The following is a 123,130-nucleotide window of genomic DNA, read 5'->3' as shown; positions in this document are numbered from 1 at the left end:
AGAGAGAGAGAGAGAGAGAGAGAGAGAGAGAGAGAGAGAGAGAGAGAGAGAACAGGTAGGAAGAGATATAGTCTGCACGACCACATCCCCAGCGACCTACCTCTGAACCTTGCTGCACTGGGGACCATGCGTTCAACACTTGTACTTCTTTTGGGGGCACGTTTCAGATTCAGTCGTAGCACCTGGCTTTGGAGGGACGTTTGAGGGTGGAGCTACGTGTGGATGGCAGTGAAGTAGAGCCAAATGTGTAACTTAGACTTTTCTGAACTTCCCAACCAATTGGAAATTTCTTTTTCTACGATTCCTCAAATTTCCAACATCAACTCAATGCTAGCTACATTTTCACGATCATCATGACAGAGACACAGTCTTAGGAGGACAAGCAGGAAATTAAACTACTAAGGAACACCTTTCTTTTTTTATTTCATTTTTACACATCCACCTCTTTATTACTGTCACATTTTATCAAAACATATAGACAATCGAAATACTTGAAAATGTATAGTTAGAATTGTCATTAAAGGAGGTCGACTACTGCAAATAGCATGCATGGGCCATTTATCTTGAATGACACCTAAAGAAAGACTTATTTGTCATCAGATTATGGGTAATAGTATGATAAGGAACTAGTTTTATTTTCTCTTAGAAGAATTATGCACTTCTTTTCTTGTCACAATGTGAGAATGGTGATGATGACTGTACCGTGTTGAAATCAACTGAGAACAGATGGACAGACAGGTTCTATTGGCAAGAGTAAGATGATACGACCTTTGTTGGGCTCGGAACTTAATTTCTGTGTTGACAAGAGAACTGGCATGGGTGTTCTTCCAGTTTACCTTCCGTATTAGTGACATGAGTTCTTTCCATTTTCCTTTTTCTTGTGAATCTTGGGTCTAATCAGAATAAATTGATTTGTAAGTCTCAAGTTACAAGCTACGTTTATTGTGAAGAGTCCCATAGCAATCTATGGGTTTCACCCCCCCCCCCAAACCACCCACACTTCCACAGGTATGCACAGAACAAAACGGGTTAGTGGTTCCTAGTCTGTGGCTGAGTGAGGTCCACAACTGTGGCAGGCAGTGGGCTGTTTCCATCTTGAGAAGTTTGTTCTGTTTGCTCCTTGACTTATCAGGCATTTCATTGACCAGCAGTCGGTGCCCAGGGAAGAACCATCATTGAGAGAAGTATTAAGTTTCAGACCTTTCACAGCATGGAGAGCCACTTTTCAAGTAGACAACTAGGGTTAGTAATGACCCAACTTCAAGGCGCCTGTGAAAGATGCTAGGAGATAAAACAGAGGACGTTGTCATTAGTGATGTAGAGTTGGTTTCTGCTACAGATAAAAAGTCACGTGAGGGGCTAAAAGGTCTCAGCCTTTATTGTTGAGTGTTTCTTTTCTTTTCCAACTCGAAAAAGGGTCCAAGAAGTGTCACTGGAACTATTTCCACAGAGAAGGCGAATTCCTTCCCAAGACAAGGGTCAGGAGATGAGGCCCTCCATCCCTGGGTTTACGAAGGAAAAGTTTCTAAACATGTTCTGGTCCATGCTGTTGATCAGTGCTCCATCAGCAAAAGATAGCCGGGGCTTCTCATTTAAGAATTCTTTGTCAAAATTGCTGCAGTCATATGGTGATTTCTTGGTCAGAGTTTAAGGGAGAGGAAAAAAAAAAAAAAGAAGAAAATCAGCCCACACAATTCATTATCTTAACTTCAGTTACCTAGGTTATAATCTATGCATGACAAAGTTGGTATTTGCAAAACTAAACTGAAATGATATTTATAGATGATCACGGCTGGCTGGTATCGAATGTCTCTTTGGTCCCGAGTCATCGGTTTTTTAGGACTATAATCAAGTTCGTATAAAAGGAATTCCATTGTATGCATTCCGTAGAATCGAATGCTCCTAGCTGATAATTTACATGAAGAAAGAAAGAAGGAAAGTCGACCTCCTTACTCTTTGGAAAGCTGTTGTTTTCTTATTTATGTTTGGTATTGGGCTCTGTCCTTTTAGTCTACGTGGGGCAGAGGTGAAGGTGGGCAGGGAGAGGGTGTGATTGGAGGGAAGGGAAGAAGGAAGAAACATGGCCGGTTCTATATTCTCATGCTTTTATCATTCCCATCCTTTGCTTTCCTTGGTTTCTCTATCCATGTTAATTTTGTTACCATACATCTTGGCTGTCTTCGACAGCCTACACAGACTGGGACAACCCCGTTTCAGACCTCTGGTTCTGTGACTCTCATAACAAAAAAGAAAAAAAAAAGAGGAAGAGAAAGTAAAACCAACACCTATTCATAAATACAAGCCAGAGTGGTGTATATTTCAGCCTTCAAAGGTGAGAATAGCCATAGACTAAGCCAGGAAGTCATGTGAGTGCACACAAGCATAACTGAGGGGCCATGGGCTGGTGATGCCAATGGCCTGTGCTCTTGTCTACAAAGATCTGCTAAGACTGCAGGTTGGAGAAATTCCTCCTTACTGGCAAAACCAGAAGTTGTCCTATAGGGTAAGTTGAAATCGAAGTTCTGATTTTCCGTTTTTTTGGTGGCACTAGAGATTGAACCCAGGGCATTCTGCCTCTGAGTTATAGCCCCAGATCTACCTTATTTATTTTAATTTTGTAACAGGGCCTCACCAACGATCTCACTAAATTGATGAGGCTGCCCCCCCCCTTTTTGTGGCACTGGGGATTGAACCCAGAGGCATTTTTACCTCTGAGCCAAACCTCACCCCGATTTTATTTCTTATTTGGAAACAGAGTCTCACTAAGTTGCAGAGGGCCTCGGTAAGCTATTGAGGCTGGCTTTGAACCTGCGATCCTCCTGTCTCAGCCTTCCAAGTACTGGGATTACAAATGTGCACCACCATGTCCCACTCTGAGGCTGCCCTTGAACCTGGGCTTCTCCTGTTTCAGCCTCCAAGTTCTGGGATTATGGGCATGCGCCACCATACCCAGCTTAAAGCTCTGATTATCATGTGAAAAATAGCAAGTCAGCTTTAATCTGCAGTGGGAATTCAGGCATGTATTAATTGGTTCTGATGGCGAAAACAAGGTAAAAAATTCATTTTATTGTAAACAAATGAGGAACCATGGATTTGACACGATATAGTGATAACTAATTGAGGGTAGAGGCCAGCCTGAGGAACGCCCTCAGTGCCAGAAACAAACCATTCGAACCCTGGGAACGAGGCACATTTGCTTCCATCAGCCAATTGCTATCACAGTGAACAACCCTGGCTGTTTTGTCTGTTGCAGCCTTTGCTGTGAGCCCCAGGAGTCCGTGCTGTTTAAGCAACGGCAAGGCAGAAACATCATGTCTAGCCAAGCCATTATTAATCATCAGATATGGTTAAAGCTACAAACCCACCACTATGCTTCATTGAAATAAAACCTTATTTTTTTTTAAAAAAACTATGATACAATCTACCTAACATAAAATTTGCCCTTACCACTTTAGGCCTGAATGGCGGGTCGATCTCCTTCCTCTCAAGTTCTTCCCAGTTGATCTCCCGGAACAAGGGGTGCTGGCGGATGTCTCCCCGAACTCCCAGCCTCTTTTCAGGCTCTCGTACAAAGAGCTGAAAGGAATGGAGAGGGGACCGCTTACTAATCGGAGGAGAGGAGGAGCCCAGCATCTGCGGGATGTGGGATTTCTTCCTGTAAACTCCACTGGCTCTTTTTTTTAATTTTTGGTGGTACTGGGGTTCCTGGAAGCCCTTCTACCTCCGGGCTATACTCCCAGACCTATTTTATATTTTTATTTGGAAACAGGGTCCCTTCAGCCAGCGCGGCTGGCTTTGAACCTGCGCGATCCTCCTGTCTCTGCCTCCCAAGCGCGGAGATTACAAGAGTGCGCCACCACGCCCGGCCCACTGGCTCTTTTAACCTTGTTTTTTCAACTTACATTTATTTATTTATTTATTTATTTATTTATTTATTTATTTATTTATTTATTTGGTACTGGGGCTCCTGGAAGCCCTTGTACCTCCGGGCTACACTCTCAGACCTATTTTATATTTTTTATTTATTTGGAAACAGGGTCTCTTAAGCCAGCGAGGCTGACTACGAACCTGCACGATCCTCCTGTCTCCGCCTCCCAAGCGTGGGGATTACAAGCGTGCGCCACCATGTCTGGCTTCAACTTACCTTTAAAAGATGGACTCAGCCGGGCGTGGTGGCGCACGCTTGTAATCCCCGCGCTTGGGAGGCGGAGACAGGAGGATCGCGCAGGTTCGAAGCCAGTCGCGTGGGCTGGCTTAGGAGACCCTGTTTCCAAATAAAAATGTAAAAATAGGTCTGGGAGTGTACCCCAGAGGTAGAAGGGCTTCCAGGAACCCCAGTACCACCAAAAAAAAAAAAAAGATAGATTCAGGTCAAACCAGGCCCGACACTGTCCCCTAGAGAAGCCTCTCTGGACAACTTTGGGGTCTGGACTACCCTCCCCTTCGCCCTAACATGTCATATTTTATTTTAAGTTAGGCTACTGTTATAAGTAATACTTATTTCAAACATCAGTACTACTTCTACTACTACTATATTTGTGTGTACGTGTGTGTTGTTCTAGTGATCGAAGTGAACAAGCCTCTACCACTGACCTGTACACCCAGACCTTTTTACTTTTCTATTTTGAGACAGAGTTTCACCAAGTTGCCCAGGCTGGCCTTGAACTTGCGATCCTACCTAAGTAGCTGGGATTATAAGTGTGCACCACCGTGCCTGACTCACCAGGTGTTATTTATGTGATCTTTGGCAAAAAACAGAGACGTCTTCACCTGTAAATTGAACCAAGTGCCCTCCTCACAGGGCGATTCTGAGGATTAAATAAAATAACAAGATAATACTTGTGAAGCCAAGGCATGAAGATCACAGGTTGAAGGACAGCCTCAGTGAGTGGTGAGATTTACATCTACCTCGTAAGACTCCATTTCAAAATAAAAGTAAAATAGGGCTGAGGCTGTAACTCAGGAGTAGAATGCCCCTGATTTCAATCGCAAGTAACACACACACACACACACACACACACACACACACACACGTAGCATACCCATATACCCTCACACAGAGAGGCACATATGCAGACATGAAATATACAGACACGAACACACGCACTTGCATGCACATACATGAACACATTCTGTCACACACATGTTCACGTGCACACACACACACACACACGTGGACTGTAACTCCTGATCTATAAAATCCAACAGTAATGGAGTGAATGGTTATTTGTTTGGCTGATTGGCCATCAATTGAGTATGACTTCTTACAGAGCTGCCGTCTTAAGATCCCAGCACTGTGGGACTTGGGGGTGATATAAACTGCCCCCCTACAGTCAGCCGGTGGCTCTTCAGGGCCGCTGAGTGGAAGCATCACTCTCGACTCTGCCCAACCTGCTGGGTGCTTAATCGCTGAGCTGGTCTGTGTCTCTATTTTCTCTTTGCATTATCTTCTCTCCAGTTACTTTCCCCTCCGAGGTCAAAATGACAGTGGAGAGACAGGAAAGAAACTTGGAAATTTTACACACTTTAATAAAACCTGTCAAGGGCATTCAGGAACAGCTGAATCTAAACATAAAGGTAGAAAATTGGCAGGTCCCCTGGGTGTCTGGAGGCGTTATCCCTTATTCTTGTATTGGCTAGATGTTTGTAGATAAAGTCATGGCTCATTGCAGGGCATTTTAAGGAGGCGCTGGAACTTTAAACCCCAAACGTGGTGAAATGCAGTAATTTCTCCAGGAGGCTCCAGTAAGGATTTGACCTCCTGCTTTTGTTGTTTATAAGAAGAGCCAGTTTACATGTCCTAAAATGCTGCTTTATTTATGTTTTCTTATTGCTCAAAAATCTTCAGATGTACTGTTCTGCCATAAATACAAGGAGCAAACAGCATGTTGAAGCAAAGTGGAGACTTTTTCCTTCTTTTAAAGTAGGGGACTCTCTGCTGGGCACAGCGGCGCACATGTGTAATCCCAGCATTCGGGAGGCTGAAACAGGAGGATCGCGGTTCGCGGACGGCCTCAGCTACTTAGTGAGGCCCTCTGCAACTCAGCGAGACCCTGCTTTGAAATTAAAGAATAAATAAGAGGGCTGGGGATGTTGCTCGGAGGTAGAATGCCCCTGGGTTCCATCCCCAGTACCATAAAACAAACAAACAAACAATAACAAAAATAAAGTAGGGGACTCTTGTGAAGTTCCAGTGGGATGCTCTTAAGAGCGCATAGCACATCCTACTGGAGATCCCTGAGAAGCTTCCGAAGTCCCTCGTGCTCCTCACGTGGAAGCCACTGAGGACTTGGTGTGGGCCTGGGCTTCCACGCACGGTGGAAACACACAAGCCTGACCACCCAAGAGGTGCTACCACGTGGCTGGGGTAAGCTTTCCGAGCCACTGATTGCCGGGCGTGATGGTGCACGCTTGTAATCCCAGTACTTGGGAGGCTGAGACAGGGGGATGGCACATTTCAGGTCAGCCTTAAAAATGTAGTGAGACTCTCATCAACCTGTAAGACCCTGTTTAAAAATAACAATAAAATAGGTCTGGGGGTGTAGCTTGGAGGTAGAATGCCCCTGGTATCAATCCCGGGTATCAAACAAACCCACTGATAACTTATGCTGGATCTTATACTTTTCCTTATTTATTTATTTATTTTTTTTGCAGTACTAGGAATTGAACCCAGGGGCATTCTACCTCTGAGCTACACCCCCAGCCATATTTTGTATTCTTTATTTTGAAAGAGGGTCTCACAAAGTTGCAGAGGGCCTCACTAAGCAGCTGAAGCTGTCTGCAATCCCAGATCCTCCTGTTTCAGCCTGCCAGGTACTGGGATTACAAGTGTGTGCCACCATACCCAGCTCTACCCCATTATTAATACAGCGAAAACAAGGATAAAAATTATTTCTCTGAATGATCATTTTTTTAATGAGCCGACATATAAGAGTCTAGAAAGCAGAACATTGTTTTTTCCAAGACACCAATATGCTTGGTCCACTTTTAGATTTGATCGCCTCTTGGTCATACTGGTCGGTCTCTTTGATTTCAATATTTGCTGAAGGAATAGAGAAAATGTTGGGACTTATTATTCGTAAGTGTATTTGGCATGTGATAGCAACACAATTCATTTTAATTTTATGACTTCGTATTCTCACACACCTGGGGATAGTGTCTTTATTCTTAAAAAAGGAGGACTGATGTCCTACTGAAGATTCTAATCCGTAATCATGGCCCCGGGTGTGCTTACGTCTCTGTATTGGAAGCATCGGACTCATGGGTATGACTCTCCATCTAAGCCTCTCAAGGATGAAGGTCTGAGCTTTGCTTGGATGGTGAATTCTGGAAATGGCCGCTAAGATGGCAGTATCCTGCCTTCTCATAGTTTGTTAGGGTGAAGGATATTTCAACACTTTTAGTGCACAAAAGATAGAGCATGCAGTCAGTGAAATGGCCCGTGTTAATTTCATTTTAATTAAGCAGTTAATTTTTTGCGGGGCGTGGTGGCGCACGCTTGTAATCCCTGTGCTTGGGAGGCTGAGACAGGAGGATCGCGCAGGTTTGAAGGCAGCCTCAGCTACTTAGTGAGGCTCTCAGCAACTCAGTGAGACCCTGTTTCCAAATAAAGTATAAAATAGGTCTGGGAGTATAGCCCAGAGGTAGAAAGCCTCTGGGTTCTACCTCTAGTACCACCAAAAGAAAAAAAAAGTAGTTAATTTTTGTGGTACTGGGGATTAAAATCAGTTATTCTCCCACTGGGCTACACCACCAGGTCTTTTTACTTTTTTATTTTGAGACAGGCTCTCACTAGATTTCTGAGAGTCTTGCTAAGTTGTTGAAGTTGGCCTTGAAGCTGCCATCCTCCTGTCCCAGCCTCCTGAGAACTGGGATTACACTGCCAAGATCATTTGCTGGTAAGGCAACAAATAGTGGGAAAGAATTAATTCTGGTGCAGTAACAGCCTGTATTTCAAAGGATTTAGCCCTAAATGCCCCTAAGCATATTTCCAAAGAAACCACCAGAACGCTTCACCAAAATCTCGGGTGTAACCATCTGTCAGGTTCAAAGACCGTGAAGCCCCTCAGCCTTATGAGAATTGTTCTTTTTCCTTCTTCTTCCTTCTCTCTTGGCTTCAACCAAGCCAAGTATGAAACAGAGACTCAAGAGTTGGACAGGAAGAGAACTAAGGCAAGTCAACCACAATGAGGCAGTTCTCCAGTAGGGAGCAGCTGCCGGGCATGAAGTCAGACCAGAAGAAAAAGAGCAGCTGGCTTAGGGGTACATGTGTGCGTGTGTGGGTGTGTGTGTGTGTGCGCGCGCGTGCGCACGTGTGTGCATGTGTGTGTGTGTGTGTGTGTGTGCACGCAGTGCTGTTGACTGAACCCAATCTACCTCTGACCTACATTCCCAGCCTGTTTTATTTATTTATTTATTTATTTATTTATTTATTTATTTATTTATTTTTGCAGGTCTGGGGATGGAACCCAGGGGCATTCGACCTCCGAGCTACACCCCCTGCCCTGTTTTTTATTCTTTATTTTGTAACCGGGTCTCACTAAGTTATGGAAGGCCTCACTATATAGCTGAGGCTGTCCATGAACCTCGATCCTCCCGTCTCAGCCTCCCGAATGCTGGGATTACAAGTGTGCGCCACCACGCCTGGCTCTGTTTTATTTATTTTTAAAGCAGAGTCTCACTAAGTTGCAGAGGGCTTTGCTAAGTTGCTGAAGCTGATCTTGAACCCATGATTCTCCAGCCTCCAGCCTCCCAAGTATGGGGATGACAGGTGTGCACCACCACACCTGGCTCAGAGCCTTTTTCCCCCCCAATATCAATGATTGAACCCAGGGCATTCTGTCTCCAAGCTACACTCCCCAGCCCTATTTTTTTATTTTTTATTTTGAAGCAAGGTCTCACTAAGTTGTGGAAGGTCTCCGAAGCCAGCCGCGCTGGCTTAGGAGACCCTGTTTCCAAATAAAAAGTATAAAATAGGTCTGGGAGTGTAGCCTGGAGGTAGAAGGGCTTCCAGGAACCCCAGTACCACCAAAAAGAAAAAAAACCTTGCTCACTCACAGATAAAAGACAAACCTAGCATTCCTCTTAAGTCATAAAACACTGTCTCAGTTGAGAAATTAAAGATATTAACTCAAAATCTTCATCATCACATCCATCTTAGGACTCTGAGCCGGCTGGGCGTGGTGGTGCACACTTGTAACCCCAGTATTTGAGAGTCTGGGACCAAAGGATTGCAGGTTCATGGCCAGTCTCAGCAAATAGCAAGACTCTCAGCGACCTAGTGAGACCTTGTTTCAAAACAAAACAAAATGAAACAAAACAAAACAAAAAATAGGGCTGGGGATAAAGTTCGGAAGTAGAATGTCCTTGGGTTCCATCCCCAGTGTCTGTCTGTCTGTCTGTCTGTCTGTCTCTCTCTCTCTTTCTGTCACACACACACACACACACACACACACACACACACACACACACACACATCATTGAACTAGCTTCTGGGCATTTCTTTTAATTAATTAATTAATATTTTGCAGTACTGAGAATTAAACCTAGGGGCATTTACTCCGAGCTACACCCCAGCCCTATTTTTTAATTATTTATTTGGAAACAGGGTCTCACTAAGTTGCAGAGGGTCTCATTAAGTAGCTGAGGTGGGCTGCGAACCTGAGATCCTCCTGTCTCAGCCTCTCAAGTATGGGGATTACAGGTGTGCACCAGCACACCCAGCTTTATTTTAATTTTTATTTGTGGAACTGGGGTCACCATGCCTGGCCACTTCTTTTATCAATTGTACACAAGAGAGTTTTTCTTAAGTCCTTTTGATACCTGAACTTCATAACGGCCACGGCTCCATTGAAACAGAGACAGTCAGTTTCCCATTTGAATCTCGTTCGAGGCCGGAGGTGTTTGCACTATCACGCAGAAGTCAGACTCTAGCAGTGAATGGGGATGCTGAGCAGAAAATCCCAGCCATTCTTAAGAAGACCTTCTTGACTTCATTTCTTACCTTCACTAAAAGGTCCTTGGCCTCCTTCTCGAGCCATCGTGGGTAAAAAGGATTGTCCATGCGGATGGAATGGAAAAGCTCTTCTTCATCTTGCCCGTGAAAGGGCGACTGGCCGATGAGCATTTCATAAAGAAGGACACCGAAGGACCACCAGTCAACGGAATGGTTGTATTTCTGGCCAAGCAAGATCTGTGTGGACGAAAGGCAGAGACATCAGTAGGAGATGGGCCGATGACCGGCAGCAGCAGCGGTGGCTTCTGAAGGCCACGGGTGATGACGCTTGGCGAGGATGATTTGTGATTTCCACGAATATCGCACCGGACACTGCTTTGACCGGCTGACGGCAGGGTAGAATCGACTACACAATGGTAACATTTTTTAAGCACGGAAACATACATTCGCATCATTACTGCTGTTGTATGCGTTGTTCGTTTGTAAGTGAAACAGCAAAACCATGCCCTTGCTTTGTCTGTGACATGAGGACCGGGGTGGCAGATCGCCACCTATCAGAGCTGGCGTGTGTCAACGTTCTAACATGAACCTCTAGATTAAATCCAAGTGCTTTACTGACGTCTACGGGGCCCGAGTCTTTGTATAAAGTCTCTGTAGTAATGAAGCATCGACAGACACGTCTGTCCAGGTCTCAGCCTTAAAGCTCAGCTAATCACGCTGTTCAACTTAAGAGTCACTCCCGTGTTCACCAAGATGCAGGTTCAGATTGTGCGACTGTCATAAGAGAGAAAGCCTAGATAATAAACTACTCAAATCCAGACACCAGAAATTTCTCAGACCTATGTCTAGTCCAATAGCAGGTTCTGAGAAAAGCTGGTCTGGTCTTTCTGTGAGGGTGAAGAGTTTAAAGTCTGGCAGCCCCTAGTCATAAATTTATATAAATCCCACTATGTTGTATAATCCGAATGCACCAATAAACAATTTTAAAAGAGAATTAGAGTCTAATTACAAAACACAGCGTTTTACATCAGGCAGGACATGTGGAGGGGCTGCTTGTCCCTAGAAACCTGGCAAAGTGTCAGATCTGATGTAGTTCATACCAGAAATAGATCTGCGACTGATCTTTTGCCTGTATAGCAGAATTGTTTTCCGTAATAATCATGAAACAGAAGTAACATGTTCGCCGGGCGTGGTGGCGCACGCTTGTAATCCCCGCGCTTGGGAGGCGGAGACAGGAGGGTCGCTCAGGTTCGAAGCCAGCCGCACTGGCTTAAGAGACCCTGTTTCCAAATAAAAATATAAAATAGGTCTGGGAGTGTAACCCAGAGGTAGAAGGGCTTCCAGGAACCCCAGTACCACCAAAAGTAACACGTTCCATGGAGGAACTAAAATTTGTACTAACCAAGTAAAAATATGCTTTGCATTTCAAAAATAGTATGAAAATGCCATCTATCTTTACAAATATTCTTCATTCATTCACTTTCCTGGCCAAATAAGCTCTGCATGTTGTCCTTTAAGCAAGTTCCTTGTTTAGCATTTGAAGGCAGAGAGCACACAAGCCACATAGTCAAATGCATAATCTTAGTTCAAATTTGCCTTAAATTAAGAGGTCAGATTCACACACGATTCCCCAAAATCGCCACCAGGGGGCGCAAAGCAACCAGAAACTGCCCTGAACAACACCTTGTAAACAACTTCATTTTGGGCAGAAGAAATGAAAGGAAATTGAGAGGACTGGGGACAGCTGTTGTGGAAACTAAACCTTCCCGGCCAGGTGATAACAGTAAAGAAAATTTCACTCTTCGGAGGAAGAAGCAAAATGCAAATTCAGATACAGAACAGGCCTGTTTGAAGGAATACTTGTGTGTGGCAGGTGTTTCGTATGCTGTGTGCCTGGGTAGGTCCCGTAATCTATGGAGGACGATGACTCCGCTTCAGTTTAAGGAGATTACATTTTTTTTTTTTGCAATTTCCCAGTTAGTGAATTGAAATTTATATTTATTGTACACGCACGCGCACACACAAACACATACACACACACTTTTTGTTGTGTGTGTGTGTGTGTGTGTGTGTGTGTGTGTGTGTGTGTGTATTAGAGATTAAACTCAGGGCATTAGACCTCCGAGCTACAGCCCCAGCCCTCTTTTTAGTTTTTATTTTGAAACAGAGCCTTGTTAGGGGGCTGAGAGTCCTTCTAAGTTGCTGAGACTGGTCTTGTAGCTACGATCCTCCTGCCTCAACCTCCCGAGTACTGGGATTACAGGTGAGTGCCACCACGCCCAGCTGAAAGCTACATTCTAAATTCTGGTCTTTGGGGATTTTACTACATGACACTTCTTTTATTTATTTATTTGTTTGTTTGTTTATAGGGTCTGGGGATGGAACCCAGGGGCATTCGACCTCCAAGCTATACCCCCTGCCCTATTTTTTATTCTTTATTTTGAAACAGGGTCTCACAAAGTTACGGAGGGCCTCACCAAGTAGCTGAGGCTGTCCGTGAACCGCGATCCTCAGGTCTCAGCCTCCCGAATGCTGGGATGACCAGTGTGCCCACCACGCCCGGCTGCTTTTATATTTAACGTCGCCTCCTGGTGTCTGTGTCTCTCTGGTGTCGATGGTCTTTACTCACACTGATTGGTATTTGTAAAGAGTTGATGCCCAGAGCGTCTCCTTTCCTCTCTCACCCTTACTGTGGTTTCTTCTTATTTTGTTCTACTTTTTCCCTCCTCCATCTTTGTCCCAAGAATTCAGAATTACGGCCCTAAAAGCAACACTTAAAACCCAAGAAACCAGACCAGCACCAGTCATGACTTTACCAGCGTATGTCATGCTCCTTCTCTCTCCCCTAATGTGAGGCACATCTGTAGCCCCTTCGGCTCCTATCCGGCTGGGAGTGGGGACGTCTTGAAGATTGAAAGCTCTAGAGTGAAAGGTCTGCATGTGATACAGCATCGCTCAAGACGTGGTAGAGCACCAGCCTGCAAAATGGCGCGCATCTCAGGGCTGGTCGTTACCCCGTGGACATGAGAAGGAAATCAGAACCTGTATTTATATCCACTTTTAAATATTGAGGGAGGCCGGGTGTGGTGGCGCACGCTCGTAATCCCCGCGCTTGGGAGGCAGAGACAGGAGGATCGTGCAGGTTTGAAGCCAGCCACACTGGCTTAGGAGACCCTGTTTCCAAATAAAAATGTAAAAATAGGTCTGGGAGTGTAGCCTGGAGGTAGAAGGGCTTCCAGGAACCCCAGTACCACCAAAAAAATAAAATAAAATAAAATAAAATAAAATAAAATAAAATAAATATTGAGGGAGGCTGAGATAGGAGGATCACCGGTTTGCAGCTAACCTCAGCAAATTAGTGAGAATTCTGTTTCAAAAATAAAATAAGGCTGGGGGTTGTAGCTCAGAAGTGGAATGCCCCTGAGTCCAATTCCTAGTACCATCACTACTACTACTACTGATAGTAAAAATGGGAAAGGATTTAGGCTTTATGAATATTTACTACACAAGGCAACACTGGTACCTCATTAAATTTCAGCAATAAACCTGGTACCCTGAGGGACCGAGGGGAGCATCATCTCAGAGGGACCGAGGGGAGCATCTTCTCAGAGGGAGCTTAGCTCTTTCATTTATTTTCCATGAATCCTAAAGTGTTTCCATTTTGGGTCCTGTCTTAACAAAACTGACTTCACAAAATGACACATCTTTAAGAAGCTGTCTGTAAAGAGGCTGGGACTGAAGGGAATATAACGGTCATAGCGCAAATGTAATGTTTCAAGCAAAGAGAATATTGAAGAGCCGGATGTGGTGGCACACGCTTGTAATCCCAGCATTTGGGAGGCTGAGACAGGAGGATGGAGGTTCGCGGCCAGCCTCAGCTACTTAGTGAGGCCCTTTGCAACTCAGTGAGACCCTGTTTCAAAATAAAGAATAAAAAATAGGGCTGAGGATGACACTCAGAGGTAGAATGCCCCTGGGGTCCATCCCCAGTACCGCAAGAGAGAGAGAAGAGAGAGGGAGAGAGGGAGGGAGGGAGGGAGGGAGGGAGGGGGAGAGAGAGAGAGAGAGAGAGAGAGAGAGAGAGAGAGAGAGAAGAATATTGAAATAACACAACATAAACAGAAAGAGATCATCGGTGTTGACATCTCTCTGACTCCTGGTACAAGATCTCTGCCAGCCACACGGGAGGAAGCTAAAAATACCCATGACCTCTCACTGTTCATGCCTTAGTCTACAAGAACTCAACTAAAAAAAGTCTAAATGAATAAAAATATTGCCTTGAATTGTAGACTTATATCCACTATTGTCAGCAATGATCTTTGCCTTAGGTACATGTAAGAAAGTCTGTTTGATATTGTATCTCTGTGCTGAAATAACTTTTTCAGCTATAATAGACACAAAAACCAAGAACTAAAATACATCAACCTTTCAATTCTGGAGATGTATTTATTTATTTATTTATTTATTTATTTATTTATTTATTTATTTATTTTTGGGTGGTACTGGGGGTGGAACCCAGGGGCTTTCTACATCTGGGCTATACTCCCAGACCTATTTTTCTTATACTTTATTTGGAAACAGGGTCTCACTAAGTTGCTGAGAGCCTCACTAAGTAACTGAGGCTGGCTTCAAACCTGTGTGATCCTTCTGTCTCAGCCTCCCAAGCGCGGGGATTACAAGCGTGCACTGCCATTCTGACTCAATCCTGGAGTTTTAAAATGTTAAACCAAGACTTTTAAAAAGTGACTTGATCTCCTAATATTAGTGAAGCTCACATGTTTTTGTACTATTCATAAACAGAATGGCATTCTGATATTGAAACCCATTTTTATCATATCTTCAGTTCAATCTGATTATATTCCTTTTGAAGCATGTTTTATAATACACAGACTGTATTAGCTGGAAACAATGCGTGCAGTTCACATATAAATACAGATACATATCTTGGAGGCGCTTTTCTAACTGGCAAGTGAACATGATCAAAATGTTTGAGAATATGGTTGGATGCAGTGATACATGCTCATGATCTCAGTACATGGAAAATGAAACAGGAGGATCACAGGTTTGGGGCTAATCTCAGCAACTTAGCGAGACTGTCAACAACTTAGCAAGACCCTATTTCACAATAAAAAATAATAAAGAACTGGGGATGTAGCTCAGATGTAGAACACCCCTGGGTGCACTCCCCAGTACCACACACACACAAAAAAGTCTGAAAATATGTTAAGTGCACATGTGGGGATGGGCAGAGATGGAGAAAGAGAATGCGAAAGTGTCCTTTCAGGGTCCAGGGCAAGAGATCCTGATTCCTACACAAGGTGGTGCCAGTAAGGATGGGGAGGAGCTGGAGATTCTCTGGGGACTAAATCAAAGGGTGAGGATAGAGGGAAGAGTTTTAACTCAGCCACACGATTGGGGGGCGAGTTGACAGGGGAAGTCCAATTTTGGGATGTCTTCATGTTTGCCTGGATTTGGGTGTTAAGAAAGAAGAAAACTTGGGCAATTCATAGTGTTTTATCTAGGTAATTAGATGGATGACACGGAATTCAGCAAGGAAAGAGAAAAAAGGAGAAAGGAGGAGCAGCAGGAGGGGAGGAGCACGCTCAGCAGAGGAAAGTGAGTTTGGGACCTGTTATGTTTGAAGGGCCTGGGACGCTTATTTGGAGATCTCAGGCAGGAACACAGGTATGAGTCAGAGGCACTGATTGACTCACACGTTCACCAATTTGGCCATCCATTTGTTCTTCCTAAGGCTGCTCATTAACATTCTAACGTGCTAAGCCCTGCTCTGGGTCCTTGGATATAAAAGGAGAGACTGCCCCCTGCACCCAGGTAAGAAAATGGTGCAGAAACCCATGCACCAGGGCCACCTCCCTGCTTCCCATCTGGCACCACAGCTGTGTGGGATGTGGCCCTTGGGGAAAGCCAGAAGACACATTCAGGAGAAGTTTCTCTACTACTTTAGAAACTTCCTATGAATCTGTAGTTATTTGAAAACAATAAGAAATAGCACCCTACATTAGAGCACTCGTTCAGTCATGCAGAGAGATTCAAAGATAAAGCAAAGCAAAACCAAAGCAAACAAAACCCAACAAGGGTGCTGGGACAGGTTCCTTGAGGAGAGGAGAGTGGGTCTCGTTGGATGGAAGGGTACATTCTCAACAACTGCTGATCTTCTGGGAACTGTGACTATTATTTTTTTTTCAAATTTTTTTTCTTGAGGTACTGTGGATTGAACCCAAGGTCATTCTACCTTTGAGCAACATCCCCCAGCCAATTTTATTTTTTACTTGGAAACAAGGTCTCACGAAGGTGCGGACAGCCTCGCTAAGTTGCCGAGGCTGGCCTTGAACCTGTATTCTCCTGTCTCAGCCTCCCAAGTACTGGGATTACAAGTGTGCACCACCATGCATGGTGACAATTATTGTTTATTTATTACTTGGCATGGGTGAGGTATGAGGTGTAACTTTCAGAAGACCTCTTATTCAATGTCTACAACAACACTGTGGTATACCCAATTTTACAGAAGAGAAAACAGGGCCAAAGGAACTCTGACAGCTTGAAAACCACCATTCAGGTCTTCTGACCCTACAGTTAAACCTGCGTCCACCTGGTTCCCTGCCAGTTCCTCCTTCTGGCTGGTCTAAACAGAGGGAATTTATGTCAAGGGTGGGGTGGGTCTGAGCTATGATTGAAAGTGGGTGCTATGATGACTGAGATGTCTTCAGTCCTTTAGGGAACATTCGCCATGAGATTTCAGAAGCAAACTATGTGTGCCGCTGTATTTAAGAAATATTCCCCTCTCTAGCCGGGTGTGATGTTGCATGCCTGTAATCCCAGTACTTGGGAGGCTGAGGCAGGTTCAAGGATTGCAGGTTCAAGACCAGCCTTAGCAACTTAGCAGGACTTTCATCAACCCAGCAAGATCCTGCTTCAAAACCAAAAAGTTAAAGAGGGTGTGGGTGTAGCTTGGAGGTAGGTTGCCCGGGTTCAATTTCCAGTACCACAAAACAACAACAGAAATAACAATAGCAAAAAAAGAAAAAGAAATAAATAAGACTCCCTCTTCCAGATACACATCTTTTGCTTAAACACTGAACAGCTGACTTGAAGGAGAAGCACCAGTTGCCCGGTGGGCTGAGCGAGCAGGGCAGGGCAGGTGCAGCCCCCGCCCCCAGCAGCGCACCCTACCTCCGGGGCGATGTAGTCAGGAGTCCCGCAGAACGTATTCGTCTTTGCATCTCCCAGCATGTTCTCTTTGCACATCCCAAAATCTGCTATTTTGATGTGTCCATCTTTGTCCAGTAGGATATTATCTAGCTTCAAGTCCCTGCAAAACAAAAGCAAAGCAAGCTCTAACTTGAGGAGATACAATTTTGTTAAAACTGTCAGGGGGGCTTGGTAGCTTGTCTCACGGCAGCTGAAAATCGAGTCAACAGGGGCTCTTTGCTGGGCCTCCCTCCCTCTCCCCATGCTCCCTGGACCACGGCTCTGCTCAGTTTCTTGGTCTTCAACCCTTTCCTTGCAGCCCATGCACCGGGCTTTCCTCACAGTCCCTGCCCACCCGGCCATTTGGTTTGGGACAAACCCGCTCAGCACTAGCGCATCTGCAGACCTCCATCTCTTCCCCTCCCTCCTGTCCTCTCCTCCTCCTCCTCTCCCCCTCCTCTTCCTCTCCTTCTCCTTCTTCCTCCTCCTCCTAACTTCCTCCTCCTCCTCCCTCCCTCCCTCCCATCCTATCCTCCTCCTCCTCCTCCTCCTCCTCCTCCTCCTCTTCTTCTCCTTCTTCCTCCTCCTCCTTTTCCTCCTCTTCCTCCTCCTCCCTCCCCCCATTCCTCTTTCCCCTCTCCTCCTAACTTCCTTCTCCTCCTCCTTCTCCTCTCTCTTCCTCTCTACTTTCCTCTTCTCCCTCCCTTCCTCCCTTTCTTTCATTTTTGTGGTACTGGGAATTGAACCCAGAGGTATTTGACCTCGAAGCTACATCCTCCAGCCTTATTTTATTTTTTTACTTGGAAACAAAGTTTCACTAAGTTGCTGAGAGCTTCTCTAAATCGCTGAGGCAGGTGTCAATGCTGTGACCCTCCTGTCTCAGCCTCCCCAGTACTGGGATTACAGGTGTGTACCTCCATGCCTGGCTCAATCCCTATTTCTAGAATAGATGGCTCAACAGGTGGTAAGAGGGTACATAAATGTCCTGGCTTATCTCTGCAGCATAGCCTCCTTTGCAGCCTTTGCCTTAAGAGAGGCTTTCAAGAAACAGTGTCAGGATGTGAAGAGACATCTAACAGTGAAATACAGCCTTCTTGGGTGGTTGACAGAGGTGTCTGATGTAGGTGGCCTCTAACTAACACAACAGGTGCACGGATCTACTTGCATGCAAAGTGGAGCACTGCAAAATTGAATCCCCAGCTGCTAATCTCCTTTCTGATGGACCAAGGAGCTGACCTCCATAGAAGGGGACAGAATAGCAACTTAAGACACCTAGTTCTGTGCCTGTTCTGGGGTAACAATGAGGTGAAAAAGACCTAGAGAACATATTTATTTTTAGTGGCACTGGAGATTGAATTCAGGGACATTCAAGCTACACCATCAGCTCTATTTTACTTTTATTTTGAAACAGGGTCTTGCTAGGAGAGTCTCACTACTTGCTGAGGCTGTCCTTGAACCTTCGATCCTTCTGTCTTAGCCTCCGATGCAATTTTCTACCATGGTGCTGTCTGTTCCTTTGTGAATAAATTCCGCTGCACCTGATTTCAAGCCTAGTTGAAGAAGCCTCTTCCTAAGGAATGAAAAATCACCCTAGAACCAGAGCACCCCAAATACTAGAAGGTCAGAGCACCCCAAATACTAGAAGGTCACGCCCACAAATTCCTTAAAGAACCAACATTCTCCTAAAATAGCCCACTCTGTTCTTATATAAATGTGACCAATGATTTTTTTTAAATAAATGAGGAAAATCCTGCCTCCTTATGATATTACCCATTGGCTTTTTTAGTATTCTCACAAGATACACACTGAGCATTTGAGAAGGGATGTCAGGTTTTCTTCCCACCACGTTCAGGGACTTTGTTCCCCATAGGATGTGGTTTGAAGACCTTCTGCCTTCTAGCTCCCATCCTCCATATAGCTTGAATTTATCCACTTTCTTGAGAAGTGGTGTTCAGACTACAACCACTGCTGTCCGTGTGGACGATATGACTGGTGCAAAATTAGTGACACTATCAGCTCTTCTTAGTGTCCTTTGCTTTTTGCCATCATAGTCCAGACACTTTCCTAAGTTGTTTTAGTAACTGCATCACAATAACAGTTATTATATATTATATTATATTATATTATATTATATTATATATATTATATATTATATATTATATATTATATATTATATATTGAGTTTATTGCAAATTAAAACCTCCAGGTATTTTTTCCCCAACACAAACTGCCATTATCCCAATTTCTTCTTGTACCTGTGAAATTGACTTTTTAAAGATAATTCAAGTGTTTCATTTGCTCGACATTGGTTTCTTTAAAATTTGATCTCACATAATATTTTAGTCAATAGAATTTCATGAACTCTAGTTTATAATATAACAACTAGCTTTCTTTCAATTTTGGAGAGATTGGTCTGTGAATTTCTGAACTTCCTGGGATCTAATTTCAGCCTAGGATCTGTGGCTGTATTGGCCACCCCTTCTCTTATTAGTTAGCCAAAATGGCTTGGGAGAGGTAGGGATAGCTATTATTCTTATTACTCAATGGATTTCCTCTTGGAAAACTCTTCTAGGCTCCCTTCTCAAAGATTCTTCTTCCAAAGGGCTGCTGGGTAAGTAACCCCCCCCCCATCTCAATGAAGCTACTCAATTGGAACTTTCATTTTTTTTTTTGTTGTTTATAGATGCTGGAATTGTGACTATAGAGGTGTTAATCTGTCTTGGTGGATGTCAGAAATGAGAAGATGCTTAGGGCCGCTTGTAGCACTTGATCTAGCATGCCCTTGGGAGAGAAAGACTAGTTTGTAAAAGAAGAGAAAAATGAAGTGGTTAGGCCAAGAGCAAAGAGAGACGCCGTGCAAATCCAGAGAGAAGCAGAGAGGACGAGTGGGAGAATGCCCTCGTTTTCCCTGGCTCTGCCTTCTTGGTTTTGGTTTTCTTTTCTTTCTAAACAAGATCTCACTAAAGCTGCTGAGAGCCTTGCTAAACCACCGAGGCTGGCCTTGAACCTACAACCCTCCTGTCTATGCCTCCTAAACACTGGAATCACAGGTTTGTGCCACCGCACCATGTTGGTTCTGGTTTCTTAATGAGGCCTGGCTTTCACTTAAGCCAAAACTCAAGTGGCTTTTGTTACTCATTATCAGTATTCCTATTATTCCAAAGTTCCGATCGCTATTTACTTATCTGTCATCCTTCTTAAGCTGGAAGCTTTAGGTAGGTGGAAGCATCCTCTGTTTGTTATTCCTTGCATTGGCTCAGCTCTGACAACAGGATGGTGTGCACTGAGTACTCAATGATATTTGTAGGATGCATTAACCCCCAAATGGTGATTATGAGTCACAATGAATGCCTGATAAATAAATGGTCCTTTTTAATTGCTTTCCCCACCTTCTGTGAAAGTAAGTGAACTAGAGAATTGAGGGTGGAATACAGCTGTTTCGGTGGAGTTGGGATGAACATATTTCCCCAGAGTGGACGCCTCCCATCTGGTCCAGCTTAATAGTCGCCCTCACCAATGTATCACCCGCAGCTTCTGTCTGAGTGGGAGGCCTGGGGTAGAGCCCCGTTCATGTCTGTCTCTCTATCTTCCTAACTCAGATATTACCACACTTTCATAATCAAGACTGAAGATGCCCAGTAGGTCCAAGTCTCCCCATCAGAGGCTGCTGGTCTTCTGTCTCCTCATCTTTCATTAGTATAAAATATACAACATGAGCTGGGCATAGTGGCATATACTTGTGATCTCAGCACTTGGGAGGCTGAGACAGGAGGATCGCAGGTTCGAGGACAGCCTCAGCAAGTAGTGAGACTCTCAACAACCTAGCAACACTCTGTTTCAAAAATTAAAATTAAAAAATAGGGATGGAAGTGTGGCTTGAAGGTACAATGGTCCTGGGTTCAATCCCCAATACCCCCTCCAAAAGAAATACACAATTTCATTATGATTTATGAATTATATTCCTGTAATCCCAATTACAGGTTATGTTTAAGCTCTTATACCAAAATTTCAGGTTCATTATCTAATCCACATGCTAAGCCACATTGATGCCATTTTGGGTTTCTGCTATAGGAAGCAGATTGGCATCATTTATAGTTGCATAAATATGCTTCTAGAAAACTGGCTGAAGGGTGATGGGACCATCCCTAGTGAGGATGATGGGACCATCCTTAGTGAGGGTGATGGGACCATCCCTAGTGAGGATGATGGGACCATCCCTAGTGAGGATGATGGGACCATCCCTAGTGAGGATGATGGGACCATCCTTAGTGAGGGTGATGGGACCATCCCTAGTGAGGATGATGGGACCATCCCTAGTGAGGATGATGGGACCATCCCTAGTGAGGATGATGGGACCATCCTTAGTGAGGGTGATGGGACCATCCCTAGTGAGGATGATGGGACCATCCCTAGTGAGGATGATGGGACCATCCTTAGTGAGGGTGATGGGACCATCCCTAGTTAGGGTGATGGGACCATCCCTAGTGAGGATGATGGGACCATCCCTAGTGAGGATGATGGGACAATCCCTAGTGAGGGTGATGGGACCATCCCTAGTGAGGATGATGGGACCATCCCTAGTGAGGATGATGGGACCATCCCTAGTGAGGATGATGGGACCATCCCTAGTGAGGATGATGGGACAATCCCTAGTGAGGGTGATGGGACCATCCCTAGTGAGGGTGATGGGACCATCCCTAGTGAGGATGATGGGACCATCCCTAGTGAGGATGATGGGACCATCCCTAGTGAGGATGATGGGACCATCCTTAGTGAGGGTGATGGGACCATCCCTAGTGAGGGTGATGGGACCATCCCTAGTGAGGATGATGGGACCATCCCTAGTGAGGATGATGGGACAATCCCTAGTGAGGGTGATGGGACCATCCCTAGTGAGGGTGATGGGACCATCCCTAGTGAGGATGATGGGACCATCCCTAGTGAGGATGATGGGACCATCCCTAGTGAGGATGATGGGACCATCCTTAGTGAGGGTGATGGGACCATCCCTAGTGAGGATGATGGGACCATCCCTAGTGAGGATGATGGGACCATCCTTAGTGAGGGTGATGGGACCATCCCTAGTTAGGGTGATGGGACCATCCCTAGTGAGGATGATGGGACCATCCCTAGTGAGGATGATGGGACAATCCCTAGTGAGGGTGATGGGACAATCCCTAGTGAGGGTGATGGGACCATCCCTAGTGAGACATATATCCAAATCTGGTGCTACACATAGATCATAAGAATAATGAACATAATATCTAACATTTGCATTGAGTTTTCTTGCTTACACATGTATTTTATGTGATTCTCACAATAGCTTTTGTAAAATCTCAAATTATTATTATTATTATTATTATTATTATTATTATTATTATTATTATTTTCTGATGAGAAAACAAAGCCTCTTAGAGGTGATATGATTTATCCCAGAACACACAGACAGTCAGCAGGCCAAGACGCACACTCAATCTTAATCTTCTTTTACATCCTTTTATACCAGACTCACCTGGCCTTTCTCATCAAACTGATCTTGCTAAAATATACACGGGTGTATTTTAAGTGATTCTAAAAATAAATGTTCTTTGGGCCTGAGGCTAGGAATAATAAACTTCACGCCAAATTTTCAATCCACTCTCTAAAGAGGACCAGATGTGTTTGGGAGTGTAAGGGAGAAGGTCATTGAAGCTTTGAGAGATAGAAGGGAAAATAGGAAGGTCCAGAGAGACTGCCTTGCAAAGCCAGACCTCCATGGGGTAAGGGAATGAGGCTGAAGGTTCCTCAGAGCCAGCTGGAGAAGCCATGGAATTCAAAGTTCTAGAACGTTCCGAGGCATGTCATGCTGCTTACGTCCCACAGACATCCCACGGGGCATCTTGACTCTTGTGGTGTCGAATGAGATAATCCGTGTGAAAGTGTTTGAAAGTGGCTTCAAATATACACGTCGGGGCCCATTTTTTATCATTAATAAAATATAATCTTGGGTTTCCTTTTATTTTAATATTCTGAGAGTTGAGATTCTAGAATCTTCTATCTCCATGCCTACATGATTTCCAAGTCCTTATTTTGGCATTTTACCCAAACCAGGGCTCATGACATTGTTTAGGATGCCACTATTTTTACAGTTCCTCCAGATGATGCGGATATCTGCTTTTTATCTCACGATTTCAGTTCTTGTTCGTGCCTAATGATAGCCTTCCTCCTGCAGCTGGACACATTAATTTTCCTCCTTTGACCTTCTTATTCCTATTTCTGTGCCTTTTGAGTTCTTTTATTTGCAAAGCCTCTTCCCCTGTCCAAAATCCACCTTCTCATGGGAACTTTTTATTGGCATACCTCCACCCAGAGCTCCCCTTTTTCCTTATCACATACATTTATTGGGATCTTACTAATTTGGGCTTCTTTTTGTTTTGTGGTACTGGGGATGGGACCCAGGGGCATTCTACCTCTGAGCTACACCCCCAGCCCTTTTTTTTAAAAAAAATTCAAAACAGGGTCTCGCTGAGTTGCTGAGGGCCTCACTAAGTAGCTGAGGCTGCCTGCGAACTGAGATCCTCCTGTCTCAGCCTCCCAGATGCTGGGATTACAAGTGTGCACCACCACGCCTGGCTCATTTGGGCTTCTTGAGAATGCACTTCTTGTATCTTTTCATGCAATTCTATCTTAAAACATAAAAACTCCAGAAAGTGGCTTTAGTAGGTATCTATTGGCTGAGACTTCTACCTATTTTGTGTACCACCTATGCGTAAAAAAAGGCTGTGAATTCAGTAGACCCTCAGTCAATGGTACCAGTTGAAGAAGAATGAATGGTGGTCCCTAAGATACATCCATGCTCTAATTCTCAGAACCTGTGAATGTGACTTTATTTACAAAACAGGGCCTTTCTTGTGCTCAAGGATCTCAAGATGAGATCATTGTGGGTTATGGGGGATCCTAAATTTGTCATATGTTGTTCTGAGAGACACAGAGAGAGGAGAAGGCCAGGTGAAGGAAGAGGCAGGAACTGGCATGACAAAGCCCTAAGGCAAGGAGTGCCCTCCATCACAGGAGGCTGGAAGGGGCCAGGAAGGACCCCCTCTACAGTCCTTGGTGGAAGCACGGCTCTGCCAATACCTTGATAGTATTTTGGCTTCTTGAAGTGTGAGAGAATAAACTTCCTGTTTTTTTAAGCCATCAAGTCTGTGGTAATATCGCAAGGCACCTCTTCAAAACCAATACATCAGTTTTGTGAACAAATCCAGAAAATCATCATTGTACGTGATCCAAAGAAAGAAATGCATAGGATTCTTCCCTTAATCAGTTGCCAAGTCAAAAGTTTAGGTCCAATTACACAGAGACAGTTGAACAAAGCTCAAAGCAGGCTAACCTCAGTGTCAGTAGCCTCAAAGCCTCTCTACACACAGCTTGCTGCCTTCAAAAATGGAGCTAGCATGTAAACACAAAAGCTGCCCTCAACTTTAGCTATTGAGTGGTGATTTTCAATGACTTCCTACACCTTCATGAGCACAAAAAACAAACTGAGTATTCTCTCTCATTGGCACATAAGACTTAAAGAACATGACTGTATGTGTGGGTAGTATAAGCTTGAAAATGAGTACCTGTTGATGGCGATGTTAAAGCCTCTTTGGGCTTTATTGGTCTTTTGATTCCACATGTCCAATAATTTATTTTATTTTAATTATTCTATTTTTTGCGGGTCTGGAGATGGAACCCAGGGGAATTTGACTCTGAGCTACACTCCCTGCCCTATTTCCTATTTTTTATTCTTTATTTTGAAACAGGGTCTCACTGAGTTTCAAAGGGCCTCACTAAGTAGCTGAGGCTGTCTGTGAACTGAGATCCTCCAGTCTCAGCCTCCCGAATGCTGGGATTACAAGCGTGCGCCACCACGCCCGGCTCACATGTCCAATAATTTATATGATGACATGATAGAAGAAACTGTGTGATGTGGAGGAATAATTATAGAGGAGCATGTGGGTTTTGATTACTTACAGTTCTAAGATCTCTGTTATCTCTCTTTTTAACCTTTGTAATTGTATCCCTCCTTCCCATCCATCCATCCATCCATCCACTCACCCACCCACCCACCTGTTCCATTTCCATTCAATCTACTCAACGCCTGGGTAAAATATATTTTAGATACAGTGCAGGCATGATAGATCTAAAGAGATTTAAAAAATGTGGATCCTGATCTTTCAATTAATATTCTAGCGATCATTTCTCAATTTCCCAAAGATTAAAAAATTGCAAAACAGCTTAATTTATTATTTTGAAAATAGATTAACATTGTTGGTGGGACTGCAAATTAGTGCAACCACTTTGGAAAACTGTATGGGGGATCCTCAAAAGAATGGGAATGAACTTACTATATGATCCAGCAATACCACTTCTGGGTGTCTACCTAAAAGAATGGAAACCAAACTACCAGACTAACGCATGCATATCTATGTTCACAGCTGCACGATTCACCATTGCCAAACTGTGGAACTAGCCAAGATGTCCATCAACAGATGGATGGATTACATAACTATGGGATATGTACACGATGGAATTTTACTCAGTCATAAAGAAAAACACAATTATGTCATTTACAGGGAAATGAATGAAGTTGGAGAACATATGCTTAGTGAGATTAGTCAGTCACAAGAAATCGGATGCTCTCCCTAATATGTGAAAGCTAGGGAGAAAATAGGTCATAGGAGGAAGTCTAGATGAAGAAGGAGATAACTATAGATGAGCAAATAAGACAACCTAACTGAGGGGACGGGAGGGGAAAAGAGGGAAATTCTCTAATATTCATGATGCAGATTCACAAACATATCAATGTCAATCACTAAGCCAAACATGAGAAGGAGAAAGGGGGAGGGAATGGGGCGGGAATTGGGCAAGGGCTAAATGCGTGATGTGTGTATACCTCCGCCATCTTGTACTCTATTGAGATGTATGACTTCAATTCACCAATAAAAAAGTAAAAAAAAGGCCGGGCGTGGTGGCGCACGCTTGTAATCCCCGCGCTTGGGAGGCAGAGACAGGAGGATTGCGCAGGTTCGAAGCCAGCCACGTGCACTGGCTTAGGAGACCCTGTTTCCAAATAAAAATGTAAAAATAGGTCTGGGAGTGTAGCCTGGAGGTAGAAGGGCTTCCAGGAACCCCAGTACTACCAAAAAAAAAAAAGTAAAAAAAAATAACAGAAAAGAAAATAGATTCAAAGTCTTATATTCAAAGAGCCTGGATAGGAAGGCTGCCTTCCCAAACCTCCCCTAGGTCTTTAGTTCTGTGATGCTAAACACAGCAATCTTCCCTGGGGAGCCCTGTGGAAATGAAGGGTTCTTCCTCATGCGTGAATTCTCTGTAAGCACCGAAGCTTCCGTATTAACCAACTCTCTGTGCAGCCTGCTGTTTCAAACAGTCAGAATGGAGCACAATGGGGTCTTTATGGTGGCTCCACGTCATTGTGAGTCTGTCACAGAAGAGGTCCCTGTCTCAGCCGGCCCCCTCTCCAGTGTCTTTCTTTTCCTTTTCCTTCAATCCCCTAATCTATATTGAGCTGGAAACCTGGACAACTGAGCTTCTGAATATTTGTATGTTAAGTAAGTGTCAACTGTGCTTTGAGAAAAAAAAAAGAAGATTGAAGTCCATGGCTTTCATCTAAGGATGCTGTTGGCACAGCCATGTGTGGAATGATATCTTCCAACAGAGGGATTTTAGATTCATGAAATAGGACACCCGAGATGTGCAGCACGCTTCCTCGGGGTATACAGAATTGCACGTTTTCCTAAGTGTACAAGTGATCAGAAAAGTGTGCGTGTGTGCTTATATAACTTAGAGCCTCAGTCTGAGGTATAATCACAATGCACTGATAAAAGGATGAGTGAAATAAAGAGCTTTCTTTACCTACTCAAAAGGAGAACATTCTATAACATATCTGGTGACCTCAAACAAATAGGAGCCAAGACAAGAGGTAGAAAGGGACAGAGAGAGAGAGAGAGAGAGAGAGAGAGAGAGAGAGAGAGAGAGAGAGAGAGAGAGGAAGCAGAGCTGGGAGGGAGATGGGAGAAGGGAGGTAAAAGGAAGACTAAGAGAAAGGACCAGAATCAAGTACAAAATAAGTCTGGAACCCTCTGCTTTGGAGACTGGAATTTCTTACTTGGTTGCTATTGAATTATCATCTATACAGTTTTGTGGGGAACCTTCTAATACCAAAGCACACTCGCCAGCCATCTCACGTTATGTAACAGCAACGGTTAGATCAATCAGATCAGGAAATCAGGTATCTTACTATTTGTTTCCAAAGAGTGCAATTTACCTATAAACAATTCCTTTGGAATGAAGGAACTGCAGACCAAGGATGATTTCAGCAGCATAAAACCTGAGTGAAACAAAGAAGAAAGAAAAAAAAAGTTCAATGTGAGCATATTTACAGAACAAGATGAAATACCCAAACCCAGCTGGATACTTTGTTGCACACAGTAGTCGACAACATGGCATACACGCATAATTCTGTTTAATTCTTACAAGGAAGACGCCATCTTTTCTACACTTAAAAAAAAACCAAATAGCCGGGCATGGTGGCTCTTGTCTGTAATCTTAGTACTTGGGAGGCTGAGACAGGACGATCACAGGTTTGAGGTAGTCTCAGCAACTTAGTGAGATCCTTTCAAAATAAAAAAAATAGCTCAGAGGTAGAATGTTCCTTGGTTCAATTCCAGTAAAACACACACACACACACACACACACACACACACACACACACACACACGAAAAAAAAGAAAAAGAAAACAAAGGATTGGACATATGCAGCCTCAGTCCTGAGAATACTAGATGGAGCTGGCATCTTATGCGAGTCCTGCCTCTATCTGGTTCTTATTAGTTTTTGAGTGGGGGTGAGAATTGAACACAGGGTCATTCTACCTCCAAGCTACACCCCATCACTATATATATATATATATATATATATATATATATATATATATATATATATATTTATTTATTTATTTATTTTTACGGGCCTGGGGATGGAACTCAGGGGCATTCGACCTCTGAGCTACATCCCCTGCCTTGTTTTTTATTCTTTATTTTGAAACAGGGTCTCACTGAGTTGCAAAGGGCCTCACTAAGTAGCCGAGGCTGTCTGTGAACTACGATCCTCCGGTCTCAACCTCCCAAATGCTGGGATAACAAGCGTGCACCATCATGCCCAGCTTGTTTTTTATTTTGAAACAGGTTATTGCTAAGTTGCTGAGGGTGTCCTATCTAAGTTAACTGAGGCCAGCTGTGAACCTGCAACCCTCCTGTCTCAGCCTCCCAAGTACTGGGGTTACAGTCATGTACTACTATGCCCATCTGCTTATTCTTACATTTTAAATGACCATGCACACACTGTCATGTTTTGCTGATAAAACACCTAAGCATTAAATGCAATAGTGAACTATAACAGGGAAATAATGTGCCCCTTTATTTTAAACTCTGCTTGGAGTTCATAAGCCTGTATGAAAGGCCATCCCAAAGAGACTTGGATGGTTTATTTTCATATTGACAATGTTTAGCTGTGGGCAAGAAATACAGAGGTGGAAAAGTGGAAAAAGGATATTGGAAGATGGCAGGTGATAAGTTACAGGCTTCAAGGAAATGAGTTCATATTATCTGTAGTGGGATTAAAGTCAGATATAAGGGCAAGCTTCCTGAAAGTGAGGTTTGCTGGGTCTCATGGAAGTATACAAAATCTCTCTTCTGGGAGACATTTAGGCCAAAAGAGAAAGGCAACATGTGAGCAGGCCAGCTTCATGCATTATACAGCCGGAGAGGACGCTGGACCAAATGGATTGTCTCTAACACTCAAATGCCCAGTGATTTCTTTGCTGCAGAAATCGAATCCCATCATCTGTGGGTGCCTTGCCGAGGGTTCTTGGAGGCAAAGTCATTGGCAGAATGCTACCTACTGGATTTGACGAGACGGCCACTTCAGCCAGGGACTTGGCAAGGAGCAAGCTCCATTTTAACCTCTTCAACCTTAACATTCCCGCACAAAGCGGAGTGACAGATAACTGAGCACCAGGCCAAGAAAACTGGGAGGAGGCTGGTGTTTTTAGAGGAGTTGGATGGTATGGTTTACTTTGGCTGGAATGTCACAGTGCACTGATTCCGTGGAAAGTAGGACCCCCCAAGGGGATGAGGCAGGTGCGGTGGGGCTTAGCTACGGTGCCACCAGGTAGACACAGCTGGATCCACAGCCCTGTGTCTATGGCTATTTAATGACCAAAGAAGGAAGGCTTGATACTTGGGTATGGTATGAGCCTCTCCTAGTTTCTTACTTCTCATGGCCCAGAAACCAAATGGTTTCTACCTTGCAATAAATTCCCTACTAAAGGCCTCTCTAAAGTGTCATCCCTAGGACCACTTTAAAGATTCGTGGTCCCTTTACCTTCTCTCCTATGCTCGAGTATTTAGAAGGCTGATGAACTGCAGAGAGTCCTTAGGAAACGGTTGTTTTCCTTTTATTTTTGCGATACTGGGGATTGAAACCCAGGGGCATTCTACCTCTGAGCTACACCCCCAGCCCTATTTTTATTCTTTAATTTGAAACAGGGTCTCACTAAGTTGCAGAGGGCCTCACACGTTGCTGAAGCTGGCCGTGAACCTGCAATTCTCCGGTCTCGACCTCCCAAGTACAGGGATTACAAGCGTGCGCCACTACGCCTGGCAAACTAGTGGTTTCCGAGACAGAGAGAAAGGAGACAGAACTGCCTTGAATTTTGGCTTCACGAATTGGGAAAAATGTTCCCTTGTTTGGTAACATTCCCAAGGGTTTACCTGACCCTGGGATTTAGGTGTGCCAAGGAAGGAGGCAGGAGATAGTACTACAGAAGAGAAGTCTGTGAGTGCCGGGTACACAGGAACCGAGAACAAGGAAAGCCCTCAGACTCCTTATCAGACGCTTACGTGGCTCTGGAAAGATCGAACTTGTGGCAACTTTGGATGTGGTACATTAAGTCTCCTCCGTTGAGATACTCCATCACAAAAAAGAGGTTTTCCTAGGGAAAAAAACAATCACAACTTTTGGTTTCTTTAAAAAATGGCATTTTAAATGAATTAGATAATTTTATTTATTTATTTATTTATTTATTTATTTATTTATTTATTTATTTATTTATTACTGGGCATTGAACTTAGGGGCACTCTACCTCCAAGCTACAATCCCAACCCTATTTTTTATTCTTTACTTTGAAACAGGGTCTCATGAAGTTGTGGAGGGCCTCATTAATAGCTTAGGTTGGCCACACACCTACAATCCTTCTGTCTCAGCCTCCCAAGTACTGGGCTTACAAACATACACTACCGTGCCCGGCTTGGATTAGACAATTTTAAAGTAATCAATTTTATTTTGAAATCATTTATAAAAAAAGACTGTAATTAGCTGATCTACTTATCAACTATATATATATGTATATATATATATATATATATATATATATATATATATATATACATTCTATCTATCAATCTCTCTATTTTTGTGGTACGTAGATCTATTTTTCTGATGCTGAGGATTGAACCCAGGGCATTCTACCTCTGAACTACACCCCCAGCCCTTTTTATTTTTTGTTTTAAAACAAGGTCTCACTAGGTTGTTGAAAGTATGAGTTCCTGAGGCTGGTCTTGAACCTGTGCTCCTACTCTCTTAGCCTCCCAAGTACTGGGATTATAGCTGTGTGCTACCACGCCCATCCTGATCTTTGTCTTTGAATTCTGGGGAGCCTGAGCCATCTGGGAGGATAATGGGTAAGATTTTTCTAAAAGCTTATGTGCTCGGATCCATCTAATGGGACTGCTGGACGGTGAAAAAATGTCGAGCAGTTAGTGGATGCTGATCATCAGGTTATTGAAATTGTCAAGGTGTAGGATGGCAAAATCTGGGTCTCTGACTCTAGGAGCAGGGCATGAAAACACCCACGCATGCAGCTCTTAGTAACAGTCACTGGGCATGTTCAGTGGGTGAGCGAGCATGAGATGGTCATTCATCAACTATGAAGGAGACACAGCCCCTGTCTTTAGGAGTTTGCAATCCAGCTCCGCTTTCTTCTTCTCTAGTCTGGACTTCCCTTGCTGCAGAGGGAAGCCACAGTTTCTGAGCATGTCGCTCCTAGTAGAGGATGCCAGGTGTGCTATTTATTGGGACTAGTGAGTCCCCCTGAGAGGCAGCAGGTGGTGGGTGCGAGTATCAGAGGTCACCAAAATTCCAGCCAACCCGCGCTCCTCCAACTACGTGACTCCGTGTTTCTTCAACAACAACAAAAAAATAGTCACAGATCTTTGAGCTGCTGATTTTCCTCAGGGCACTTAAGAATCACAGAATTAGTAACCTCTCAAGTGTGGAGACATGTGGTGTGTTTGTGCATGGCTTTACACCTGAAATCTCACTTGGGTGATTTTTTTTTAACTTTTAGATTATAGATTCTTATAGATTCCTATAGAGACTGAGATTTCACAATTTATACACTATTAAATTTGAATTTGGAGAAGGTGAGGGGGGGACTGGAGGGAAAAGTTCTACCCCTACCACGCACTCTGCGGATCATTCTTCTCTTCTTCTGGCTACTTTAGACACTACACTTAGCCTTTGGGAGTTGAAGTTGCCATGAAAGAGAGTTTAAGATGTAAGAATTAACTTTTACATCTGGACGTGAGACTTCCCAAGGCCAGGGGCGTGCGAGGTCATGGCACACAACCATGTGTTTTGGCTCCCGGTGACATTTTGACGTTTGCTGTCTGTCCCTTGTCCTGAAGCCAGGTTTCCATAGAATGGGGAAAATCAAATCTCATGGAGAGTAATCATTCGGATAAAGCTAAGAATCTACCTCCTCTTGCCACAGTTGACCTCAGATCGGATTTCCTGGTTCCAGCAGTCTTTAACTGGAGCCCACTCTTGTCTTCATAGACAGGACAAAATTCCTAGCCGATATGAACCAGAATGTTGGTATTTCAAGCCTGATATGGGTGACCTTATCACCTGCTCGCACCTGCCCTTTCCCCAGTACACCTTCTCTGCTGCTCTTGTTCCTCTAAGAACCACGTTCACGGCTTCTCATTTTACCTTTTTACTCAAAACTAGACTTGCCTGGACCAGCCACAGTGGTGGCTCAGAGAACAAAAGGTTAAAAAGCATACAGAAGGTCATAGATTTGAAGCCAGCCCCAGTAACTTAGTGAGGTTCTTTGCAACTTAGTGAGAACTTGTTTCCAAATAAAAAGAAATAAAATCAGTCTGGGCCTGTAGCTTGGAGGTAGAATGCCCCTGGGTTCAGTCCTCCAGTACCACACACAAAACAGACAGACAGAGCATATAGGAAGCTCATTTATGGCACTACTTAGGTAGAATAGCTTCTTTTTAGTGTCGGGGTGCTTATAGATTCCTATAGAGACTGAGATTTCACAATTTATACACTATTAAATTTGAATTTGGAGAAGGTGAGGGGGGGACTGGAGGGAAAAGTTCTACCCCTACCACGCACTCTGCGGATCACTCTTCTCTTCTTCTGGCTACTTTAGACACTACACTTAGCCTTTGGGAGTTGAAGTTGCCATGAAAGAGAGTTTAAGTTGGGAGTGGCGGTGCAAACCTGTAATTCCAGTGCTTGGGAGGCTGAGATAGGATAGCAGGTTCAAGGCCAGCCTCAGTAACTCAGCCCCTGTTTCAAAGTAAAATAATAAAAAAGGCTGGGGGGCAGTTTGGAGGTAGAATGCCATGAAGTTCAATCCTTAGTACTAAAAAAACCCACACACACAAAAAAAAATAGAGCTCGATCAGTCTTTCCTATCATGGGCACCAGATGACTACTCTTAATGTAGTGAATGTTAAGTGAACAGCAATGGAGATCTTTAGCCTTCTGGAAGCCACATTTAATTTTTTGGTTCTCCAACACATCTGTCCAAAAAAGCCTGTTCGAGTTCTCATCCTGTTACCAAGTCAAGGACAGTAGCAAATCCCATTGCTTGTCAGTTTAGCCCTTTGGTTTTGGGGATGACGAGGTAAAACTTGGACTTCTTGACAGATCATGGGCAGTCTCCCCTGGAATTATAGCTTGGGGGGTGGCGCAGAATAGAGAGAACTGCTCCCTCTCTCGAGGTTGCTGTTGGGTTTGGAAAGCTTGGGAACCTGTCATCCAAGAACACTTGAACTCACCAGAGCCCAGTAAGATGGCTCTGTGACGAAATTAGCATAAATGTATGCACATAAAAACCATAAGGTACTGAGGTTTGAAAAAAAAATATATATATTTGGTGTGTGTATGTGTTTGTGTGGTACTAGGGATTAAAACCAGCATTCTATTTCTGAGCTAAAACTTATTTTAAAATTTATTTAAATAAAATTTATTTAAAAATTATTTTAAATTTTGAAACATAGTCTTGCTATGTTGTTAAGAGTCTTGCTACATCACTGAAGCTGTCCTCAAACCTGTGATCCTCCTGTCTTAGCCTCCCAAGTACTGGGATTAGAGGCATGTGCCACTCTGCCTAGCTGAAGTTTGGATTTTGAGGATATATTTTAAAGAATGAAAAAACCTTTTAAAAGTTGAATCTGAAATCCCATCCTGACAAGTGAATACAAATACATGCCCACTTACAGTAACTTGGAATAAATATTGTATTTTCAGAATTCTATTCTTTGGTGAAAAGTAAATGGGTAAATGATTACAGCATTTGAAAAATACATTTTATACATATATGTACAAAGGATATATCAGGTCTAGATTATGATTTCCAAGACAATTTTAATGCACCTGCGTTAATTTTACTGAACCACTTGCAGAACTGAAAGCTTGGATGAGCTGGGCATGGTGGCACATGCGTGTAATCCCAGTACTTGGAGGCTGAGGCAGGAGGATCCGGGTCCACTCCCAGACCTATTTTATATGTATTTCAGCAACTTAGTGAGGCTCTCTGCAACTTGGTGAGACTTTGATTCAAAATAAAGAATAAAAAATTGGGCTTGGGGTGTAGCTTGGAGGTAGAATGCCCCAGGTTCATTTCCTAGTACTGAAAAAAAAAAAAAAGAAAAGAATTGAAAGCTTGGGATTTAATAGATCGAGGAATGGAAATGAACTTTTCCTTTGAATCATCTTCAGTGGAGGTAAGAATTTTAAGCCGTCCTCTGGTTATGCTCACAGAACTTGGCTATGGGTTGGGTGCAAACACCTCTGCATCTACACAGGTATTTACGATCTCAAAGGCCCTGGGATGCTTGAATATTAAGTTAATCCCCATGAGCACAGGTTGTAAAACAAGAAAGGGTCCGAGGAGAACGTGGCTTTGGGTCTAACCAGCATGGCAGGGAACTTTCCCTGGGTGGTACAGGGGATTGAATCCAGAACCCAGGGGCATTCTCATTCTGAACTCCACCCCCAGTCCCATTTCATTTTCTTTTTTTATGTGAATTTTGGTCTGGCTAGGTTGCTAAGACTGGCCTCGAACCTGCAATCCTCCCAAGTACTGTGATTACGGGTGTGCGCCACATCTGGCTAATTAAAGCATCTTTGAGAGCTTCAGATGAAGCAGCTTTCTGAATAAAATGATTGGAATCTTGAGAATAAATCTTCTTCACTTCTAGAAATCTTGGACAGATTTTGTTTTCAAACCAAGAAACCACCAGAATGATATACTAAAAAAATCCTATCAAATTGAAGACATATTTTCTTTTATTTCAAACAAATAAGTAGTATTGGTCTGATCCTTCCTTCACAACAGATTCATGCTATTCCGCAAGTGCTATTTTTTTTTATACATTGTTCTTTCAGAGGCAAAAAAATGAGAGCCAGTGAGTGTCACAAAGAAACCTTCGCGGTCTTGTTCAAAGGGCACTCACTTGTACCCTGAAGCCGTGACGGGAAGTGGAGCTTGTGTGTCCTATAAATAGAAAGTACGGCTTGGTTTTCTTTTTCATAAAAGAGAAATCTTAAAGAAACACTGATAAAGAAAGATCAACTGGTTGGAACTGGGAGTGTGGATGGACATCAAGGGCAGAGGTGTGATTTCTGCCTCCTGACACCTGAAAGGCTCTTGCTTAGATTCAGCCTCAGAGTCCAAAGCTTCTTTTAGGAATGACATTACTATGCTTTTTTATTTTTTGTTTTCTGTTTCTATTTTGGTGGTGAAGGGGACTGGACCCAGAGGCATTCTACCTCTGAGCTACACCCTCAGCCCTTTTTATTTTTGTTCACAAACAAGGTCTCACTAGGTTGCTAAGAGTCTCGTTAGGTTGCTGAGACTGGCCTGCCACCTGTTCTCCTCCTCCTGTCTCTGCCTCCCAAGCACTGGGATTATAAGTATGCACCCTAAATTACAGTTTCGGACTTGGATACAGACATGGGAGTAAAAAGTAAAGAGGAAAAACCATTTCTTTCTCTAGGTACGACAGTAATGGCCGCTCATAATGTTGATCAGCATTAGACTCTGCTGCCAATAGCTTCCATCAGAGCTTGAACGATGTGCAAAGTCCTATGTATGGACCTGGCACCGAGAAAATGAATTTGGAAGATTCTTTTCAGCTTGACTCAGGTTCAGGCTCAGATTCAGCGGACTGTTGTGTCCACCTGTGAGCCCAGGGCTGTGCTTCCCACAGGGGCCTGGCTTGCACTTCCCAGGCTCTGCCTCACGATTCCCCTCTCTGTTCCTTTTGTTTTGTTCTTGAGTTACTGGGGAGTGAACTTAGAGACATTCTACTTCTGACCTACACCCCCAGCGCTATTTAATTGTATTCTGAAACAGGGTCTTGCTGGGTTGATGAGAGTCTCACTACTTGCTGAGGCTGGCCTTGAACCACCATCCTCCTTGTCTTCTTCCTCTCTGTTCTGAGCAGAGGAGAAAGGGTCTCAGAGCTCTGCTGATAAACAGACAAGGTGGAGCCGGATGGGCTTCAGCTCCCAAGTGCAGGGCTCTTGCACTCTGTAGCTTCCGACCGACTTTCTTTCTTTCTTTCTTTCTTTCTTTCTTTCTTTCTTTCTTTCTCTCTTTCTTTCTTTCTTTCCTTCTTTCTTTCTCGTACTGGGGATGAAACCCAGGGTCATTCTACCTCTGAGGAGCTACACCCCCAGCCCTATTTTTTAGTTTATTTATTTATTTATTTATTTATTTATTTATTTATTTATTTATTTATTGGTGGTACTGGGGTTCCTGGAAGCCCTTCTACCTCAGGGCTACACTCCCAGACCCATTTTATATTTCAATTTGGAAACAGGGTCTCTTAAACCAGCGAGGCTGGCTTCGAACCTGCGCGATCCTCCTGTCTCCGCCTCCCAAGGGCAGGAATTACAAGCGTGCGCCACCACGCCCGGCTAGTCTTTTTATTTTTGAAACAGAGTCTCTCTGAGTGAGTTGTGAAGGGCATTGGTAAGTAGCTGAGGCTGTCTGCTAACTGTGATCCTCTAGTCTTTGCCTCCTGAATGCTGGGATTACAAGCTTGTGCCAAAACACCCCGTCCTTCCTATATTTCCTAACAACATTTCTATCCCTTCACATCATATAACCATCAGCTAGGGACTTTAAAAATTGTGTATAAACTGGATGTGGTGGCACATGCCTGTAATTCCTGTACTTGGGAGGGGTTCACGTGTTTGAAACCAGCCTCAGCAATTTAGCAAGACTCTCAACAATCTAGCAAGACGCTGTTCCAAGACAAAAAATAAAAAGGGCTGGGGGTATAACTCAGAGGAAGAATGCCCCTGGGTCTTTGCACTCCCTCCAAAATTGCAAATGATTTAACCTACATGCCCCTGGTCAATAACAAGGGAATGACTTCCCTGGATACTGTGCGGCTTCTGCTATTCAACAGGGCTCTTTGGAAGAGAAAGTGAACAGATAACTTTCTCTGAAAAATGACAATTTTCTAGAGAAGCAAAGAGTTAATGAATCCTGTGCACTGTCTTTGTGGTGCGCAAAGGTGACTGTCCTCTGGAGAAATGACCTTCCCCCAGCGTTCCCCGGGCAGAATCCTCACATTGCTGCTTCTTCAATTCACTCGGGCTATGGAATCAGTGACTTTGTTTGACAAGCAAGGCCTGGAAAACAAATCTGAGTGTCTGAAAAGCAACACAGGGTCCTCAGCAAGGCACAAGGCAAGATTTCTCCTTTCCCTTCATCTCTTTCTAAGAGATGCAGGTCGTTGAAGCCCAAGTGCTGAGCCGTGGTTTCATTTCTGAGTGCATTCTCTAGCATTGTTTTCTTTTTCCTTCTCCTTTTCGCCTGTCATGAATGCTGCTGATGCTTTAATTTCTTTCTTCGTGTTAAAGCATCACAGCCATGTGGGACCTTAAGCATATCTCCCATAAGAGGGTGAGGAACAGATGCAGACCCGGGCTCTGACGGACGAGCAGGAGAGTGGAATTGGCCTGTTTCCTACAAGGTGAGATTTTTAAAGTGTGTGTGTGTGTGTGTGTGTGTGTGTGTGTGTGTGTGTGTGCGTGCATTTGTGGCACGAGGGATTGAGCCCAGAGACATTCTACCTCTAAGCTTCATCCTCAATCCTATTTTGTTTTTATTTTGAAACAGGGTCTAAGTTGCAGTTGGCCTAAGTTGCTGAGGCTAAACTTGAACCTGTGATCCTCCTGACTCAGCCTCCTAAGTACTGGGATTAGAGGTGTGCACCACCACGCCGGCCTCAAAGTGATATTTTTTTAGCAGCCTGTCTCATAAGTTAGGAAAAAAATTATAAATATGAACATACATAAAATAGCGGGGAAAATATGCCAAGTTAAATTTGACTATGCTTTGTCCTTAGAAGCGTGGTCTGAAGTGTACTTAGCAGTTTGAACTGCTACAAGCCTCGGGAAATCCCAGGAGGAAAAGTGAGATTATAAGCAGCTTCCAGAGTCAAAGCAAAACTAGGATACAGCCTGGGAGAGGGTGACAGAGTTTATCACTTTAACTTCCAGTGACATATTATCTCACTCAGACCAATAGGTAAACACATTGCCAGGAGGCAGCTTCTTTGTTTTTCCTTAAATTTTATTTTAAGTCTACTTTTATTGCTGTCTTTTAGTAACACTTCATAATCAAGTTCAGAGTGATAGGGAATCAGGAGGAAGTTTCTAGAAGAAAATCTTTCTAATTCTCATTATTGAAAATACAACCTCTTTTCCATTTATATATAGGACGTGAGCCCACTTCCTCTTCACCGGCTTCTCACCGCCTCTTCATCTCTTCACGACTTCCCTCTTGCAGCCCACAATACCTCCACTGCCCACCATCCTCTCTGCCTGCCCAAACTCTGATTTCTAGTTTCTCCCAGCTCTGGAACTTGGAGTCGGCATTCTAATTTAATATTACTCACTCTGTTAGAAGTATCAGTCCTGTATCTTTCATTTAGTCGGAAGCTTCCAAGGTCAGGAGCCGTGTTATGTATTTCTGCGTCTTCTACAATGCTTTGAATATAGTAACGCTCAGTCCGTACTTGGTCATGGCCTGGCGTCTCTTTATTTTAGGTAAGAGCATCATTCATTTCTTTGCTCATTAAACACGTGTTGAAAAATCTCAGAGCTGCAGAATTGGCAATGGGGATCTGGCTGTACCTCTCTCTTGAATTATTCCCTATTAATTTGTTCCAAGGTTGAAGACAACTCAGGGTCTCTCTAGGCTAGTACTAAGGGTGTCATGACTTGAAAAAGAAAGAGGGGAAGAAACCCCGCCCTTTGGGCTCTCTAGGCGCTAGCCACAGGGCTCTACACGGGTCTGCTTATTATTCGAGGCTCCATGTAATGGGGGTATGAGAAGAGTAGAAAAATTAGGAGAGCCAAATCGTAATGCCTCCGTAGGAAGAGATCCACAGGACTGTTCCTTTCAGTGCTAGTTAAACCAGAACTCAAGGTTCATGTTGTAATTATATAACCCAAGTCACAGAAAACTATCTATAGATTAAGGAAATTAATATAATAGAATGTTAAAAATGCAAGTTATGGAACTACTAGTAAGTATTTATGGTGAGTTGCTATATTTACTTGAAGAAATCCACAGGTGTGAGGGGAAAATGCAGAAGGATAGCTTCAAAGTATTAATGGTATATCCAAGTGGTAGCATTATAAGTGGTTTTCTTGTTTGAGCTTATAAGCATTTTCTAAATTATTTACAGTGATCTGGAATAACTTTTGAGTTAGAAAATAAATAATTTAAAATTATTATTATTTTTTGTAGCACTGAAGATTGAACCCAGGGGCATTCTACCTCTGAGCTATACTCCCAGCCCAATATTATTTCTTATTTGGAAACAGATTCTCACTAAATTGCGAATGGCCTCGCTAAGTTGTCATGCCTGGCTTCAAACCTGTGATTCTCCTGTCTCAGCCTCCCAAGTACTGGGATTACAAGCATGTGCCACTATGCCCGGCTTAAAATTCTTTTCTTTTCTTTTTTTTTGGGGGGGGGGTACTGGGGACGGAAGCCAAGGGCATTGTACCTCCGAGCTACACCCCAGCCCTATTTTTTATTCTTTATTTTGAAACAGAGTCTCACTGAGTTGCAGAGGGCCTCAGTAAGTAGCTGAGGCTGGCCATGAACTATAATCCTGTCTCAGCCTCCTGAATGCTGGGATTACAAGTGTGTGCCACTATGCCTGGCTTAAAATTATTTTCTTAAGCGCAAAGGAAGCCAGGTGTGGTGGCACATGCCTGTAACTCCAGTAATTTTAACAGAGTGGGATTGTACATTCAAGGCCAGCCTCAGTTACTTAGTGAGACTCTCAGAAAACTAGCAAGACCCTGATTCAAAACAAAAAAATAAAAAGAGTTAGGGGTGTTGCTTGGAGGTAGGATGACCCTGGGTTCAATTCCTACTCTCTCTCTCTCTCTCACACACACGCACGCACGCACGCACGCATGCACACACACACACACACACACACACACACACACACACACGCACACCCAGGAGAATCAGTCCTAGAATGGTAGTGCCTTCTGATAAGATTAGTATGAGAAAAGGGGCCCAAGGTCCAGTAACAATGTCCACCCATCTATCTTTTAGCCCAGTGGTCTGTGCTGACCCAGTGACCAAGCCTACACTATGGGCCACTTTTTCTGTCAGTCTAAGAAAAAATACCAGATAATATGTATTTTAATTAATTGTCCAACTTTTCCCTCTTTAATTAAACATATGCTAGATAAACAAATAAATGCAACCTATCCCCCCAAGTCGCCTACTGCTTAGAAGCTGGGTTATCAAGCTATGTTAAAGCAAACTCTAAAATAACAAGTGAACCAACAAATAGATCCAAAAGTAAATTCTTTCTCAACAAACTACATTAAGAAATTCTAGGTAATATAGTAATATTCCTATGGTATTAAAATATTAAACATTTTTGTTTCATATCTGTGATCCTTCTATTTCAGCCTCACAAGAACTATGTTTACAGTTGTGCACCACTGTACCTGGCTAGACATGAAATTTTCTTCTTTCTTTCTTTCTTTCTTTCTTTCTTTCTTTCTTTCTTTCTTTCTTTCTTTCTTTCTTTCCTTCTTTCTTTTTGGTACTGGGGATGGAACTCAGGGGCATTCTACCTCCAAGCCATACCCCAACCCTATTTTATTTTTACTTGACAAGAGGGTCTTGCTAGGTTGCTAAGAGTCTTACTACTTGCTGAGGCTGTTCTCCCACCTGCGATCCTCCTGTCTCAGCCTTCCAAGTTCTGGGATTACAAGTGTGTGCTACTATTTCAGGCTTATATATAAAAATTTTCTGGATGATGGATGGAACGTGGACTGAAAAACAAGATAAATAAGAAGACAATACCCCACATCTCCAAGAGAGGGCACCATCAGAGGTATCATGCTTGGGACAGGGTGGAAGAGGGACATCTCTGTGCAGAAACCATACCTTGGTTTGAAATGTACAGAACATGTGCGTTAGAAACGGATGCTCCCAGGCTAAGGACAAGACTCTCTTTTCTACCATCGTACACTCAACATCGTCGTCCATCAAAACCACATCCTTCTTTAAGGCTTTAATTGCAAAAAATTGATTGGTTTTCTTGAACTCTGCTAGAAAGACCTAGAAGGAAGGGGAAAAAGTAACTTTATTTTGGAATTTGGGTTCTTACTCATTAAAGAACAAAGAGCTGAGAGAGGTACATAGGGGATGGGTAAGTGGAACCTTTTCCAGTTTCCCTCCATCCTAGATAGGATGCTACAGATACAAAATGGAATACTTCCTTGGCTTAGGATATTGTATAATGGTTTCATACTATCTCTTTACATTTCCAAGGGCTTCACAAAATTGTTATGCAACTAGTGGGCTCGTCCTGAAACCCTGAAAACTTTTACTTAAAAAGGAATGCCCTGAGTATGTAGAGATCTGAATAAATGTCTAGCAAAAATCCAGAAAGACAAAATGTACACTAAAGAAAGAGGAATGGGGTAGTGGAAAGAGAAAGTGGCTGGACTTGAAGAACCACTGAAAAAGCACAGAATACTCAGCCCTGTGTTCCATCCTGTTTTAAAAAGAAAAGAAAAAAGAAAAAAAAAAGAAAAAGAAAAAAAAAGAAAAAAATGACTGCTTGAGGAATAGTGTCTTCCTTAGGCACTTACAAAGTGGACCCCATTCCATCTGATGACACAGAAACAAGTCACGTTCTTAGGGCCTACTCTGCATCAGTCTGCTATGTATTTTGTGTGTACCATCGAGTTTTCTTATCTAATATAATTCTTAGCTCTTAACATTTCAAGACAGGTATTAATAACTAAAAAAACCCCACTGAGTTCAAAGAGTCACTTAATTTGCTCAAATTCACGAAACCACACCGTAGAAGTTCTCAGTCTGGAGTTTACCTTTTTTCCACCAGATTTTATATATCTTATGTCAATAGACACAAGAGGGCATAAAGTGGAGAGCTGCAACAACTTCAGATTTGCAAGAGACTTAGTAAAGGACTTTTTTGGAAGTTGTAGGGACATGGCATTTGAATAAAAAAAAAAAAAAAAAAAAAACACCTGGCTCTGGTTTTGTTTCATGGGCATTAACTGTGGAAATGTGGAAAAAGCTATTCATCTCTCTGGGCTTCCATCTCTTAGCCTGTGAAGGATATAACTATTACTATATTCTCTTATATGCAGGACAAGTTCAAGAAGACGCCACATGGGAAAGTGATTTGTGAGCTACAAAATTCTCTCTAAATGAGAGTTATTAACAGTGCTCGTGTTTTATCTTATTTTTTACGGACTCTTAGGGAATGCAGAAGTCAATGACACTAAACTGGTACTGACAAGAGTGTCAATAATAATAATAATAATTGTGCAGATTCATGGTTTTGTCAGCTGACTGGGTGAGGGTTGGATAGGACTTAGAGGAGAATGCAGGCAAATGAATGATGTTCATATCCCCAGAGAATATGCAATTTGTTCTCTTGGGCTTAAAAATTAGATTGAGAACACAAGACAGTGGCTGCCATTTTGGTGAGAAACCAAGACAAAGGAAACACAAGTTTTGGAGTGCTGCAAGATGGGGTAATATGGTGGTCCCACTTTTCTTTAGTTCTTCCTTCTTTCTCTCCTTCTAATGTGCAGGGACCCAGGATCACAATGGAAAGAGGCACCCTGCTCTGGACACAGAGCAGAGGCTACCTAGAGTTCCAGGCTGTCCCTTGGGATATTTCCAAAGGCTTGCACATTGGACTTAAAGTCTTTCTTATTAACCTTGTTTAAACGTAGAAATCCACATGGGAACAAAGAAAGATAAATGTTTCATTAACAATTAAAAGTGCTCTTTTGGTAATTGCTTCTTTTAGTAAAACATCCTAAAACCAACCATAAACTAAGAAATGGAATAGGCAATTTCCATCTCTGTAATGTGCTTTCAATTTTTGGTAACAGGTTATAATTGCACATTAATTGCTACTAAATTATAATAAAGACTGGCTGTAAAATTGCCTATTACACCAAGATCAACACCAAATGAGCCTGTTGTGGTTCGTATTACTGTGGAAAAGAACTAAAAGAAATCATGGGTAACAGATACAGCTTCCAGGACTGAGTTCACTCTGTTGACAGGCAATGCATTGGTGTTTAAACCCTAGCCCATCGAAGCACAGTATTATCCATCTGTGGTGGATGTGCAGATGTGTTTAAGTTTGTTTATTATTAAATGAACTGGGCAAGTTTCCTGCCTAAGTCTGGTGAGCAGGAACTGGGCAAGTTTCCTGCCTAAGTCTGGTGAGCAGGTGCTGAACATAATGCTGGCTTTGGAGGCAAAAATTTATGGAACAGTAGTCCTTGGTTAACATTTTCCTACGAGTGGTATTCAAGAATGTAAAACAGCTGGAAGCCCCATGAATACATTCCACATCCTTAATATCTAAAATAATCTCTAAGCCTGTATTCCACATCATCCCTCCCTAAATCATTAGCTTGAAAATTTTCAGCTGTCACTGGTAGTTGATTATAATTTCTTAAATTATGTTTCCTTCCTTCCTTCCTTCCTTCCTTCCTTCCTTCCTTCCTTCCGTCTTCCTTCTCCTCCTCTATTTATTCTCTGTAAGTGACAGAGATAATTCATAACCCGAGTGTGTGGCAGAAAAGGACACAAAAGAGGGACTTTTTCTTTGAAATGTTTTCTAGAACTCTCTCAAGCTACAGCTTTGTAATGGGCTGAGTTGTCCCCAACTCCCAAATCCTATGTTAAAATATCAGCCCCTAGTACCTCAGAATGTGACCAGGTTTAGAGATGTGGCATTGAAGAAGATAAATAAGTTTAAAGAGGTCATTAATCGAAAACAACTGCCATCCACTTAAGAAGAGGAAATTTAGACACAGACAGGTACAGAAGAAAAATGTGGTGGTACAGGAAGAAGACAGCCAGCTGCAAGTCAGGAAGAGATCTTGGAAGAAACGACTCTGCCAACACTGTTCTTGGACTTCTAGCCTCCAAAACTCTTAAAGAACTGTGCTATTTTGTTATAGCAGCCCGAGAAAACTAATACAAGCAGGAAGACATTTGGAGAAAAAAAGAATAAAAAAAAAACAAAAACCCTCCAGGCTGGAGGAAAGAGTAATAGAAAAAACAAAACAAAACAAAACCTGTGTGAAATAGGACACAGTCAAGCACCTTTGTGTTTCTTTGATGTCCAGAGACATCAAACTCATAAGCACGCAGGGTGTGTGTGCTCAAAGCAATGTGACTTTGGACAAAGATCTCGGGGAACAGGGTCTGTTATTGTTCTAGAACACCCAGGGCCCTGACTCCATTTACTCTGAGGTCTCTGCCTTCTCACAACATACTCAGAACCTTCTCTCTGCACATTCACATACTGTCTGGTCCCAAGACTTTAGTTCTACCCACCAAGGGCATTGTTCTTCAGTCCCTGGGATTCAGCCCATAGAATCTGACAGTATGGTAGCACACCTTGCCAAAACTTCCTTTCCCCAACATTTTGTGCAAGATGAAGTCCTCAATTTTTAGTTTTATATGCAGAGATGGTCTTTCTATGTTCAGTTCTGGTTCTGGAAGATGACACGTTTTATCCATTCCATCCAATGGAGACTCCCAGGAGATTCCCTGAGGTTCTGAAAAGGGAAGGTCAGTGGTGAATCATGAACATGGAACAAGGGAAGGTCATTGTAGATACTTAGAGCACCTGCTTTTTCCTCCACTTCCCATTCTAGGCCCCATTCAAAGTGACAGGGTGGGAGCAGGAGGACGGTTCCTGCAGTCCAGATAGCCTGAATACCTCTCTATCTCTCTGCAAGCCTGGCACTTGGGTTATGGACCATGTCTTGAGACCTAGCCAGTAAACTGGGAAACAGTATGCCTTAAGAAACCCATTCAAATCGATAAAGACCACATATGCAAAGTGAACAAGTGCATCTAATAATGTCAGATCATGGGCAAATGGAAATTTCAGCTGAATTTGAAAACAATGACTCTCAGTTGTTTGCATGGCTCACAGGCACAATGCATGGAGAGGGGAGGAGACCTAGCGGATTGTTAAAGATTCAGTCTGCATTAGTCACTGCAGTCTTAAAGTTAAGGTGGTGCCTGTATTGATCACCACTGAGATGTGGTCTACTTCACTGCTGAGAGATCCTTCCTAAATTGATTCAAATTTGCTTTGAAAATTTGTATATCATGGGCTGGGGATGTAGCTGAGGCAGAGCACTTGTCCAGCATGTCTGAAACCCTAGGTTCAACCCCCAGTACTTTCCCCCGGACACCAAAAGTTTGTATGTAAATTTAGTCCCTGCCCAATATCAGAAGAGGCATAGAAAAATTTCACCCAGTTTCTTTTATAACATTACATTCATTTATTAATTTATTACACTGGTGATTGAACCCAGGGGATTTCTACCTTTTAACTACACCTCAGCCCTTTTTATTCTGAAATAACATCTTGCTAGTTGCTGAGAGGCTCTGTAAATTGCTGAGGCTGTCCTTGAACCTGCAATTCTCCTGTCTCAGCTTCCCAAGTACTGGGATTACAGGTGTGTGTTGCCATGTCTGGCTACTTATGTTCTGAAATATACTTTTTTATTCTCCTTTAAGTCCAAGGAACTTATTTTATAATGTCTGCTAGAACTATTTGGTCCTGAAATCATGTGGTTGTGTCCTCTCACAAACTGCCTTTGAACAGCAGGCTAGAGAAACTTCCAGATTGACATAAATGTTAAAGTTTCGGGGCCTGGATATTCTTCTCCTTTTTGTGCTTAAATTTTCCAGAAAAGTCTTCAAGATTCAAATTAAGAACATCTTTTGTCACATTCCCTTCATCTTGCTTTCTGATAGATTCTATGTATGTAAAATAATTTAACAGTAATAGGAAGTAACCTTCCCCCTCACAAAGGTAGCCTGTAAGCTGTATTTTGGTTTTGCTTCTAAGAAGTGGAAACATCTTGGTTTGTGCCTAGGTCTTGGATTTCTACATAGAAAAAGAACCCCTATCTAACCAGGTAAGTCGAGGACTTACATCCAAAGAATCAAAGTGGAGATGAATCAAGATTGATTATTGACATTGATTTGACATTGCTTATTGACATGGATTCAGCAGTGGACAGCCATGATACTACCTCTTTTCCCAGGTGCTGGTAAGCATGGCGGCTTCGCTTCACTTTTGGTGGAGGACGGGAAACCAATTTCCACTGGACCTTCTCTGAAGATGTGTTCTGAATCTCTTAAGGAGCGAGCCTATTTTACAAACAGAGAGTCAGACCACCCATTCGCCCACCATTGATGGTTCACTCTTCTGTCCATGAAGACAAAGCCCTTTAAGATTCCTAAAGACACAGGACAACCAAAGCTCATCTTCCCTTTGACATTCTTTTAGGACTCCTCATTTTGTCAAACTCTATTTAATGCACCAGAAGAATGCACTTAGCTCCTTCATTCTTTTCTAGGGGTGTAACTGGAATCTCTACATCATACCATGAAAAATCAGAACAGAAGGTCAACAGGAAAATAGCTTACAATGCCAAGTCTTAAAAGAGTTTGTTCTTAGATATGGGAATCTAGCCAATGTCAAGGTGTAAATGGCAAGGCAAAAGCTATCCTGGAATTGGTGCTCTGAGAAAATTCTGAGGCTGATTCCAATAAATAAGTATTTTTTTATTATATAGCCCTAATATTTAGGTATAAGTCTGGCAATAAATCCTCAATCACTTTCATAAATGTGTTTCTGCTCATTCCAAGAAGTTTAAATCTTATAAATATCTACACAATAAAAATGCTTTGAATAAATAAACACCTTTTTTTGCTATGGTACTGGGAATTGGACCCAGAGGATTCAACCTCTGAGCTACATCCCGAAACCAGTTTTACTTCTTAGCTGGAATCAGGGTCAGCTACTTAGTGAGGCTCTCGGAACATAGTGAGACCCTGTTTCCAAATAAAGTCTAAAAAATAGGTCTGGGAGTATAATCCGGAGGTAGAAAGCCTCTGGGTTCTACCCCCAGTACCGCCAAAAAAAAAAAATGAACATTAGGGATGAGGCAAGTGCTTAGAAATATGTTCTGCAAACTCCTGCGGGGTCGTGGGGACCTCGTCATGCACATCTACCCTACCTGCTGGGTGCTTTCGATCATAGCCAGTGCCTCAGCCATTAGCTTCTGGTTTATACCACAGAGGTTGGCGACCTTCGTCTGGCATCGGTGATGGACGTTCATGCCACAAGCTGAAAGGAAGAGATTGGAGAGTGAGCAGGAAGGCAAGTGCCCAGCGGTGCTGGGAAATGACTCCCTCTTGGGGTAGGACCAGGGCCCGTTGGTAGGGAAGAAAGTCTACAGTGAGTGTGTATCCAGGATGGACCACAGCCCAGGGCAACAAATTGATGACTTCTTCTTCTTCTTCTTCTTCTTCTTCTTCTTCTTCTTCTTCTTCTTCTTCTTCTTCTTCTTCTTCTTCTTCCTCTTCCTCTTCCTCTTCCTCTTCTTCTCCTTCTCCTCCTCCTCCTCCTCCTCCTCCTCCTCCTCCTCCTCCTCCTCCTCCTCCTCCTCCTTCTCCTTCTTCTTCTTCTTCTTTCCCCTTGTGGTACTGAGGATGGAACCCAGGGGCTTTCTATCTCCAAGCAACACTCCCAGATCTGTTTTCTATTTTTTGTTTGGAAACAGGGTCTTGCTAAATTACTGAGAGCCTCACTAAGTAGCTGAGGCTGGCTTTGAACCTGCGCAGTCCTCCTGTCTCAGCCTCTGAAGTACTGGGATTGCAAGCATGCACCACCCCGCCCAGCTACACTGGTTCTTCTCGATGGTCATGTGAGATGCTAGACTAAAAGAGTGTGTCCTCCTATCCCAGTCTGGAGCAGAGGCGAGCTTCCCAGATGGATAGTAAGGAGCTTTACCACGGTCCAGGCACAAGCCCAGGCTGCGCTGCAGCCTCAGTGTCTAAGATGGAGACTGAGGTGTGTGTGTGTGTGTGTGTGTGTGTGTGTGTGTGTGTGTGTGTGTAGAAAGAGGGCAGCGATCACCTGCTCACCCTAAGGACAGGTGCAAGTTACTAAGCCACGAGACCTGGTGCTGCGGGGGGTGGTGGGTGGGGCACAGCTCTGCCCCTGGCTGGTGGGAGACATCCAGGATGGCTGCATCTCCTGTGAGCAGAACTGAGAGAAGGGTGGGTAGGGAGCCAATGGACTTGTGGGCACTCGCAGAAAAATGTAGATATTTTATTTTTATTTCTAATATTCATTCGAGGCTACTGAAGTGAAATCTTTTATTTGAGACAAAGAATAATCAACAAGAGAGAAAATGTCAGTCTTGAGATCCATTTACTCACCATCTTGCTCTCTTGGGACATCATAGGGCCTCCCTCCCTCCCCCCTTCCTCCCTCCCCCTCCCTCTCTTTTTTCCTTCCTTCCTTTCTTCCTTCCTTCCTTCCTTCCTTCCTTCCTTCCTTCCTTCCTTCCTACCTTTCTTCCTTCTTTCATTCTTTCCTTCCATTACTAAGAATTGGACCCAGGGAATTTTACATCTAAGCTACATCCCTAGGCCTTTATATTTTGGAAAAGTTCTCACTGCATTGCTGAGGGGCTTGCTAAGTTGCTGAGGCTGGCCTCGAACTGGCTATCCTACCGTCTCAGCCTCCCAAGTACTGAAGTTACAGATGTGTGCCATCACACCGGGCTTAGAGGGCAGTTTTCTGCGTAAACACAGGAATTTAGGAAGTAACTGTGTTTACCTCCCAAGAGCCTGGCAACAGGACTTAAAACCAAGCATCTCTTTCTATCTCCTGTTTCTTCCCCTGTCCACGCCTGCACAGCATCCTTTTTAAGATCTTTAGGGTACCATTTTCTTACGGTCCATGAACATCTTTACTTTGATCAAAAGATGCCTTTCTGAGAACTGGTCAGAAATTGCAAGCCCACACTACCTGTGGCCAATGCAGGAGCCAAGGCGAAGAAAGGTCAGTGCTTAGGGCTGACATCAGAAGCCATCAAGGTCTAAGTAAAAGAAACCAACCCACAGACCTCTTCCGAATTATTATTAATTTTATCATTGCGGCAGGAAAGTTGTTGAAATTTTATTTGGGGTTTCTTTTCCTCCTGGAATGGGTTTCCTTGCCTGGCTCCCTCTCCTCCTCCTCTCTAGGTCGTTCCTTGCAGCGAGTCTGGCTGTGGTACTCCTTGTCTCAGGATTGAGTGGGTAGGCACTGGTGGCCATTGGGTAGTTTCTCTGAGGAGGAGGAGACTGGACAAGGGCCAGAGAGCGGGGGAGAGAGGATACAGGAGAAGTGCCCCTCACCCCTCTTGGGCTCAGGAGCAAAGAGTTTCTCTTTGCTTGCTTGAAATGCCAAAGGAAATCATGGCAGAGAGCTCCTAGAGAGGCTGGACCCAGGCATGAGGACCTCAGCTTTGGAAAAATCACAAAACCCTCCGGGTGGCACATAAACAGAAAGCTTAGGGCTGTGTCATTGTAATCTTGAATGGGGATACCAGCAGTGACTAGGTAGCTTGGTTAGAGGCCATTACCCAATTTTCAGGTTCCTATATACATGCCTGTCCAAGTCTCATGTGATTACAGGAAGGGTAAAGAACCCCAGTAATTATTAGAGTTTCATGAAAGTGGATTTCAAGGTCTTATAAAAAGTATTTCTAAACCCATAAGTTCACAGCTTAAATTTGCATCTTTGACATAGAGAAAGTAGCTCAGAGAAGAGAGACCACTGTTCTCTTTCATTTTTGTAAGTCATATGACATTATTTTTAATTTTCCAAAGAAAAATAAAGACAAGCGGGAGACACTGCAGCCCTGGTAGGGACCAAGAGCATGTGCCAGGTAAAGCTTGCACAAGGAGATGATGTGGTGTGACCTTGAGGAGTCAGCTGCTCTCCAAAAGGGTCCAGGTAGGATGCCTGATGCTGAACTAATCATCTATCCACACTTCTATCTCTGATGCCCTATGAGTATTCTGATTCATGGGTCCTAAAAATGGCACCATAAAGGTCTAACTTCCATTTCCTATAACTGTGGGGTCCTTTATTTTTTGCAGTACTGGGGATGGAATGCAGGGGCATTCTATCTTCGAGCTACACCCCCAGCCCTATTTTTTATTCTTTATTTTGAAACAGGGTCTCACTGAGTTGCAAAGGGCCTCACCAAGTAGCTGAGGTTGCCTAAGAACTGTGATCCTGCTATCTCAGTCTCTCAAATGCTGGGATTACAAGCGTGCGCCACCATGCCCGGCTTGGGTCCTTTTTAGTGGAGTGTGTGTGTGTGTGTGTGTGTGTGTGTGTGTGTGTGTTATGTGCATGTGTGTGTATATGTGCATGTGTGTGTGTTTGTGTTTATGTGCATGTGTGTGTATTTATGTATGTGTATGTGTATATGTGCATGTGTGTGTGAGTGTGTGCATGTATGTGTGTTTGTGTGTGAGTGTATGTATGTGTGTGTTTGTGTGTGAGTGTGTGGATCAGTCTGTGTAAAGACAACTATCACATCATGTGTTACTTTTAGAAAACTCAGATTTTGCTTTTTAACATTACCATTACCATGAAGAAAACCCAAAGTAACACAATATTTTATGAACTCTGGCTGATAAAACTCTAGTTTCAAGTGCTAGTTAATTCTACAAAAGCATATAAATAGGAGTTGTTATAATAGAATTTGGTGATAAGATCTATAAAATCAGGCACACTTTAATCTCACTTGATTATTAGAATTCATGTGCAAGGAACTTAAAACAGTGATTGCTATTAAGAAGGTGCTTCAAGTTGGGTGTAGAGACACACGCCGCTAATCCCAGGACTTGGGAGGCTGAGACAGGAGGATCCCAGGCTTGTGACCAGCCTCAGCAACTTAGCATGACTCTCAGAAACCTAGAGAGATCCTGTCTCAAAAAAAAAAAAAAAGAGAGATAAAAATAGGGCTGGGGAGTCTACCTTGGAAGCAGAACACCCCTGGATACACACACACACACACACACACACACACACACACACACGTTTTGACAAATACAACTTCTTTCATTTTGATTACTTATTACTTCAACATCTATTAAAATATCTAGATGACATTTTTCTGTCCTCACCTTGAGTTTAACTAGCCCCCCTACTTCCTCAGTGAGTTCACCACAAATCATACAGCATTTTCTACGTAAATAACCATATCGTTAGCCCCGGTGTATATGCATAGATATAGCCACAAAATCCAAATCTTTGGATCATAGAAATCTTTAATATAGTGAAGATAGTTTTCAGGATGGCCTCAGAATGCATTCCAGCATGACTCGCGTTGAGCTTGGTTAGCAGTTTGTAGGTATAACTCGGGTGGCCCTAGCCACCGCTTGCTTACTCTTCCTTACAATGTAAAGTGAGACGGTAGCCAAGGCGTGGGCGCGTCAAATTGGTATTCTATTTTGCTCCTTAACAAATTGCAGCTAGATCTATGCTCATCCCAGAGGGCCAAGGTCAGGAGGAAAGTCATCGTTCTCCCTCCATAAAGTCCTAGGTCTTTGTTACTAACCTAGCAGGTGGCAATTGGATCTCTGTGAGCGCAAACAGTCCCTTTTGGTGACTATTTTCATGGGAATGATCGTGGGGAGAAAGGGGAGACAGCGCAAAGGCTGACGGGGGCCCTACTTAAGAAGAAGACGTATAAGGAGGCAAGATAGAGTGAGGCAAAGAACAAGAGACACCGAAGAGAAGAGAATGAGAAGAATCAAAGACGGGGATGAGGGCACGTGGGCTGAAGAGCGTTGAGGATAAAGGAGATTTTGAGGGGACTGGGGGCAAGAATGGAAAGCAAATGGGTGGGAAGGGAGGGAAGGAAAAAGAGGGAGAGGAGAGGGGTGAGAGAAGAGGGGGGAGCTACTTGAAATGGAGGTGGTAGGAGAGAGTGGGGGAAGAGAATAGAATGGAAAGAAAGAATTCTAGGGAAAAGGAATAGAACAGAGCAGAGCCCGCGGGTGTGAAACAATGCCAAGGAATCTTTGGGGAAGTTCTAAGCCTAGGCGCCATGTGCTTCAGACCAGCTCTGCCTTGGCCGGCGGGTGCTCAGGCTCCCTGGAAAGGACACCTGACCTGATGATTCATGTTTCTCTTTAGACAATGAGGATACCAGGATGTTGCTTCTTACCTATATACTCTTTATAATTGATTTTTATTAATTTTATTAAGTTTGTGGTAGTGGAGATTGAACCTAGGGCTGTTCTACCTCTGAGTTAAACCCCCAGCCCTATTTTTTTTTTTTTGTGAAACAGGGTCTCCCTAAGTTGGGGAGGGCCTTGCTAAATTGTTGAGGCTGACTGACCACAAACCTGTAATCCTCCTGTCTCAGCCTCCAAAGTTACCGGGATTTTAGGTATGTTTCATCATGTCTTGGTTCTTTTTTTAATTTTTATTTTTTTAAATTTTGAAATAGAGTTTTGCTAAGTTGCTGAGGCTTTTGTTAAATTTCTGAGGTTGGCCTTAAACCTGAGACCCTCCTATGTTAACCTCCCAAATACTGGGATTATAGGTGTGTGACACTGTACCCAGCTTGCCTATGAACCCTCAAGGATATACTATAAAATGCTCGCCTAGCCATATATATATATATATATGTGTGTGTGTGTGTGTGTGTGTGTGTGTGTATGTAATATATATATGTATATATGTATATATGTATATATGTATATATATGTATGTATATATGTATATATGTGTGTGTGTGTATATATATACTGGGGATTGAATCCAGGGGCATTCTACTCCAAGTTATAGCCTAATCCTGATTTTATTTCTTATTTGGAAACAGGGTCTCACTAAGTTGCAGAGGGCCTTGCCAAATTGCCGAGGCTGACTTTGAACCTAGAATCTTCCTGTCTTAGCCTCCCAAGTACTGGGATTACAGGTGTGCACCACCACATGTGGATAGATAAAAGCACATAAGTGGTATTTTAGGGGCATAGAAGGAATCCTCAGAGTTCCTTTTGACTATGTGTGGCTGCCTTGGGGAATGATTTGGAAACTTAACCCTTTCTGGCTCCACTAAGATGTCACTCTGGGCTCCACCAGGCACATGGGCACTGGGGAGTGAGAAGTGGAGGCAGAAGAAGATGGTCTTTCTCTTTCAGTCAGCCACCACCTCCAGCACTTAAAAGAGAAGACATATGCAGCCAGTGGCATAAATTAAAATAGGGCTTCAAAGAAAATTAAAGGGGCTTATATGTTCAGGAAACACTTTTACAAGTCTATAATCCAGACCCTGCCCTGCTCTTGCTTCTTGCTCCCACCATAAGGCTGAGTACATTGTTATTGTTCTTTTCTCTTCCCTCTAATTCTGGCATAACAGCATCTCAGTTTCTAAAGGTCATTGCCTTAGCAACTTGGGGTTTTAGAGCAAGAATGCCTTGCTTTCTTTTGTTCAGGGCAGGTCCAAGTAGCTCCAACAAGAAGGAATAGAAGCTGGAAGCAAAGGGACTCAGACAAGGGAAAATGGTGGCCAGTGTTGGGCGTGGTCTTTTGCTGGGCGCTTGGAGTTTCACAGCAAAGCTTTATTGATAGACCCTCAGGATTAAGTCACAGAATTCTTCTGTCCAGGACTATGCATTTGGCAAATGGATGTGCAGGTTCACTCCTTGATGGGATGACTGAAAGACTGTTACTGGCTGGTGCGAAGAAGAAGGGTGATGACACACACACACTCAGCTACACCTGGTGTGATTAGGATTGTGCCAATCAGAACCCACAAGGATGCAGGTCAGGTCCTGGGGATGTGGGGCTTGTGGCAGAAGGACCAGCCAGAGGAGAAATGTTGTCTTCATCTCTCCCCAGAGCTTGTGGTATAACATAAGGCCATGCACAGGAACAAAAGCCTTGACCTTGCATTTAAGCTGTTGTGCAGCTTTGAGGACATGAAGATGAAGGCATTGCGAAGGAGCAGCAGGGTGTACTGCCCCAGAGAGAGGGCACGCAGGACAAGGGGCTCATTGGGCTGGGTATAGAAGTCACTCCTCCACAGCCTCTCCCCACCCTCCAAGAGGCTGCGCTGCCTTCCTTGGGGACCCATTTGGGACCCATGCTCACCCCCCCGCCCCAGACTCACCATCACACTTGAGTCCTTGCCTTGCCAGGCCCCACAGCAGGGTCCCACAGTGCTCGCAAAAGGTGGGGCTCTTGTAGTTGTAGACTTTAAATCTGTGTGGCATGTCAATCTTGAATCTCTCCTTGTGGAACTAAAAGAAAGGTAGAAAGTGTGACCGTGGTCGGGTCCCTGAGTCCCAGCTTTTGATTTCATGTCCTGACAATAGTTTAGCATAAGTCACATGACTAGAGTAGACTATGAGAATATGATTCCATGTACTTTTTTTTTTTGGTGGTAATGGGGTCTGAACCTAAGGGGATTCTACCTTTGAGCTGCATTTCTAGATCTTTCTCTTTCTTTCTTTCTTCCTTTCTTTCTTTCTTTCTTTCTTTTTTCTTTTTCTTTGTTTTGAAACAGGGTTTTGCTAAGTTGCTGAAGGTCTCACTAAGTTGCAGTGGCTGGTCTTGAACCTGCAATCCTCCTATCTCACCCTCCCAAGTACTAGGATTACCGGTGTGCACAACCACACCTGGATCCCTATGTGCCTTCTAAAAGCCATCATTTTTCTTGTCAGACTTTTCAGTTATGTTAGAAGGTAGAGAGCTGGTGGCTCTTCCAGGGCAGGACTGAGCTTGCCGTCTGCACGTGTTAAGTACCTGGAGACTTTTGCTGATGTCTGAGGCATCGACACAGACAAGTGACCATTGCGGGAACAGAGAATGAAGGTTATCTAAATGGAAGTGAAGGAAATGTGGTTCCCATTTAAACAAATGGAACCATTTTTCCTGTTCTAATATAAATAATAATTTTCTCTTTCAGCCCAGAACCAGTGCTTAACTTTGGGAAATTGTTAGAAGTGCCTCCTCTAGCAGAAACATCACCACAGTTTTGTTAGGATGCAAGTACAGTGTGAAAAGCATTTTCACATCTATTATTCTTGAACTGAATGGAGGTGATAAGAGGCAGATAAGAGTTCCTGGCAGGTGCATCGGACAAGCATATCACATGCATCACCTTGGACACCTGTGACATCTCATACAATTCTCAAAATACCTATTTTACGTAGACTTTATCATGGTGGTCCCTGGGTAGATGTGAAATCAGGTACAGAGAGAGCAAGAAACTTGTTCAGTCCACAAAAGCTCTTGAGCCAAGCTAGCCTTTAGCTTGGCAGTCAGAATCAGAGCCCATCCGTTCTATTTCCTGCCTCAAAATAAATGTGATGACTCAAGGGGAGAGGTGAGGTGGGAAGATGTGCTAGTGGCACATAGTTTGCAGGACATTTTTTTAAATTTTTGAAGTACTGGGGATAGAACCCAGGGGCACTCTACCTCCGAGCTACACCCCCAGCCCTATTTTTTTTATTCTTTTTTTGAAACAGGGTCTCACTGAGTTGCAAAGGGCCTCACTAAGTAGCTGAGGCTGTCCAAGAACTGTGATTCCCCTGTCTCAGCCTCCCAAATGCAGATAGGTTGCAGGATTTTATTTTATTTTATTTTATTTTTGGTAGTATTGGGATGGAACCTTTCTACCTCTCAGCTATACTCCCAGACCTATTTTATATTTTTATTTGGAAACAGGGTCTCTTAAGCCGGCGAGGCTGGCTTTGAACCTGAGCAATCCTCCTGTCTCCGCCTCCTAAACTCGGGGATTACAAGTGTGCGCCACCACGCCCGGCTGGTTGCAGGATTTTAAAAAAAGTTTCCCAGAGTTTAAATTCTCTTAATTTAACTTATTGCATGAGCAACAGCCAATGGACAGTTTGATTCCCAGTAGGAATACAAATATTTTGTGCAGTATAAAAAGTTTTATTTACGTAAGACTTCTAATCACTTCAGAAGTTTGAGAATGTGTGTACAAAGAAGCCTTATTCACAGACACAGCGATAGATCTAATGTGTCAACCATTTCTATTGACCAGTACCGGGTTTTATAGAATGGCTCCTTAGAATTTTTAAAAAGTCACTCAGCACTGACTTCAGCCATTTTCTTTTTTTTTTTTTTTTTTTTTTTGCGGGTCTGGGGATGGAACCCAGGGGCATTCGACCTCCGAGCTACAGCCCCTGCCCTGTTTTTTTTTTTAATTTTTTTATTTTGAAACCGGGTCTCACTGAGTTGCAGAGGGCCTCACTTAGTAGCTGAGGCTGTCCGCGAACCGCGATCCTCCGGTCTCAGCCTCCCAAATGCTGGGGTTACAAGCGTGCGCCACCACGCCCGGCCATTTTCTTTTTTTTAAAAATTTTTTATTGGTGCATTGTATTCATACATCATAATGGGGTAAAAACATGCGTAGACACGCATGCACACATCATCCAGTTAGCCCCTATCCAACCCCCATCCCGTTACTCCAGCCATTTTGAACCAAGAAAAAAGAATAATTTTCAGAACTTATACCTTATACTATGCCTATATAAATAATTAATAGGTCAAGATCGAGATTCAAAGGAGACCTCTTTGACCTTGGGCGCAGGCACAAATTGCCTAATATGAAGCCTATGAAGAGTCTACATCTGGTGTTTGCAATGCAGAAACCAATTAGCTCCATGGGGTGGTGATACTTAAAGGGAGGTGAGCTGGAATCTAGATGCATATGTAAAATCTACACCGGAATTTGAAGACTTTGTATGAAAAAAGTAATGCAAGATAGATCATTGATTTTTGCATTGTTAAAATAATATATCAACGTGTTAAAATAATATCTAAACATGTTAAAATAATACATAATTCATTTTTGCATGTTAAAATAATATCTAAACAGATTTGGACAAATAAAATACATGATTAAAATCAATTTCACCTATTGCTTTTTCTTTTATTTAAGGCACCTACTTAAAAGTTTAATTTTATATATGTGGCCCTCATTCTATTGCTGTTAGACAATACTGATCAAAGTTTGGGGTCACCAAAGGGCCTCAAAGATTGAGAAGAAATTGAGATACTCCCAGAGTATATAAATTACCCCACAGACCTTTATCCTCTCAATGAACAGTGCTTGGATACTTTTTTTTTTTTTGGTGATACTAGGGTTCCTGGAAGCCCTTCTACCTCTGGGCTCACTCCCAGACCTATTTTATACTTTTTTAAAAAAATTTGGAAACAGGGTCTCGTAAGCCAGCACGGCTGGTTTCGAACCTACACGATCGATCCTCCTGTCTCCGCCTCCCAAGCGCGGGGATTACAAGTGTGCGCCACCACGCCCGGTGTTGCTTGAATACTTTTTTTTTTAATGTGCCAGGGGTTGTGTTAGCCATTGGGTTAACAGTGATGTCTCTACTTTGTGATTTTCTAGAAATACATGGAAGGCAGTCAAAATATTTTGTAAAGACAGACTGCCCAACTTTCTAGCTCAAGTTTCTTTCTCTGTGAGCTGAAAATCTAATGTCTTCATACTATGTCTCAAAGTTCATTCTGAAATAATTTTTTGTTTTTGAACATAAGGATTTTTCTCTTTCCGCCTCTTATTAGCCTTGTAAAGGCTTATATCTCTATATTGTATAAGTTTTTTTTTTGCCTTTATTTACTCTTTAACTGTCAGTTTTAGCTATTGATACTTCCAAAGGTGGTTTTCATATAACTAATCAAAACTATGCTTTGGGAAACTTCATATTCATTTATTTTAATTTTTCTAAATTTTAAAATTTAGAAATTAAAAAAAAATTATTTTTCTAAATTGTTAAAATTTTTTCTAGAAACTTTTTCCTCACTGTGTGTTTCTTATTGTTCTCCTAGTTTCTGTAAGTTAACAAAAATCACTGGTGAAGAGAGAAACATTTCTATAAAAGGTCATTAATAGCTGGACATGGTGGTGCACGCTTGGAATCCCAGGACTTGAGAGGCTGAAACAGGAGAATTGCAGGTTCAAAGCCAGCCTCAGTAACTCAGTGAGACTCTCAAAAACTTAGTGAGATTCAGTTTCCAAATAAAAAGTAAAAATAGATCTTGGGCTGTAGCTGGGAGGGAGAATGCCCCGGGGTTCAATCACCTATAACACACACACACACACACACACACACACACACACACACACACACACACACACCACATCATTGGTAAGCATAAGGATATAAATTCGGGAATTACTAAAAGAATTAGTGGGCTATAAAAGTTAGTGTCAGAATAAATCATTCTTTCAGACAAAGAGTCTCTACACGTACATACCATGGTTTCTCGGCTATTGATTGCAGACCCTGTGCACTTAGCTATAACTTTATCAATACACTTCTTGTGAATGGCTGCATTACATTCTGAAAAGAAATAATTGCAGTTGAAGAATTTTCAGAAGTTAAGAAGCAATTCAATAAAAAAGAACAGCAACAATCCAACAGAAATCCTTCTTACTTACGTCGACATTGGTATCCCTGCTTGTTCAAACCCCTGTAATAAAGCACACGACTGGCTTAAGCGGATGCTCACATCAACATCAGCACCAAAAACATTTTAGAGGTGACTTCTCAAGGGCATAGAACATTTTCTCTGCTTAGTAGCCCTGGTATAGTATTTTCCAAGAGTGGTTTTAAATGTTGAGCTACTTTCTTAAAACTTTGATGATTAAATGAATGACAAGCCGTTCATTTCCTTTTTATTTTTATATCTTCTACACAAACATGGAAATTACAGTGCTTGGCCAACATGCACTGCAGAAGCCTAGCAGCAAATTTCCATGTCCTACACTTAAAAAATCATTATCTCACTTAATTTATTGTCTCACTCATCCATTGTCTTTCATTATCTTTGTTCATATGTAGATGAACAAAGACATCTGTAACTCATTTTATTTCCTCTTTTTGAGTGTCTGAGAATACACGCAACCAACAAAGCTCAACACTGAGATACACTCCTGAGTAATGTTCATTATTAGAAAGGAAGTTTAAGGAGATAGAGAAAAACAGCCTAATGAAAACCCACTAGAATCTGTTTGACCTTCAGATACCCCAGTTAAGTGGGCCTTGTGCATCAACAGATTCTGCAGCAGCCCAAAGGGAAGAGCATCTTTTAATAGGCACAGATGCTGAGAACAGAGCCAGGAGTCAGGTCTCCACTCTACCGTAGCCTTGCTATGTGGTTACTGAGGCTTAAACTGATCTCTGAGGCGGTTAAGACACCCACGAGCCTCATAAACATTTAGACCATTTGTTACGATAGGAAAAGTGCTGCCTGTTGCAAATAGTAGTGTTCGAGCAGTTGGGCTGTTGAAGTGGGAGTTTTGCCTGGAAAACTGTAAAACTGTGCTTACAATGAAAATACCACTTTCTTCTGGTCCTTCCCTCGTTCCTCCAACAGCCTTCCATTTAGTCAGAAACAGAAGCCCTTAGGGTCTTTTGCCTTGGTGGACCTGGGTCTACAGCAGCGCCATTATCTCATGGGGAATGACACCTTTTCACCCCTGTGGGTGCAGGTGAGGCCTTTGACAACTCTCACGTGGTACGTGCTCCCGCACACTCCCCCATGGCGCAGTTTGACACATGTGGTCGATTAAGAGGTCGTGACAAAATGCACTACCCCAAGCTTGGAGTAAAATGGCAAGTTACTGTACCAGACAAATTCATGGCAGACAGAGCAGAAGGTGGGTTGTGGGAAGAAGGTGGCGGTGAACTCGTGGCACTTGACATGGTGGACTTTGGCCTGTTTGATGGCTCCCCGGCGGTGATGCAAAGCAAAGAAGCCTTCGGCCTCAAATTCATTCATGTCCCTTGTATCTGTAGAGAGAGAATAGGGGAGAGTGAAATTCTGCAAGATGGCAGTCACAGGTGGGTGGGGAGAAGACGAAGCAGGTGAGAAAGGATCAAGTATGGTGCCTCTATGCTAAGAAGAGTCCAGGTACTTACTAAGGTGGGTAAAATACTAGGCTTCCTTCCTTATTTCTATAATATAGAATTATTATAGGGTTTGGTACTGGAAAAATGAAAAGAGATTGAGGGGTTGGTTCTATCCTTCATTGCCCTCTGTGCTCAAACATCCTTTTTCACTTTTTTTTTTTTGTTGATACTGGGGTTCCTGGAAGCCCTTCTAGCTCTGGGCTACACTCCCAGACCTATTTTCATATTTTTATTTGGGAAAAGGGTCTCTTAAGCCAGCGAGACTGGCTTTGAACCTGTGTGATCCTCCTGTCTCTGCCTCCCAAGTGCGGGGATTACAAGCGTGCGCCACCACACCTGGCTCCTTTTTCACTTTTTAAAACCAGAAATCAGCCGGGCGTGGTGGCGCACGCTTGTAATCCCCGCACTTGGGAGGCAGAGACAGGAGGATCGCGCTGGTTCGAAGCCAGCCGCGCTGGCTTATGAGACCCTGTTTCCAAATAAAAGATATAAAATAGGTCTGGGAGTGTAGCCTGGAGGTAGAAAAGTTGGTTCCATCCCCAGTGCCACCAAAAAAAAAAAAAAAAAAACCCACAACAAAATAAACACCCCTCCCTACCCCCCGAAATCAGAACTTTCAAGTCTGTCTCTGTCTATAATTCTAGAGGGAAAACGTGGTGACCGATAGAACTTGGAGCAGAATTTCTAAGGTGACAGAACACTTTAGACCTGGTTTTTTTTTTTTTTTTTTTTTTTTTTTTGGTGGTACTTGGGGTGGAACCCAGAGGCTTTCTACCTCCAGACTATACTCCCAGACCTATTTTTTAAAAATATTTTATTTGGAAACAGGGTCTCACTAAATTGCTGAGAGCCTCACTAAGTAGCTGAGGCTGGCTTCGAAACTGTGCAGTCCTTCTGTTTCAGCCTCCCAAGGATGAGGATTACAAGTGTGCACCACCACGCCTGGCGTAGTCTTTTGAGTAAGGGCAAAAGAACTTTGGGAAGTGGTTCCCATTTTGGTTCCTGATGTCCACACTGATCAGATGTACCAGTCTCTATTGGCCAGTGTGTAAAGGAGCAGAAAAGTAATGGCTCATTGCAAATTTTAAAAATGTCTAGGTATTTCTGGGTCTTTCTAGGCATCTGCATCAAGTCATCAAATTCACATGTACCCGGTCCATCCTAAGCTCCTGGATGCTGGCGATGGTGCTTTGGGTAGTCGCTAGTCAGATGCCCAGATGCCCAAAAGGCTGAAAAAAATCTAAGGTAGGAGAATTCTGAAAATACCTATGATGCCCTACGTCAATCTCAGGAGAACACAAAATGATAAGACAGGAATGGAAATACCGCATAGGTAAACAGTAAAAAAAAAAAAGACAAAATATCATCACTAAAATAAGGATAGTAAAGTTAGTGATTACGATGCTTAAAATCATGAGTCTGTAATAGCTTAGATTCTGGGATCACTATTTCTTATATACGTACAAAAATTTGAAATTTAGTGAGGATGAAGGGCTTAATGTATTTCAAAAACAGAGAGAATTAATGCCGGGCGTGGTGGCGCACGCTTGTAATCCCCACCCTTGGGAGGCGGAGACAGGAGGATCGCGCAGGTTCGAAGCCAGCCTCACTGGCTTAAGAGACCCTGTTTCCAAATAAAAATATTAAAAATAGGTGTCTGGGAGTGTAGCTCAGAGGTAGAAGGGCTTCCAGGAACCCCAGTACCACCGGAAAAAAAAATAGAGAGAATTAGCTGATAGTATGCTTGCAATCCCAGTACTTGGGAGACTGAGATAGGTTCTTGGCCAGCCTCAGCTCCTTAGTGAGGCCCTCTGTAACTTAGTGAGACCTTGTTTCAAAATAAAGAATAAAAAATAGGGCTGGGGGTGTAGTTTGGAGGTAGAATGCCCCTCAGTTCAATCCCTAGTATTGCAATAAATAAATAAATAAATAAATAAATAAATAAATTTATATTCTGGTTAGGCATGACAGAGGCTTAGAGATCTGGAGCTGTACTTAAGGTAAATGCCCCTGTGAAGTTATCGATTTTCCCAGTCCTGTTAGTGGTTGGGTTGAAAACAGAATATTAGACAAGGGAGGTGCAAGGGGTTCTCTATGTTGTTGAGGCTGGTCTTGAACCTGTGATCTTCCCGTCTTAGCCTCCCAAATTCTGGGGTTGTAAGCATATTCCCGCAATGCCTGGCTATAATTTCATTTATTCTAATCTCTTATTTATTTTCAGCCAATAAAGACAGACATGCTTCCTGAGCAGCTCTGGGTAAGCTGCTATCCTGAATGTTCTTAAGAAATCTGGGATGCTCTTCCTAACCCTGGGTGGCTATGGTCAACTTAGAGAGACCTGGTCACATGGGACGGCTAGCTGTGTGTGGCAGTGTGGAATAGACACAGAGCCGTGTAGACTCATAGCTTTTAGAAGCTCAGAAAGGAATTGCTAAGGAGACCAAGAAGAGGCAGCTGAAGGCTGAAGGGGAAAAGTTGAATACTGTCACATCAGGAAAGCCAAAAGGGAGTGGCCCTTGACTGTCAAAGGAACCACGGGCTAAGATACAGGGAGAGTCATGATCCTGGAGACAGCCATTTCAGCAGGAAAAAATTTAGGAAAAAAAGAACATGAATTTACCATTGATCACTTCACATAGTCATTCTGCGAGTACGATTTTGTAAGTGGTAGAATTTGGTTTATTTAAACGGCACTGATAGGCTGTCACAGGCACCAATCACGCAGTGCTAGTAATTTAACTTGTGACAGAAGTCTGTGTGTGACATGGACCCCAAGTCCTCTAGTAACACAGTTTCTTACCTTCCCTTGTTCTTAAAAGGATGTGAGATGACTAAGTGTTAGCACTTTACCTCTTGTTTTATAAAAATAATATTGAGTCGTTTTCCTTTTTTTTTTTTGTAGTACTAGGGATGGAACCCAGGGGCATTCTACTTCTGAGCTACACTCCCAGTCCTATTTTTTTTATTCTTTATTATGAAACAGGATCTGAGTTGCAAAGGACCTCACTAACTAGCTGAGGCTGTCCGTGAACCTTGATCCTCCTGTCTCAGCCTCCCGAATGCTGGGATTACAAGTGTGCGCCATCACGCCCAGCCTTGATTTCTTATTTTGTAGTATGATAGTTTGAGGCAGAACACCATTATATAGAGATAATATGTGTGCATATAAGATCACATAAAGAGAGCTTTCTGTAATTACATTAAATTTTGAAGCTAAAATAAAAACAGAACTAGGCGTGGTGGCACACTCTTGTAATCCCAGTACTTGGGAGGCTGAGACAGGGGATCACAAGGCTCAAGGCAACCTTAGCTAGCAATTTTGTGAGGCCCACTGTAACTTAGTGAGACCTTGTTTCAAAACAAAAGAAATAAAATAGGGCTGGGGGTGTAGCTCAGAGATAGAATGCCCCTGGGTCCTGGGTTCAATCCTCAGTACCACAAAATGAATAAATAAATACTATAAGAACACCAGGCATATGAATTCACAGAATTTAAAAATAAATGCCAAATGTAAATGTTTTTTACTTATATTTTCATGATATGTTTATATTTATTTTTTGTATATTCTAGGTTCAACTGGCTCAGATATTTTCAGTTGATGCCTGAGCACCACTGGAAATTTTAATAAAATGTCCGTGTCCGTGCCCTTCCCTTTTCTCCTAATTTCTTTTCATTTTTTTCCTTTTTGGATCCTTGCAAAAGTAAAATATGTTGCATTTGAACAGAAGGCCACGCCCTCCTCACCCACAAAAAGGAAGCAGAAATGCCACTTGCCACTCATTTCCAGGAAGTATCTCGCATTCATGAGCATCCGTCCTTGAGGCTTGAGCTCCAACTGGTTGAGAGAGACAGAGAAACATCAGTGAGAAGGTGAGGCCAGCCCGGAGCTCAATGGCGTCATGAGCGGCTGCTTTGGGGATGGCTGGAGGTTTCCATCATAGGAACAAGCCTTGCTCTTTTTCAGATCATTCCTACCGGTTATCACCCGAGTAGCGCAGCACCAGTGTTGACAGCCTTCCCCTCGCTACAGCACCTCAGCAATTCATGAATCTACTTGGACAATGAGCATTACATATAGAAGAAACTAAACTCTAAACCAGATTCTACTTGATTCTCTTGTTCCGAGATGCCTGTCATCTGAAGAGCTGGAAGAAGGCAGACTGGCATCTTAATCACAACAAAAGCATGCTAGATACCAAAAAGGCTCCCCTGGGGAATGTTGGCATGTATTTGTCTTTTAAGATCACTTTAGTGACAAAAACTAAAATACATACTTTCCTAAAAAGTACTGTTTTTTCCCCCCCACGAGGTTAAAAATACAAAACTGATATAAAAAAAAATGTGGTTTTAGGGTTACTGTCCTTTCTACTTGAAATCTGTAACTTGAAAATCTTTTGAGTGAATTTTTAAAATCTAAGTTATAAGAAGCAAAAAGCAGAAAAGTGAGATTTTTCTCCTTTGGTGTAAACAATAAAAAGCATTTTCTGGATTTCAGACTGTGTGAAAGCAGTTTTTAATGATCTATTTTATTCCATTTTCTGTTCCAGCAGATCCTCATTAGAATTTTCATGCTTTCATATTTTACCTTTAACGTTTTAAAAATATTTGCGCTTTGCAAACACTTGGGGTGCTCACGCGAATGGTGGATGACAGTCTTCTTAGCACTTTACTTTCACAGAGTCAACTAAGTGAATTCATTAAGGCTGAAAAACAGTTCCCAGGGACCGGCAAAGTGTGGATAAAGAAGACCAAACACGAAATGAGTCTTTGTTCTCCCCGCTCATATTCGTATATTTTGACAAGTAACAGGTTTCCCAATTAAGGGGAATTTGTGATATTTCCATGCTTATCTTTTAAAAATACATATACTTTTATTGGTGCACTGTAGTCTCACAACATAATAAAGTTCAGAGTGGTCGGGACGTACGTGTCCATAGCATTTGCTAAGCTTACCCTCTGTGCATATCTTAACAGTTACAAACCAGTTTTGCCAGTCTTTCATGGCCTAACGTCCCTCCCTTCTTCATCTCACATAGATGTCAAAGTGCTCTGAATATGCCAACACCTTCCTGTTGTCCTTAGTAAGTGATCGTGGTCCTTATTAAATCACCAATGAGTAAGCGGTGGTAGAGAGTCTGCTGACCCAGACCCAAAGTCTGTTCATCAAAGTGCTCTGAATATGTCAATACCTTCTTATTGTTCTTAATAAATGATCGTGGTTCTTATTAAATCAGCAATGAGTTAGTGGTGGTAGAGAGTCCGCTGACCCAAAGCCAATGTAATCCTCCTGCCTTTAAGATGGCAGAGAAATTCTGAGCTAGCCATCAGCTAGCATCCTGATGTTTACACTTTAATAGAGCTCACGGCTCTGGCATTTACCCATATTTCTGTCTTCCCGTTGTTCTTCCTGCACCTCTCGGCCAGCGAGTAGAGCTCTACTGTTGTTTCAGATATGAGGTCCACATTCTTGCCCTTTACGATGATCTGCATCACTCTCCCCTTATTGATGTGGGCGTCGAAAGTGCTGTCCCAAGGCGGGTACATGGTTGGCTTTTTCTGGATGTACATCTGCCCATTTTCTAGAAACGGAAAGATAATGTTCTCATTACTGCTTTGGCCAGTTCTGGGGAATTACTTAATTCACCTGAACAGTGGCATCTCGGCCCTCTGTTCCCAAAGATATATCATTCTGTTGTGAAGCCAAAAAATAAAATGTAAGCAAAACAGTCTAGGACAGAAGGAGACAGTCCCATGGTCTAGATACAAGGTAATGCACAGAGTCACACAAGCCCAAGGTGGATAATAAATAAATTTTCTTTCTTTCTCTCTCTCTTTCTCTCTCTCTTTTTCTCTCTCTCTCTTTCTTTCTTTCTTTCTTTCTTTCTTTCTTTCTTTCTTTCTTTCTTTCTTTCTGTCTGTCTGTCTTTCTTTCTGTCTGTCTTTTATCTTTTTCTTCTACTCCTTTCTCTCTTTCTTTCTTTCTTTCTTTCTTTCTTTCTTTCTTTCTTTCTCTTTCTCTCTTCTTTCTTATTGTGGTACTGTGATAGAACTCAGAGGCATTCTACCTCTGATCTATACCCCCAGCCCTATTTTATTTTGAAATAGGATATTACTAAGTCACAAAGGGTTTCACTAAATTGTGAGGCTGGCCTTGAACCTGAGATACTTCTGTCTCAGTCTCTCAAGTGTGCCACTACATCCAGATGAAAATAAACTTAAATAAAACACGTTTAAAGCTTTTGAGATCTTCCTTTATTAACCTATAAAGGCTTGGTTATATGGCCCATTAATTTCCCTGACATCTGGTAAAAAAAAATGGTCAATCTAAAACTGCTACGTTTATCTGAAAGAAACTGTGCCATAATTTAAGTTTATAATGAATATGCTTTTAAAAGGATATTTAAACTTTTCCATATGATATATACATTAAGAGGCAATAAATAACCTTTAAAACAGAGTGAGTGAACCATTATTTCCTTCTCTAATTTGTGTGTATGTATGTGTGTATGTGTGTGTGTGTGTGTGTGTGTGTGTGTGTGTGTGTGTGTGTTTGGGGGAGGATAACTGAGGATTGAATCCAGAGGTGTTCTATTATTAGTTAGACCCTTAGCCCTATTTTATTTTATTTATTTCTTGGTACTGGGGATTGAACCAGGAGCATTCTACCTTTGAGCTCTACTCCCAGCCCCCCTTTTTATGCTGAAACATAGTCTCATTAAGTTGTTGAGGATCTCCCTAAGATGCTAAGGCTGGCCTTGAACCTGCGATCCTCCTCTCTCAGCCTCTCAAGTACTGGGGTTACAGATATGCACCAATGTGCCTGGCTCTACTTTTTATTTGGAGAGAGGGTCTCCCTAAGTTGCTCAAGGCTGGCCGCAAACACATGATCCTTCTGCCTCAGCCTCCCAAGTCCCTGGGATTGCTGGCGTGTGTCATGGGTCCGTCTCTAACTCTTGAGTGAAGATGTATTTCACATTCACCATGCATCCTAAATAAAACATGACAGGTAACTCAGAGAAGTGGTGGCCAGTAAAGGTGACTATGGACAAGGCAGGCGAGGAACCTGGTCATGGGTAGGGACAGGAGCTATGGCCAGGACAACTCTGTACAGGAAACCCCCGCCAAAGCCGCAAGGATGCTGGGAAAGTGTTTCCTAGTGGACTGAGTCGTTTTGTCCTGTCCTTCCTCCATGGCTCCACTTCCTGGCCAAAGGATGCTGGAAGAGCAGCGGGGGGATAGAAATACAGGTATTTGCATGTTTGTTTCTCTTTGTTTCTGCCCCATAAAGTGGCAGATGTAGCAATTCCGAGGGGTTGATAAAACAAAAGGGAAAAAAATCCACTCAAGGCCGGGACATAAAACAGTCCAGCTCTCGAGGGTCCCCTCTCTACAATGCACGAGGCTGAGTGGAACAGGCCTTTAGCAGGTGTTAAATTAATATTTATTTTGAGAGATATACAAGGAGTCAAATGAGTTGAAACTTCAACTTTTATGTAAACTTGGCCAAGAGAAGGATAAGCCAGGACACTGTTGGGGAAGAAATATGAAAGGGAAGAGTTTTATGGCTTGATTACAAATTTAACTATAGTTTGGGCTTTTTAGAAGCTAACCGTGATATTAATGAACACAGTAACATTTTACTTGCATGAACTTGAAGTTTCCCCATTAAAGAATTCCTTTCAGTTATAATGACTCGCCATGCCAGGAGGAAGGGCAAAATTCCAAGGGCAAATTCTTTCTTTCTTTCTTTCTTTCTTTCTTTCTTTCTTTCTTTCTTTCTTTCTTTCTTTCTTTTTTTACATTTCTATCCACTAGGTTTGTAACATCCTCAAAAGAGAACCGAAACCCAGGGGCCTAATCTATACACAGTTGAGTGTTACCATTTTCAAAGACTTACAGACTCGCAGCCTGTGGCCTGTTTGTCCCTGTTCCTTGACCCATCATGAAAGATGCAACCTCAGGTCCCAGAGATCCAAAGGTGTTTAACTTCTGTAGGAGGTATACTTGAAGGAGGTGTACTCAGAGTAATTTCTCTTCAGACACAACCAAAACAAGAACCAAATTTCAAATGTTCAAACTCTACAGGCTAACCTTTTGGGGCAGCTCCCTAAACCCCCAAGAAAAAAAAAACAAAAAAACAAACTAAAACAAAACAAAATAATGATAATAAAAAAACCCAAAGAGTTTTCTTCTTTTCTAGCAAGTTTTTTTTGATCCATAAGGCTGATTAGACCAAATTCAAAGGCGAAGCCAAAAGAAGTGGGGTGGGGGAATATAAAGAGACTCCCAGGAGGTGAATGTCAGTAAGACCTGAAGTTACAAAGGACTGGATCTGGGGAGACCCATTAAGTCCAAAGCAGCTTTGAAAAACTCAGACGTTTTGCACTTCAAAGATGTCTGTGACATTTGAAAGGTTTTAGGTTAGAAGCAAGTGGCATTCTCACTTTAAACAGGAGAGAACTCTGGGTAGAAAGGGAAATCAAGACCATGCAGACAGTCTCCTGTGCTTTGAAGTTCTCTCTGTGACTTGGAGGATGAAGGGAGCCAGAGGGAAAATGCCTTTGGTTGGGTGGGGGAGCAGCAGAGGAGGGTTTAGAACCCCGGAATTCTGAGCTGAAAGCGTCCAGCCAGAGGTTCTTGACATCTGCAAATGCCACCCCATGGGGCCTCTTTAGGACTGCCCTCCATAAAATAACATATGCCAATCTGTCCCCTGTTCTCCTCTCTTCCCTTTACTGTACTTAATTTTCTTTGCAGCACTTATTTAATTCAATTAACTAATTAATTATTTTTGGTGGTGGTGGGAATTGAACCCATGGGCATTCTACTTCTGAGCTACACTCCTGGCCCTATTTTTTTATTCTTTATTTTGAAACAAGGTCTCATTAAGTTGTGGACGGCCTCACCAAGTAGCTGAGGCTGGCCACAAACCCGGATCCTCCAGTCTCAGCCTCCCAAGTACTGGAATTACAAGTGTGCGCCCCACACCTGGCTTAATCATTATTTACCACATTGCACTTTAGCTTGTTGCCTGTCTTCCTGTTAGGACGGAAGCTGTATGGGGAAGGTCCTCTTTCTGGACTCTTCTGATTTGCTTGGTTCTCTCTCTATTCTAGCTCCAGGTATCTCATTTAGACTCTCCATAAACACACGTGTGTGTGTGTGTGTGTGTGTGTGTGTGTGTGTGTAGGTGTACATGTGTGTGTGTAAATCAATTGTGATAACCTCTATAATTATTGCAAAGTAATTCTCTTTGAATTTCTCTTCTTCCACAAAATGTCTGGATATAGGGAAACAGGAAAATATAGTGAGGCTGGGATGGTCTTAGAATAAGATCATCTTATCTTGCCTTTCCTTTGGAAAGTCCACAATTTTTCAATTTTTTAAATTTATTTTTTTGGTAATTGATGTTCTAAGGATTGAACTCAGGAGCATTCTATGTCTGAGTTTTACCCTCAACCCCTTTTATTTTTTATTTCAAAACAGGGTCTTGCTATGCTGCGGAGACTGGCCTGAAACCTGTGATCCTCCTGTCTCAGCCTCCCCAGTGCTGGGATTAAAGGCATGCACCACCATGACTGGTCCACAAGAATCTTAAAATGAAGAAGCGGGGGTCAAGTGGCCAGGAGAGATCCCCTACACTATAGGACCGCTTTAACAACATTCTAATCCCACCAAAGAAAACTTGGGTAGCTAACATCTTTTTTACACCACCAGGAACTGCCTATAAACATTCACATTTGACAGAACATAATTATTCTTTTATTCAGAAAGGATCTTAGTCAAGTGCAAATTACTCAAATTTGAATTCTGATGGCTAATTGTAGATTCCTCCTAATTTTTGTTAGCTAAGGAAAGCAGTAAGAAGGCTACAGTTGATCCAAGATCAATTAAGATTAGACAGTCTTAACTGACCTACCACCATTTAAAGCAAGCAGTTTATCAATATAGGTTGTACATATTTCACTTTGGCTCAATGGGTTCTTTCTCATCAACACCTCAACAGTTTCCAACACCCAAATTTCTTTTATTCTTTATATGAAAAAAGCGAAGTAGTGAACTTGAATCACCAGAGAGTCACAAGGTCCTGGTTCAGAGTTCATCTCCAGTGGGTGTTCTTGGGGTGTTCTTGTGGAAGCCCTTGGCTTTGCTTGGCAACAATGACCTTGAAGCTCCTGCCAAGCCTTACTTTGCAGCCAGAGCTACCGCCACCTCTCCCACCTCGAACCCGCGCTCGGTCTTACCTGATTCCACATACTCTTTGACCAGCACGGCACAGTAAGGATTCACAGCGTCACCTTGACAAGTCTGGCAGGATCCACCATCAAAGTTGGACAAACCAATTCGAAGAAATGGGGACATGGCTGCTCCCTGGTGGAAGAGGACAGAAGACAAATCCCGTTTGGGTGCTAAAAGATGTTATTATTTTGGTTGCCCCAACTCCAGTTTCTTTCACCGACAGCCAGAGGCTCAACTGGGTCAACCAGCCATTTGCACAAATGCTTTTGTCTCCCCTTCTGCAAAGTACACTCCTGGACTCACTCCAAACCACACACCGACTTGACGTAGGCAGAGGCACTCTCGACCACTCTGCACCCAACCTCCTTAGTGAGAATGAATGAAAGAGTGAATTCCTCTCAGTCTAATGGACTTATGGTTAATAGTTCCAGAGTGAGGAGAAAGCTTTCCAACATTTTGTTTCTTCTGCTATTCAAGTAGATGCCCAAGAAACAGGGCACACACACAGCAATCAGAAAACCAATTTATAAAGAGCAAGTCTATTTTGGTCACACTAAATATGACACCGCAAAATTATTACACGGTCTATTTATGTGTGTAGTGGAATTGGCTCTAGGCATTTAACAGCTGATCCTTATTTACTCTGAATATTTTCAGAAAGGTCTGCTTTCTTCAGTCATACATACACACATGGAATAAGCCTTCAAACAACATTAAGTACCACTTAAACTATTGACCACTGTAAAAGAGTGCCTTATTGTCAAAGGATAAACAAAGTACTTTACAAATGCAAAAAAAAATTTGCAGTAATAATTGTGTTTTCCTAGAGACTTGGGTTAAAATTACCAGAGTGTTGGTGATAGGTTCCAGGAATCTAATTGGATTCTTCGTCTCCTGTCCCATATTCTTTTGCCCTGACAGTTCATCTTAACACTTTTACTTTTTTTTAACCTGCTTTTCTACAAGTTACCATTAATCTAAAACTACCATTTGGTATTTAGGAAAAAATTTATTTTTTTGCTTCCTCTCCTCTCTCTTGAGTCTTTCTGGCCTCACACATTTTCTTAAATTTTCTTAAGTAAGCTAAAGCTATTGAAGACAGAGCATTCATATTCTCTCCCCTCCCCTCCCCTCCCCTCCCCTCCCCTCCCCTCCCCTCCCCTCCCCTCCTCTCCTCTTCTTCTCTTCTCTTCTCTTCTCTTCTCTTCTCTTCTCTTCTCTTCTCTTCTCTTCTCTTCTCTCTCTCTCTCTCTCTCTCTCTCTCTCTCTCTCTCTCTCTCTCTCTCTCTCTCTCTCTCTCTCTCTCTCTCTCTCTCTCCTACTTTTGTTTGAAGAAAGAAAACTATTTGGAATAATAGAAACAGAGGCAAAAATCAGTAACACACTGGAAACCTTGGGCCTGTAGTAGCTAATCTAAGTCTCAAGGGTTCTCCATTGCTCTGGAATGCTGATGTTCTTTGGATAATTTTTGAATCTACAGAGAGTCAAATTGGGGGCTCCTGACAGGTGCTATTAATTTCAGAGAAATTAATGAAGTCTTAATTTCCCACAGAGTTCAGAGATGGCTGTGTAGCTATGATTTGTCAGATATTCTTCGTCGCTGAAACATTTTCTGTGCACCCCCTCCCTGTTGAACACCAGCTAGATGACTTCTGGCTTTGTCTGTCGGGGGCCCCCTCTGCCCTCTGGAGTTAGAATTCTTAGGCATGTGTTAGGCTGTCAGATGAAAGTTCAAGGAGAGAGCTTTTTTGAGATCCTCTTCTTCTCTGAGCCAGTCAGGTCTTCCAGATTTATCTCTATTTCTCCAGAGCGGGGGAAAATCCTGAAGAATTCTCTTTGCTTACAGAAGTATAAACCATGTATGGACTGTCAAAGATTTCTTAATACAAATAAGGGTAAGTAACTCATTCTGATTTGAGTCTTGGCGGCATTCTACCTCTGAGCTACATCACAGCTCTTTTTATTTATTTATTTTTTGAAACAGGGTCTCACTAGGTTGTGGAGAGTCTCACTGTGTTGTTAAGACTGGTCTTGAACCTGTGATCCTCCAGTCTCAAGCTTCCAAGTACTGGGATGATAGGTGTGTGCCACCACACCTGGCCCGCCTTCTGTTTAGACTTCACTCTTCCCCTTCTGAGCCACACTGCAGACTCATAAAGCCTGAGTTACAACTGCTCTGACCTTTGGAGACTTATCACTCCACTATTTCCAAGTTGGGTTCCTAATTGGGCAGCAACGCTCATCCTTCTCAGAAATAGATGGAAACCTCTAGGGTTACCAGGGTTTTTATCACAGTGTGGCAGGAGGTGCAGAAAAACCCTCTCTTTTCCCAAAGCTCTTGCTTAGATCTCAACGATTTCTTATTTAACTGGCAACACAGACTCAAATTCACTGCATATCACCTGGCTCACCCACACTATTTTCTCACCCATAGCCTTTAGACAGTTCGCCCAGTGCACTGATCTGTCTGATGGCTGAGTTACTGTCTCTCTTTCTAAAGCTCTATCTATGGCGACATGATCTGACATGAGTTTTCACGTTTAGAAGACAGAATTGGCATGTATGTGGATATATCTGTCAAGAGCCAAGAAGATGTGTAATAAGCACACACAAGGATGGAATTAACATAAAATATCTGTGTAGGCTGCCTTGCGGGGGCTCAGAGCTGATGAGAGGGAGAGGGGAGATTCCACTGGGTGCTAAAATAGAAAGGAGAGTTCCTTGTATACAAGAATATAAGTGCTGAAATAGCATACTGAAATAGCATGCCTCAGGACTGGCTTGCCAACCTGTCTTTGGTGGACTCTAAGTTCCCATCAGTCTCACCTCTGCTCTCCATCCACAGAGGTTTCACTTTGCCACAAACATGTCAACGAGATGGCCAATGAGCTGGGTTGTTTCTATCAAGGCAGGGGCCAGGTCCCAGGTCCCTCTACCGCATCTACTGCATCTCATCTGAGCAATAGTATCTCTGTCCTGGACATTTCCACCTCTCTCTAGTCATCTCCAGGTCCATCCTTGTAAGTATCCACCAGGCACCACACAGAACACTCCATTTTCCCTTGCAAACTTCCTCTTCTTTTATTTCGCCAGCTCAGTGTCTGGTCTTGTGACAGCCTAACGTTCTTTTTTTCGTATGTATGTATGTATGTATGTATGTATGTATGTATGTATGTATGTGTATGGTACTGGGAATCGACACACTGCAGTAGCCGTTGATCCCGCCTCTCTCTCCTCTCTCCTCTCTCCCCCCTCCTCCCTCCTCCCTCTCTCTCTCTCTCTCTCTCTCTCTCTCTCTCTCTCTCTCTCTCTCTCCCTCTCTCCTCTCTCCTCTCTCCTCTCTCCTCCCTCCTTCCCGCCCTCCCTCCGTCTGTCTGTCTGTCTCTCTCTCTCTCTCTCTCTCTCTCTCTCTCTCTCTCTCTCTCTCTCTCTCCATGTCTAGTCTTGGCCACTCTCATCTCCTGACACATCCATGCTGAAACTTGATCTTTTCAGCACCTTACACTGCCAGTCTTTCTCTGGCTGCTTCATAGGACTAGACTTGTAGTCAAGTTGCACCTTCTTCCTGGAATGTCTTCCTATTGCAACTCTTCATCCCTCTCCCCTCTCATCCTTCAAGCTCCTTCTCAGTCTCTACCTCCTCTTGGAAGCCTCTCTTCCATTCACCTCCATCTCCCTTCCTACCAGTGCATCTCAGTGGGCTCCCCTCGGTCCTCCAGGATCCTGTGGCTCCCCGGGTCCACTGCACGCTATTGAACCCTGTGGAATCCCAGCAGGCTCTCTCCTCTGGTGTCCTTGAGACACCTTCTAAGCTCCAAAGAGGGACTGTATCCCAACTACAGAAGTCTGCCTGGTTTTATCTCCAATATGCTTGGTAGAAACTCCTCTGATCGAATGTTGATGGGCACCTAACTTCCCTGTTCCTGAGACAAGAGAAGAATTTCCTTTACTATCACATTTAAAAAAATAAATTCAGTCACCTTGTGGGATGGGGAAAGAGTGTCTGTGCCTATACTGTCATACTTTCCTAGAATGCCTTATTAGATTAGCATGCTTTATTGCAGTCACATTTCTCTCCCTTCACAAGTTAGTGGGTTCCTAGAGTAACGACCACAAGTTAGTTGATCATCTCTGTGTCTTCGGAGCGAATGCCCCTGTCTGACACGTGATAGAGGTTCAAAGCATTTTTGCTAAGGGAGCTTGTTTTCAGAAGCAACATTTTTACATCATCTCTTAATCTCATGCACGAGTTTTACCTGCAAGGATATGCAATGATTAAACTAAGCAACCGACAGTTGTAGAGGAAGTCAGCAGCAAAGAAACCTCCCGGCACATGTTCCAGGCAGAAGATCGATGCCCGGGTGAACTCAGCTGCTGGAGTCATTTAACCTCTCTCAGCGGGTTTTCTCATTTGGAAAGTGCTGCTATTATTACTGTGAGTCTCAGAGGGCTATGAGAATTAAATGGGAAAACGCACATAATATGCTTAGAACGGGGCTGGCGCATCGTAACCTCTCCATAAATGTTAGTTATTAGTATTATAACTCTGATATATTTTCTAACGGCCTTTCCTTTTTATTGATATGCACCACATAGGTAGGAGAAGAGTGGAAATAGTCTTTTAAGGGCACACGGGGCTGAATTATGTGACCTTGCTCTGTGCTCTGCTACCGAGCTCCTGCAAAACCCTACATCTATCTCCTCTATGGTCCTTACTGCCCTCAAATACAGTCACCCAGGTGTGGGCTCTTATCATGATGGAATATCAGGTATGCTCTCTAATCTCCTGTGGTTTTGCTATTCCAGCTGCAAAATAGCATAACATGCACTTGAAATTTACAAAGAATCTTTTCTCTCATGAGTTCAACGTGTTCACCTTTAAGTGTGATCTCATTTGTCTCTGGCTTCCATGCAGGCACATGATAGATGATAATTGCTTAGCAGTGCATCTTAGGTCACAGCAGTTGAGCTGAGCTGAGAATTCTGGTCTCCTGACTCACGGTGCATTGACTCACCTGCTTACCTACGCTGACTCACCCTCTGCAAGTCAAATCCCCAAAATGCTTTCATAGTGACGCCAAATTGTCCACATACCTGGACCTGACGGGGACAAACTCCATAGAACTAGAAAGCGATAGAAGTGCTATATACTCTCATAAGCTGGAAAAGATAATACCCAGCATTCTCTCCCTCTGGGGCAAAGGAAATAGGAATGAGCATACTTCTTTTTTTTCCCCCCTCCTTTTTTGTGGCACTTGGGATTTAACTCAGGGCATTATGCCTCTGAGCTACAATCTCAAGTCCTTTTTTTATTTTTTGTTTTGAAATAGGATCTCGGTAGGTTGTGAGAGTCTCACTACATTGCTGAGGCTGGATTCAAACCTGCTATCCTCCTGTCTCAGCCTCCCAGATACTGGTATTATAGTCTGTGCCACCACACCTGGCTTCTATCAATCATACTTTTTTGTAGTACTGGGGATGAAAGCCAGGGGATTCTACCTCCAAGCTATTCCCCCGGGCCTGTTTTACTTTTTTTATTCTTTATTTTGAAATGCAATCTCACGAAGTTATAAAGAGCCTCACTAAGTAACTGAGGCTGGCCCTGAACCAAGATTCTCCTGGGTTTACAAGTGTGCACCACCATGCCTAGCTAATCATACTTTTTATATAAAAAAGGACACCATTTTCTTTAAAGGACACCATTTTCATTGTTATCATTTAGTTAGAGTTGTCTCCGAGGCAGGAGAGAGAGAAAATAACGATAATTATCATCTGTATTAAAACTCTGACATGTAGAAGAGAGGACACAGAGTGATCAGTAGTAAACTTGAGAAAGAGAAATAAAGCATTTTATGGGTTTTGATTGCATCTGCTTGGCCAAACCGGATAAACATCAGCTCAGAAAAATTCTGGCAAATGAAGCAACTCCATGGCGTTTACATTTCTCTAGGAGACAGAAAGACACCTTAAGCCTTTCCCCAATTCTAACTCCCTCCCTCCTTTTTATATTTGTCTTTTTTTTTTTTCCGGGTCTGGGGATGGAACTCAGGGGCCTTTGACCTCCGAGCTACACTTCCTGCCCTATGTTTTTATTCTTTATTTTGAAACAGGATCTCACTAAGTTGCAGAGTGCCTCACTAAGTAGCCTCCCAAATGCTGGGATTACAAGCATGTGCCACCACACCTGGCTTCACATTTGTCTTAATGACTGACTTCGAAATGTTTGTGAATATACATCATGTACTTAGGGAACTTCCCTCTACCCCCTCTGTTAGGTCACCTTGTTTGCTCATCTATGGCTTCTCCTTCCTATCATGTTCCTCTTACAATGCACCAATAAAAAATTTTAAAATGAAAAGCATCTTAAGATAATTGCTGTATAAAATGTCCTATTGTAACTTAGTAAGACTGTTTCAAAATTTAAAATAAAAATAAATAAGTCAATAAAAAAGAAGGGCTAGGGGTGTTGTTCAGAATGTTCCTGGGTTCATTCTTCAGTACTACAAGAAATAAAAAAAAGAAGCATTACTGTTAAAAATAACTTTGTCATGTACGCCTAAAAAAGATAATATAATAGTGAAAAATATCAAATAGTTGGGTAGTGTTTACCAGGTTTTACATAAAAAGATAATTACTTCCACTGACAGTAGGCACATGTGTGTGCCAACCTCAATGTCATACATGTGGAAGGGGAGCCGGGGGAGCCCACTGAGGGCCGTGCATGTCTGCCTCTATCTCTTTGAACTATATAAATGATGGGAGGTGCTAATGCATCAGTAAAAGTATGAAAAAAGCCAAATTAGGTTAAATATTAGCCTCATCCAAAAATATATTCTGAAAAGTGAATACATATAGACCAACAATAAAATTTAAAAATAACCCTTACAATACACAGTGATAAACAAATCACCTGACGGTTGCCTTGATTGTTTCAGATGTCAAAAGTAAAAAGGGAAGAAGTACAACCGTACGCTCCGGACACTCTTGCTTTTCATCTCTGGGCAGGAAAAAAGAAAATTCTCACTGACTTCTTGTTCCCCAGATCTGTAGGCAGAAGACCATCTCTCAGCGTGGTCTTCTTGAGGGAGCATGAACCCGAGGACACGGAGTGCCATTTGGAGGGACTCTACCGCCTGCGTGTATAAACCTAAGTGCTGGGGGCAGAGGTTTGATTCTTTTTCTCTTCCAACTCCTTGCTTCAGCACCTCGGCTCTCTCATGGCAGCTGTTTTGGGGTGGAATCCTGTAAATTTTAAGCACCTGCAAACCTGTGTCTTTGGACCATGGGTATATATACTCAACATCAATGGCCTTAAATTTACCCATCTGTAATATAAGGATAAAATATTTACCTACTGGTGGTATTATTATTGGTAGCAGTATTGTTGTTGTTATTATTATTGTAATTATTACTACTAGTAGTAGTAGTGCTGGGAATTGAACCCAGTGGTGGTGGGGAGTTCTGTCTCTGAACTACACCCCCCAGCCTTATTCTTATTTTATTTTGAAACAGAATGCTGTCAATTAAACTGGAACCCAGTTATTTATCTAGGACCTATAGATTGTATGTTATGCCTATCCAAAGAGTTATTATATACTTAATTAGGCAAAACAATGGAATGAGCAGGTTTTTGTTGTGGGGATTGGTGCTGGGCTGAGCTTCACATCTAGGCTGATTTGGTGTTATGGTGAAGGAACGTGGGGGAGATGGAGAAAGGATTCTCCAGGGGATAAAAGCACCCTTCAAATCTGGGAGATCTCAGAGAAGACTTGGATTTCCACAGTCCCCTGGGATGGTGAGCATTACGATGTTGCCTTGCATAGGAGCAAATTTAATTTATGGCTCTGTCATTTAGGTGAAAATTTGCTTGGAAAAGATGATCTTCTCTGTGACTATTATCTCATCAATCCGGGAGCTCTAACTTAGTACATCAGGTACTTTGCATCTTTCTAACTTACTAGGATAACTCTTCTTCCCATCATGTGGGTGGGTGCTCAGTGTGGAAAAGCACTGCGTATAAAACCGGAGTGGCAGGTCTGGGCCCCGGGAACTCTGGTCAGAGGGCACCTGACTGGGGAGGTGTAGCTGAAGTCCCTGGGCCCAAGGCCTCATCATCTTTTAACTTTTGCTTAGAAGTGAACAGCTGTGCACAGAGACCCAGGATGCGCTAACGCACGGAGGCACTCAGGTGTGTAAATGACGCTGTTATGCTCTAAAAGCCAACCCAACTGGAGACTGAATTGACCAAGTAAAGACTTCCTAATGAAAATATGGTGGTAGCTTGCCCCGTGGATTGTCTGGCATGGTTCCACACAGTCCTAAACTATTGGCCAAGTAGATGAAGTCGCTCACACACATTGACCTTTTGCTGTTTTGTAATAAGCAACCGTGTCATCAAGCTTTGCCCTGAGTAGGGAGATGCGACCTGGTCCTTGTTGTAGATAAACTGTGCCGTGGGACCTCAGGATGGGGGTAAGCCTCTCTTGCTAGAAGGGATCCAGGAAGAAGCTTTGAAGCCCTGTGCTCTACTTTCTTGTTTCTTTATCTTATAATCAGCACCTCGTGGCCAGTTTACATGGACTTGGTGTTGGAGACGGGACAAGAAATGATCTACTGAGCTGTCACGTCTGGGTACACCATAGCAAAAACACCCCTGTCCTCACAGTGCCACCTTAACACCACACCCCACTTCCTCCCGAGGGCGTGTAAAACTTTTCAAAGAAAATACAGTATTTACTAGTATCACCACAGCAAGCGGAAATCAGCGTCTTCTGTCCTTAGACAAGATGACAGTTTTGTACAGAGTCCCATTCGTGGAAACCTCCACAAGCTGGCCAGGACAGGCAGTGGTGGTGTGAGTCAGTGCCGTTACAGGAAGGACTCTAAGATGCAGAAACAGGCTGCTCAGGGAGAAGGGCAAAGAAGAGAGACTGACACAGTGGGCAGGTGTGTGTGCTTAGGTCTCTGTAAGGCAGCCCCATCTTGACAAAAATGTCCCCATGCTTAAATAAGTAGGTTGTAAAAACTTGTTTGTGGCGATTTGGAATTTAGAACCCATGGGAACAGTCAAATGAGGTAATGACTAGATTCCTAGACTTGCCCATTTACTAACCATGAATCTGTTAATTCAGCAGGAGGCCGACATCCGTTTACAAAACCGATCACCCAGCTTTGTTATTATTTCAGCTTATGTGACTTTGCTTCTTTTTTCTTCCTGTGACATTTCCGATTGGCCACGGGTTCGCTAGTCCCATGACTAGGTACTCCTAAGCAAATTTAGTCCTTTGGGGACTAAATTTCTGGATCTAAAACGTATGAATTAGTATGACTGTATTCCCAGCTGCAGCTCTAGTGGGCTCCTCTTCCCAGGCAAGACAGATCTACTGGCACAGTGGCTCTCGAAGCGTGGTCCCTGTGACCGGTGGCTTTTCAGCATTCCCTGGAACTCTTTAGAAACGCAAACCCTCCTGCCCTCTCAGCCATGCTGAATGAGAAAGTGTGGGGTAAGCCTCAGCAGTCAAAGCTTTGGCCAGGCCTGCAGGTGATTCTGACGCCCATTGTAGTCAGAGCAGCTGCACTGGAGTAAACTCTGCAAGGCCAGGCCCAAATCTTCCTCCTCATCGCTCACGTTCAACCCAATGCCTGGCTGTGGCTCTAAGTCAGTGCTTCTCAGCCAAGGAGAGATTGCCCTGGGGAGACATTTGGCCAAGTCTGAAGACATCCCCCCCCTTCCTCCCCTCATCCTCCTCTCCTTCTCCTTCTCCTTCTCCTTCTCCTTCTCCTTCTCCTTCTCCTCCTTCTCCTTCTTCCCTGTGGTATTGAGATTGAACTCAGGGGCATTCTACCTCTGAGCTACAACCCCAGTCCTATTTTATTATTTCTAAACAAGATCTCACTAAGTCGTGGAGGGCCTTGCTAAGTAGCTGAGGCTGGCTGCGAACCTGCGATCCTCCTGCCTTAGCCTCCCGTGTACTGGAATTACAGGTGTGCTCTGCCACATCTGGCTTACTTTTGATTGTCACAAACAGTGGGTAGAAGGTGCTACGGGCCCCTACTTTGTTAAGGCCAGACTTACTGCTGAACAGCCCACAATGCTCAGCCCTCTCTCCCACCCCCAAGAGATAAACCAGTAGTGCAAGAGCCTGAGAAAGTGTATCTAAACTAATGTATTAAACGTGGCAATGCCAGGAATCTCCTCCGCTCCACCCCTCACTATCTCTTGACACTCCTGCAGGCTTGGTGAGTTCTAAGTCCCCAATGAGAAGAGAACCTGTTGGGTTGGAGGAGTCTGTTTTGCTCTTTCCCATGGTCCCTTCTCATTTAGGGGCCATGAGTAGCATAGAAATGGACATATGATAGGCTCACAGGAAATGCCTTTTGAACAAGACACTTATTCAAATAAGGGGCCGAATGGACTATAATGGATGAATGAATAAGTCAGTCAGGGGATGCCGTCTCTGTGCGTCTCTTCTTCTCCCTTTTGCCATTTTGAAAACTGAAAGAGCCCTTTCATCTGGTCTGGCCGCTCACATAACAGATGAGAGATGCGAGCTCAGACAAAGGAAGGCAAGTGGTCCGAGCTACCTGCCTAGCTCGTGGCAGGAGTGGGTTTAGGAGCCGCGGGCCAGCCATCTCTCCGCGGTGCCAGCTCGTGCTGGGGTAGAGAGCCCTCAGCTGGGAACCCGAGTTGAAGGGACAGTCGGATTTGCTCCTACATCGCTGCTTCTCACACAGAGAGACTTTACTCAGCCACGGGGCAGTCTCTGGCCTGCTCACATTTAATGTGTGCGACTTGCACTAGTTTTGCTGATTTTTAAACAATATACCAGGCTTAAATTCAGTAGCCAGGCATTTAGCAAGGGAGTGAGCCTAGCCAGCTGCTACTCACACCCTACAGGGAGCCTTTTCTACATCTACCATACTTACAAAAAGTGAATAAATTAAAACCCTTGCTTCTTTGAAGAAAACATGTTTTAAAAAGAGGACACAGTTATGAAACATCTCTCTCTTCCAAATGTCATGCTTCTACTTTACTTGGTGAACTGGTAGTGAGCTACTGAGATTATCTGTGGCTAGAGACACGGTTTGAAATGCACTCCAGTTGATTCTTGTACGACAACAATCTCCTAAGACAGCACCGTGACGTTTTATAACTGAAGTTGCGTTATTCTCCAGAGTGTAAGGTGGGAATTTAACATTTTAACAAGAAACCCATTGCGGATTAATGGCACCTCACAACTAACCCGCGGGGAGTCCATCACGAATTGCTTTTGGATGACAAGAATAACAAAGAGGTTGGTAACCCTAAGAGATGGTGGGTAGTGAATTTTAAAAGACTGGTCCTTTGAAACCCAAGTGAAGCAATGGAGCGTGAAAAGAGAGGGAGAGTCAGTGAAGGAAATATTTCCACTGAATTTATGTACATATGTGAAGTTACCAATGCCCATCTCAAAATCATTTGTGCAAAAGGGGGAGGAAGCGAGGGGCAGCTCACCACGTGCCGTGTGCATGTATATCCCCATCGCTCTGAACTACGTTATGATGTGAGACTACAGTGCACCAGGAAAAGTAAGTTAAAAACAGATAAATAAATAAATAAATAGGTCCTTCACCACAGTTTGAGAAACGCTGTTCTATGAAACCCTGTAATATCACAATACTTGCTAAATTGTAATCTATTGTGATTTTCCACTTGTCTTTTCGTATTCCTTCCTTGCATAAATGCTCTGTGATTCCAGCCCTATTGTCTACTTTTTCTTTTGTTTTGCTTAAGAGCTTTTACTTTTTAGAGAAATTAGAGGCTCACAACAAAGCTGAGGACGGAATGCAGAGGGCTCCAGTGTACCCCACCCACACGCACACATAGCTTCCTCTGTTATCAACATCCCCACTAGTGTGGTACGTTTGTTACAGCTGGTGACTTACAGTGACACATCGTTATAACCCAGAGACCATCCTTTGCATTAAGGTCCATTCTTGGTGTTACACAGTCTATGTTTTAACGAATGTATATAATGGCATATATCTGCATATATGTATAATATTACAGTATCATACAGGGTATTTTCCTAGCCCTAAAATCCCCTGTCCTCCACCTCTCCATCTCTTTTTCTCACTTCCCTCTAATGGATATTAAAACAAGCAAGCACGTAGTAATGGAAATAGTGCAGTCCTGGCAGCAGCAGAAGTGGCCAGATCACCAGAATGAAATAGAGCGTTCTGAAGCCAATCCAAATATACATAAACATTTTGTATGTAATGAAAAGTGCATTTAAAGCCAGTGAGAAAAAAAGAATTGATTAACAAGTAGGACTGTGTCCATTGACTAAAACCCACATTAAAACTAACATCAAAATAAAATCAGAGAGATGGAAGATAATGTAGAGATAAATCCACTAAACCACTGCAAATGTTGGATAATGTAGATTAATGATTGCATTTTGGAATTAGAAAGGACTTCTCAGATATAATTCTTCAGACCAGCTCCACAAACAAAATAATGTCTTCACTATTTTACGTACACACTTATGTGCAATAAATATTAATAAAGTATTAAAAGAGGAAGCCAGGAGACACAGTTGTGAAATATATGGCAAAATATTTTACTAATATGAGAAAAGCTCTTAAACATCAGTAAAAAAATTACCAAGACACTTATCAAAGATAGGTTAAGGCAGGTAATTTATAAAGCAAGTTATAAAAAGTAAAGAAGAAATGAAAAGAGTTCAATTTTACTAGACATAAATATGTAGTTTAGCTAGAAAAATTATTCCATTTCTGCAATTCTAAAACCTAAGGTGTTCTGAGCATAGAAAATATTATTCTATAATAAGAACTAATTTTGTAGCAAGAATATTTTTTTGTAGGAAGACTATTTACAATCTATTTACTTTTACCAAACATAACTAACTGTTAAATTCCTTTTCCTCCCATACACAGTCCATAGGGAATATTTTAATGCATAGCATATGATTTTATTATCTTTGTAAAATATGAATTCTGAAGTAGATCTGATCATAAGGGACCTGTGCAATCTTCATAGAAGAATTATGCATTAAGTTGTTTTAAAATAATAAGGAAAGTATATGAAGATATACATGTAAGAATATTCACTGCAGCATTATTTAATAATGGTAAAACAATGTCCAAATATAAAATACTGTTTAAATATATTATGGCCTTATCGCTACAATAAAATATTTTATAATGGGTACATTATGATTTGTTGAAATAAAAAATATTTACATAACAGTTAAAATAAATAGCTCCATACTAACCACAGTATTTATAATAGGAACTCATTAAGAATATAAAAATTTACATGCATAATTTTTAGTGGGAAAAATTGGACTGAAATGTCTTGGATTGATTTGATTTTTAGATGATTTTTACAGCATTCGTTTGTAAAGTTTATAATTGTAAATTTGAAAAATGAATTTGTCTAACAAAAATGAAACACACTTTTCATATATTTGCTCATTTTCAATCTTATTTCCCACAGTGGGTTGGGTTGCTCCTATTACAAAGAAAGGAGAAATGATCGTATGCAGAACTTCTTAAAATCCGCAGAACGTGGGAGCCAGATGCCCAAGTTCTTCCACTCCAAATTTAGTCTTCCTTCACTGTTAGGACCTGTTTACCAAGTGCCAGGGATCATCTTGTACCCACAGATCTCAGCTCTGATGACGTATGGTTATTTAACAAGTCACGGTTCCACACAAAATACCAATTTATCAGGAGTTTCATGTGTGGAAAATGCTTTGGGAAGTATCTAGGCATCTCAGCCACGAATCAAGGCTCAAAGAATCCTCTAATCCTCACATGGGAGATTCCCAAGTTAGACGACAGTAGCCATCCACAACGTCATTAAAGTGGTTTGTTCAGATGGCAAATCAGATAGCCTGGGCCCTACCGCCCAGCTTCTGATGCTGTGGGGAGGGCGCATTGCCCAAGGAGAATGGGCAGTAAGAGCTGGGGAAGTTGTTAGGAGTGAGATGAGCTATGCACAAGAATGAACCCGCAGGTGGTGCCCACTTCCCTTTTTCCTTACCTGGAACATGACAATAAAGAAGTAGGAAGAGATGATGTGTGGCCAGTTGGAGTTCAAGGTGGAGTGGAATAAAGATCAGGGTGATAATCCAAAGGTAAGCCAGAAAGGCAAGATAGAGAAGGAGAAGAAGAAGAAATGGGACAGGGGAAGATGGCGGTCACTCACAAAGGGCATATGAAAGTCTGAGTGGCCTATGGCACTCTCTTCCCTCAGCACTCAGGTTGAGTGATCTCTGGATGCCAGTGACCTCCACGCTGCATTTTGTGGGATGTGGCCAATGAGGTGCCTGCCTAGGTCATGTACAGCCTTCAGATTGGGTCCAGCTACTCGCCACTGGCTGGAATGTGAAGATGGTTGCCTTGGCAATGACCCTTGGCTGCATGAGCCTGGACTCTTACTCAGGAGGAAAGTCAACTCTGTTACTGCTATTTTGGACTCCTGTGTTAACAGCCAAAATTATTATCAATGGATTTCTATATCTCAAAAGACTGGTAAGAAACAAGGAGGACTATACTTGCAAGAGTTTTCTAAGGATAATTATTCTAATAGAAAAAATTTTATACTGTTCTAAATATCTCTGCCCCCGTCCCTCCCTCCCTTTTCTTCCTCCAGCTAGTTCTCTGGTGGGACAGAAGGAAAGATGAATAATGTCAACAAATGGAGCATCTGGCTCTGGCTCTATGTCCTGTTCCAGCCCTGCAGCCAGTAACACAAAACGAACCCAAACCATTTTCCTCCCGCAATTGTTTTTCTGATGATTAAGAACTGGAAATTTAGATTTGTTTGCAGAAATTTAAGTTTGTTTGAAGGCAGAAGGAAGCATCTACTCCATCCATGTGCCTTTAGACTCCAGAGAAGAAAAGGGCTGAGCTTGGAAGAGCAAAGCAAAGAACATCTTGGAACTACCAACTCCCATCCAGTCTTCAAAATCTCCCAACTCAGGGGCTCAGAATGGGTCAAGCTCTGTTTACACTGAGGCTGGAGTCCCTTCAGAGCACGTCAGGGACAGAAAGATGGGGCTGGTTGCTAAAGAGGAGTGAGCATGTGGGGGCATGGCTGGTGAGGCTTCTGCAGGAGGAAGTGAGATTACTTCCTGTTCTCTGCTCTTCACCACAGGTATGTGTTGAACACCTGTAGGCAGGTTGGAGATATTTTTTTCTTTTTTTTTATACTGAGGGTTGAGCCCAAGAGCATTCTACCTCTGAGCTATACCTCAGACTTTTTAATTTTATTTTTAAACGGGGTTTCACTAAATTGGCCTCCAACCTATGATCCTTCTGTCTCAGCCTCCCCAGGACTGGGATTATAGGCACACATTCTAAAATTTTATTTTAAAATAAAATTTCATTTTGTTCCAAAAGAAAAGAAACCAATAAGTGATTTCATCAATCGGTGCCTCAGCATTTTGTGAAATAAATAAGGACCAACCAAAGCAGATATTATTCGAAGTGTTTTCACATAAGTTTACCACACATAATGCCATCACTTCGTGACATTCCCAAGATGATATTCTTGTCCTTATTTTACAGATGGGGAACCAGGCGTAGAAAGGTGAAGCTATTTACTGCGGCTGCACAGCTGGACACAGCTGAATGGGAATGAAGTTAGTTGCCACGGAAGCTTGCTAGAGTGCTCGGGGCTGGGAACCTTTCTCCAAAGTCTATTCAAAAAGCTCCCAGTTTTTGGATCTTCTGTAAGACAAATGCTGTTCTCTAATTATTTTTAATTACATCTGACTGAGTGAGTTATGTTGAGATCTTTGGGCTCCCACTGTGTTCTTTAAAGCTGGTCCTTATTGAAGAGTCATGATGATTAAAAGACGACTTTAATCTTCTCTGGTGATTATTTCTCATGCTTCTCTAGGACTCTCAACAGACACTTTCACCTCATTTATTCCCAATAATGAAGCCACTGCTCCTGTCTTTCTATATTCGCACACTAAAGTCTAGAGAGACCAGGACACACAAGGCATTTCCGGTTCCGGTTACAATTCTGTTTCCGGTACCCTTACCCACAATTCTGTTTCCGTTCATCCCAATACATCCGCTTCCGGTCATCTCCCATATTTCTGCTTTTGGTCCTTTCCCATACTGGGAGGCCTCTGCAGTTCAGTGCTTCTTGCGGGAAGGACGGATGCTGAGAAATAAAAAGCCAGTGAGAGAATCTCTGGCCTTTAGGTAAAAGAAGAAAAAAGGAAGGAGGGAGTGAGCAGAGAGAGGCCTTTTTCTCTATAGGAAGGATTTTCTCATTGCCTGCAGGAACATGAGAAAGCGACCCTGGCTCTGGCTTCCCCAATGAGTTACCCTTGTCCTGCCTCGCCCCTCGGGTACCACTGTCCCCAGCTGGAGAGCCACAGTGCCAGTTTTGGCTATGCAGTCATAGGGCTGCCGAAAGTGGATCCAGAGAAGCACGGTGGGAAGGAAGCAGCCCGCAGACCTGGCCCAAGCTGTCTGTGATCAGTCGTTAATTTCCTCGTGGTTTCATACTCAAGGCATTCTACACAGAAATGACCTCTTAGCAAGGGAAACAAGTTCTAGAAGCTGTTCTACTGGGGAATGCTGAGTTTATATCGGCCTTTCAAGTCTATGACAGGCGCGGCTAGGTTGAAGGGGCTTGGAGAATGTTCATGAAAAGCAAGATATCTCCCCACTGATTCCTCCCACCTTTATTTTTATTTTATTTTTTTAAATTTTATTGGTGCACTGTATTCATACATCATAGTGGGATACAAACTTTTGTAGACATACATGCACACATCGCCCAGTCAGCCCCCACCCGATCCCCACCCCATTCTCTCCCCATCCCTCCTTCCCATGCTTGGCTTAGTGGTTGACATCTAGTATTATAGCAATTTATCCAAAATTAAAAATGATAATCTCACATAACAGTTTCATTTGTCTGATACCAAGCTTTTGATGATTTAAAGATAACATTTCAATATTTCTTTTTGCTTTCTTTCTTACCAGAGAATATATTTTTCTGTTTTTTAGGTGAAACTATCATATATTTATATATTTATTTTTCAGAAAAAAATCTATCCTAATATGGAATATGAATTCTAGATACCCAAAACGATCTTGAAAAAGAACAAAGCTAGCAGATATATATTTTCTGATTTCAAACCATATAAAGCTACAATAATTGAAACAATGTAGTACTGTTCTAAAGGCAGATATATAGACCATTGGAGTTAAATACAAGCCTAGAGCTAAATTCTTCCCTATATTGTCAAGTTATTTTTGACAAGGTTTCCACGAACATCTGGTGGGGGAAATAATAATCTTTTAACTAAATATTGTTGAAAAATAATAATTACATGGAAAAGAATAAAATTGGACCCTTACCTAATCCCACATACAAGTATTAACTCAAAATAGATAAAAGACCTAAATATAAATCTTAAGACTATAAACTTTTAGAAGAAAATCTGGGTCATAAAACCTCACAACATTGAAATTGGCAGTGATTTCTTGGATATGATTTCAATGGCACAGGCAACAGAAGAATATACAAACTCCCTAAAAAATAAAAAAAAATTGTATATCCAAAGACAATGTAAACAGAGTTAAAAGTTACAAATAGAATTGGATAAAATATTTCCAAATGCTATATCTGAAGGTATATTAATATTCCAACTAGAAATCCTAAAAATTAACAACAATAAAGGCAAACAATACAATTTAGAGATAGGTAAAAGACTAACATAAGTAATGAATCTCCACAGATAACCAATCTTAGTTGACTGTTGGATGGAAACTCTTGTTTCTCTGGTTCTGGTGTGTGTTACCTATTTCTTCTTTGTAGTTAATCTCTTTGAGTATTTTCTCTAGCGCTGGTTTTGAAGACATAAATTCCTTCAGTTTCTGTTTGTCATGGAAGCTTCTTATTTCTCCATCTAATTTGATAGAAAGTTTTGCTGGATAGGAAATTTTTGGCTGGAAGTTGTTTTCTTTCAGAGTTTGGAATATGTTACTCCAAGCCCTTCTGGTTCTCATGACTTGGTTTGGGAAGTCTGGAGTGATTCTAATTGGTTTGCCTCTGAATGTCACTTGGCCCTTTGTTTTTGTTGCCTTTAAGATTCTCTGCTTGGCTTCCACATTGGTCATTTTGACAATGATGTGGCGTGGGGATCCTCTTCTCCGATCCTGTCTAAAGGGAGTTCTATAAGTTTCCTGGATCTGTGTATCAACCTCTTGCTCTATATTTGGACAATTTTCTGTTATTACTTCCTTGAAGAGATTGTTGATCCCTTTGGTTTCACTTTCTTTTCCCTCCTCTATTCCAATTATTCTTAGGTTAGCTCTCTTAAGATGGGCCCATATTTCTTCAATGTCAGATTCCTGCTGTTGGATATTTTTTTCTAGATTAGAAACTATGCGTTCATTTTTGGATTGCTCATCTTCTAAGAGCGAGATTCTGTTCTCCATGTGGTCTAATCGGTTGTTTGTGCTTTGAATTGAGGCCTTTACTTCATTAATTGCATCCTTTATCTCTTTTTGGCTTTCTCTGAGTTCTTTTTGAAGCACCTCTATTATTTCTACAGTTATTTTCCTGATTTGATCTTCTAGAAGTCTCTGATTTTCTGTTTTATCGGGTTCTGATGTTGTGGGGTTGTGCACATTCATTACTCCAGTGTTATTCCTCTTTCCCATGATTTCGGAGGTTTGTGCCTTCTTTGGGTTCTTCCCTTGGGTCACTATGGCTTCACTTAAGGTGCTCTGGATCTCGAGTCTGTATTATCTCAGACCCCACTACTCCTTTACTGGGTTGTATCACAGAGTCTCCGACCCAGGGAGTCGATAGAGGCTGCTTTAAACTATGGGGGGTGCCAGGTTGCACGTTCTCCTATGGTGTGATATCTCTGCCACCACCACTCCCTCACTGGGTCAAGTCCCAGGAGGCACAATACTGGGATTTCTCCTCTGTGGCCCGCAATTTGACTCACTGTTCTTGAGTACGCAGATGTAGCTGTACTGGACTCAGTGAATTCACTGCTGCTGCCACTGCCCGGTGGCAATATGGCGCCGCTGCCACGCCCTCGGCCATGAGGCTGGCGTATTTTTTCTTCTCTGGTTTTGATTTCCACTCTGAATCCCTGCAGCGTGTGCTGAGCTCAGCCACTGGGAGCTTTAAATGCTGTCTGCGCCGAAAGATCCCGCCTGGCTGTTCCGCAGCGGCTCACCTCGGCTTGCTGTAGCCGTCCGTTGAGTTCGCCGCTGCCGCCGGCAGTATGGCGCTGCTGCCGCGTCCTTGGGCGCGTGTGTCTCCTCTGTGGCCCTGAGCTCTGTTCTCAGTCTGCTTTCTCTCTGGAGCCTGGTGGTTTTTTTGTTTTTCTGGTGATGGTATTTTCTGGCTATGAAAGGCGCTGGTTTTGTGGTAATGGAGATTGGTTGTTAGCGGGGCTCTTAAGCCCCGCTTTTCTCGGTCACCATCTTCCCGGAAGTTCCCTCTTCCCACCTTTAGAACAGCCTAAAACAGCATAAAACAACAGGGACTCTTCTGATCGATAGTTAGCTGCTCAGTACCAACATTCCTACTATAAGTATTCATCTAGCATGGATTATGGTAAAGATTTGTGGGAAATATGAATTCCATCCTCAACATACTTGCATTTTAGCGAAAGAAAATAACCCCATGAAGACACAAACATTGATAGAAACCACGGGTTTTTAAACAGTCGATAACATAGCATCTATAATTTCAGTTACAAGCTGTCCCTCTGAGACAAGAATGGAATTTAAGTTTAGTACATGGCTGGCTAGCTTAGTATACCTCATCACTCCATCTGTAATATGAGACTCCAGCACAGAAGGGAAGGTAATAGCATGTCAGAAAATCAACTCAACATTGAATTTGATGTCACAAGGTCATTTGCCTGTTTTGTTTTCATGTTATTAGGGATTAAACCCAGGGGTATTTTACCTCTGAGCTACACCCCCAGCCCTGTTTTACTTCCTTTTTTGAAACAGTATCTCACTAAGTTGTTGAGGCTGCCCTTCAATCTGTGATCCACCTTAGTCTCCCAAGTACTGGAATTACAGGCATGCACCACCAAGCTTGGCTGCTTATTTGTTTTGTTACTTAATTTCTTATGTAAAATGTATAGCAGTTATACATTTTAGGTATTCCTAGGATTATTCTAGGGAGATATATAATCCATCAGGTGTAAGACAATATGCAAAGTCCAGGTAACAGTCTAGATTCTTTTTGCCATACAAAACAATTCCTTTTTCTGCCTGAGTTCCCAAGTCTCAAGAGCTAGAAAGATACCCCATTGTTGATGTGTCCTTTACCTACACAGAGGTCTCTGCAGGCTCTAAGGAACGGCTGGGGCTGGGAAGGCACCATTTCTGTGGAGTCCTACCACTTAGGGCCCTCCCAGGGAGAGTGCAGCCCTTAAATGTCTAGCAGCAGGCAGGGGCTCCTCACCACTATCCTTTGAAGTCTTGCCGGTAGTTGACCCGCAGTTCCTGTGTTTCTGTGTGCTGGGTAGCTGGTGAGCTCACATCCTGCCATGTTTACTTTTAAAAAGAAAGGAAGAAAAGGCACACAGGAGGAGCCAGGGCATCTGAAAAGACCCACCTCTGGCAACATGGCGCATGCTTCTCTGGCAGACTGTCACTATTGGCTGAGCCCACTCTTGTCTCTTTCTGCCTCCACATGGAAGCAAAAACAAACTAACAATGAACTGAGGATGAGTGATGTCGGGGAAACACTCGAGAGAGGAAAAAGTTAGAAATATGTCATGACTGAACCTGCCAAGCACATTCTCAGAATAAGAGTTCATACAACGTCAACTTCTATCACTGTTATCTATTAGAGAGAAACTAACCACTACTTTGTGGTTATATATGAAAAGCAAACACACACCTCCACACACCCAAGACACTGCCATTGATGATCAAATAAAGTCATTCTTAGGAGAGTAGCTTTGCTGACAAGGCCAGGTATGTCCCACAGAGCTGTCCTCAAGACATAGGAACCCAGCAGGGCTAAGTCTCTGGAGCCTCTGTCTTTGCGTGTCAATGAATAGAAAGCTCCTACCCCTTTAAACAAATATGACAATGCATTGGGGTGGAAGTGGTAACACGGCAAGGGAGTTGGGAATGCATCTCCCATACTCCATCTAGGCGGGGGGAGAAATGCCCCGGAGGATAAAGCAAGATGAGACTGCTGAGGGAAAGAAATTTCAGTTTGGCACAAGGAATGTGTAAGTATAGTATAGGGGAGTTGGAGCTATAGTAGTTCAGAGAAGATGCTATGTGTACTCAGTTCTTAGTGTATTGACTCAGTTGCATCTTAAAGATTGCACTGATTCATGCATCCACTTATGGATTCATTTAACAGTCTTACTGTGCCAGCTCTAGGCAAAGCCCTGAAACAAGCAGGCATAAACAACAAAGGTTTGAACTCTAACCAGATTGATTAAATACTGCTCAAAAATGAGGAAGTGCTACATGAGACTTTATGAGTGGTGAACAGTAAGTAGAAGCACAGTAAGGATGCTAGGTCCTCAAGGCAGGAGCGGTCCAAGTGGCTTAGGCTGGTTCCTGACTGTACCCCGGAGAAAGCATGTGAAGTAGAGAATGCTCTGGAAGGGTAGAATGCTTGCTATGAGCCAGTGTCAAGGACTGGATTGAATCAAGAAGTCTGAGGTCAATATTCAATTAGATGATAATCTAAAAATAGTTAACTCATTCTTATGATAACTAGAGTGTTATCAAGGAATTTAGGAATCTTTAGATCATACAAAAATTTTGTTATAGTGATTTTATTTTTTTTATTGTGGTAGAACCCATAAAATTTACCATCTTAAGCATACAGTTCAGCAGTGTTACATGTATTCACACTGTTCTATACAGAGCCCCCAAGCCTTTTCATCATGCAAATCTGAAACTCTGTACCCATTAATTAGTAACTTGCCAGTCTCCCCTCTTCTAGCCCCTGGAAACCACTATTAGACTTTCTGTTTCTATGAGTTTGACTAACTTAAATACATCAAATAAGTAGAATCAGACAGTAGCTGTCCCTTTGTGACTGGCTTATTTCACTTAGCATAAAGTCCTCACGGTTCATCTCTGTTGTAGCATATGAAAGGATTTCCTTGCGTTGTAAGACTGAAGAGTTTTCCATGTCTGTATATACTTGTTGTCTGTTAGTGGAAATGTGAACTGATTGTCCCTCTTGACTATAGTGAATAATGCTGCTAATGAACATGGGTGTGAAAATGTCCCTTTTTGACCCTGATTTCAATCCCTTTGAATATATACCCAGAAGCAGAATTTCTGGAACATATGGTGTTTCTATTTTTAGGTGTTTTTTTTTTTTTTTTAAGGAACCACTTTGCTATTTTGCATAGCAGGCTGTACCAAATTACATTCCCAATAACAGTGCTCAAAGTTTCCAATTTTCTCCATATCTTTGCCAATACTTTCTGGTTTTGTTTTCCTTTTTAAAAATAATAATCATCCTACTGACTGTGAGGTAATATCTTACTGTGGTTAAGATTTGCTTTTTTTTTTTTTTTTTTTTTTTGTAGTACTGGGGATGGAACCCAGGGGCATTCTACCTCTAAGCTGTACCTCAAGCCCTATTTTTTTATTCTTTATTTTGAAACAAGGTCTCACTAAGTTGCAGAGGGCCTCACTAAGTAGTTGAGGTTGTGCCCGAGCCTGCCATCTTCCTGTCTCAGTCTCCCAAGTACTTAGATTGCAGTCATGTGCCACCACTTTGCTAAGATTTGCATTTTTCTAAGGATGAGTGATGGTGAACATCTTTTTATGTGCTTGTTGCCCATTTTTATATCTTCTTTGAAGAAATAGTTCTTTGCTTATATTTTAACCAGGTTTTTCTTGTGGAGTTATATATAAAGTAGTTTTAAGATTGTATAGTAAGTCATTTCAGACATACAGAAATATAAAAAAAACTTACTAATACTCTTATAACTATAATTCAATTTAGAAAGAAAACATAACGAATATATTTGAAGCTTCTAACAACTTCCTGACTGTGTTTCCTTTCCTATCTCTACTACCTGCCAATTACTACACAGAATTTGGAGTTTATCTTCTCCAGAATTTTTATACATATTACATATATTATATATATATTATTTCTAAATATATATTATGCATAAAGCATGGTTTATTGGTCTCAAAATTCAGTATACAACTTTAGAGGTCTTAAAACTCAGTACAGATCACTGTTTGTATTCTGCAACTCCATGTATCATGCTTACAAAGTTTATTCTTGTTGGTACATGTGGTCTCAATTTATTCATTTTCTGCTCTGTATTTTTCAAAATGTAACAAATTTGAGAAACATGGCAGTGTCTGACAGTTCTGCAACTCTCTCCAGTGGCTGGCTCAAGAGAAGACAATTGGCTTCTCATTACTGGGTTCTGGAGTCAATATGTTGCTATCAGAATATGCAACCTCTGGAAAACTGCAATCCGTAGAATTAGAGCGAAAAGGAAAAGGGGACTTTGGTAGGAGGACTGTGAAATTATTTTTAACTTCGCAAATCCCTGAAAGGCCCTCAAGGACCCACACGGTTCCCTGGACCACACTTTGAGAAACACTGCTCCAATGTAGTCTATCGAAATAAACATGCTAAGATCTGTTGTCCTATTGATGTTCAGCCCTGTTTCTTTTGCGGATCATCCTTCTATGAATGGTCTTGTAGCTATGCCTTTGGTTACATGTTTGGGAGTTTCTATAGAATAGAATACTCTTAAAGTAAATTAATTGAACTACAGGTCAATGGTGTGTACACGTCTTTGACTTTAGTAGTTGTTGCCAAAAAGTTTTCTAAAATTTAATAATCTCTGGTTATTTGTTTGCATATCTTAATGCAAACAATGTGGCATTAAATAGTTTTTAAGCACCCAAAACTTCAATCAAGAAGATCTCTAAAAGACAGGACTCAAAATATGATTATAATTTTAGAAAGTAAAATGCAAGTCATGATATAAAGTTGTGTCTAGCATAGAGAAAGGCTCCTCAAACAAAATGGTACTGGTCAACAATAGAAATAGTAAAAAGCAGAGACAGAAAATGACACCACCACCACCACCACCAAAACCCCCCAAAACAATAACAACAAAAGGAAAAGCCCAGTCAAGTAGTTGTAAGGAAGAAAGATTAATTCAACTATTTGCTGAATTCAGCAGTGACCTTGTGCAAGTTATTTTACTTCTCTTAACCCAGTTTCCTCATCTATAAAATGGAACTGATTCATGATTCATTGAATTAAAACATAACGTCTTAGAAAAGATGGTCGTCTCCTTAATCACAAACTGGTACTACAGTTCACACAGATTACTGAAGGAATTGCAGTTATGTAGTTTAAGAAAGACATGGGGAAAGGGTCAAAGCTGGGAGTTAAAGGCAAATGAAGTTGGATTGGGGTTGAGTTTGGGGAAGTCAGACAATATGAAAACACTTCCCCTTTTAACAGCTTGGTTCAGCAACATGCAGAGGGCGGCGGCTGGTGCCCGGATCAGGCTAATGGGACGACCACCCACATTTCTATTTATAGCTTTTAATAGGAAGAGACACATCACTTTTATCTCTACTGCAGGAATTCAGAAATTCTATCAACTCTTGCTGTGGTTTTACAGAAAATGAAAATGGAAGTTTCATCAGAAACATAATTGCAATATCAGACATTCCTTCCAATAAGTCCCTTATTAGAATTCACATTCACTGGAAAAAAAAATCTTTCCATTAAAAATAACTGAGACTAATGTTCCAGCAACTCATTTGGACCTTTTTTTTGAGATCTGTTCATGTCACCTACAGTCCACATATGGTAGAGTGGTTATTTGTTTGCATATCTTAATAGTTAAAGCCTCACGTGTCTTTAAATGATACATATTCAAACTGTTTTTAGAAACTTCTATTTCAGACAGCATACATTCAGATGAATAAAGCGATCCTCTGAAACAGACTGCTATGCGGAAAGACATTTACCAAGCTACAAATCTGCGTCCTCACTTGTGTGCGTGTGTATGTGCGCATAGCATTCACTTTCTTGTATATATGTAAGCTAAATAAAATACTGTATCAAAACCAGAATTTAGAGGGGCTCAAAGGCCATCGCTAATTTGAGTCACTTTAAGGCTAATCCATTATGCTAATTTTATAACACTGTAGAAATGTTTTATATGTGGAGACCATATGGTGGATTAAAAATGGATTTTGGTTTTAGAATGACCTCTTCATTCACAGAACATTTTAATAAGAATAATTATATCCTTCTGGTTATTTATTCTGTTTTTTATTTTCAGAATCATACGTTATAAACAACAAATAATATGTGCTATCTAGAATAGGAAAATTCACAGAAACAGAAAATAGAATGGGATTATCATAGGCCAGAGGGGTTATAGCTTAATGGATACGGAGCTTCTATTTGAGGGGATGAAACAGTTATAGTAATAGTGGTTATGGGTGTACAAAATCATCAGTCTAATTCATGCCACTGAATTGTATGCTTAAAATTGTTACAATGAGCCTGAGCCGGGCAGGGTGGCATACACCTGTAACCCCAGTACTTGGGAGGCTGAGACAAGATAGTCACAGGTTTGAAGCCAGCCTCAGTAACCTTTTGAGGTCCTCCTCAACTGAATGAGACCCTGCTTCAAAGCATAAAAAAATTAAAAAGGGCTAGGGGGTATAACTCAGAGGTAGAATGCCCTTGGTTTCAATTACCAATACAAAAAAAAAATAGTTACAATGGCAAATTTTTATCCTTATTTTTACCCAAATAAAATCTAATATAAGCATCACCTGATTTATGCTCACAATCTCTATTTTTGTTATCTCATTTTTGCCCTGTTACCTTTCCCATTTTTCCATTACGTTGTCCTACAATTATTTTCCTTCTGTTCCCAAAACCCTAACGGTATCTTCCATGCCCTAGGTGCATGAGCTTGTCTTTTTACAAAAGCAAATGGAAGCCGCAAGACAGAAGGCCGCTCAGCATCCTTCTCTGAATCTCTGTCTACTCCTTCTTGAGCCTTCCAGGTCCGTTTGTGCCCTTATCCACACCCACAGGAGTCCTCTTTTCTCTGCTCCCTTTCTTTCGTCTTGGGATTCCAGCTGCTCACAAGCACCTCATGGTTTCCAGTCTCCAAAACGTCTGACACTGGTTCTCCTGCAGATGTGGCCTCACCTCTGGCACTTTACCCACGGGCTTCGGGACCAGCTGCCTCCCCCTCCACTCTCCTGTCCTCTGTCCTGTCTCCCACAGCCCACCTCTGCCAACCTGCTCTCCAAAAGGGTGGACAGCTGCCTTCCACACCCCCGGCTCGCTCTTGCTCTTCCTTCTACTCAAGAGTGCTCCCTTCTTTCTCCTCATTCTTCTTCTTCTCCTTCACCCGTCCTCCTCCTCCTCCTCCCTTCTCCTCTTCCTCCTCCTCCCTTCTCCTCCTCTTCCTCCTCCTTCTTCTTCATCTTCCTCTTCCCCTCCTTTTCTCCTCTTCCTCCTCTTGCTCCTCCCCCTCCTGCTTCTCCTCTTCTTCCTCCTCCTCCCCTTCCTTTCTTTCCAGGGCATTCTATCTCTGAGTTACATGTCCAGCCCTTTTTATGTTGAAACAGAACCTTACTAAGTGTGGAGGCTGGCCTCAGACCTGCAATCCTCCTCTTTCAGCCTTCCCAACACTGAGGTCACAGGTGTGCGTCACTGTTCCCGACTGCCTCTTCTTTCTGCTGTTTCCTCTCTTTGAACACTTTTCCGTTTACTCTGTTGCTTTTTTTCTTTTTCTTAAACTAAAATCATTATGGAATACATCCAGGTCTTTATTTTTCTTCCTTTCTTTCCTATCAACTGTTCCAGCCATTCTCAACTATTTTGACGGCTTTGACGATACCCTATTAGTGGTCACCTGGAAAAATACATTTTTCTTCAATTACGTGCTTACTTCCTCCATTTTTAAATTTACAATTAGACATCATATTTTTCCAAGTGATCCTCCAGCCCCTCAAACACAACCCACGCAAACACAGTTCTACCTTTTCCTTAAATGCCCAAGCTGGTGTGTGTGTGTGTGTGTGTGTGTGTGTGTGTGTGTGTGTGTGTGTTACTGGGGATTGAATCCAAGGGCATTCTACCTCTGAGCTATACCTCCAGTCCTTTTTATTTTTTATTTTGAAATAGGGTCTTGCTAAGTTGCTGAGGCTGGCCTCAAGCCTGTGAGCCCCCTGTCTCAGCCTCCTAAATCCTGGGATTACCGGTGTGTGCACCACGACCAGCTCCCTGTCTTGAGCAATAGAACTATTATCTACTGAATATTCTAAGCTAGGAATTCTGGAATGGACTATGAGTCCCCCTTTGTCCGCATCCCCTACATCCATCTATGTAACAAGTCCAGTGGGTTATATCTAATTATTTCTGTTGTATTCAATCGCTTTATTTTTGTTTCAGGTTTGAGAACTTCAGATGTTTTCTCTAGATTATAGCAAATTGTCAAAATAGGTTTTTAGTATCTACCCCCTTGCTCTTTCGCACTGCCTGCCCCTCCTTCCCACCAATCATTCGAGCTTTCTTAAAAATTGCTTCCTAGTTTCAAAACCCAGATGTAAGAGTATAAAGTCCAAACTCACGAATCACATCATCTCTTCCTTATGCACACACTTTAAAACTTTAAGGAGATTCAACTGCGGCCGAAGAGATTCTTTAAACAACGTATTTAAAAAATGTTTGGGTTTCTTAAAATGTGTCCCTCTAAATAGACTTGAATTTGTTTAAAAGAACCTTAAGCCAAACAAATCTTCCTTCACACAACTGTAAAGACAAAAACAGACATACACTTAAAAAAAAAAAAGAAAAAGCTCAGTAAACACATGCGGGAGACCTAGGCGGAAGAAACCCACAAGTGATTTAATTTGCAAAACCACAGCCTTCGCTCAGCTTAAGTAAAGATGACTTAGATAAAATACAACCAGAAAACTCAGATAAAAGATACAGGGTAAATAACTTCGGCTGATGGTTCAGCAAGCCAGTATCATGAGCATCGTATGACGGTCTGAGAGACTGCCGCGGCCAGGAAGCTGCCTGTTGACTCCATCAGCCCCTGGAGAGCTGGGCCGAGGGGAAGCCCTGAGCGCTTGGCTGCTGTATCTAACGAATGATGCTCCTTGTACATGTGAGTCCACTGTCACCTTGACACAGGAAGAGAAAGACCGTCTTAAAATCAAGGGGCCTAATTCTATACTTTACTATTAATAGCTTGTTATCTAGAGATTTGGGGAAAATTCTTGGGGATTTTTTTTAATCCTTAGGATGTAAGAAAAGAAGCTATAAAAATCCTTCTTAGATATTAACCAGGGTGATTTCTTTCCCAGTAAACATTTAGAGGGCAGAGCACCGAGCCAATGACCTTGCACAGAGAGGCCACATATGTAGAAGGTCAAAGGAGGACAGAACTGCATGTTTCTGGCCGGCGGCGTGAGTGGCAATTAACTAGGCGGTATGTGAGGTTCCTTCAGCTCATTTGCTTAGCTGCTAAAATGTCAGTTATATGCAAGAAAAGGTTCAGGACTAAAATAAAAGGGACAGATCCTCACTATGAGTGAGGATGAAAACAGTCAGGTTCTTAAGTTGGGTGTGGTGATGCAAGCCTGTAATCCCGTTACTGGCGAGGCTGAGGCAGGGGGATCACAGGTTGGAGGGGCACCTCAGCAACGTAGTGAGGCTCTCAGCATTCTAGCGAGGCCCTATTTCAAAACAAAAAGTAAAACGGGCTGGGGGTGTAGCTTGGAGGCAGAATGCCCCTGAGTTCAATCCCTAGTAACACACACACACACACACACACACACACACACACACACACCCCAAAAGTAAAAACAAAACACTCCTCGGATCCATTATAGAAAAATTCACTCAGGAGCAAATATTCATTGACCACGTACTAAGTGCTACCAAAGGAACATAAAAAAGAGCCATCCATGGCACCCATGGTCCCGCCCCTGGGAGAAAAAAAGATGAGAATTCTACATGGTTTGAGTCCAGCCTTTTCTGCATCAACGACTCATCTGCATCCTTCTTTTCCTACTTTGTGGCAATGAGCCTCTACCAGATAGTTTTCTCTCCTTCACTCCCCATCAAAAAAAAAAAAAAAATCAAATAGTGATCTAAAAGCAGGCTGGGTTCCAGAAGTTTCTTGAGCTCCTCGCTCTCTGTATTTATTGCTGCCAGTCGTTACCCAACATCATTTTCCTGGCGTGATGTTTAGTTTGTTATTGTCCTTCTCTTCCAAGTGAGAGCAGACTTCTGTGGCTAGGACCTGGTTCTGCTTTTCTCCCCGGTATCCCCGACCTGCAGAACAACGCTGGGCATGATAGGTGTTTGATCAACACATAGTTGCTGGCTGAATTAATCGCAGCCTTCCTTGTCTCTATAAAAATCCCCATTTTCGAAAGAGGAACTCTTTTACACTGTTGGTGGGAGTGCAAACTAGTTCAGCCACTGTGGAGATCTGTGTGGAGATTCCTAAGAAAGGTGGGGATGGATCCACCATATGATCCAGCTATACCACTCCTGGGTATCTTTCCAAAGGGGTTGAATTCAGAGAAATACAGCAACATATGCATACCTATGTTCATAGCAGCACAATTTGTAATAGCCAAAATATGGAACCAACTCAGACCTCCATCAACAGATGAATGGATAGCAAAACTTTGGGAAATACACACAATGGAATTCTATTCAGCCAAAAAGAAGAACAAAATTATATCATTTGCAAGAAGAAGGAAAGGCCTGGAGAGCATTATGTTAAGTGAGATCAGCCAAGCACAGAAGGAGAAGAAGGTACATATGTTTCCTCTAATATGCCCAAACTAGGAAACACAAAGGATACCAGTGGGACTCCAGATAATGGAGGGGAAATACCAGCAAAGTTTGAATGGAAAGATAGGAGAGGAGGAAGGCCGATCTTGATTAATGAGGGTCTACATCTGAATATGTGTAAAATTATGAATAAGACATGGTTAACCTGGACAACCATTGGTGGGAGGGGGAAGGGAAGACGGGGATGGCGGGGGAGAGGGCACAAAGTATAGTTTAAATGTATACCATTTATGTTCAATAAAAAATTTGTTTAAAAAATAAAAAAATAATAAAAATTCCCATTTTCCTCTTTGATGAAAATTAAACCACCCTAATATGTGAAGGCAATCTCAGTAACACTTGCATTTTTAAGAGGATCTGTGTCCCTTAAATCCTAGTTGGCTGAATTTCACGTACTGGATTAAAAAGTAGTGAGAATTTTTTCAAGATTTTGAGATCAGGCTGGAGCATAATTCTAACCCCCACCCGCACACCAATGTGTTGGGAAGTCTGCTGCCACACAAGGACATCTCTCTTGTCTATTTTTTCACAGCTTCTTTCCTTCCTCCTCAACCAAATGTATAAATCCTCTAAAATTGCTGTCAGTAGAGCATCACACTTCATGGAATGAGGTTAAAACAGAAGCCATATTAAGTGTGGGCATGTTATTTCGGTCCCTGAGACGGTGCATCATGGGTGTTCTGTATTTGGGTGGTTATTATAATTTTTCTATTTATTCATGTTCAGGGCTAATATTTATAGTCAGCTAATGGTCTCTGAAAAAATATTTATTGGCTTGAATTTGTAGAACCTGTTGTATTTTTGTTGTATTTTATTTTGGAAACTGTCCAAATACAATAAACATATATTTCTTGAAGTTCTAAAAATTGTGTTTTGAGATTATTAACAAAAGAAATGTTTTCTTGAATAAGCATGTTTTTTAGAAATTACTGAACTGGGTGTAGTGGTACACTCCTGTAGTCCCAGTATTTGGGGATCTGAGACATAAGGATTGTAGGTTCAAGGACAGCTTCAGGAAGTAGTTAGGTTCTTGTTAATCTAGTGAGACCCTATTTCAAAATAAAAAATAAAATAGGGCTGGGGTGTAGCTCAGAGGTAGAATGCCCATGAATTTTATTCTCAGTACCATAAAAAATTATTGGAATACAATGCTTCAAAAACACTTAAATAATAAACAGTCTAAAAGGATCAGAAACTGACATGAATTTCTTGATTCATATACATGAAGAAATAATGACTAAAATGTGAATTAAAAAGGCATGTGTTGATAATAATTTAAGTATGTTCTCACAGTATAGTAGAATATATTAGAATATATTATTTTTTCAATTCCCAGAATAGCTCCATAAAGTTGAAGATTAAACTTCAAAGTTATTACTCAAGAATGTTAATCTGGCTGAATTTCTCATTCAATTTTAATTAAACAAAATTTCTTCTTACTAGCTTTTTGCAAGTTATAGCAATGTGTGTGTGTGTGATAATATGATTATGATTGAATTTTACCTTTGTGCGTGGTGTTCTGGGGTTTGAACCTACAGCCTCATGCAGGATCCGCACACACTCTATCACTAAGCTACTAGCACTAAGCTATCACCTAGCCCTAGTTTTCCATTTCTAATCTGTTAATTAAATATGACATTAACAATTAATAAAAGACAGCAAAGGAGAAAAAAGGAAATTTCAGAAAGGAGTAATGACAGTTTTAGAATTGAGATGAATAAAAGTCCAAAAGAATGTATGAAAATCCTAAAATATGTTTCCTGGCTTACTTAAAATATATCTTCCTTTAATTTACAAAATTGTAACCCAGACACAGTGGCACATGCCATAATCCCAGTCCTTGGGAGGCTGAGACAGGAGGATTGCAAATTCAAGCTATCTCCGGCAATTTAGCAAGACTTTGTTTTGAAAGGAAAAAAGGGAGGAAGAGAGGGAGGGAGGAAGGAAGGAAAGAAAGAAGAAAAGGGCTGGGAGTGTAGTTCAGAGGTAGAATGGCTCCTGGGTTCAATCCCAGTACACACACACACACACACACACACACACACACACACACACACATTGTAGGTTTGAAATATAGCTGGTAGAAAGCAGATACCCAGAACAATGAATCTGGTATCTGAATGTACAAAAAGGAAAGGAAAATTCAGGGCAGGGAAGAAGCAGGGATGGAGGCCCAAGAGGTAAGGTCATCTTCATCTATGGTATCCTCTATGTGGTTCCACCTTTATGGAGCCTTCTAGATGACTCAGTCAATGATAGAGCCCCAAGCAAACCACTGGCGGTCTCCTCTTCCTCTCCCAAGTTTTCTTCGAAGAGACAAAACCTTTGTGGAGTTCTGTGCATTTTCTTCCAGTGTTTTCTAAGCCTCTCTAAATAGCGAGAGGCATTTTCTGATGTCTGAGCTCAGTAGAGAACGCTGGGGAAGGATCCAGAAAACTCATTTCATCTAAGCTGACCCTTGGATTGATGAAGAAGCTGAATTAAGAGTGTTTTCTCTGTTGCAAAATGAAGTTTTGCAAGGTATTGAGCAGCAAAACGAGGAAATAAGCTCCAAACAGCAACCGAGATTTAAAGAGGGAAGAAAGTCTCAAAACTCACTTCTTAGAATTAATGTCAATCTCAAGTAGTATTTTTAAAAATGAGTCAGTAGATCTCATGCACTTTCAAGTCGGGCTTAGCCAAGTACAATGACTGGGGCACGGAGCTCATGACATCAAACCGTCTGCATTTGGATTCCAGCTCCATGACTTTGAACTCAATTTCCTTGCCTGTGAAATGGGGTGGTAATAGGGGAGGACCAAGCTTAAAGGCAGTTCTCAGGACTAGGTGTATTCATGTTCATGGATTTGAAGTGCTAAGAGTAATAAGTTGGTAGACAGAAAAAGCTCTGTGTATGTTAGCTATAATTATTGTCTATTCAAAGTACAATCATATTTTCTTCTGATATTTAGCAGAAAAAACATATTCTCACAATGACTATTCCCTTTATAGTTAATTTTTTTTTTCAAAAGAAGGCTTAATGCTTTTTTCAAAGTGGGTCTTTGGTGGTTGGCTTTACGCTACTATCTCTTTCCCCTTTTGGGTTTCTCCAATAAGACAATATCCCCTGTACCTTGTTAATTAGAGTCAGGCATATATATGCAGTTTCACTTTGAAGCTATCTAATCAAACCTAATCAAACAGCAATATGGTGGCACATGCCTGTAATCCCAGTACATGGGGGGCTGAGACAGGAGGATTGCAGATTCAAGGCCATCCTTAAGAACTTAGTGAGATATTCAGCAACTTAGAAACCCTGTTTCAAAGTAAAAAAATGAAAAGGGCAGGGGGGGGGTGGCTCAGAGATAGAGTGCTCCAGTGCCAAAACAGAAAAGAAAGAAGAAAGAAGAAAGGTAGGAAAGGAAAGATAATTAACCAATCAAGTTGGCCTGAGAGTAAAACTATGCAATCACGTGGCATACATTACCACGTGAGATCTGGAGGGACAGCCCATAACTAGTCCCATAAGGAGCAACTTGGCCTAGCTCCTGCCCTCTTCTCCTGGGTGTCAAGAGCCCAGCTGTCAGGCACTACCTATCTCCTATCTGAAGGTGTGGCCCTGCTTATCCTGATTGTGGAAGTCATGCATTTTGATTTTAGGTCAGGGCTGTCCTTCTGGGTGCCCCTCCCATGTCCCCACGGGTGCCCAGGAGCAGCTTTGATGGCAGACCACCCTATCTTCTCCTATCGCACCTTCCACTGCGTTCCATGCCTCGGTTACTCCTTTGTTGAACTGGAGTTCGTGTTTTATTTTCTAGCTTTGTTTTGAGAATCTAGAACCTGCTCCTTAGCCACTCCTGTCTCCCGCACCCAGCTTTGGTTTCTTTCTACCAATGCTTACCCTCCAGGGCTCCAACTCTCCTCTTCTTCTGACACCCACCTTCTTCCTGTTTGGGGTTTCCTGGTCCCCCATCCCACCCCCGCCACTGCAAATCTGTCATTTGCCTATGCTAAACTGACATTCAATACATATTTACTGAGGACTCTTTTTTCGGTGTGGGACTCTCTGCTATTGGCAGGGGCTGGACCGGAGAGACACAGACAGAGCCTGCCCTCCAGGAGCCACGTGAGGAGGGATTGATGCTGCCGACTCTGTGCAGGATGCCACAGCGCAGAGGAGGGGCGCCTTGGCAGAGCCTGTGGGAAGCTTTGGCAGAGGAGATGACTGTTCCACTGTGAGGAAGCACATGCTGAGGTCTGTGATCCAGTATGGGGCCGTGCCAACACTAACACACGGGGCATTCTGGGGAATATACAGGGTTCAGTGACGGAAGACCTGGGGACTATGCATCTGTCAGGCCGAATACATACCAAGTCTTGCAGAAGATCTGGATTCTATTTTTTAGGGGATAGGGAGGAACCCCTTCCCCCCCAGTTTTTTTTTTTTTAAGTGCAGAGTGGCGATCAGATTCCTGCTTTAGAAGCATCCTACTATCAGCTACCAGTTGAGGCTCAAGGTCAGAAAATAAACGAGGTCATCTTTATGAAGTGTTAGTGTATTAAGAGACTGCATATTTGCACTAGATGGCGTTTCCAAAGCTGGCAGCCACGGCCTGTCCCAACCCACTAGCTCCCCTCCAGAAGGCCACTCACTCCACGTCATCCTCCCCCTGATCCCGCCTGGCCGGGGACCTGTTTCTACCAAGAGGCCCCAGCAGATGTGCCACTCCTAACTTTCTAGTGCGGGCCTTAAGCGATTTGAGCTTTGTGTATTTTTAACCTTCGCTCTTAGGGTCTAATCACAAAAAAGAAGCCCAAGAATGTCAGGTGGTGAGAAGAAGAAATAATGGGATAGAGTCAGCCTTCTAGCGGGGTCCGCAAAGGGGCCCATGTGAATACTCTCTCAGGCCTGGCTGCATCCTCATGACAGGACCCCCAGAAGGAGCACGGCCAACCCAGCCAGAGGATGCTTGAGTTGCCCAAATTCTTGGCCACAGAACCACATGCAAATAAAATGTAGTTTTAAGCCACCAAACTTGGTGACAGCTGGTTCCATAATGCCTGATCAATGAAGCCGTACTCCAGGTCAAATGCAAACCAAACTGGACCCCTGGCAATTTGAGGGCAACAACACGGGTTTACTGCCCATATAGATCAACTTGTATTGCATTCTTCGTTACTTGATGCCAAATACCATCTCAGGCCTATGTCACACTTAGCTGATTAGGGGAAAAGCTTTTGAAAATGGGGTTCTTAGAAAATCTAATCCTCTGCATCTGTCTTGCAAAAGGCTAAGAAACTGCGCATTGCGCATGAATTAAAATCTCTTGGAATTCGGACTGAATTTTCCTACTGGTAGTTTTAAGACAAATACCCAAACAAATGCGTGTTTCATTCTTTGAACCTGGGGAATGTTTGAAGGTTCTTTATACTTTGCCTTCTTAGCTGTGTGCCTAACTGCCTGGAGATAGAATTTCTCACTCTGGGCCCAGAAATCTATTTTTTGTTGTTGTTATTTAATTTTTTTTATTGGATTCATTGTAATTTTGTATCATACAGGGGTAGATCCAGATATTCAGACCTCTCAGAGGTCTATGCTATTTTTCTGAAGGAAGATATTTACCGTATTTTTTTCAGGAGAAAATTGATTTTATTTATTTCTACAAACATATATTCTCTCTGTTCTGAATTCTTCAAGTCTGTTCTCCGAAGAGGTCAGGCTAGCGCTCTGCTTTTCATTTCTGTTGCACTAAGTAAAGTTCATTTCTGGTGCTTTGTGTCAACATTTCTCTCTGCCAGCTCCAACTCTGAAAAAATTGTTAATGGATGAGTTTTACTTCATTAGTTTCTAAAATGATTGCTAATTTATGCTTAGCGATGTCAGCTTTTTTTTGGTTAGATGAGTTGCATTTAATATATTTTAATAAGTAAGAGGAAGGCTTCTCCTTCTGTTCAGATGCTGTACTCTACTAGAGTGCTCTAAGTCACAGAAATCAAGTGTACTATAAATACTAACCGATCTCAACACCCAGGACTCAGAAAGTATCTTAGGAGCGCTAATCCTTGTTCTTACTGGAATGGAGGAGGAAGGTTAAGGGGACTTGTACTGCGACACTGGCAAATACTTCAGCTCCTCTACTTGAGGACAGGGAACTACAGGTTATTTCTCACTTAATTATTTTCATTAGAGTTAAAAGGTTTTTAATCAAAATGGCCTAGGAGTGGTAGAGAGTGTATTTAAGAGGTAGAGTAATGCAAGTTCTTCTTAATGAAGGAATTAGTTATGGCTACTGTTAACATTAACCCTTTGAACAGCCTGAACATGTCCAAATAAAAATGTATGCTAGCTGGGCATGGTGGCGCACGCTTGTATTCCCCGCGCTTGGGAGGCGAAGACAGGAGGATCGCGCAGGTTCGAAGCTAGCCGTGCGCGCTGGCTTAGGAGACCCTGTTTCCAAATAAAAATGTAAAAAATAGGTCTGGGAGTGTAGCCCAGAGGTAGAAAGGCTTCCAGGAACCCCAGTACCACCACCAAAAAAAAAAAAGTATGCTAATTTATGGTTTCTGTTTGCATGATCAATGCCATAGAATTAAAAGACTTCCCATTCTTAAAGGAGATTTCATAGGCCTATGATTCTTTATTATATTATCTTCCAGACACAAAGGCCGTGGGGGAAATCTAATTGTCCATTATGGAGAAACTTGGTTATTACAACATTCCTCAGCTATTATAACACCACCAATGCCACAGTAAAAGGAACAACATCTTCTTGTTGTTCTTGTTAGGGCAATAAATTTTAATTTCCCAAATCAAAACTAACTGCAGTTCAATGAATTCCATGTTTGGGTGACCACAGTTGGGTTTAGTGATGAAGGGTTACACCCCTTATTGTCAGGCAATATACCAAGAGTAATAACAAGACTGATTAACCACACCCCAGGAACCTCAAAATATTCCCACTTTTTTACCATCCCAAATGCCAGGTAAAAGAAATTCTTGTCTGTCAGGAATATGTGGCTCTCACATGGATACCTAAAAATAGCTTACCAAATATTAGGATCGGGAGGAATTGCTGGGACCCCTTAATCCAATCTTTCCTTCTATGGTTGATATGGCAAACTTGGGATCAGAACTTTTTACCTAACTCCTAGGGCTGGGTTTTTTTTCACCTGCTTTCACGGTTGGGCGGTTCTGAAAGCCTGGGCTCATGGTGGGGCCGATTAAGGCCGGTGTAGGATGCCACACTCAATACCTCTCTTCAGTCTCTTCCCTAAGGGACTAGGTAATCTGCGTTCACAATTCCCTTGTGTGCTAACCATCCCTGATGACTGCAGGGAAACTGAGTAGTGAGGGGGGAGGTCTTGCAGAGAGAAGCAGATGTCTTAGCAAACACTGGGCAAATAAAAGTCAACCCACCATGGCCGGCTGTGGACTTCAAGCAGAGCCCCTAAAATCCACCTTGAGAATATGGGCAGAAATCAGAGTCCTTAATGCTCTTCCTATTAAGGATTAGGCCTCGAAAATGTGATGTTTATGCTTAGAGACCTTCCCAGGGGCCACTGGAGGAAATCTAATACATTCCCCGGCTGTGCAGGCTTCATGCGCTTCCTTGACTAAATTGCATTCTGAGCTCTCTGCCGTGAGTTCAAAAGGGAAATAGAAACAGGAAACTTGTGTGTGCTTTAGGCAAGCGTACTCAGGAGACAGTCATTGAATGAAAGTGTCATTAGTGAGCAGGGGTAATGAGCTGCCGGCCCCCAGAGACTCGGGATGCAGGAGAGGGATAGGAAAACTCGTTACAGGTGATTCGGAAACGTGAAACACAAGGCGTACTTTACAAAGAACAGATAATTATGTAGGAGCAAGTCGAGGTCCCCTTTGAAAGGGGACTTGGTGAATGAAGAGGGTAATGCAGTTAAAGGGGTATTTGTTCCTGTTTCCAGAAAAAAAAGCAGAGAACTTTGGATGGAGAGGCCCTTAGGGACCAGGAGCAGATGTTGAGTCTCACACCCTTAAGAGATACACGCTCATCTTCAGGCAAAGGTGGGCAGAACCCTTTAGCTCGCCCTAACGCGACCCTGTGGGGGTGCTTCCCAGGAAAGAAATACCATAGTGGGGTCACAGTGCATCTTTCCCTTAAAAATTCTGCCTGTGATACCCCATCGAGGTTCTGGTAGCTTTTGTGGCACGAGCCAGAAACCTAAGTGCTGATTTTCACGTTGTCTTAGCTCTAGTTAAAAACACACACTCATTCCAGCTTTATCTTATTATTGCTGGGATTTATTTTTAATCTTCTTTAAAATAGATTTTCTTTGGTTTCATTGTTTTGAATATTCTACTTTTGGGTACCCTAGTTTAGGGCTCTTTGTTGTAATATAACAATTTTTACTTTTTTGGGAATGTTTTTATTTATCATTGGCATGTCTCTGTCTCCCAATTCTTGACTTTAGTCTTTTACTTTTTGACCTTTCTTACTCTTTACTGCTTTGATGAATCTTAAAATAATTGTGATTTCATTCTGAAGAATATTTGAGCCCTTGTATAAATTAATTAAAATGACTTCCCCTTTTTATCCTTTAATAGTTTCTCCTTATTAAACGACTTCGGGGTTCTTGGTATATCTACCTTTCATGATGACCTGTTGCCCCTACTTTTGATTGTTGTCTATGTTATAATATTTTAATACAATATTTTATTCTTAATCTGTTTTCTTATATTACCAGATTTAATGGCAAGCAAAGTGAGATTCCATGAGGATAACAGAGGAAGGAAATCACACCACAGACAACAGGACATGGAGGCTTTTTCTTGCAATCCCTCACCTTCCTGGATTATTAAATGTAAAAATCAGTGGGAACCAAGAGCAGTGAGGATTCTGGGACAATAAATATTTTCCATAGCCTTCATTTCTGATTTCCAGTAGAATTTATCTAGACAGTTCCAGAGGCCCACAGGAAAAAGCTTCCAGGAAATGATAATGATTCTACTTGTGCAGATATTTAAATCACTAGATTGAAGCTGGGGGTGGTGGCGCACACTTGTCATCCTAGTACTTGAGAGGCTGAGACAGGAGGATGGTAGGTTTGAGGCCAGCCTCAGCTACTTAGTGAGGCCCTCCGCAACTTACTGAGACCCTATTTCAAGAATGAAAAATAAAAAGTAAGGCTGGGGATGTAACTTGGAGGTAGAATGCCCCTGGGTTCGATCTCTAGTACTGCAAAGAAACAAAAAATCACTAGATTGAGACTCCTTTTTTCTAACATAGCATGGAATCCCTCAGACATTGCAAGTTCTAACATGTATGGCTCATTCATTTATTCTACTAATATTTATTGAGCACTTACAATGTGGCAGATTCGGTGCTAGATGCTAGAGATGCAAGAAAAAAAATAAGAGATCCCAATACTTGGGAGGGAGGTTGAGGCAGGAGGATCACAGGTTCGCAGCCAGCCTCAGGAACTCAGTGAGGTCCTCTGCAACTTAGTGAGATCCTGTTTCAAATTAAAAGAATAAAATAGGGCTGGGAGTGTAGGTTAGAGGTTGACCATCCCTAGTTCCATCCCCAGTACCACAAAAAATAAGAAAGAAAAGAAAAGGAAGGAAGGAAGGAAGGAAGGAAGCAAAGGAGGAGTGAGAGAACATGGATTCTATACACAGGCATTGTATGGTCTGCTGGGGAAGTTTAAAGGTGAGCACACAGCAGCAGCATGTCTAGTCTAAGTGTGACCGTGGCCATCGTTATTGATGGTTCCTACAGGCTGCACATGGTACTGAGCACTGTAAACAGATGATCTGACAGGTGCTGTGAGAACGTACAGAAGAAAACCCGATCCTGTTTTGTAGGACCAGAAGAGGCCTTCAGAAGACGCCGCGGGCAGGTACTCAGCTGCGTAGGACACAGTCAAATGAAGAAGTTCAAATATTGGGTAGAATGTCCCATGAAGCAAGGATGCAGGGACTTGGCTCCTGGAGGGACTGTGGAGGCCAGACTTGGAGGAAGGAGATTTGCAAGGTCGGAGAGAAAAGGTTTAGAGCCTTCTAATCCATGTAAAGGAGTCTGGGATTCATCTTAGCTACTTAGAGCAGGGGTGTGACATTTCAGAACTGAGTTCTACAAGGTTCCTTCCAGCTGCAGCATGGGGGATGACCCAGAGTAACTGAGACTCGTGAGGAGATCCAGGCATTGGTCCAGAAGAGAAATGGAGGTGGCTTCTAAACAGAGCAGAGGCAGAAGGGGTGGAGGGAATGGGCAGAAATTCAGGGGTGAGCTAACAGAACTTGGTTTGGGCCGGAGGAGCTACAGAGGTGAAGGAAAAGGAGTCAGGGAAGAACAACTGGATGTCAGACTTCAAACAGGTTCCAGTAGAGTTAGCTACAGAAAAGACTGGAAGGAAGACACTTGAAGAAAAAGAAAAGGGGGAGATGGCACATTCATCCAGAGCTGTGCGGCATTAGATGAGCTCATAAACTTTCCAGGGAAGAGAACCAGTAGGAATTTGGGTCAGTAATGCTTGGGTCATGATGTATAGGAGATGGCTGTAGGGATCCATGTACGATGGTGTAGCCCATAGGGCATGCAAATTAGGGGAGAACAAGCTTCTGTGGAAGGGGAAGAAGAACTTGTAAAAAAGAGGAGAGACTGGAGGGACCATGGGAGAGTGCAAGGGGACCACAGGAAGATGGTGTTCCAAGGAACCAGGGGTGCTCGGTAGCATGGGTAGTTGCAGAAAGACCAGGAGGAGTGTGGGTGTGATGATGTCTGAAGGGCAACAGAGGCAAGGCCACGTGTCTGTGGGCCAAGATATGTGCTGTGAGGGAACAGAAAGAGGAGGAGAGAAGGAAGAGACCGGAGGATGGCAGAGGGGCCTGGCCTCCATAGGAGGAAGGGGTTTGAGCATGCTTCATCTGTGAGACCAAGGCATGCAATGAAGGGAGAAGGAAACGCAGGTGAGAGCGGAGAGAGTGGAGGTCGTGACATTCTCAGGAATAAGGAGACGGGGAGTCCTGGGCACCAGGGGAGCATCGGTGCACCTCTGGAGGTGAGCTGTGTGTTGTCGTTGTGAAAGAAGGAGGAGAGAGAGTGTAGGTGCAGGCAAGGTAGGTGTGTGGCCCTGTGTCACAGGGTGGGGCAGTTCCCATCCCAGATGCTATCTTCTTAGTGTAGTAAGAAGCAAGATAGCTGGCTGAGGGTGGGGAAAAGGCTGGCGGTGGCAGAGGAAGGGCTGGAATAACTGTCAAGGAAAGCAAAAGAAAATTCTGGGAGCTGGGAAAGCCCAGACAGAGTTGGAAGCCACGGACTTCTGGCATTGCAAATTTGCATACTTGCATAATTTTACCAGCCTATATCTGCTGTATAAAAGCCCTGGAAAAAGTAAACAACTGGATTTCCCAGATTTGGGAAGGAAAGCGCATCAGCTCTCATGGTACCACCGGGCTTTTCTTCCTCAGCAGCGGAGAAAAAGATTCAGTGGATAGAAGGGCGCCATGTTTTATCTTTGCGGATTTTATGTTGAAAGATCCTTGGCCTGTATATTAAGCACCATTTCTTCTGAATGCAGAAGGAAATCCAATCCTGTTTCCTAAGATCAGGAAAAGCTCCCAAGACAAGATGTCTCAAGTGGGTACTTGGGATCGTAGGAACTACCCAGAAGAAGAAGAGGTTCAGAGGTAGGGTAGATTGTTCCATGAGCCAAGGACTCACGGGAATTTGGCTCATGGACAAACCCTGGGAGGCCAGACTTGGAGGAACATGATGCGATGAGGCTAATGGGCATACCTCAACATTTATATTCTTGCCAACAAACGGGGCATATGATTATAATACCCTTTCCTGGAGCAAATGTCTTTCCCCAGTAGCCAAGCGACTGACAAACTTTGGGAATAGAAGTCATAGAGGTGAACAAAGGATACTGAATGGAAGCCAAAGGGTCGGGGGTTGTTAAAATTAGTCATTTGTTGTGTAGCCTTGGGTCCAGTTTCTTTGTCTCTACAAACATGGAGACCACCCAACACACAAGGTTTTATGGGCAACAGCATCTCTGTATCCAGGAGTGTGGACAGAGCACACTTATCTAATGCCACTTTCTCTTTCCTCTCTTCTTCTAGCTCCAAACCTACCTAATGCTACAACTTACATCATATAAAAAACTAAATGCCCTGTGTCCATAATGTTCAAACGTTTAGGTAAAATAAGGAACAGATTTATTTTGTTCCAGAAACAATACAAAATTCCACGAAACACCTACCTTTAGAACAGGAGATAGAGCCTAGTATTTTATGTTCTATGCTATTTCTTTTTAAAAGACATACAATAAATGGATGTCCTAACCAACTAATGGACGGGGTCTTGCGGTTTGTAAAACAATGTGTTAAAAGCCTGCTTTGAACAGCTGGAGCCGTTCAAAATGGAATGGAAAGTGTTGAAAAACGCTGAACAGCTGAGATGAACTTCTCCTAAAACTGCAAGAAAGACAACATTTCAGCTCACTTTCACGAAAGATGTGTCTCTCTCCACTTCAAAGAAAAGGAACTGAGGGTTAATAAAGGGACCTCATCGAGCCTGGTATGGTGGCACAAGCTGGTAAGCGCAGTACTTGGGAAGCTCAGACAGGAGGAGTGCAGGTTCAAAACTAGCCTCCGCAACTTACCAAGACTCTCAGCAACCTAGTGAGACACTGTTTCAAAATAAAAAAATTAAAAAAGAAAGACCTGGGGATACAGCTTAGAGGTAGAATGGCTCTGGGTTAAATCCCCAATAACACACACACACACACACACACACACACACACACACACACCATAACTTATAGAAGGTTGGCAGAGTCAGAGTAAAATTGGGCCTCTTTAAACCCACCATATTATTTTTTCCCCATTTTTGTCTGATAGGCAAGTGTCCAAGGAAGGAAGGTTTGGAGGGGCCCTTAGAGACTCACATTTTCGTATTTGGCAAGGTGCACACGGCCTGCAGTATCACATACCGCCACATTGGGGCCGAATTCACGGTTTCACATGCCCATTATTTCACCAGGTGCTTGCTCCAACTCGGTGCGACAGGCAGGGTTGGCCCTCCATCCCCAGAGGATGAAGAGAACGCTCCGAACCCAAGTCCCAACAGGAAGCTGAGATTCAACCCTTAGATTCTAATCGCAAGCCTGCAGGTGTCTTCTAATAAAAATGGGTAAGCTTGTCCAAGCCTCATTCACCTTCAAAAACTACAGACTTGAGGACGGGGGTGGTGGTGCACGCTTGTAATCCCAGTGCTCGGGAGGCCGAGACAGGAGGATCTTAGGTTTGTGGCCAGCTTCAGCAATTTGGGGAGGACTTCCACAACTTAGTGAGACTCTGTTTCAAAATAAAAATTAAATAGATGTCTCACGTGTGTCCTTTGGATAGTAGAAACTATCCAAAAGAAAAAGAGGTGCAGAGGTAGGGTAGATAAAAGCAAAATGCTGTTGGAAAGAAAGGAGGGGAGAGATAGCTCTCTCTCCCCAGCCCCCTCTGCTGTGTTGTTTTTCTAATAATAATAATTTTCTATAAAAGCATTCTGACTCCATTGTCATTCACGCAAAAGATTTATAATTAATCAGTCAGCATTCACACCGTCTGCTACAAGCTAGGGTTAAAAACTCCGCCTTTGTGGGGTTATTAGAGTAAGCAAGAGATAGGAAGGAAACGAAAACATATTATATATAGTTGTATGTTCACATTCAGGACACTTAAACCTGTCATTAATCTTCTGGAAAGCCCTCAGCCCCATGCACTTAGAGCTATAAATACTGATGGCTAACATTTCATTTCTGCATCAAAAAGTCTTTCATAGATGTAGAGACGACCCGACCTATGAGGACATTTGGTTTATCTTTTAGGGTCCCTGCTGCTCACGGTTTCCCAAGCCCATCAGGCCCATAAATGGGTAGTTATGAGAACAGGTGAGACAGAACCAATAAAATAGAACGTAGCATCAAACCCACGGACTCCGGACATCGGGCATCAATGATTTGGTTAAAGGTTGACTCGTTAGCATTTTGCACCGATCAGGATGACTGCATCAAAGAAACAGAAAATGACCCAGATTGGCAGGATGCACAGTAACCAGAGCCCACGGAGGCCAGTGAATGAAATAAAAAATGGTCCAGCATTGTGGTTCCCTAAAAAATAAATTAAACATGGAATTCCTTTGTGATCTAGCAATCCTACTTTTGGGTATGGGTACTCACAAGAACTGCAATTTCTTGATCTGAAATAGATATCCATATACCTGTCTTTGGAGCAGCACTATTCATGAGAGTCAAAAGACGGAAACAACGCACGTGAACACCAACAGATAATAAGGAAAAGGTGGCCGACACGTTGATGGAATATTAGTCGGCCCTAAAAAGGAAGGGAAGTCTAACACACGCTATAACACGGAAGAACTTTGAGACCATTATGCCAAGTGAAACGAGCCACTCACGAAAAGGGCAAATATTATATGACTCTGCTTAAATGAGGTACCTAGAATAGTCTAATTTACAAAGACAGAAAGTAGCATGGTATCTGCTTGCAGCTGGAAGAAGGGGGATGAGAAATTAGTATTTCATGGGTAGAGAGTTTCGGTTTTACAGGAGGAAAAGAGCTCTCAGTACAGGTGCTGGGGCTGGTTGCTCATCAGTGTGAATGTGCTTAATGAAAAGTGGCTAAGAGGGTAAATTTCCTATTATGCGTATTTTATAACACATTTTAAAAGGTAATTGGTAGGTCATTGGATTCTGTGGTTTATGGCAAGTGCCTGGTAGTCAGACAAGCCTGACATTAACTCTTACAATTCTATTATCAAACCCGGGCAAGAAGCCAGCTATGGTAGCACTTGCCTGTAATCTCAGTACTTAGGAAGCTGACACAGGAGGATTACAGGTTTGAGGCCAGCTTAAGAAACTTAGTGAGGCCCTCAGGGGCTTGGTAAGACTTTGTTTCAAATTTAAAAAATTAAATAGGGCTGGGGGGGTAGTTTGGAGGTAGAATGCCCCTGTGTCCAATCCCCAGTACCCCCCCCCCAAAAAAAACAAAATAAAACAAAACAAGCAACAACCATAAACCAACTACGAACAAGAGACTTAACTTTCCCGAGCTTCAGTTTTCTCATCTAGAAAATAAAAATACCTAATTTATAAAGGTTTTATGAAGACTAAATGTGGTAGCAGTTTGTCAACTATAAATAAAATCCTGAGTGTAATATCTAACACATACATTATGACTAATAATGACCAGAAAACCATACTTGCTTTCGTTGGGTCTGATTATTATTCTTATTTATAGTGTTAGCTTCATTAAAAGCTGCTATCAGCCTACAACCATTCGTAGAAAGATAGGATGCCAAAGAGGGAGCTTTAAATATTTTCTAATTTAGCTGAGCGTGATGGTGCACGCTTGTAATCCCCGCCCTTGGGAGGCTGAGACAGGAGGATCGCAGGTTCGAAGCCAGCCTCAGCTACTTAGTGAGGCTCTCAGCAACTAGTGAGACCCGGTTTCCAAATAAAATAGAAAATAGGTCTGGGAGTATAGCTCGGATAGGTAGAATGCCCCTGGGTTCCACCCCCAGTACCACCAAATAATAATAATAATAATAATAATAATAATAATAATAATAATAAATATTTGCTAATTTAATCCCAGAGCAAAAAAAAATGTATGATTCTGGACATGGGCAAACTATTTTCCATTTCTGAACCTTAGATACTCTTTTTGTCCCAAGAATATATTAAGAGTAGCTGGAATTTGAGTATAAATGTTTGAAAAATTAAAATAATGAGTTGTTTCTATTATTGCAAGGAAATACCTTTTAATTGACCTTTCTGGCTCAACAGCATGTTTTACTGTAAGATTTTCATGATTTCTGCCTTAACAGCTAGAATAGGTAGGGAGAGGCCAAGAGGGCTGCGTACTGTTTAGAAACTAAGTATTTAAACTTTAGAAACAATAAATAGGAGTGAAAAAAATGAGTTTAATGACACATACACATACACATCACCGTTAGACTAATCTCTCTTATTTACTTATTTATTTATATGTATGTATGTTTGTTTATTGTACTGGGAATTGAATGCAGAAGCATTCTACTACCAAGCTATCCTCCCAGTCAGTCCCTTTTATTTTTTATTTTGAAACAGGATCTTGCCAAGTTGTTAAGGGTCTCACAAAGGTACTAAGGCTGGCCTCGAACCTGTGATCCTCCTGTTTCGGCCTCCTAACCTCTCTACTTTTAATCACAGATTTAATTTTTAACTTTTACATGGTGCGTCCGAGTCACTGGTATTTCTCATCATTTAACAATATGTTCTTCAAAATACTTTGGTGAAAAATTTAACAATGAAATTTTAACCCTAAAAAGGAGCCCGTCTCAGCTGAGACAAACTTATCAAGCAGGCTCTACACTAAATTAAGATATCAACAATATTTCCAGGATCAACAACGTAATCACTAACTCTAAAGTATTAAATACATTAAAAGCAGGAAGTATTAATTTTAATTCTATTTTTTTGTGTGTGCTGGGAATTGAATTCAGGGGCATTTTACCTCTGAGTGACACCCCAGCCCTATTTTTTTTTAAGTTTTGAAACACGGTCTCACCAAGTTTCGGAGGCTGACTTAGAACCTGCGACACCCCTGTCTCAGCCTCCCGATGAATTCCTATTTTAAAGACAGACAAATATACTGTAATTAAACACTGCAATACAAGGAGAGATTTGTCTGTGGAGGTTTACTCCAGAATCCCTGAAATTACACACATGTATCATAAGCCCACACTCTTAAATATTAATCCTGAACCCAGTACACAGGGAATTCATTACGTAGGGGCATGTGGTCTTTTCCACAGACAAGGAGAAAGCATGTGTTACGACAGAAGGAAGAAACTTTATAGAAATAATCAAAGGCTGTGTCAGGAGGCCTCTGATGTAGAATAAGAAAAAATAAAATATGCGTGTTGCGAAGGATCTTTGAGGCTATAGGAAGAGCCCGGGGCTGGGGCTGAGTAGCTGGGTAGCTTCCCTATAACCCCTGCAGGAGGAGGGGAACCAAAGTTCCAGAGAAGTGTGGGTTGCAGGAGGTGGAGCTGGGAGGTGCACCGGTGTGCAGGCTGCTTGGGTCCCCCGCCATCCTGAGCCACCCACCGTAGCTCAAGGCGAGAGAGCAGCGGAAATGAGCCTGCCAAGGCAACAAGAGGCTTCCTGGGAAGCGTATATTTGAAAGGTGTAGAAGACAATTGTGAGACACCGAAGAGAAAGCTGGCGATGTCAAACAGGTGGCCTTTGCGCTGAGAAATAAAAGCTGGTAAAAGAAAACAACGACCGCCACCCAAATTTCATTGTGATGGAACCATTGACCTGCGAGAGCCTTGCAGGCTTCAGCTCTTCCTGCGCCAAGTCTTAAAATATACTTTCACCCAATCAGCGAAAAGAAAAGGACTAAAGAGATCACTAAAGAGACACCTGCATCAGACGGTGGCCCTGGTCTGGAAGGAATTTAAGCAGCTGTGCATAAACTTCAAAAGTAGTTTGCATCCAAATTAGTAAATGTCACCCTTCTCACTAGGCACAGCCCTTTTAAGTCATGAAGCGCCCACAGTAAAGCCTGCCATTTTACCAGTTACCAAAGATCCGCTAAGGGAAAAAATAAACACGGGCATTCACGGGTTTAGGGTGTGGACAGGACCCAGGGCCTCACGACGAGGACTTGTCTATAAAATCTCCCGGGCCAGGAAAGGGCCAGAGGTGGCCGCCTCTTCTAGGGTAAACCAAACAAGCAAGAGACATAACTCTGTTGAGCTGCTGGACTTTTTTTTTTTTTTCCTCCCAGAACCTCCTGAGTCTTGGTGCTTTCAAATTCTCTTTGCCAAAGAAAAAGGGTGAAGAAAGAAAAGCTGGTTGAACTCACAGGCTGATGCCCCAGGTCCTGTCTGTGGTTAGTAACACAATCCCGCTGTCCGGGTACAAGCCCTCAAAACCACCTGCAAACTTAAAGCAGCTGGGTAGCGGGCACAGGTGGTCCTCTTTCGCCACCGATGTGCGGAGCAGAGTCTAATTCTATCCACCTCGCAGTACCAGCCCTCGTAGCATCTGCCATTACTGAATAATCTTTTATTAGCAGCACATGCAGCCCGCACAGGGACAGGGGGCCCAGAGGACAAGGCGGCTCTGTGGTGGCAAAGGCACAAGTCTTTGGTGGGTGTTAAGGCCACTCTCACAGTGAGACAGGCTTGCTTGAAAGATTCAATAAAATAAAGGTGCTTTATTTAGCAAGCCACACTTTGTGACCCTGTAATCTCCAAAGCTGGAGAGTGATCTGTTACAGGATTAACATTTTCTTTCTTTTCTTTCTTTCCTTCTTTCTTTCTTTCTTTCTTTCTTTCTTTCTTTCTTTCTTTCTCTCTCTCTCTCTTTCTTTTCTTTCTTTCTTTTTTTCTTTCTTTCATCATTTCTTTCTCTTTCCTCCTACTAAAGCCCCACTCACTCTACTCCCCCTCCCCCAGGACCTTGTAAAGAAACTCGACTCACTTAGAAGAGCCAGCAAGCGTCCCCAGTTCCGTCTGCGTGTCCAGCCAATTCCCAGAGAGCTGGGGACATTCCAGGAGCACAGGTGGCCCTCTCCGGACACCACCTTTCCTTACACACGTCCGCCCGCCCGCAAGCCTAAAAACTTCCCATCTTCTTTCCCCGCTTCTTCAGATGAGAAGAAAAAGAGGAGGAGGCGGCGGCCCTCCCTTTCCTAGTGGCCCGGCCACCGCCATATCGCCAGCGCAGTAGAAACCAGGCGGAATGGGGAGCCCCAAAGTTGGCTTCTGCCCGAGCTCTTTTTTTTAGATAATATTTTTATTTCGGTTTTAGCCCGGCCCTCCGCAGCAGCGCGGGGCCCCTCTGAGCAGCTGCGGGGCACACCGGGTGGTCCTTCCCTCTGGCCCGGCCCGGCCGCCCTCCCTCCCGCGGCGCGCGGGGCGCAGGACCTACCTGGCGGTGCCTCTCCTCTCCGGCGGCGCGGGGACTGGCGGAGGGTGCGCCCCGCGGGTGGCGCCGGCCAGGGGGCGCTCGTCACCGTCCCGCCGCGGCCGGGGCAGCCGAGGGCACCCGGGACCCAGGTTCAGCTCTGGCGCGCTGCGTCCGCGCTCAGCGAGCGCCTTCTGCGCTTCCCCGGCGCATCCTGTCCGCTCCCTGCATCCTCATCCTCCCGGCCACTTGGCGCCGCGGAGACCTGGACCAGGATGCTGCGGCAGGATGGGCCACCCCCGCGCGGTGATGCTGCGGGATGCGCAGCGGGGGCGCCTCGGCCCAGCCACAGCGCCAGGGCCCCGCAGAGGCGCTGGAAAGCAAGAGGCGAAGCTGCTCAGCCAGCCACAACCGCAAAGGATCCTCCAGGGGCAAGGGCTAAGGCTGTTCGGTATCTATTTGATCGCTTTTCCACCCCCAAAGGATTTGTAAACATTGTTATTTCTTTAAAAAAAATTACCTACCTGATGAAGTTTAGGCACAATTTTGTCCTGGGGAGTAATGGTTTCTAGACGGCGCCTTACTTATTTTATTTTGCCTTTCAGTGTCTGCACATTACCGTTGTATACAGAGCTTCCAAAGTGGAACTGCTTTAAACTTTATAGTCCTTGAAGCTGCAGCAGCAAGTCCTTAGAGTGTATTTGTCTTCCCAGCGCTTGCGATGTCTTTGTTGATAATACGAATACTAATGATGATCATTCTAAGAATATTAATGGTGATCGTAATGAGAATAATTGGAGTTTTTTTCCCCTATAATTCATAGGATTTGCATTCAGGTTAGGAAATTATGTTTGGTTATCAATAGTATCACATTCACTTTCAATTATAACACTAAATGATTAAAATATCTTGGTTAAGAAGGCTTTGTTGCTGTAATATTCTATAGTTGATTATAATATAATTAAATATACTATAATTGATTCTCAGATTGCTCTGAGAAATTAAACAATTTTCTTTCCTTTCCTCTTCCTCTTTGTCCTCCTCCTCCTCCTTCTCTTCCTCCTCCTTCTCTTCCTCCTCTTTCTCTTCCTCCCTCCTCCCTCCTCCTCCTTTTCTTCCTCTTCTTTCTCCCTCCTCCTCCTCCTCCTCCTCCTCCTCCTCCTCCTCCTCCTCCTCCTCCTCCTCCTTTTGCAGTACCAGGGAAAGAACCCAGGGGCATTCTACCTTCAAGCTACACCCCCAGCCCCATTTTTAACTCTTTATTTTGAAACAGAGTATAAGTTGCCAAGGGTCTTCTTCTTTGATTAAAAAGGCACAATACAAGCTGGGTGTATTGGTGCACAGTTGTAATCCCAGTACTTGGGAGGCAGAGACAGGAGAATCGCAGGTTCTAGGACGGTCTCAGCAAGTAGAGAGACTTTACAATCTAGCGAGATCTTGTTTCAAAATCAAAACAAAATAGGGCTGGGGGTGTCACTCAGAGGTAGCATGCCCCTGGGTTTGATCCCCACTATCACTAAATATGTAAATAAATAAATAAATAAATAGGTAAATAAACAGGTACAATACATCCCAAACTTGGATTAAGAGGCTTCTGATCATGGGAATATAAACTGTCCTCTTGAAAAGACCTCAGGGTCCAGTTACAAACTTTTTTTTTTTTTTTGCAGTACTGGGGATGAAACCCAGGGGCATGCTACCTCTGAGTGACACCCCCAGCCCTATTCTTTTATTCTTTTTTTTTTTTTTTTTTGGTGGTACTGGGGTTCCTGGAAACCCTTCTCCCTCCGGGCTACACTCCCACACCTATTTTATATTTTTATTTGGAAACAGGATCTCTTCAGCCAGTGCAGCTGGCTTCGAACCTGCGCGATCCTCCTGTCTTCGCCTCCCAAACGTGGCGATTACAAGCGTGCGCCACCACGCCCGGCTTACTCTTTATTTTGAAACAGGGTCTCACTGAGTTACAAAGGGCCTCACTAAATTGCTGAGGCTGGCTGCGAACCACGATCCTCCCGTCTCAGCCTCCCAAATACTGGGATTACAAGTGTGCCCCACCATGCCTGGCTACAAACTTTTAATTTTCAAATGAAACACGGGGATCCAGAAGTGTTTGGCAACTTGATTAAATTACCAAAGAACGCTCTGGAAAGCCAGCTACACTGACTCTTTCCTCTAATCTATATGTACCCAGCGAAACCAACACACACCTTGGAAGGCTAAAAACACATTCCATTAAAACCAGCCCTTCCTCCCATTCGTTAATATCTAACGGCACTGAACTGAACTGACCTGGAGGCCAGGATCTTACAATACAGAGGCGGCCCTTCTTGGAAGGTTCAAGCCCAGAGGTGCTGGCTTGCCATGACATCACCGGGGCTGGCACGGAGTAGATCCCTATTATCGATTGCTATTAAAATTTGGCAGAAACAAATGTATCTATGTCTGGGAAGTAGGTGTGGAGCTGAAGGGAAGAGGGCTGGCTGTTTCTCTAGCCTTCCTTGCAGGGAGCCTAGGCTGCTGTGTCTGCAAGGTGATGAGCATTCAGCATGCCAGATCCCTCAAACTGACCGTGTAGGAATACCCCGGGCCTCCTTTGAATCACAGCCTGAAGGCAGTGGTCCTTGAGGTCTTCCTCTGTCCTCTCTAGCCTAGGTGGGGATATGCATGCCACCCCGTACAAACCCCAGCCTGTCTACTGTCTTCATTCACGCACTCTGTCTTCTTTGTATCCACTGCAGCAGGTTTTTGTGAGAATTAAAGTTTATCATGGAAATTGGAACTTTGCATGTGGGGGGATTCCATTGACAGTATGAGAAAGAGGTTGCATGTATATAGGGGCTCCGGGAACAGTAGTGTATCCTGTTCATTGATTCAGGAGTCAGTAGCTTTTTAAAAAGTCTCAAGTGATGATGATGTTGGCCATGTATTAAGTACCTATATACCAGGCATTGTGATGGCACTCCCGATGCAGCAATCATTTGATCTTCATAATAATATTATGAAGAAGATATGACCACCCCTCCATCATCAACATCATCACCATCGTCACCATCAACACCATCACCATCATCATCTCCATCAGCAGCAGCAGCATCTTTATTTAACAGACAAAAATAATAATGAACTTTAAATGTTTGTGAATTTTGTCCAGGAATTTTGTCCACAGTTAATAAAGTACTAGAAGGAGGATACACATTCTCAACAGCCTTTAATCGCTCTCTCAAACACTGTGGAATGTTTCCCTTCTTACAGCATTGCCCTCGGTTTTCTACTTCTCTTTCTTTTTTAATTTTTTTTTTTTTTTTTTTTTTTGCTGGTACTGGGGTTCCTAGAAGCCATTCTACCTCCGGGATATACTCCCAGACATATTTTTATATTTTTATTTGGAAACGGTCTCTTAGCCAGAGAGGCTGGCTTCGAACCTGAGCGATCCTCCTGTCTCTGCCTCCCAAGCGCAGGGATTACAAGCGTGCGCCACCATGCCCGACTCTACTTCTCTTTCTTTTGAACACCTGGTCTCAAGACCCATGCTGTTCTAATATACTATGACCAGAGAGTTCTACAATTAGAAACCTATTAATTAACCTGAAGACTAGTTAATATTAATCACACATCTTAGAAAAAAAGATTTTTTTCTTAAAGATGACACCTGTCATCCCAGTACTTAAAAGATTGAGACAAGAAAATCACAGGTTCAAGGGCAGCCTAATCAGCTTATTAAGACCCTCAGCAACTTAGTGAGAGCCTATTTAAAAAAATTAAAACGGGCTGGGGTTGTAGCTCAGAGGTAAAGTGCCCCTGATTTTAATCCCTACCTAGTACTACAAATAAATAACCCGGGGGGGGGGCAATTTTTTTTTAATCTTGAAAATTTATTTAAAACAAAAATCCAAATCTGCTCTTGGTATGTGTTAGGTGGGGTGGGAACCTCTAGACTTTTGGGTCCCAGCAACCTGTAGAACCATGTTTCTTGCCCAGGCAACACGGTTTTTCTGCTTTTTATCAGATACTCTGTCTTTGCTCTGCACACCCAGCTGTGGCTCAGACGTTCTCCACACCTTTGTTTCCTGGAAGAGGAAATGGCATTTCCGGGAGAGGATGACGTGTGGGTGG

General features: G+C 42.7%; 1 protein-coding gene across 3 annotated transcripts; it reads right to left on the bottom strand.

The window, feature by feature from the left end:
- Positions 1–1,479: 1,479 nt before the first annotated feature.
- Positions 1,480–70,299, bottom strand: PRKCQ (protein kinase C theta; the record flags this gene model as incomplete). 3 transcript variants are annotated; one of them, XM_080717131.1, is made up of 17 exons in its annotated part: positions 1,480–1,635; positions 3,448–3,576; positions 10,004–10,192; positions 17,147–17,285; positions 27,474–27,536; positions 30,107–30,198; positions 41,023–41,196; positions 44,542–44,702; positions 46,200–46,317; positions 47,190–47,299; positions 54,144–54,273; positions 58,280–58,365; positions 58,464–58,495; positions 59,655–59,918; positions 63,708–63,772; positions 65,317–65,516; positions 70,182–70,299. In XM_080717131.1, the coding sequence occupies 17 exons, from the start codon at positions 70,297–70,299 to the stop codon at positions 1,480–1,482; spliced, it is 2,226 nt and encodes a 741-aa protein (XP_080573257.1). The 3 variants fall into 3 exon arrangements, with proteins under 3 accessions (XP_080573257.1, XP_080573258.1, XP_080573259.1); XM_080717132.1 differs by having other exon boundaries at positions 59,655–59,817; positions 63,712–63,772; XM_080717133.1 differs by lacking the exon at positions 10,004–10,192 and having other exon boundaries at positions 59,655–59,817; positions 63,712–63,772.
- Between the last annotated feature and the right edge of the window lie 52,831 nt (positions 70,300–123,130).

The sequence above is a fragment of the Muscardinus avellanarius genome (genome assembly GCF_963383645.1).
Source record: "Muscardinus avellanarius genome assembly, chromosome: 20".
In the NCBI taxonomy this organism is placed as follows: Eukaryota; Metazoa; Chordata; class Mammalia; order Rodentia; family Gliridae; genus Muscardinus; species Muscardinus avellanarius.
Note: the sequence above shows the minus strand (reverse complement) of the source record. Positions and strands in the feature narration are given on the sequence as shown.